Source organism: Acomys russatus, chromosome 22 (genome assembly GCF_903995435.1).
Source record: "Acomys russatus chromosome 22, mAcoRus1.1, whole genome shotgun sequence".
NCBI lineage: Eukaryota > Metazoa > Chordata > Mammalia > Rodentia > Muridae > Acomys > Acomys russatus.
The window spans coordinates 651,281-773,176 of record NC_067158.1 but is presented as its reverse complement, the minus strand read 5'-3'; the positions used below and the strand labels follow the sequence as shown (position 1 = coordinate 773,176).

Here is a 121,896-nt window from a genome sequence, read left to right as displayed (position 1 = left end):
CTTGCTTCTTTTCTTTCTCTACCATCTGGCCACCATCAGTGGCACCGTAAGGCAGGTGCTGTCAGCACAGGCTTCTAAAGAGTTAAAATGTTCAGTTTCTTGCCAGCTATAAGCAGTGCTGGCCTCGAATCACCAGAAGTCTGGCCTCTGTGTCTGATCCTACATCCTGCCTCAGTTTACCCTGTGTGTCAAAGCTGGCCTCTGACCGTCTCAACTCACAGGTTGAGAACTACTGACTTAGATGAAGTCCTTGAATGGGAGCTTAAAGCACTGAGCGACGATTTCCCTCAGAAAATGAAGCTTTAAGAATAATGGAAATAACTAAAATAATCTAAAAGGGCAAGTGCACTTTCGAGTAGATGCTCCTGGGGGATGTGCTCTATGTACTAAGGCTTTGCCTGAGTGCCTTGTGGAAATCTCCCAGGTTCCACCCTACCCAGACACCCCGTAGAGAAAGTCCCTTTGGTTCTGTAAGATAAAATGCCCTCTCTTTAAAGAACCCATTGCAGGAAACTGCTAACACTCCATTGCTTCCATTCCCACTGGAGACACAATAGGCCTCTAAAATGTGACAAATATTTGAAGGGACAAGTGAAGGCCAAATAGAAACTTTCACAAGCCCAGTTGCCTCTTGTGGCCCCATCATGTCCATCTTCCAGGGTGTCTGGGAACAGGCACACAATGGAACAGGGCTCAGCAAGGTCTTGAGTGCAGCATAGTCGAATCCCTCCGTCTAGTGCTCTTTCTGCTGAGACATGACCTTGATCAACACAAAAACAAACTGTTGGATTTGAAAGACACCACAACCAAGATAAGCCTCAGACTTTCCACCTCAGGAGACCCAAGTGCTGGGGAGCCCTGAGCCAAACTTGCTGAGGGAGGAGACTCAAAATGAGCTATTACTCTGGAGCAGTGTGGATCACACCACAGAGCTACGCCCACTTGTTTGCATACTCCCAAGGATGGCCTTGGTTCTCTAAGCGGAGGCAACAGGGGCACTACAGTTTCCCTTGGTTTAAAGTACTAACTGTATCTTGCTCTTTTTCATAAAACATTTGCCCATCATGTCAGGGCACAAGGTTACAACACGCTATAAAATATGAAACTTTCATGTGCCACCACTCATTCTTGGTTTGGTCCAGCTTTCAAAGCCTGGTAGGAGTGTCACATACAAAGTGTGACAGAGGAACGCAGACTTACCATATTAATGCCTTCTGTTTGTTATTTCTTCCTCTGCAAATTCCCTGTTAGGCATGCATGCATAGGAGAGGAAAAAGCACCTGCTAGACACAAGGCTAGATTTAAAAGCATTTAATGACATAGCATATATTTAACAGATAGGGCAAAAGTTGAGAGAGGTACAGGTCGTACGATGGAGCACCAGGCCTGAGCGACCACTCCCCGTCCAGGCTCAGACTCTGGAGTTCATTCCTATCAATGCCATTTTGATTGTGCAGTAAGATGAAAATTTGTCATTACAATAGTTACAGTGACAGAGAAATGCACACTATGTATCAAATAGCAAGGTAATGAAGCAAATTATAACAGTGTGGCCACGCACGAGCAAGTAACCATTAGAGTAACATTACTTTGTCCAGTAAATGCTTCAATTCCACTTATACACTTACCAATGATTTAAAGGGTTTATTATACATCTAGCTTTATTATACTTTGTACTAGAATTATCTCAAACATACAATATAATGTATTTCAGAAAAAAAAGATTGAAATTACAGATTATTTAAAACCTTATCAATTTCCTATTCCTTCTTGTATACCGACATTCTGAACTGTCACAGCAATTGATGCAGAAAAGCCGCATGTCGTGTGTTAGTAGGTGATGCCAGATACAAATGGTTTGGCTGGAGGTTTACATGGAGCTGCACTATGGCTGCAGCAAGAGATCATAATACACGATCTGTTTAATAAAGGTCATGCCCATCGTGGGCACTTGTAATAGTCAAGACTCAGGGTAACCACGGAAGTGAATGGAGAATAGTGTCAGGAAATCGGTCCATCGTCTCTGGAGAGCACAGCAAATATTGTGTAAGCACCGCTGCCTTGCAAACCAACAGCATCAGAGGCGGGTTATTTCCAACACAGCCTCACAAAATTGAGGAACAATTTAAATATTGAGATCTAATCTATATAATTTCATTAAAAAAATCTGGCCTTCCCTCTGCACCTCAAACTTTTGTAACTTGGAGATAAAGTATTTAGGTATGTTTCCCCCACCCCTCAGAAATACTCTATAAATTAAAAAAATTATTATTTTTTTTTTTTTAAAAAAAAAGAAAAAAAAAAAAAAAAAACAACTACATGGAGGAACATTAGGCACAGAGTAATGTGTTGGTCTGAGCGTGCATGCTGGACTCTCACTGGACAGGTAAGAGAAGGGCAGGGCGACAGGGAGTTCACTTCTTTTTGCCAAAAAGGCTGAACCGCTTCTCTTTGTCTTTCTCTTTGTCCTTCTCCCTCTTGCCGGGACTGGACTCGCTGGTGATGGTGACAACGCTGGTGGGTAAGGTCTGTGCCCGGCTGGATGCTGGCGTACTCTGGGTGCTGGCGGACATGTCATGTTTGTCAGAGGAGATGGCGGAGGAGATAGCCTGAATCCACATGTTCATTTCCTCCTAGATGAAGAAAGGGACACGGGTGAGCCTCAGTCGAGAAGGGTGGGCATGAGGTATTCAGGTCTTACCTCCAGGACCATCCAAGCCTGGCAGCTGGAAGGCTTGGGAGTGGCGCCTCTAACTAGGGTCATTGTCCCTAAATGCATATCTGTTTTCTGAGTACTAGAGTGGATATGGATCAGCCTCTCAGATGAGCCCAGTGCCACAGCTCCTGCAGGCCGTCACTCTGGGATACTGTTCTACATACCTATGAGAGCTAGTGAAGACAAGTCTCAGGCTCGAGGGTTTCATTCTCATCCTTAAATAAACTTGCTTCATTTTTGTTTGTGTGTGTGCATGCATGCAGATCAGAGGACACTTTCAGAGTCGAATCACTCTTGATATAAACTGGGTCTTGGGATTGAACTCAGGCCATTAGGCTTGGTGGCAGGCCCTTTACCAGCCAAGCCATCTTACAGCCCCACCCGCTTCCAGGGTAGCTCTCTTGGTAGAAGGGGCTTTTTAAATGTAAACTGAGGTAACCCTCTCTTCTCCAGGGCATTTGGACATACACTCCGCCTCATACCCCCTCATAAAAGGGCTTTGCCCCGAGGTTCTAATGAACCTGGTACATACTATACTAGCTCCCCTCCTTTCACAAGGGACAGCATGATGGCATTTGCTGCTTTTAGCCCAGTGTTAGTGACTGTAAAGACCTGACAGCCGGACATCCCATAAACACTTCCATGAAGTTCAGTATCTGAGAAAACGAAACCAAGCAGTAACTTACGTCATCTTTGGCTTGGAAGAGGTACTCGTTGCCATCATTTAGTCTGTAATTTCAAGAAAATGATATTTTACACTTACATAGGTGACGATTTCATATTAGAAAGTTTAAAAACATACATTAAAAAATACAGGCCAGGCACAGTGGTGCACACCTTTATTCCCTGAGAGGCAGAGGCAGGCAGATCTTCATGAGTTTGAGGTCAACTTGGTCTACAGAGAAAGTGCCAGGGCAGCTAAGGCTACACAGAGAAACTTGTGTTCTCAATTGCTGACCAGAGATGAATTCAAGAGAAAACTCTTAAAAAATGGTGGGTTCTTTTCAAATGTTAGCTTCTGAATTTGTGTCTCCTACATCTGCACATTCTAGAGGTACCCAACTGATATGGAAAGGGTCCCCGAGACTTAGGCACACCTGGAGGCCATAAGTGTGACACAGTAATGTCTGGCACTATGGGCGCAGCGGCAGGAACTGACTCTGAGGTCCATGGGGTATACGCTAAGGTAGAACAGTCATAGGGTCAGGCTCTCTGGGACTTTTGTGACTAAATGTCTGTCTGTACGATCCAAAGGCCCTGTTAAGAGTCCTCAGGAGAGCCACGCCAACTTCACCCATAACCCCAATAAAATTGCTTGGCCCAGACCAACTTTGATGAAGCCCATCAGATCAAGAAAGCAACAGAGCAAATCAGCAGCAAACTAAGTAACTGGCCATCACGATGTTTTACTTTTAACCCTAAAAACGCTATGTTAAAAATGTGTGTGTGTGTGTACACACGCACACTCTTGAAGGTCAAAAGACCCCTTACAGCAGGTGGTTTCCTTTCCTTTCAGTCACGTGGGTTCTGAGGAGTGAGTTATACCAGGCTTGGCAACAAAGCACCTTCACCCACTGAGCACCCTCCCACCCACCTTGCCTTTTTTTTTTTTCCTTCATCTTTTTAAGAAACAAAATAGCTTGCCCATTTCCAAACACAAGGAGAATGGGGTGTGGATGTGGTGTGAAGGGGTGTCTTCCACAAGGAGGGAGTCATTTGGAAGCAGAAGTGTGGGAAGAACAGGGGAGGACAGGGCCTGCCCCACCTGAGGACTTCCTGTTTGTCTCCTCGGGCTCTGGGATGACTCAAAGTACCCACCTCTGGAGCAAACAATTGTAATCCCCAAGTCTGCACAAGCCAGAAAGACTCAAAATGCTTTTTTAAAGCTTCCACTATACTCTGAGGCGGTAACAGTCCACCAGCAGTGCTGGTCATGAAATGAAGGCACAGCTGAGCCCAGGGAAGCACTGACTGGGCCCCACAGCCTCTGCAGACTGGGCCTTCACTTTCTTAGGGGAGGCAGGAGGAGACGAACACCCAGGCACAGACGGAGTTTTATACCCTTACCTTAGTTTGAACACGTGCTTCTTCTTCTTGTAATCAAGGGCCACTTCACAGGCGGCTTCCTTCAAGCTCACGGGGACCTCACTGTGGTAAGGGATGCCGGAAGCAGCACTCTTGGCATCTTTATAGAAGCCCATTTCTTGGTTATTTATGACACAGTAAACATTGTGCCAGGACCTGAGTGAGTGCAGCAGAGAAAGAAATATCAAGGTTCTGTGACTCATTCTTGCTGAAAGAACCCAGAATCTCACATGAAAATGATTTTCACACATGTGCTACCCCTTGATAAAAGCCTTTCTAAACTGAACTAATACTGGGTAACAGCCCCCCACCCTCCCACGCCCACCTCCCTGGGACAGCACATATGGCTCAGTAGCAGGTTGGGAGGAACACGCAACCTGCCGTTCCTTCTGATACACGCTGCACTCGCAGCTTTTTACTGATGCTAGGAACACGGACAAGGCTCCCAGGTACACTCTCCCTCAGCCTACGTGCTGCTCCTTCTGCGGTTTACCCGCTAACAAGAGAGTAGATCCAGGGCCATTCGTATTTCTGGTGCCCCTCAGGCATTAGCCCAAGGTGTCAGAACACTAGCGTGTAACAACAGGAAAGGCAGCGCTCGCCGTGGATGCCCCACACATCCACAGTAGTCCTAGACACCAGGTTGACCAGCTAAGCACTCACGCTTTGGAGTTACATGAGATTTTCACCTCAGCTTTGTCATTTACTTATGTCTAAAAACAAGAATGTTTTTATAACCTCTCAGAGCCCCTATGTCCTCATCAGCTAAATAATAATAAACTTGAGACTGGTGGGGATGGTAACGTGAAGACTCCTATGGAGAAGTGAGTGTCTCGCACTGCTAAACCCACGAGGAAGCCTGCGACCAAGTCACCGCACTTCAGGAAGACTGATCTTCACTCTAGTGAGCTCCTCCTCAGGGTGAGCCACAGGTCCACACGCCGTACCTCCTCTCCTCACACTGAGCACTCCATTCTCACCTCACTTCTCAACCAACACAGGTCACAAAAGAGTGCAAAGCTCTGGGGCTTCTGAGTGACCGACCCTGGGCCACGCCCACGAGGTGACTGCCTTCCCGCTTCCCACTGAGCATGCGCCATCTTTACCTGCTTGAGGCTTTCTTGTTGTGGGCCTCCCATTCGTGTTTGCGATTGAGGAAGCCTTCCATCTGGGCCGCGGGCGTCTCCTGTGTTCTAGCTGGCAGGGTGGCAGCGCTCTGGGCCGGAAGTGCGGATTTGGCCTTGCGGTCAGAGGTGGGAGAGGGGATGGGGCTGGACTCTTTGGAGCTTGTCCTCTGCTCTGCAGCACCGTTGACCATTTCACTTGTGTCCATGGTTTCTGCCATCTAGGGACAGTGGAGACGCCATTCAGCTAACTCCGAGAGCAAGGGATGCCCACATACGCTCTGACTCGCACACGTGGCTGTGTATAAATGCCTGGCACAGATGGAGGCAGTACAGTAAAACCATTGCACATCCCGCAAAGCCAGCTGGACGCCAAGGACATTAGAAGGTGGGAATGGATTAATGCCCGCCCGCTTGCGGGGAAATGAGAAAAGCAAAATGCCAGTATGAGTTTTACTGCACTCTACTCCTCTGATTACTCCATTTTCTCTAACATAGCTCAGATCGTCTCCTCTTGTGGTTACTTTAAAACACAAAGACAATGGTAACAATCACACATATATTAAGTATGAGAGTGGACGTTATACAGCAGCCACCTTACATCCAAGGGCATCACCAGAAGGGCTGAAGTTGAAGTAAAAGGGCATTCACAACAGATGGAGAGACAATCCTGGCAGAGCTACACAGCATTCCCCCAGATGCAACAAGGAAACACCTTTGGTTTCTGAAAAAGCCTCCCTGGTTCTTCTCCCACAGCCCTCCCCTCCAGTACCACCATAAACACATGCAAAATTAGGACACGGTCATGCATTTCACATCTCTCATCCCTGTTAGACTGGAGCTGGAAGGAAATGAGGCAAGTCCACAAACACCAACTGAACCACATCTGCCCAAGTTGAATCGTGAGTGGGTTGTAGTTTGTGTTAAAGGAGCCGGAAAAGCCAATCACAGTCACTCAACGCCACACAGCTATTTACCCCCAAACAAAGACAGAACCAGGGCCTTCCCCATCACGGCTGGTTGATCACGGTGCCTTGCTGCACTGAGACAGCCAGGCTTCCAGCGGCTCTGACCCTTCAGTCTGGAGACGTCTTCAGGAGCGTTCCTTCCCAAGCTCACTTAAATTGTAACCCACACGGTTTTGCGGCTTTGGAAATGTAGTAGGGTCTTGATTCATTATCGTTTTCGGCCTGTGTACCATCAACTGTGTACCATTAACTGTAGCAGCCCCTGGCTGATATATCCAGGGCACGGATTAGCAAGTTACTAAAGCAGGGTGTGGCTGACGCTTTAGTAGATTACAGACAACCTGCACCCCTCATACACAGACAAACATGGAGTATCAATGGCACAGCCATTAGCTAAAATCCCCCACCACTGCTGTCCAGAGTCAGAGTGACACCCAGTTAGCAGCAACCTTGGCAGTAGAAGCGGTAGACTAGCCACCACCACTGAACAGTCAGATCTGTCAACTCTCTTGCTGAGATCTTAACTAGAGCGATGGGCCCAGTGCTGTATTTTAAACAAAGCTAATTCTCTTGGAAAATGGTAAGGAAAACTTGGCAAAAGGGTACGGAATTATAAATTTATGTAAACTACCATCATTAGCATCAGAGTTTAGGGTGTGACTAGAGATTATGCAATCTTAAGGTTGTTTCTGATTAAAATTCTGTTCTTATACCAATATGGTAAATGGATTATTATGGAAAAACAACAGGGGGCTGAGGGGCACAGTGCTTAATTAGCCTGGCTGTGAAAGCAACAGCCTGCAGGCACGGTGTGAGCAATAGGCTAGCTACTACATTTCCCCCCTTCTCTTTTCACTTTGTTCTTGAGATGGTGTCTTGCTATGTTTCCCAGGATGGGTTAGAACTCTCAATCCTCCTGCCTGAATTTCACCAGGAGCTGGGATTACAGGTGTGTCCCACAGCACCTGATCCTCTTTTCACTGTTAGGGCAAGTTGCAGGAGGGGAATGACCAAAACAGAATCTTACAGTTGACAAATCTCTTCTAGTGGGATCTCAGGAAACCCATGGAAGGAGCAAGTGTGAGTCGGTGTGGAAGGCCTGAGCCAGGTGTGAGTGCAGAGAAACATGGGGTTAGTACGTACAGACACCAGGTTAAAAAAAAATTTAGTGCTGCAGCTTTGGCTTGCAAGCCAGCAGTGGGAGTGACCTGGGTGGGCTGGCTCATCTAGGAAGGGAGGTAATTTATCAGGGTTGGCCACACGTCAAGGTAGGTGAGGACAAGGGTCGTCTCTTCTCATGGAAACTCTGCAGCAAAAATTTTTTTCTTTGGAGTTAGAAGGAAAGAGAAAACCCCAAACCAGTAATGCAGAGATAATTAATGTTTATGCAAATGAGTCACTAACCAAGAAAACAATGAAAATAAAAGGAACAAAATGAATTTTAATGGACATGTGCTTTAAGCATGCCAACAGACAACACACCACGGGAGACAAACATCAAAAGCAAATCATAGTGCTATGATCAAACAATGGTACATGTGATCGCCCCCCCACATGTTGTTGCTTCTCTTTAGCAATTAGTTCAGAGTGCTTTTGTGGCCAGACACTTCTGAGACAATGAAATCAGAGAGTGAACATGAATGCAACATGACAACTAGTAGCACAGGAAACACCTGATTGGTTTTCAAAGTACATGAAGCAACATCATTTTTGAGTTCATTAACATGAGTCTCTGCATCATCATCCAAAAGAATGAAATTGCCTTTTCTTCTTCCAATACAACCCAATTGTTAATTAAGAACATAGACAGAATTAGGCAAATGCTAAAAAGCATCACAGCACTCCTGGCTTGTGTGCTTATGTAGGTTTTGGTTTTTTTGAATTAAAAAAGCATTAAAATTTGGTATCAGTCTGGATGTTACAAAATTTAAACACACACACACACACACACACACACACACACACAGAAACATTATATATGTGTGTTTATATACATACATATGTGTGTGTGTGTGTGTGTGTGTGTATATATATATATATAAATGATCAATGGTATAATATGATTTGGGGCCATAAAGACATGGTCAGGGAACCATAGTGACCACAGTTTTTTTTCTAAAATTAATTTGGATGGGTTTTAAGGCAGAGACCCAATAATGATGTATACTAGCCCAGAACATAAGCAGCGTGGTGTCTATCTAGACACCTATCTACGCTTACAGGTAGATAGGTATGTACATAGAGATTAGGAAAAACAAACAAGATGCTATATGATGTTATCCTGACAAAAGAAAAAAATGCATCATGAAATGAAAAGACAAATCAGACTTAGCTCATGGAAAACACATACCAAACAGGCTCCTGACTCCACTAACACATCTAAATATGGCAAATGAGCAAGGGAGTGTCTTGCAAGGCTTTGCTGTAATGAGGGTTGGTTTGGTTTTGATCAGAACCAGGAAATCACCTCTTTCATCAGCTTTTACTCCTAAGAAAAAGGATTTCTGTTAAAATGTTTTCAATCCCTGCTGGTGGCCCGATACATGCCATCCTGAGGACTCCTTACTAGAGACGGGCACGACTCATCAGAGATACAGAAGTTTCTCTCTATAGAGGCACTGAAATGTCTCTCTAGGGCCAGGACACCTCTCCAAGTGCTCCCAGGCAGGGGCCACTGAGTGTATCGTTCAAGTAATCAGGATGAACCAAAATGGCTTTTGTTCCATTTGCTTAAACAATTAAATCATAGTTTGACACCCTGAAGCCTCTAACTGAATAAAAGGTCTGATGTCTGGTGGGCAGGCTCCTGAAACATGCTGAGAGCCGTGGCACCTGCCACGTCCTGCGAGCTGGCAGTGGTGACACTGACCAAGACAGAGCTGGTGGTGGCAGCCAGCGGGCTGTAACACATGCTACACAGAAGCCTGCAGTTCTAGGTTGAGGACTTGGCAGAAAAGAGAAGATTATTGGGCTTGTACAAAGTAATAAGAGGGTCTCAGGACATTTGGGGTTCTGCGCCTACAACTTAAGCAGCTCCTCCCCAAGGTTCAGCTTCCTTCATGCCATTTAATGAATGCATTCTCCATGGAATGTTACAGAACGACTGCCTAACCTTAGCAGTGAACGCCTCCCTCCTTACGAACCAGTCTTCCTCATTACTAAACTACTGTCAGTTAACAACACTTGTAAATAACACAGCATCTATAGCAGAGACTGTGTCTGTTAGTGTAGTACCTTGGGTGTATCGTACTTGTTAGATTCTAGTTTCTTCATTATGCTGTAATTTAATTTCAATTACCCTTGTAAAATCTTAATAAAAGTAAGAAGCTCACAATAAATAAACAAAACTTAAGCATGCTGCTTTGAGGCAATGAGCATCCAAATAAACATAAATGCAAACAAATACGAAATCAAGGAAAGCTATGAATTAAGTAAAAAATTTTTAACACTTTGGGTGACGTGGAAGCCAAAAGGACAAAACCGACAGGAGCTGGAAAGAGTGGTTCTTGACAAAGGTAGTGAACTTCACAGTCCAGACCATGAATGGTCACTGGCTGTCCGTCTGCTATTAAAGTTTTTGTAGTTTTGGTACGTTTGAGAGCGGTAACTAACCCGTGGAGATCCCTGCTCAGCCGGCAAACCATTCTGGGAAACTTGGTCTCCTTTTGAAGTATCCCTGTTAGGGTGAGATAGGAAAGAAGAAGAAAAGGAGAGAAAGGGAACAAGAAAGAAGGGAAGAGAGAAAGAGAAAAAAAAAAAAAAAAAAAAAGCATGAGCACCAGTCTTTCACACAGTGTCATGTTGTCAAACTTGGCATTTCACATGTTTTAGACTCTAAAATAAGAGTTAAGCCTTCAGAAACACATACGCCAACTTCAGACATTTTTATGGAGCTTACAACCCACTACTAGCCTTCTGCAAATAGAGCACCAGGGCTCCCAATCACAGCAGTCACTGGTGTGCACGTGTGTCCTGGTGCTACCTTCTACCCAGTGTCTCCCTGGGTGGCTATACAATTATAAACAGTGTAAATGAAACGAACAGGAGGCCTGGCTCCACAAGGCAAGGCTTAGCGCAGATGCCCCATAACTTCACTTGCTACTGAAACCACTGCTCCTGACTCTTGTGCTTCTGGCACCTCACCATTGCTGGGACTCAGCCTCCTCTGAAACCTTCGTGCTTGGCTCCGGAGATGGCGGCCGCCTCTTTCTTTCTTCTTCCTCTTGCTGTCTGCGCACTTCCAGTAGCTCCAACTAGGAGAGAACAGACTGCTGTTTTCCAGGACCTTTACTGTTTCTGAAGAAGGTTCTAGAAACCTGGAGGAGATTTTTTCTACAGTGGTTCATACTGGACAACCTCGAGGGTGCACACCCTAACACAACAGCATTCTGCCCATGAGCACGGTAGCTACAGTCTGAAACTGCGGGATGGAGGGCTGTCTACCCCTCCCCGGAAGTACAGAAGTCAGGGTCCATTTTCTGAGTATAAAATTTTGGAAGAAGACAGCTCAGTGCCCAAGCCCTACAGTCAAGCTTTGGCTGGCGGAAGAGAGGATCTGGAATGGGGAGGCGGTCAGAGCGGCCCAAGGTCACGATGCAAATGACCTCACAGTCACCTGGATCCTGGAATTCCCGTAACAGACAACATCCCAAGGCCACTTACTGTTGTCAGCCTCTCCAGGGCGGAGAATCTCTCATCCCAGGTTGCCGCAGACTTTTCAAATGCCTCATGGCGCTTTATAAGCTTCTCTACTTCGTCCACACTCTGGCCGATTTCACGGCTGGACAGGTATGGCTCCTGCCCGAGCAGCCAGGCCTCAGCCACACTGGCGTCCCTTGAGAACTGATGGACTTCCAAAACTGCACAGGGAACCAAGAGTGAGTGTCCAGCACAGGGCCACATGACAACCCTGCCCTAAGTGCGGCCCTCTCATGATAGCAAAATGGCATTAAATGTAAACAGTGAGCCAAATAGGCAAGAATGTTGCCAGGACACATGTTACTAAGGGGTAATTCACTTTTAATTGGGTCGTGATTTAATCTAATATATAAAAAAATTTAAAAAAATACTATTTTGGCATCTAATATTTTTGTTTGCCAAATATGAATACAAGTTAAATTTTATACATAAGCACATATTGCAAAATTTTAAGAATATTTCTATTTTCCAAGAGCCATATGTGGACAGTGGCTTTTAACTGGACTATATAGGCCTAGAATGTACCAGAGTACTGTAATTCTAAGAGATAAGATCTCAGAGCCGCAGAGGATATACAACCTACGCACACCACACTACACAGGCAGAGCAGAAATCCACACAGCAGCCTGTATAAGGTTAAAATCTGGTTTTCTCTTGGGGAATTGAGAGGGTAGGAATAGTAAAAAATGGGGGCGGCAGGACCCTTGTCCTCCCTGTGAGAAAAGTTCTCCTCCCATTGCAGTTATGAGAAGGCAGATCAGAACCTGGCTTAGCAGAACTAATGACACGGTTTTCATCACATCTCACTCAGCAGTGCCTGGGGCTGTCAGGAAAGAATTGTCTGTGGGCCGAATCAGTGTACCAGGAGCAGGCTGGCCCTCGCATTTTGACATCATGATGAACCTCCCCCCCTCCCCCAGATACAAACAACATATCAATTGAGAAGGAACTAGGGAACTGTCAGTTCTTCAAGGTGGGCACCATGCAAGTCATCACTGTTAGCCCGTTTACAGCCTGGTGCCCAGGTCACAGCAGTTATGATGTAGGCTTTGCTACATAGAATGAAAACTGTCCCAGAGTTCTCAAAATCTGCAAATGAAATCTCCAATAACAGGATGGCCCGAAATGGAACAACTCAGGGCTCTAGGCCCAACTGGATCTTCTATACACCTTTAGTTTCCACAAAGAGTCCACAACTTATAGGAATGAGGCTGGAATACAAGGACAGAGCCAAAAGTATCAGCACAGGATGTCAGACTATAGCAAACAGAGCTTGAATTGAGCTACTTTTAATATCAAACAAGCCATGAAGTGCTGTTCTTTATACTTTAAGTCCAGTGAGGGCTTATAGTTCCAGGTAAGTGGGGTCTACGAGGGGACGAAGAGGAAGAGAGGGAAGGACTGAGTTTATTTTTATTATTATCAATTATTTGAGACAGGGTGTCTTTCTACATAGCCCTTTCTGTTCTTGGACCTTGATATGTAGACTACGCTGGCCTTGAATTCACAAAGATCCAAATGCTTCTGCCTCCTGGGTGCTGGGATTAAAGGTGTTTGTGTGTGTGTATGTTCATCTGAGTACAGGTGCCCACAGAAGCCAGAGATGTAAGGTGCCCTGGAGCTGGAGTCAGATGGGGTGTGAGCCTCTGACATCGGTGCTAGAAACCAAATCCTTAACTCTTAACTGCTGAGCCATCTATCCAGCCACGGCCCCCCTTGCAGAAATTCTTAAAAGCAGTATTTAGCGTGAATACACCGAGGAAGGAACATTAAAGACTTTAAAAGCATTAAGTAACAACACACTAAAGAAATAGCGTATATGGTTTCCACAGACACCTAGAAAGAAAGATAAATGAAGCATGCGCATCCTTACTCAGTCTCAACCATTCCCATCGGTCTTCCCACTTGTCAATCATTTCTTTTCTTTTTTCCGTCAACTGCAGTAACTTTTCCTTGATCTGCACAAAAACAAAGGCCTTAAGAGAACACTGCAACCTTTTGTCTTTCCCAGGCGGGCACTTTGTACTTGAAATTTTACTTCCCCTCAGCTAAGAACCGTCAGCATACGTGTATATTTTGTGTCTTGGGAGTGGAGAGGAAAACACGGCTAAGGAGGTGCGGGGGGAGCTCTACTCAAAGCTGCCTGCCTCACCAGACTTTGGGGCTCCTTGAAACAGTAACATTTATGAAGAGAAGAACATTAATACTGGCAAGAGCTTGGCGTATCTGAGAGACAACCATTCCTGTGAAGGATGCTACTACACATGGGGCATCAGCGGCACCGCCCTAACCACAGCCTGCAGCCGTCCACCAAAGAGGCCACATGAAGGGTTAACCCAGCCATCTGACTCTGGTCCCAGGCTGCTTTTAGACCTGGGACCCTCAAAAATCGTCTCTGGCCAAACAATTACTGGTTTTGGGCCTACAGTTTCATGTAACAGTTATTCTAGGCAGACAGAATAAATCCCAAAACAGTGGAAGCAGTGCACTCAACACTTCCGGTATGCAGGAGACCCGCTGAAGTAGGCCCTCTACTCGAGCACACAACTACAGAGAATGAAAATAGTAGGAAGACTCCAACTACACTGAACATGTGGACTTGAATTTGTCATTCCTTAATACAGTTCAATAATGATTTACCCCATGTTAGGTATTAAATTGGGACCCAGAGATTATCTAACTGTCTATAGATTGTGAGAGGTCCAGGAACCAATCCCTGTGGATTGTGAGAAGTCATTTTACATCCTAACACCGGCTGAGTTCACGTGATGCCCCAAAGCAAAGCAGTATCCTACCTCCTCAGAAGCATAGTGTTTCCTTGCCAGCAGGGTCTTCCCAAGTTCGATACAAGTTGTAAAACTGTCATTACGAGCATCAATTTCAGCTTTGATACCTTGATGATTATTCATTAACAGTTCAACAGATGACACGTCCCTATAAGAAAGTAGTATCTCTTTTAAGAGACCAAGCTTTTCAAATAAATATGTAGGTTTTAAAACACATGGTTTGAATGAAATGGACAGCGTAAGTTTCCCTTCTCAGGGTGAGTCGCTGGGGCTAAAGCTCAGTAACACCCAGGCCCAGCTAGCTCCGTAACACTCAAAGAGAGGAATCTTTAAGTGCATACAAGAAAACAACTGGATTTTTGTTCCCATCTTTATCCTTAAATGCAATGCAGGCAGACACTCCATCGAGAAGGCACAAACAGTTAGTTGCAACAAAGAGCAGCTGATAGTTGATGCCTTTGAGACTGCACGCCTGTAATCTCAGCATGATGCATGAGGCCAGCTTGGTTGTAGAGTGAGACCATGTCTCAACAAAGCAAAGCAAAACAAAAGAGAAGAAAAGCACCTATGCATGGACCTGTAAGTCCAGAGGTAGAGAGAGATAGAAGTTCAAGGCCAGCCTAAGTTAGTATAGTTAGCAAGCACATGAGATACTGTCTCAAAAGTAACACATTTAAAAAATTTAAGACTGTAACACCAACTGCTAGGGAGGCTGAGGCAGAAGGAATGCAGTTTAAGGCCTGCCTAGCAACTCAGTGAGAGCTTGTTTCAAAGAGAGGTGGGTGGGTAGGGAAGATAACAGCGGGACGTAGTTCAGCAGGCATAAGGCCCTGGCTCAATGGCTGCAGACAGCCATGTGTGCATGAGCAGGGGACAGGGCTTAGAGATCAAAGACTACTTTTGCCTTAAGACATTCTCATGGAGTAGAATCAACAGCCTGGCAAAGAACACAGCTGCTTGTGACTTTAATAAGGATGCCCAGCACTCTGCTCACCATGCACTTTACTTCTTGGTTACAGCAGGAGTTGTCAGGGGTGAACTGCTGGTTATGTATATGCTTCTATTCATCTATTAAACTTCATTGCTTTGAATGGAACTGAACTAAAGGGAAGATACCAATCATTTCAGGTTCAGGACACTTTTGAAACAAATGTCACAGGTGAACATCACCTTTGTAATATATACGAGCAGTGACTTTTAGTATAACAAAGACACAGAAAAATAACTCAAAAAGCCTAGGAGCATGCAACACGTGAATGTGGGCGAGAGAGTCTAGAAGACATGAACGCTACCCACAGCTCCTTGCTCCATAGCAACGCTGTGTGGCAGATGACTGAGGCAGTAGCAGCTCTTTTCTGAACACCACAGTTCAGAGGCTAGGTGTCTTACCGTGGTTTCTCCTGGGCTTCGATCTGCCGGATGACGTCTTCCATCCAGAGCATGAGGTCACGCACCATGCTGAAGAAGCGGAACTTGTCTCCTGTGTCCACCAGCCGCACCCTGCGACCCTCACAAGCGTCTAGCAGGGCCTTCCAGGCTTCCAGGACCTCATTCTCCCGCTTCTGGATGTCATCAGCCTTGTCCCCTGCATAGGCTGCCTGGAGGCTGGCTGCATCCTCCTGCAGCTGCCTCACCTGTGAAGCCATGGGGGAGAGAAGCCAGGTTTCACTGCTGTGGCCTTGCACACCACCCATTCCCTTCCTTGCCTACTGGGACGAGAGCACCAGTTGCTGGGCCTGTGCCCTTTGACCAATTACTGTCTCACTGGGTAGAGCCAAGTCACAGAACCCCATACCACTGAACTAGTTACTAAGCACTGTTCAAACAGTAAAACAAACAAAATGCTGAGGAAGGTTCTCCAGAGACATGAAGACACTGTTGGGTGGGGACATATCTAGGTATATTCAGAAATATCTTGACTGCCTGGGTGTGGTGGCACATACCTATAATCTCTAAACTTGAGAAGCAGAGGCAGGAGGATCATGAGTTCAAGGTCATCCTCAGCTATATGGTGAATTCCAGGCCAGCCTGGGCTACATGAGACCCTAAGTTAAAAAAAGGAGGGGGGGCGGGGGAGTGGTGACAGATGTTTCACCAGGTAAAGGAACTTGCCATATAAGCCTTGATGAGTTGAACACCCGAACACACAGCACAGTAGAAAGAGGGGGGCTGACTCTAGAGAGCTGTCATTTGATCTATACAACACACCAAATATTGTTTTTAATGTGTGACAATATGTTTAACACTCTACTTTTTGTGCTGTAGAGACCAAACCAACGCCATTTTGTGTTCAGAGAATGAATACCTGACCCTCCCCCCCTCCCTGGAGTCTCCTGAGAGAACTAGCAACCATTCCTAGGAGCTTGCACCCGGGGCCAATCAATCAGAGCTACAGGTCACAGTGACCAGAACAAAATGAAAAACTGCCCCCAGCCGGTCAGCTTAAAGGGCACTTTCCTGTATCCCTCTGACCTATCATGAAACAGCAAGGCTTGGAAACGGCTTGGAAAGGCCCCCCTACAGTTTTTTCTCTTAAAAACCCTGTTCCCCTACCACTAGGGGCCACCATCTTCCCTCCTCATGAGGGGGTTGGTGGTCTAAGCTCTCAGCTTGAAATAAGTAAGAGCCTGTGTAATTTGCGTCTGGCTGATTCCTGGCGGTCTTTGGGGGTTTCACAACTTGGGCATTACAGTGCCAAAAGGGTAAAAAACAGGCTATGATGTTAGTTAATAGTGGGGTTTTTTTTTTTTTTTTGGCCATTATAGTAGAAACTAGCGACTATTTTATGCTTTTTTCTTTTGAAACAGGGTCTTACAATGTTACCCTGGCTGTCCTGGAACTCACCATGTAACCAGGCTGGCCTCAAACTCAGAGATCCACCGCCTCTGCTTCCCAGTGCCACCACACCCAACTATCTTATACCTCGGTGTCCATTTGCATTGTGTTGATTACGAAACACTTAACCTATGAGCAGTGACACACATCAAGACGCAAGTCTGCCATCATCTGGTGGTGATTTGGGAGAGGGTGGATTATTGACCCTTAATTATACAGAAAGCCTTTAACGGTGGCAAGAACATGAAGTTTCTGAAGAAGATACACAGAACACTCCACGGGATTTGGTTTGCATGTTCTACGGTTCTTTGGGAAGCAGTCTCTAATACGGAATTATACTTATGTATGGTACGTAACTCAATGTCAGAGCAAGATGTAGGAAATTACTTGAAACTCAATTTCCTTGTCTTCCAAATCACCATTTCTTGTGCCTCTGGTTATTTTATTACAGGCTCTCTCAGTAACAAAGTGGGAGAAGATAGCACAATGAAAATTCACACGGCTATTAGCCACTGCTTTGGCCATTCGGGACTGTTACTGTATTGACTCCTCCCATCTCACTACTCTGCTCTGTTGTGGGACGGAAATGGTGGCTGGTCAAGCTGGCACAAGAGGACACAGGGAAATAAGACGAGGAGACTGCGCCAAGGGGTCTTCTGCTCTGTACTGATTTGGTGGGTCAGTGCCTTTCTATGGCTCTAAATTGCTCCCACAGTGATATGGTGAGGTAGGTGGAGTCCAGCAGACTTGAAGAAGCCGCTTTCTGTTCTGTGATTTAGTGAACACCAGGGGTCTCACCATCTCTTGAGCCTCCTATAGTTCTGAAGGTAAATGGTTTTATCCATGGGAAGGACCTGTTTCTTAGTTGTCTCAAAAGCATCCTTTAGCATTTGCTGTGTGACAAGAACCGGAACACATTCACAGACCTTCCTGTTTTACAAGGAATATCTCAGTCCTCAAAGCATCAGGAAACTGAGGCATAGAGAGGTAAATTAACTCACAGCCACGGAGAGCAACAGAAATAAGAATCTGTATGAATGTCAGAAGACAACAGCTGTGAACCGATCCCTCTACAGAGTAAGTCCTCAGTAGGGAAGCACGGTGAGGCCCCCCAGGGCAAAGTCTGCCTTTCTTGGCAGGGGAGGGGCTAAGTCATTTTCTCATCTGGTTGCTTTATCCTAAGACAGCAAGCAACACTGCATCCATATCCAAGAGAAACTGCTCAGCTCCAGTCAAAACTGCACTCCACCTAGTCTTCTGACTCTACACTAGTCATCTGCTCTTAAGAACCAAGAACAGAACTCCTGATGTGCTCAAGATTTTTAAAAAATTAGACAAAATTGGCTTCTTCTCTAGGAACATCATTTTTGGGGGTCGGGGTAGGAGACCGGAACTATTTTTCAGCAGCAAGATCTAAGACTAATAAGGAAGCTACAGAGATTGGAAAGCAGACTAGAGAGAGATTCTGCCAGAGCCTCATGGCTACACTGTTTGCTCGTCAACATCCTTAAAGCAGTTTCAGTGTCAGCCATTTAATGTGGTGCTGGGGCTAAAGATCAGGCCTGTTGAGACGTTAAGTTAGGAAATCCAGAGAGAAGAGAAGGGATCTTGGGGGTAGGGATGAGGAGAAAGTAAAGGGACACACGGTAACAAGAAAGCAGAAGTGGGGACCACCTGAGAAAAGAAGTGGGCCAGGGAACATGGGTGAGCAGTGGCGGAGAGGAGGAGAATGGAAACAAAAGAGCGGCTCACGGTGCACAGAGATTGTCCATAAGGAGACTCCCTCGCCCTGGGCTGCTCCACTCACCTGAGTGCCCAGAGCTTGGATGTCATGCTCAAAGGTGGTGTGCATTCTCTGCAAAGTCTCCACGGTGTTCTGATCTCGTCCAAGCTCTTCAGGGAGTTTCTTGTGTTTGTCCTGGATCCGGCCAAAGATCTCCTTGGCATCATGGTAGAACTTATGCAGTTCATAAGAGGCAGCGAGAATCTGTGTTCTCGTGTCAATGAGCTCTAGGAGGTCAGCCCAGGCTTCATTGAGGCCATCTTTCCACTCAGCAATGGTGGCAGCATCTGAATGTCCAGAGTTGATGAGGTCATCTGCCATGTGATTAACGGTATCCACACGCTCCTGCCCAATGTTTCCTGTGTCTCGAGCAAATTCTCGGAACCGTTCCTGCAACATCTGAAATGAGATGCAGATGAAGAAATCACTGAGGGCCCTGTGGAGGCTTTACACCCATCACATAAATGCTGCTGGAAGGAAACTGCCAAGTGGGAGGCACAGGTTGATATTTAAGCCCCAAGAACCACACATCCCTACTACAGAACCCATCTTGTTCCTTTGTGGAGAGGTAAGCCAATCCAGGACAACATCACCTGACAAACGCACCACCTTGAAACCACACCCACGACCTTTGGTGTGAGGCTACGGCATTGTATTTGCTCATAGCCTAGGAACCCGACGGCCTCCCATACCACCACCCACCGCACACCTACCTCTATGCCCCAGGTACTTGCCGTGACATGCTCATAGTCCTGTCCCAACTCATGGGACCCTGCGACCACCTCCCTCTCGGCGATCCACTGTTCCAGGTCATCGACCTCCCTGTTGAGCTGGAACAACCTGTGCCTCTCATCAAGCTTTCCTCTCCTTTCCTCAGCAAGGTCCTTCAGGCCAGCATATAGCTTATCGACTTTTGACTGCCGCATGCTAATACGCTCACTGTAAAAGAGACCGCACAGTGAGGAAAGGACCTCAAATGTCTTCTTCCGGAGAAAAATGAGTAAAGATAATGAACATGTTACATCAAATTTACCCCAAGAAGCTTCTGTTTAACCTATTTTGTCTAAAAAATAAAACCCTGAATAGCCTCAATTTCAAATGAAGGCCATCCTGAATTTTTTTTTCCCACTGCTAAAAGTTAATGCAAAACATTGGAACCATTATCCATTGCCAAAGGATGCAAACCATTCACTAGGGCTCTTCCCTGGCTCTGGATGCTCCTGTTTCCTCCGTCATGAGTGTAGCTAAGGGTACAGAGTTCCTCACCAGAATTCTATCTCATGATAGGAAATCAGGGCCAAGGCTGCACTGCTGCCTGTCCCTTCTGGGGAATCTGATTATGCCCACCCTGAGGACCTCACGTACCAACAGACCTGCTGACCTCAGCTTTCCCAATCTGCCTTGCAACAAACATGCAAAGACAATTCCTTTCCTTTCTGAGTCTTAAAAGGTGGTTTCCAAGAAAGCCCGAGAAGATTGCTTGTTTCTTCAAGTTAACACAGCAGCCTGGGGAATGGAAGAGTTGGCACCCTCCCTTGTTTTTCCTCTGGTTTTCTAGTGCAAAAGTTAGGATGTACTATTGTTTTGTTTTTTGAGAGTCATTTTATTTCACAGGTCTACGTACTCTTGTCTCTCAGTCCCCTTAAACTACTGCTTTTTCAAACTGACAGTTTTCTTTTCTTTTCTTTTAAGACAGGGTTTCATTATATAATCCTGGCTAGCCTATAACTGGCTATGTAAACCAGGGTGGACTCGAACTCAGAAATCTAACTGCTTCTGCCTCCCCAGTACTGGGATTAAAGCCATGCACCACCACACCTGGCCTACTGGCCTAAACTGGATGACTTTTTCAACCCAAGTATGTACTTTCATCACCTCTTTCAACTGGGTCGTGGCCAATGTGAGATATTCAACAAGCAAGAGCAACTGCTGAGAAATAATTTACCTTTCCAATACAACGTTAGCTCTTTGGTCAATGACCCACTTTAGCACTAGTGTATGACCAACGGTGTCATTTTTCTTTTAGGGTCCTTCATTGAAGAACCAACAGGCTGGTTAGCCTCATTCTCAGAGTGTCTCTCACCTTTCGGGATGGCTGTCAGCCACCAGGGCCCGGCTAGTCTTTGAGAGCTGGTGTACCGTCTCTGCATAGTCCTCAACAGCTTGTTCCAAAATCTGGTGCTTTTTCAACATGGAGACAGCACTCTGCTCATCCTGCAAACAAAGAGGCTGTCAAAACTAGAGCCAGACACTATGCTTGGGGTTATAAATTGATTGCACAGTGGTGGCACAAGAAAAGGTGCATCAGAAAGAAAGAAAAACAAACCAGTATGATATGGCTGTGAACACAGACCCATTTGAGCACAGTGCCAGGGACTAAAGAGGGCCTCTGCAGAGGAGAACATGTGACCAAGGCCCCTCTAAGGTAGAGGGGCGCTTAAGGAAGTCTAAGTATCTTAGCTAAAACCTCCAGCCTGTCAAGTGTGAATGATTAACAGCAGTCTACAGCCTTATAGTACATTTAAAACCATTTGTATGTTGCAGAGCCTGGGTGATCCTGTAAATGATTCCAGAAGACTTCTGCTAAAAAACAAAGCAAAACAAAAAACAGTAAGTGGGCTGGGCATGGTGGGACACGCCTGTAGTTCCAGCACTTGGGAGACAGAGGCAGGTGATCTCTGTGAATTCAAGGTCAGCCCAGGCAGGGCTACATTAGCAAAGCCTTGTCTCAAACAAACAAAAAGATTTTATGGGGCTGGAGAGACCGCTCAGAGGGTAAGAGGTTGCTCTTCTAGAGGTCCTGAGTTCAAATCCCAGCAACCACATGGTGGCTCACTACCACCTATAATGAGATCTGGTGCCCTCTTCTGGTGTGCAGGCATACATGCAGGCAGAATACTGTACATATAATGAATAAATAAAACTTAAAAAAAAAAAAAAGATTTTATTTATTTGTCTCCAGAGTACCTACTTTTAATCCTAGTAGGCAGCCTAAGGCAAGAAGATCACGAATTTGAAGCCAGTCTGGGCTACATATTAAGCGCTGGACCTGTTATGTGTCACATACTTAGCCTTTGTACCACACTTCAAGGGAAACAACAGGCAAATGTTTAAAGTCTGTCTTTACTCTCGGCACCAACAGGCAGCAGGTGAAATGTGTCACTAGCAGCTAAAAGGATCTGAGCAGGGCACTCTTCTGAGGCACACCTGCTTCCTCACGGGAGTCTGGAAGCTTCTCTCACCTTGGCCTTTTCCTCAGACATCATGTACAGCTCCTGCTCACTCATCCATGCCTCTGCCTCAGCTGCATCAAAGTAGTACTGCTGGGCCTTGTGCGCCTCCTCCAGCCGTCTGTGGCGCTTCTCAGTCTCCTCAATGAGGAGCCCCCACAGCTGCTTCAGGTCGGCAAGCCTCTGCCTGATGGCCTCGGCATTGAGGCTGCTGCTGTCTGTGATGATGTTTTGACTCCTCTCAAAGATGTCATCAATGCGAGGCTGGTGTCCCTGGATTTCTTTCTGAAGGGTCTGTGCAGAAGAGGCAGAAACAGTTCACTAAATGGCCATGGCCTGGTACTTTGGTGCTCAGTAGAACTCAGAAGCCTTCAAAGCCCTCACATCTCCTCTGTGTTATGATGCACAGCCTAGGCAGAAATGCTTACCTGATTTTTCTTTATTAACAGCTGCACAGTTTGAAGGTTATGGCCATGATCTGTGGAAGTGGCCAAAGGCATTCTCTCGCCAACCCACAGCTAGAAAGAATTGAAAGTGAACAGTGGTCAGGACCATATGCGAAGACAAATGAACGCTCCAAGTACGAGCACAAGGATGGCAAGGGAACGGCCAGGCAGCAAGGGCCCAGACTTCACTCAGAGGGCTGCAAGGGTACACAACTGCCTCCTCTTGGACACGAGGCACGAGTCAGTCTCCCAAACTTACTCCACTCTTGGTGTTAGAAACACGGGGAGCCCTACAGTTGGTTGGTTTAAGTCCTATTCTAGTGGCATTAAAGTCCTGGAGTGTCTTTAGAATGCCACGTCGCATGTGAGGGGACAGATCACTGCAACACAGAGGATGGGCTATAAGGGCTCGAGTCAATGACATGGTCTGGGGTAATACAACAGGACAGGTGAGGGCTACTCACAATCTCGTCTTCCACATCCCTGTTGAACTGGTGGATCTCTTTGGAAGCCAACAGATTATGCTTCCTCTCATTCAGGGGCTCCAGGAGCTCCATGAACTTGGTCTGCACAGTGAGGCGCTTGCTGTCCACCTCATCTGTGCTCTTGCCCTCCTGACTCAGCGCCTGGGCTTGGCTCTGGAGCTCCTCAATCTCCTTCTTCCTCACTTCCATCTGATTCTCCAGCATCTGAGGGAACGAGACTGCGTCAGAGCCAGAGGAAACACAGAGACTCAGTTTCACACTTTGATTTGGGCACTGGCTATGTGGAAGACTGAACTGAAGAACACAAACATAAACAGCCGAAGGCCAAGGAACAGAGTACCAGTGAGAACACACCAGCTCCTAGAGTCATGTGGGTGACATGGGAACACAGCAGCCACTCCCTGAAGGAAAAGGGCCAAAGTGGAAGCTGAAGTGTTCACTGAGGCGCCATCACACCCACCACACCACCCCACAGCAGGTCATACACCAGGGAACTGGCATCTAAGGCTAACAGTAACCTTCCCAGGAAGAGGCAGCAGCTACTCGTTAATGCACAGTGACTGGAAGAGCAAAGTAACCATACTTGTAACAAAAGAGTGAATGAGCCTTTGGATGACAAAGCCAGGCTCAGCATTCAGCCAAGCTGTCTTGGCAGTAACCAGTTGTAAGGATAACTGCTGGCCTTAGGACTGTAAAATACTATGAGGTTAGGAAAGGGGGCACTGGAAAAAAATCTGACCACTAATATTAAAAGAAATCGGTGCAGCTGGGTGTGATAGTGCACCCCTTTAATCCCAGCGCACAGGAAGCAAGCGCAGGTGGATCTTGCCAGCCTGACCTACAATGTGAGTTTCAGGGCAGCCAGGCCTAGAGATCCTGTCTCAAACAAAAACCAAACCTAACTAAACAACAACAACAACAACAAAACACCCAAACCCCAAAACGGTGTGAGCCAGGGCTAGAGATCCTGTCTCAAACAAAACCCAAACCAAACCAAACCACAACAGCAAGAAACTCCAAACCCCAAGAGGGTGTGTGCGCATGTCTGTAGCCATGTGGCTGTCTGTAAATATTGCATATGGAAACCAGTAGACACGTATGGGTCATATTCTCAGGACTGCCAGCCACCTTCTTTGGAACAAGGTCTCACTGACCTGGGGCTGATCAATTAGGCTGGACTAGCTAGTCTGTTTCTGCCTCCTCAGCACTGAGATTACAAGCACACCCTTAGGCTTATAAGGACAACTTTACTGGTTGACCCATCGGTTCAGACCACATGACTAATACATGTATGCCTATGTGCCATGGACAAAACTGTGAGCCACCACGTGGGTTTGGGGACTTGAACCCTTCATTACTACTGTTTTCTAATTAGCTCAGGGTAAATTCATTTGCCCTCAGAATCACCTACCACAATATAAAACCTTTTTATTTCCTTTACCATCTACAACATAGGAATGAACAGTTCAGAGTAAATAGCAAACAGTTCAGTTCAACCATTGCCTATTTAAGATATTACATAGAAAGATAATGAATGCAATTATTTTTATTTATATAGATGGTGAAAATACTCATCATGTTGAAAAGAAGTAATGTCATGCACAGACGCCCAACAGCTTTACTAATTACAGTCTTTCTAATTGACTCTGCTATTAGCCAAGCACTTCTCTGGGTGGTAAGACCCACCCCTCCCATGGAAGAGGAATGGCAGAGACCCTTGAGAAGTAAGGATAAAGATGAAAGCCCAGGCAGAGTGCTGTCTTGTCCACTTGCCTGCTGCTTTTTCAGCAGAATATTGACACTGGTCAGGTCTTTGCCATAGTCGTCAGACTGAATCTGGCTCTCCAGGCCGTGCAGCCATTTGTCTAGATCTGCACAGCTCTGCGTAAAAAGCTCTGCCTTGTTTGCATCGAAGAGCCGCTGGGCCTTGGTCTGGGTGGTGGATTCAAGGACTTCCCACATTTTATGTAAACCAGTGAGTTTCTCCTTCACCACAGCTTCTGTTTCCGGCTTTTCTGAAATGAGCTGCATTCCTTCCTAGAGAACACAAACCAATGAGGTTAAAAAGAAATACTTTGCAAGAGAATAAATGTCACTGAAAAAGAAAAACCAAAACCAAAACCTAGCCTGAGACATGTGATCTGTGACTTACCCGTTCACTCCCCCACTGTCCACAGTCACCCATCAAGTTACTGCTCCATAAAACCAACAATGGTCTTGTGTGCGCATGCTATGCCTCTGGGGAGCTAAACAATAAGCGTCGCGTGCTTGAACAGTTTCAAGTGAGGCAATGGGACATTTATTGTTAATAACCCACAACTTCACGGCCCAAAGACCAAACATAACACATTATTTTAACTTTTGGGAGTCTGACAGTAAAGAGGAAGGAGGATGAGAAACACACACTTCTATTATATTGCACACAACCTCCTTATGTGAATATACATTAGAAGCGTTACCATCGTTAGTGCCTGGTGTAGTGCGGGGCACACGCACACGACTTAAAACATACAGCATTAAAAAATTTTATGCAATTGTATCTGATAAAGCTTGCCATAAAGCAACACAGGTTTATGGCCAATGGCAGCGAGGAAGGAATGGACTCATGATCCATCAGCAACTGAGCGTCTGGTGGCCACTGAAAGACAACCCACGCGACATGGCGGCCACTGAAAGACAGCCCAAGCCACGTGTGGGGGCTCTGCTTCTCTCCTTGCTGGGAGTGAAGTCAGAAGCTGTAAGTGGAAGTGGCAGACTGCTACTGGCTGTGTAAGTTTTGTAAGTGATGACATATGGCTCTAAAAGAACCCAAAATAAAAGGAATTCATTCCCTCTCCTTACCAAGGCCACCATGTGGAAATGAGGGTGAGGGGACAGGCCTCATCAAATAATTTAACCCACCTTCTCAATTTTGTCAAGCCATTCTTTGTTGGATGCAAGTTCTGCCATAAATGCTTGGTGCTTTAACCATTTACTGTGCAGGTTTCTGGCTTCATCATAAGACATGTCTTGGGCTGTAAGCATCTTTTCATTGATCCAGAGGGACAGCTAGGTAGAACAGCAAGAAGTCTTTAAAACTGTCACCACAGACTTAACCTTGTTTTCTCCTACCCAGGAAAGATTAGATTCATGACATACTACATGTTCCATGTCAACAGACCAGATAGTTTACTTTGCACCTCTTACCCATCTTGTACACAAGCTTGATACCCACAGTGGACCTAATATTAAACCCAGAAGCACAGGCCCTGAAGCAGCTTTTGAATTCAACAGCACTCTTGGTCAGCTTTCCCCCAAAGCCTTGTCCTTTCAGTTTTGTTCTTATTGGTTCAAAACACATGCTTTTTCCTTCCCCAGATACCTGTGACAGCTGTACATGTTAACTGTCATTGTCATTTAATTCATCTGGCAATTATACATGAAAAAAAAAAAAAAAAAAAACCCACACAGCAGCAATGGTACATGCCTTGAATCCAGCACTCTGGAAGCAGAGGCAGGTGGAGCTCTGTGAGTCTAAGGCCACCCTGGGCTACGGAGTGAGTTCCTGGGACAGCCAGGGCTACACAAAGAAACCCTGCCTCGAAAAACCAAACGTCAAAACAACTCAGGAACCTGTTTGCTTACCTATTGGGTGTATGCGTGAGAATGTCAAAGAACACAAACAACTTGCTTACTGTGCAGCTAATACAATCACAGCACACTTTCTTCACATCTGTCAATTCTAGATCACCTGCACCTATTTTTCTACTGCCTCTGGTTCTCTAAAGAACCTTCCATTCAGACTAAGAGCACTTCATGGAACTTGATTCTGAGGCCAACCGTGTATACTTGGAAGTGAAAGCCACATAAAGCTTGCAGGCTGTGGACAGACTTAAGTGAGATCTAAGAAGCTTGGGATGGGAGTTGGCCAAACACCGGGTCCTGACCCATACCTCCTTCAGGCTTTGATCCCAAGTCAGCCCCGGCTTGGTCCTGCTTGCTTACAAGTGACTAGGCCAGAGATGCACAAAGGATTCCACACTCAGTCAGACCCCAGGTGTCTTCAGGGACGTCTCACTTCAGTTGGGTGACAGTGAGCAACCTCCTTTTAAAGCAGTCTGCCCCTGACCATCCTCATGGTTTCACCCCTCATGGCTGCTGCTGGAGATGATTCCCCAGAGCATTTGCTTCAACAGCAGTCAGTCTGTTCTTTATGAAACGTCAAGGAGGGCAAAGCAGGTCACGAGACAACTGCTGGCTATGAGAATGAACAGGAACTCTAGGTACTGGCTCCATCTTTCTCATGCTAGTCATCATGAAGAACAGCCAGAGAGGGACGGGGTGCAAAGGGAATCCTTCGTAGTGAAAGATCACTGATTGGTCAGACAACAGTAAAAATAGTACATTTTGTACCTTAAAAGAATTTAACTGTCTAAGTGGCTAAAATGTGAAATGCTTTGGCCATTCATCCAATCTAAGAAGAGATAAAAGAAAACCAAATGATAAAAATTCCTTTGCACACGACACAGGGAGAGGTCTCCCACAATGGAGGATATTTATTAACTCAAAGTGCAAGGACATTCACGTATTTTCACTACTTACAACACCCAAGTAAGATTTTTCTTTTAAGGAGAAAATAAAAATCAGGCTTACGAACCAACACGGTCTTTGCTCACCACATCACCCTACAGCTAAAGAAGCATGCAGCACAGTGCTGTGTGTCTGTGGAACTAGTCAGCTCAGCGAGTCACCAAGGTCATGTCGGAATTTACTCATTCAAATTAAGAAAAATGCTCTGAACAAAGCTTATCACAGACCTCAGTCCTGTGCCAATGTCTGTACTGCCTTCCTGGGAAAATAAAACAAGAAAGCCAACCAACCAAAACCAACTCTATGTCAGAAAACTGCAAGTACACTATGCTATAAGAGAATGACTCAGTCCAGCACAGCTTTCAGATCACCCATTTTTTAAGGATATTCCACCAAAACCACTGTGAAAATTAACATGTTCCCCACATAGGTATATGAGGTAAGCAACTGGGTCTCTGTTCTGTCTTCTAGTACAATGGCTGCACCCAGTGTTTATGGAACTGGTAACAAAGGCAGGTCTCATAATCCTTGCCAAGGCACCCAGGAGAAAGGGTGTGTGTGTGTTGGGGGGTGGGGGGTGGTTGGGTGTGGAGGAGGAAACAAATCCCTGGATTCTCTGGACCTTGAACACAAAGAGCCATTAATAGAACTGAATTTGGCCTCTGGGCGCTTTGTAAAAAACAGTCAAATATATAAGGCTGGTCTATACAACCTCCATTCCCGGAAGACTGGCTCAAAACTGGGTATACTTAAATGAGGCAGAATGCAGTATAGGAATGTGGGACAACTTTTTGGGTCATGTACTTGTATTTTTACAGTGTCTTAGAACCACTAAACTTGACTTAAATTTTGTTACAGGCTGACTATACACTGTGTGGGACATCCAACAGTCTCAGCAGCCCCTGTGGTTGTGCCAACTTTAAGGAGACTTGGTATAACTGTCACATAGAAACTACGAGTCACTCCCACATGAGCAACAACAGCAGGAACTGCATCCCAACACTCTCTGTTGGAGCCCACTTCCTTAGGACCCCTGCGCCAGCCTGAAGGTCACTGGAATTCAGTCAAGGGTGCTTGCTGATTTATAATGTGTGTGCATGTGCTGTTGGGGGTGGGGGTAGGAGGTACCAAGAAATCAGAATATTTTGTGATCCACTGGGAAGGAGCGTCACTTTGCTAACTTTCTCAGTTTTCTATTTATAAAACCTGTGCCCAGGTGACTAAACACCAAAGTGTTAGGAATGTCAGCTATAAAGAGGCTCCTCTCAAGGGTTCCCGCAGAACACTCATCTGTCTATTCTTTGGCGTTCTTTTCTCAGATTTAGCCTGGGCTTTACCATGGTTCTGCCGATCAATTTTATCTTATTAACTTGCCCTTTAAAAGTGGAGCAAGACTGGGGCAGTGGCTCATACCTGTAACTTAGAACTTAGGGGACTGGAGCAGAAGTACGTTACAGGCCAGTATAGCCACAGTGTGACAATGTATCAGATAGATAGATACAACAAGAAGGACAGATAGATAGATAGGTAAGTGAGTAAATGAGTAAACCAAAAAGGATAGGTAGGCAGACAGGCAAAAAAGCAGGCCTAGCAGAGTCCATCAATTCTCTGGCTAAAGGAACACAGTCTCAAGTGATGTTTGTTTCAAGGCACAAGGAAAGCCACTGTGTGGTGGATTCACACGTCTCTCCTGTACTGAGAACCAACCGTGTCCACAGCCCCCTTTAGAGCCCACTTCCTCTATGTTTGTCTTGGAACATGAATTTATCTTTGAGTGGCTATCCTCTCTCCATGGGTGTTTATGTGCCTCACACTCAAAAGTAGCATCCCTAAGATGGATGCTGACAGACAACGTAGTTTAGGGACATCCCTTCTTAAGGTTTATCTGCCAGAGCATAGCGTAAGTTCACAGTCCTTTCAAGGGACATGAATGCCCTTTGTCACAAAGGATCTAACACGCCTGCTGTATTTCTTTGGACATATAGCCACATGGGAATATACAGCTACAGGGTGTTGGTGCGAAGTTAAACTATATTCTTAGCACACAAATTAATTCTGCCCCGGCCCCCAGGTCCCGACATTCTCTCGTGGATGCTCCTCATCCCACTCTATTAAAACAGAGAGACGGAATTCCACTGCAGCTCTCTGACGGACGAAGAAATATGATGTGTTCATGAATTCACACATGTGGAGCTCACTATGTGCTTTTCCACAGCTAGTTTGCAGAGTCTACATTTTCCTGGCCAACTATAGTTTTCAAAGTGTGTTTATGCATTTATCAAGGGAGAATCCTGAGATTAATGCCACATGTTAAAACTTGGTTTTTGAATTTAGAGTATCTCTCAGCCTAACTTTTCTAAAGGGTCTTAAATGAACAAACCTGAATTATAGCTTTAAATTTTCTGTTTTCTTTTTCTTTTTTAGGTTTTCAAGACAGGGTTTCTCTGTATAGCCTTGACTGCCTGGACTTGCTTTGTAGACCAGACTGATTTCAACTCAGAGATATTCCTGCCTCTGCCTCCCAAGTGCTGGGATTAAAGGTGTGTGACACCACTGCCTGGCTAACTTTTCTGTTTTTTAAAAAACATTTACTCATTTTTATTATATGTTTATGTGTTTTGCCTACATGTACAGCTGTGTAACATGTACTGGCAGTGCACATAGAAGCCAGAGGAAGGGGGTCAGAACAGATCTACTGGAACTGGAACTGCAGGCAGTTGTGAGTCTGACTGAGCCCGGCCCCTCTGGGAGAGCAAGCCAGTGTTCTTAACCACCAAGCATGCCTCTAGACCATATATCTCTGGTTTAATATTAGAGAGTTTCAGTATTTATTAAGGTCTTTCCTTCCATGGTATTTAAATGTACCTTATTTCAAAGAGTTAAAGCAACACTAAAATGCCTTTCAGGGCATGTCTGTACATCATTGCTCAGTGGTTTTCTCAGATGGAAAATATCTGTGTCTGTATTGCCTAGTGTGGTAGCCAGCAGTTGTCTGTCAGAACTATGTCCTGAATTTTAACTTAAAATGAAGCAACCACGTGTAGCTAACGCAAGTATAGCCTCTACAGTATCCTGAAATGTCGACGAACTGACAATCTAAATGACTGATAGACAGTTCCTCCAGGTGAACTCACAGGCATGCTAACTCATAACCAAGGTCACTAATGGACTTCCAGCATCATTTATTTCACAATTTTATTGCTTTTCTTCAAATGATGGCTGGCTCCTGTTGGAAACCACATACCTCTTGACAATCTTGCAGGAATTTCTGTAGATCACGGTTGTCCTTTAATCTCATCAAAAGTTCACTGGCCGCCTCACGATTCTTTTTGTGTCTGTCAGAAGAATCAAATAATTCAATAATAATTAAATGTAGAATTTATAAGCTGATTTCTTCCCTGGGCTTCTGTATGAGCAGAGAAATATTTTTTACAGTCTGTAACTATTTGACAGAGGCAAGATGGAGAAATATAGCATCCCCTAAACACCTGTCAATAATGCACACAGGCCAATGAGAGTCACTACATATAAGACCCTGCTACTGACAATGTCAAAGAACTAGAAATGTATTCTCTAGAAACTCAAAACTGGGTACAAGGCTAAATAGAACATATAAGCTAGGTATGGTGGTGCACGCCTTTAATCCCTGCACTCAGGAGGCAGAGGCTAGGTGGATCGTTGTAAGTTCGAGGCCAGCCTGGTCTACAAAGTGAGTCCAGTACAGGCAAGGCTACTACACAGAGAAACCCTGTCTCGAAAAACAAAACAAAACACATAATCATGTAATGGTTGGGGCCAGAGGGGCAGCCTATTTGTTGAGCACGGACTGTTTTCCCAGAGGTCTCGAGTTTGATTACCAGCACCTACATGGCAGTTTATAAACCTCTGTAATTCCAGTTCCGTGGGATCCACTGCCCTCTGTTGGCCTCCCCAAGCACCAGGCACTCACACGGTGAACAGACATACAGACAAAAATACCCATAGACATAAAATAAGTAATAATAAAAATAAATCATGTAGGCCTGTCTCTATCTTCCGAGTGCAGGAATTAAAGGCATGCCCTATCACAGGCAGCTTGATTATCCGTAAGAAATTATTTTCTGATAAATTCCTATCTTGGGACGTTATCATACCCAAACACCACAAAATAACAATTTTGTGCCTATAAGGTCACAGGCTTATTCAATCCTACTCTTGGTAGGATAGCTAAGGTTTTAAGTCAAAACGAAAACATTAAGAACAAACAAACAGCAAACAGCAAACCTCAAACCTGTAAGATTTGGAGGCTGCTGCTGAAACTAGTAAACAGCTCGAGAAGCAGGTGCTCAGCTTGAGTGCTAACTTGCTGTGCCAGAGGCCTCCGGAAACTGGAACAGCAGAGTGAATGACGAGAAAGGGCTACTCATGCAGTGACGGCCGCTGCTCAACGGCAACGGTGAAGAGCAGCAAGCGTGCCACGCTGAGGAGTGACGCGCAGGGGTGCACACAAAGTGCAGAGGCTGCAGATGGAGCTCAGCTGGTGCAGTGTTGCCTAGCAAGGCAGGCACGTAGAGATTACTCCCTAGCACCACGCAAGACAGCCAGGTGGGGCACGCCTGGGATCTCAGGACTACTGAGTTAGACGCAGGGGAGTTGGATGTTCAAGGTTAACCTCAGCTAACTGAATTTGAGGTGAACAGAAAGAGCTGGGCCTCCACTGTGATTCTCACAGCAATTCTTTGCTTGATGAAGTGAGCAAGAGCAGCTCAGGAAACACAGCAAGTGTTGAGTGACACTCAAGAGAAGTTTCCTCAAGAGAAAGACAGACCTGACTGTGCATCTCCCATACACACCCTTAGTGAGTGCTGACAACGTGACATTGTAGCTATCACCCACCTATACTAGGGCTGTAAGAATATCACAAATAGTAGGGCGTGTGCCTTTAATCCCAGCCCTTAGAAGGCAGAGTAAGTTCCAGGACTGCCAGGGCTCCAGGCTACACAATGAATCCCTGTCTTAAAAAACAAAAACTAAAAAGCAAAAATAACAAAAAAGAATACACAAATGGAAATAATGTGGCCATTAAAATGTTTGATACATGAAGGGACTTTCTGCTTTCTTAGTTAAAAGGGTTCCTGCAGTTCCCACGGACAAGGGGATCTTAACACTTAGACAAAAGGCTGCTTTGCCATGGCTCTTCTTTATCAGAAACCACAAACCAAACAAACAATTAAATGAACCTGGGCCGAAGGGATATCTGAAAATGTTCTTCGAGAAAGAATATCAAGAACGTTTCTGAAAGGTCCTAACCCTCAAAATCCAGCTGTTTACAGGAGGTTTAATAAACAAATTGAACAGGTGATCATTTGAGTTGCAGCTAGTGGCAAAAGGCAGTAGTTTTGCCTTTACTCAAAGGCCTTGGGAAAAGGGGTCCCTCCCTTCTTCCCAGCATCCCAGCCACCACACTGGCAGTAACAGGATATGTGCATTCTGAGGCTCACTGAAGTAATGGGATGAAAACAATTCTAAACAGAGTTTAAAACATCCCTTCTTTCAGGGAGAAAAACCACCAGACAGATTCTGAATGCACTTCTTATGCAATCACGTCTCATGCACGCAGATTTCTGTGAGATCACAAACAAGGTTCAAGTCCAAACGGCAGTGCTAGGTGTGTGTGTGGGGGGGTGGGGTGGGTGAGCATGGCCTTTACACAGTATGCTCTAAGGAGATTAAGCTGCCTCAGATAAGACTGAGCATGAAGCTATGTATGGAGGTATGTGCCTGTGATCCCACCACTTAGAAAGGTGAGGCAAGAGGATTGCTGTGAGTCTGAGGTCTGCCTGGGCTAAAGAGTAAGACTGTGTCTCATAAAACCAAACCAAACCAAGTCAAAGCCAGTTTACATGGCCAAAAGGTTTTCTGGTGACAACATGTGACATTCATGCAAAGGAAAGCTTAGAAATACTCTCACATTTGGGTCATGGATATAGTAACAGGAAAGGGACCAGGAAGAGCCTTCTCAAATATGGCTGTTGTTTCTGCAATCCTAAAAGACTTTATGTAGTGATGTCCTCTCACCACTTGTCCCTATAACAAGACTCAAAAGTGGAACAGATACTGATGCTGGGTGCACCTCTGCTTCCTCTGAGTTTGAATGAAGGCCTAAGATAATTTGGTAACACTAATCCATGTGAGAGGGTGAACTGAACCTTGCCACAGGCTACAGTGATCTGGGGGCGGGATCATGCTGAGAGCAGTGCACATGAGGAAGGCCTGCTTTGTGAACTCTCAGAGGGAAGCAGAGGTTCTGCTGGGTCTACTCATGTGATACTTTAGAATCAGGGAGATGGTGCTGTGGAGAAAGCACCTGCTGGCAAGTGTGATGACTCAAGTTCAATCCTGGGGGACTACATGCTCGAAGAAGAGAACTGGCTGCTGCACATTCTGACACCCACATAGCACACTCTCATCTAAAATAAACAAAATAGAAACAATATTTTAAAATATTTCATTAAAAAAAAAATCTGTGGAAATAAAACCTTCACTTTGCTGGGACAACCAAAATATGGGAAGTGTTTCACTAGGGTCAGCACACAGAAGCTGTGGTTAAAAGCTGGCTGCGGCTGCCACTTGAGCTGGTAGGGGATTGGTGCTCTACGGGTCATCCCAGGTGAATATTGGTTTTGAGGGCATGATGTGGTCATAGAGAGCAGCTGAGGCTTGACACTATGAGAGGCCATTGGTGAAGGTATAGACTCAGTAGCAGTGGAAACCCCAGGATTGAAGGGGACACAGAGAAAAGTAGAGGTCCTGCACCATGTGGCAGGGTCACAGGACCTGAATAGAGCCCAGGCTGGCTTCAAACCCATAGAGATCTGCTTGTCTCTGCCTCTAGAGTGCTGGGATTAAAGACATGTGCCATCACACCTGGGAGAGAGAGAGAGAGATAGAGTGTGAGTAAGTGAGTGAGTGAGTGAGTGTGTGTGTGTGTGTGTGAGTGAGTGAGTGAGTGTGTGTGACTGTGTGTGTGTGTGTGTGTGTGTGTGTGTGTGTGTGTGTGTGTGTGTGTGTGTGTTTTGTAGCGGATGGCTACAAGGCCCTTTGGAACCGAGCAAATCCTGAGTGGGCAGCAGAAGTCTGACACTGAGCTTTTTATAACTGTTGGAGTTTGATTTCACTCTGACTGTACCTTGGTTCTTCATCTTGAATTAAGAAAGCATTTAATTTATTTTTGATTTGAAATAAACCACAGTTGAAAGACTGTGGAATTTTACAAACTTTGAAAGAAATTTTAATGGACATTATAAAGAGAGCGTAGATATGTTGGAGACTTTGGATATTTTAGAGGCTTGGCCTTTGAAAGACTGAAGATGTTTGAAAGAAATTGAGCTTTTAAGTGTTTGAACTTTTTAAGACTGTGGGCTTTTGACGCTATTTTATTTTATATTTTCATGTTAATATCAGCATGGCATTTTGAAGACCACAAGAAAAGAATGCTATGGCTTAATAAGTGATGCGTTTGTGTGTCGAGTTGGCAGGAGTCAAGCATGCTGGCTAGTTTTTATGTCAGCTTGACACAAGCTAGCTAAGTCATTTGGAAGAGAACATCACTGAGAAAATACCCCACCAATTGACTTAAGCTTGTGGTACATATTTTTGATTGATGATTGATGTGGGTGGGCCCAGCTGCTTTAACAAAGCACGCTGAGAAGCCACGAGGAACAAGTTAGTAAGCGGCACTCCTCCATGGCTTTGGCTCCAGTTCCTGCCCTGAGTTCCTTGGTTGATGGTCTACAAGCTGTAAGCTGGAAATAAACCCTTTCTTCCCCAGGTTGCTTTCTTTGGTCATGGTATTTTATCACAGTGATAGAGACCCTGGCTACAACGGGGGATTTCTGTATCAAGCTGGATAGAGGTCCATGCTGTACTGTTCTGTGTCTGGACACTGCTGCAATCTTCCTTGACGGCCAGGAGGCTCCCTCCCATGTTCAGACTCTTAGGGAAGGCTATGGTGGCTCCTGCGCCCATGTTTTCTCAACACACAGTGCTTTCGTACAAGACGAATAGACCTGAAAGTTTAAATATTTATTCAGCTTGTGTCCTTCCAGCCCCTGGAACTCCCAGGTCTGTCTGCAAAAATCCTCTGGCACTGGTTTCCAATCTGCAGGCCTTCAGGGATAAGGAAGTGATACTAGGACTCAGTTCCTATCAGCTGTCTTCAAGAAACAGATTGAAGCTGAGTCAACACGCGATGCTCTCTCCTCCCACCTTCCTTCTGTTGAGCAATAGTAAAGAATGTTCTCTATTTGATTTTTAAATCAAAGCCAGGTGAACACACTTCTTTTTCCTTTCTCTTTCTTCCTTTCTTTCTTTCTTTCTTTTTCTTTCTTTCAGACAGGGTTTCTCTGTGTAGCCCTGCCTATTCTGGAACTCGCTGCAGAGCAACGTGGCCTTGAACTCAGAGATAGTCCCAGCACTCGGGGAGGCTGAGGCAGGCAGATCTCTGAATTTGAGACCAGTCTCATCTACAGAGCAAGTTCTACAACGGCCTAGGCTACACAGAGAACTCCTTTCCTGAAAAACAAAAGCCAGCCAGCAAGCAAACAAACAAAAAAACAAACCTGAGAAATCCCTAAGAAAGCCCTGAAATCCAGCAGGCAGCCATCTTTAGAGCCACCTGCTTCCAGCAGCCCTGTGCAGCAGCAGCACTGTGGGAGGCAGCAGGCCAGCTGCATGTCTGTCCAGATGCAGATGCCTAAGAGCCACTAAGCCAGCACGTGCACCTCATGTGGATGGAGGTGCAAGACATATGACATTCACAAAATGAGACTCAATGTTATGAAAGAATAAAGTCTTTATCCCCACTTAACATATTAGGAACTGGGAGGTCTTTGGTCCTTACACTCTGTAAGATTTTGATGGAATTTTTGTTTTTAAAAGCAACACACACACACACACACAAAATAAATAAATAAATGCAATATACACAAAATCATAGTATAAGTTATATTTATCTTCCAACTTAAGTGCAAGGAAGTTGGAACTGCTAAATCTGGGAAGCAAAGCAACTCCCCTCTGTACCTTATGTCTTATTTTAATTTGACTTGGCCCAGATTCCCAGGAGACCATTTTAGGTTGGAAAGCAAGAGGCTGTGTGAGCAAACAGCTCTTCTGAACTGCATAAGGAGGACAGACGAAGAGCCTTGATATCAGTCTCACAAGAAGACCTTAAGTTCAGTCTGAACTGTAGGCAAAATGGAAACGTGACATCAGAAGCTAAGGACTGAGCTACATGGCCAGCCCAGAACTGACCCTCAAGTGTGCACCTCAACTTTGACTGGCTCAGGCCTCCCACTTTAACCAGAACAGGCAAAGACCCAGATTTAGGGTATATAGACCTTCAACAACTAGAGAGGAGGAAGAAGAGAAGACAAAGCCAAACTGTCTCATCTTGGAGAATGCCACAGATGAGGAGAAGATGTCTTTCTCTATCATGATGGCAGGGGAGGGGGGCGACTGTTCGTTCCTCCATGGCTTTCTTAGGTACTCAGGACAAGCAAATCTCACCTTCTTCCTTTCCTCTGTCCTGGTAGGTACCTGAGAAGTGTCACATGGATGAAGGAGAATGTGGCCTAGGCTAGGAAAACTCAGGCTTTCAAGGTCCACCATGACAACTGTGCAAGACTGCAGCTTTTGGAGGATGGCTGCCTAGCATATGGCAGTCACAGGCCTCTGGCTAAGTACTACCTTGGCTTCCCTGGCTTTCTTTTGGGGACATCTATGAATGCTTTACAAGTATCACACTCAAGTAGCCATGTGCCACTCCCTCACTTCCTGGGCGGGTAGATGCAATTTTGGTAAGCGCGTATGCTCTGCTCACTGGGGAACTCAGACCCACAAGGTCCGCAGGCTGAGGGTAGAGGACCTCACTCAAACCTTCAAACATCGTACCTGTCGTCAATAGAGTCCACCTTCTCCTGGATGCGGTCCGAGTTGATGTTCCCATCGCTCACCAGCCTTCGGCCAGTCTCCACGACAGCATTGATCTTCTCCTCGTTGGCATCCATGGTGGTCATGAAGTCTTCCTGCTTCTTAATAGCTGCTTCAGCTCCTTCCAGGGTAGTGGGCATTTCAGTATGAGCCAAAACATATTCCTTATTTTAAAAGAGAGAGAAAAATCCAGAATGGTATGACGTATTAACAAAGAACCTTTCCTCTGTGTGTTTCCATACACATTACAATCACTGTTTCACTGTACTTCCACTCCGCAAAGTAACTTACTGAAGTGGGCAAAATTAAAAGTTTGAAAGGCAAGCAAAGCAAAAAACAAAAACCAACTAACCGCATGCACCCGCACTACCCCACCCCGCCACCCGAAGTGCATGCATCCAAGTACACCACCATAAGTCAGTCCATATCCCTAAGTAGTAAATGTCATAAACTGATTCTCCCATAATAAGCAAAGCTCAGTCTGTCGACTGGTTGGGTCCACAAAGGCAGCAACAGCGGCATCAGCATCAGCAGCCCCTCTATACTCTTCTTTTAAGAGAGATTAATACTCCCAATGTTGGCAGCCATCTTCAGCTGCTTTTACTACCCTCATCTTTGCTTTGTATATCTGGGTGAAACTCTTCATCTTTCTAGAACAAAAAAAACCCCTCAATATTTGCTCACTGTATTTAAGTTGGGCTAGCACCCCACAGAATACGGCCATATTAAATGAGGAATTATTATGAGGACCTTAATGGTAACTGCAACAGAACCAGACTCTGCTTCCTCAGAGAGCTTCAATTCTAGATTTTTTTTTTTTTCTTCATCCTGAGGGATTTCAATGCCATGAAGAGTCGGGGGTGGCATACGCTTCAAAACAATACATCTAATTTCACATAGGCATGCCTTAAGCTTAGCCAAGAGTTTCAAACACCAGGCAGGGCCTGTTTCAACAAGATGGAAGCCAAGGCCATGTCCAACGTTACCTGGTTGTTAAGAAAAGCTTCTGCTTGCTTTGTGTCCCTGAGGAACTGCTGGTAGGCATGGGACTGCGACAGAAGATTTTGTCTGTTCTCCCACATTTTGTGAAGCTCATTCCAGCCAGTGTCTAAGGCCTGCAGCCGCTGCCGCAGAAACATGTACTGGGCATCAGTCTGGCCTTGGGTGACCATCTCACCCATGTCCCGCATCTTCTGGTAGTCCTCCTCGTAATTGTCAATCTCATTTTTTATATTCTCGTGCTGTGTGAGAAGCTTCTCTGCCTCAGTCAGCGTGTTCGGCATGTCCTCTGAGGCGATGGCAGTCTGCGTCCTGGAGAGCCAGGACTGGAAGTCATCCAGGTCCCGCAGGAACTGCTGCAGCTTGCTGGCCTCGCCCAGGGAGGCCTCTCGGTTCTTCAGGGTGGTCTTCATTTCCTCCCACACGTCACTAATCTCGGCCAGCCGAGACAGGATGGCTTGGGCCTGGTCAGGGTGCTCGGACTCCAGCTTCTCGGCCTCTTTCTGCAGGTCACTCAGCTTCGCCTCGATGGCCACCAAGTCTCGTTCCATGCCGGTCAGCTTGCGCTGCAGGGCCATGACCCCCGCCAGGTCATTGCCAAGGTCTTGGGTAGACTCAATAACCTTGGTCTTTTCCCGGATCCAGGATTTGGTTTCATTGCACTCGAGGTGGTAGTTCTGGATGCTCAGGGCAGACAGAAGAGCATCCTTTTTCCTGTCCACCAGGTCTCTGAACTGACTCCACCTGTGGATACAGAGAGCGTGGCATGAGAAGGGACGCCAAGTCTACGGTAGATCCCGGACAGTGGGAGTCAAAGCCACCTCACTTCCCCCATCTTCCTTTGACTCAGTATTTTCACGTGCTTATTTTTAAATCATGTCATGCAGTAAACGTCTATCAAATGGCGCAGTGAACAGTTGGAACACATCTGTCCCCCAGGTCTAGTAATTCATGTCTGCTGTCCTCATCATACACACCATACACATACACAGAATGGCAGGGACAGGACAAAGGTCGTCCCTGGTAACTGAGGCTCTCTTCAGCAAGTTAAGCTCTATAAGAGAACTCTGCTCTAGACGTCAACTTCAAGGGACAATGACGGTTTTATCTTGCTGTCTCCCACCACACTGGGTACAGGTCACTAGGGCTCTAATTTCAATTTGGGGAGCAGCAGATGCTGGGTGACTCGGCTCATGTTCTGAATGATGTCACCTCACCCTAAAAACTGCTTCTTGCAAAACATGAATGAGAATATACGGAAAAGCAGATGCCACCGTCATGACATCAAAGCCAGTGAACTTGCGCAGGAAGTTCCCGGTAGCGAAGCTAGTCCGGCGCCCTCGCCCGCTGCAGACCCACACAGGGATAACATGCACACGACTGAACCACGTGTACCTCGTGTTGAGCTTGTCCTGCTGAGCTCTGATTTCCTTTTCACTCGGGTGGCCACTGTGCATCAGCTGCCGTGCAATCTGGTTCACCACAGCAACCCGGGAAGCTTGGTTGTTCATTTCTGGTTCGAGGCTCTCAAATCTGAGAAAAGCAATTCAGAAGGGTGGTGACTGCCAGGGCCCGATGTGCCAGCTGCAGCCTCGGCTCCCAGGCAGCCTCACTCACCTGTGCTGGATCACCTCCAGGTCCTCCAGCTTCTCTGGGATCTGCATGTTGTTAAGCCACTGCTCCTTCTCATCAATCCAGAGCTCGCAGGCATCGGCCTCGCTGAACATCTTGTACAGGGCCAGGGTGTCCTGCAGGGCCTGCTTCCTCAGCCGCGTTAGCTCCGCCACCTCCTTGTAGCGCTCCTCAATTCCTGCCAGCCGGCCCTTCACATCCGGAGACTCTGCGTGTGCTTGGGGAAGGGCGCTGGCCTGCTCATGCAGCGTGTCGATGGTGGGCCTGTAGTTGGTGATCTCTTCGGCTACGTCTTTATGCTTCTTGACCAGGGACTGGGTGGAGTACTCATCATGGCCCACATCATTGCTGGAGACGATCTTGAGGATGTCGAGCATCCAAGCATCAATGTCATCAGCATCTGCCTGGAACTGGTGCAGCAGTAAGGCCTCCTCTAGGCGCTTCTTCCGGATGGCCGAGAGCTGCTCCAGGTTGGCCCACTGCTCCCGGATGTAAGTGATCCTCTCACGGATCTTATCTGACCCTAAGTGCTCCTCTGCGATCATGTCTTCACCTTCTTTAATGGCCTGCTCAAAGTGGCCACTGCGGCCGCTCATCTCATCCTCAAACGCCCGGTGCTTGCTCAGCAGGCGCATGACACTAGTCAAGTCTTTGCCGTAATCATCCGAGGACAGGATCTTCTCCTTCTCCCGGATCCAGCCTTCCTCTTCTGCCATCTCCCAGAAGAACTTCCAGAGGCGACGGTACTCTTCGAGGCGAGCCCTGCGCTCAGCTGCCAGCTGACAAAGCTCTTGGTAGCAGAACTCCATGTGGGCAACACGGTCTCGGATTACCTGGGGGTCGCAGGGCTTGTAGCCTGTTTCAACACCAAGGAAAGAATGTTGAGTGTCCAACAGTTTCCTGCTCACTGGTAGACAGAAAGCTGTGTTCCATGGTCTTAGCCTGGTTACAGGTTCAAGTCTAAGCAGTGCCGTGTAAAAAGCAACAGGATACTTCCCGAGCTCCTGACTGCAGCAGGAAGAGGGGCTACGATGTGCAAGGCTCTTTGCACACGCACAGAGCTCTGCAGATGGCCCAGCTGTAGACAAAGAAATCACTTCTAACTCGAGACAGCACACACATCATATGAGAGAAGGCAGCTGTGTATTTTTGGTTAGGGGCAAAGCCTAACCCTTCTAAACAACCTCTAGACAGCATGTGACCAGGCGTTAAAGCTGTGAGCTGCTGGAGTAGTCACCGCAGGCTGTTAGTGCATATTTTTTATTGAGCGTGGGTTGGCAACGTTTTCACTGCCAGACACCAAAGCTCTCAAAACCAAGTAGCATTGGAATAAAGAATAGATGTGTCTTTAAAAGAGGCAGTGCTGAAGTATTCAAAAACTACTGCACTTTGCACTGCACACATTATAACCTGGAAACAATCCTCCCCAAAACCTATAATGGTGCTGCTGTAAGTTACAATTCCACTGCCACACACAGTTTGTAGGATATAGAGATACACTCCGCTGTGGAGGAGATGATGTCTCCGACAGTCACTCTCACCTTCCCCGTCTGTTGCAAACTTCTGGGCAGAGGCATTCACACCCCTTACACGCTCTGCTTGGATGGCGATGTCTGCTTCAACCAGGGTGTGCTTCTGCAACAAGTCTTCTACACCAAGCAAGTGCTTGCCATAGTCTTGAGATAGTAACAGCACCTGTACACAAGCAGCAACACAAGGGAAGCTTGTGAAATCAACCTTGATTTCAGATTATCTTTGGACAAGCAGATTCGCTGTACCCTCCCTCTGGCTTGTCACTGGCCACCTCTGGGCAAGACAACGCCAAGTAAGTCAGAACAAAACAAACATGAGACCTAGATAAGGAAGGAGAAACACAACAAACTAAGGACCATCTACCTGGACAAAAACTAATAAAATTCACATTAAAAACAGAACAGAAAGGGCAGTCTCCCAAGGGACCTCCCCATCAAGAGCTTATCGGTGTGCCTTTACACCATTATATAACTGTAATCAGTAGGAGACTACTTAAAAGCCTGTTTGGCACATCTTTAACCCACTAAGGAGACCATGGTCAGGTGGCAGATCATCATTTTGAACTCACTGAGATTTTCTTGTTTCTCATTCAACCTGCTAACTTTTCTCCTTCCTATCCTTCCACATTGTCCCAGATAAAATTCCTACGTCAGTCTTAACATTTCTCAGGAAACTATGTGAACCTGAATTATAGTGTGCGTACCATGACTTATAAACAAAAACCACATCTTTGCTATATTTCATGAACATTCTATTCTATTATGAGGTCAAAGAAGACCAAACCTAAGAACATTGTAAGTATGGGGCGATAGCACAGGGAAACTGGCAGTTATTAGCTGACCTTGTAACGACTGGCATCAGAGAGAGGAAAAGAAGACTGTCTAAACACTATTCTCTTCCGTTCTCAAGGATAAGAGCATTCCAGCTTGAGAACTGCTCAATAAAGATGGTGCCCTATGGTCTGTATCAAAAGATACCAACAGGCACAGGGCTGTGACAGAGCAGCATCGCAGCCGTCATTGTCCTGTCCCATTCCAACTGGTAAACATTTTGTCACACTCCCAACTTCTGAAAGGCCAGGAGGCAGACATGAAAAAAGGTAGAGAAGGGGAGAAGGGATACACCACCCTAAAGATCTGAGTTCTGGCTTCCTAGTTCCTGGCTTGGGCTTACCACCTCCACCCCCATCTGCATACATGATCCTAACAGTATTACTAATACAGAGAAAGATCTCTGAACAGATCAACTCTGAGAATTAACAATGAAAACAACCACAGTATGAATCTCTACACTGGTATCTACTTTTAAGACAGACCTAAATGCTTGGCTCCAAAGTGCTCTTTGTTACAACTTTCCCACAGGATTCATAACCACTTATGGGCAGTATGGCCTCACTATGGCTTGGTAGAAGTGGGCACTGGACAAAGAAAGGGTCCTGGTGCATGGCCCCCACAAAGCAAAGGTCTGACTCAATCAGCTCTGGCCTCTCCTACTTTTTTTTTGGTCAAATGTTACCTTCATTTCATCCATCCAGTCCATAATATAAAGCATTTCCTGGAATATCTTCTGCAGCCCCAGGTTCATCTCAAGACGCTGCCTCCTGGCCCTGAGCAGTTCCAGCAAGTATTCCCAGAGCCGGATGACATTGTCCTTCCTCGCTGTAATGCGTTTGATGTCATGGTAGTTCTCTGCTTCCAGTTCCCTGGCCACAGCCACCACGGCCTGGACGCGCTCTTCATATGCAGCAATGTCTGTCTCGATGGCCTCATGTTTTTTGGTGGCGGCCTCAACAGCAGGAAGGTCAAATCCAAAGTTGTCCTACAGAGAAATAGAACAAGAAGAAATGTAAGTCATCTGAACGGAAACGGGTGCGCGCGGCACACGCACAGCATGCAAGCCAACTGTCTTTGGAGTCTGCTACTCCGTTGGCCTCTCACTTCCCTAGGGCCCTTACAAACTTCTGGTTGAGTTCAAATGTCTTCCTAACAGCACGTCAGCAACTTGTCGCTAAAGAGGATCTAGCACCTAACTCGATACTGAGCAGGTGGGACTTTGTAAAGCCAAAGGAAAGAAAACTGCTTTTGTATTTCATGACCAGCCTCACTGCCTTGAGGAGCCAGTAGGTCAGATGTTGAGGGAAAAGAGTGAGGGGAACTTTCCGAGCTTCTATGAATGTGAAGGATCCACACAGACAATGGCTCTCAACAACCTGCTGCTTGAGCTCCTCCCAAGTCTACGACGAGTTAGACAAACAGATGAGAAAGTGTACTGGAAATTTTAAACATTCTGTTTGTGGGAAATGGAAGTGATGGCTGGCCAGTAACTTCACAATACTGGATGCTGGTAAGTGCTCTTGCTCTTGGGGAGGCCTAGTGTTGCTCGGCTACCTCAGAAAAACTTGCATTAGAAACTTAGAACCTGAGACACCAGGCGCTGGTTTTCGCTCAGCCACGTCTCCCTCATAGCTGCCTTGCGGTCAAATCTGCGGGCGAGCTGTTCCAGTTTTTCCTGCCTTATGAGCTCATTCCGCAGAGCCAGTTCTCGTTCGTGTTCTGCTTTTTCCAGTCTTTCCCAGGCCTGCAGGAGTGGAGGGGAAAAAAAGCATGATTTCCTGCAATGTTCAAGGAACCGTCCTTGACTTCAGCAACAGCTAGTATTTGTCCAAAGGACTGCAGAACTTGAAAGGGAAGTTTCCACCCTTGAGAAAAAGATATTTTTCTCCCTCAGAATGGCCTCATGGGAACATACTCTTATCAAAGCTGAAAGATCCTGCCATAAGCTTGGAAACAAAACAGTTTCAGGGCAAAGGGCAACATAATGACAATGTCTAAATAACTCTCATCACATGAAAGAAAGAAACTGACTTTCTTTAGGGCAAATATATTAGGAATCTCTCACTCACTCCACCCAGAGGCTCATTTTAAAAATTCACATCTGAATTTTTCTTTCAAAATCCTGACCATTAAATTCATTCCTGAATGTCTTAATGTTTAAAAAACAAACAAACAAAACAATCACTGAATACTCAAAGGATTCTGTGTGCAAGTGAACAGAGTTCTAGATTTTTCTAGGTGTCATTTGCCACTGTACAAGCCTGTACTTGCAGGCATCCGAGGCACAACAATGGAAAGGGCCTGTCTGACAGCGTCTCTGATGGAGGCAAACAACTCCTGAGGCCCATAGCCCGCAGATTCCAAGCCCATGGAGGCAGGTTTCCAGCTCTCCTCTATGCAAGGGGAAGATGCTGAGCTGACTGCTTCACACTGGAGAGTTACACTGAGTATCTGGGTGACAGGCTAAACACCAAGCCAAGGCTGCTGACAAAGCCTTCGCACTGCCTGAGAGCTCCAGTGGACTGGCACCCTCCGCACCTCTTTTCTGGAGCTTCTGCTATCCCTGGTAGCAAGAGGCAGGGATTCTGGGAGTGACCCTTGTGTTCTCCTGGCTTCCCAAGTAATCAAGCGGAGAGAACCTCCAGCCTGCTTGATGGGAGAACCAAAACACGGGCACAGGGGCCAGCCTCACCTTGTTGATGTCAGAGATGAGCTTCCCTTCTCGGGGCATGTAGACCTTCTGATTATTGGCTCTCATCTTGCTCTGAATTGTGAAAAGCAGCACCTCCAAGTTCCCCTTCTCAGTAAACCTGAGCAGAGAAAACCAGCCACAACCATCACTGTACCTGTTCCTTCAAGACCGAAAACTTGTGTCTGGTTGAGAAAAATGTATTTCACAGTCATGAAACTTTAAAATCCTCTTATGTAAAAATATCTGTACAGTGAGACAGCAGCAGGCTGCCACTCGGTCTTTATGAACCCGGGAACCACAGCATCGTTTTGTGGCTGTTCTCGGTCCCTATGATTTGTAGTTGAGGACATCAAGGGCACGAAATATTGTTATTAATCACCTCAACCAGGCTTAAACCTAGACCAGTGGTTCTCAGCCTGTGGGATGTGACCCCTTTGGAAACCAAACAACCCTCTCACAGGGGTTGCACATCAGATATGCTGCATATGTTATATTTACATTATGACTCATAACAGTACAAAATTACAGTTAAGAGGTAGCAATGAAAATAATTTCATGGTTGGGGTCACCACAACATGAAGAACTTTACTCAAGGGTCAGAGCGTCAGGAAGGCTGAGAACCACTGTCCTAGACAACGGGCTTACTCACTCCGAGGTGCATGAACAAATCACCCAGTGCCTAACCTAAATTTTCAGTGGGTTTCAAAGACCTCCCTCACCGAAGAATTCACAAGTGAATTTTCAGAAGAAATAAAAGGACTCACTTTGGAAGTAGAGTAAACAAGAGATAAAGTCCATAATCTTTACCTAATAATTATGTTGAAATACTAAACTTAAAAATTACATGAAGGGGTTTGGAGAGATGGTTCAACAGGTGAGAGCACTTGCTGTGCAAGCACAAGGAGCAGAGTTCAAATCTCTAGCCCTTGCATTAAAGGCGGCCATAGCTCCGCCAGCCCTGCTGGAGGTTCGTGGAGACATCCTGTCTCAAGTGAGTACAGCAGAATGATAGAGCAGGACACAAGACACCCTCCTCTGGCCTCTGAGCATGCACACAGGTGTGCATTTCCAAACATGCATGGGTGCATACGTCACAAACATATATATTTGAAAAAAAAAAAGAAAAAAAAACCCAACTTTTTTAGGTAGCAAAACTTGATCTTAGCTGGTATGCAATGATTAACTGTCTTTATGTGACACAATATTAATGTTATCACATGCTTGATTCTAGGATACTTTCTCAGACCCACCACACTATATATCAATATATATATCCTAATTTTTCAGTTCTTTTTTTTGTTTCTGAGACAAGATCTTGCTATGCACTCTAAGTACCCCTGAACTCAGAGAGTCCTCCCGACTTAGTGACCCAGTGCTGGAATTACAGGTGTGTGCTACACACATGGCTTCACTGTGTTACTTTTCTAATATCTGAAATTTTAAAAAAGCATTCAGTGCAGGTTGGCATGGTGGAACACGCCTGTAATCCCAGTACTTGGGAGGCAGATCTCTGTGAGTTTGAGGACAGCTTGGTCTACAAATCGAGTCCAGGACAGCCAAGGGTACACAGAGAAACCCTGTCCTGAGAAAAAAAAATCATGCCCCCACGCAAAACAAACAAACAAACAAACAAACAAAACAACCCAAAACACCATCCAGTGCAGGGGTTTTGGAGCAGGAACTGAGGACTCCCTTAGGTTCTCACATATCCTGTGCGTCAATGGGTCGGTGTACTAGGAAGAGCTCAGGGGGGGAAACAGATGTTTAAGAAGTCTGTGCAACTACGGATCAGGCAAGGAGGAAACTGGCCACGGAGGAGGGACACCGAGTTAACAGAGGAAATTAAGGAAATCGGAAAGCAGGAGTCTGCTGGCTGCTGCCCTCTCTCCTCCCGAATTAGTGATGACGCCTTACGATCCGCCTCTTACTTAGGTGGTTTCTCCACTGTGCGGTAAGTGTTGAAGGCCTGAAGCTGCTGCTGGACCCCAACCAGTGAATTAGCAAATTTGCGGTTGTTCAGGATGATGATGGTTTGTTCAATCCACTCCAGAAGGTCAGAAGCAAGCGACTCGTACTTCTCAATCATTTTCTCTGTTTCAATAGCGTTATCAAGCACCTGTTAGAAAACCAATTACCCAGATGTCACCAGTCAAGGAAAACATGCTGCAAACATTTCCAAGAGAAACAAACACGTGCACGTCACAGCCAGCTTTCCAGTAGTTCTGTTCCTTGGCAGAAGGATTTTAGTGTACGTGCAAACAGGGACCCCGTCCGGGCTCTAACCTGTGAGCAGTGACAGCCTAACTCAACTAGAACTGGTTCTGCAGCCACCCGACCCCCAGGGAAATACTGTGATGATTTATATAATTCCCAGAGAGGCAGAGGCCTCTGGATTGGGGTGCGGGGTGGGCAAGCAAGCAAGCAAACAAACAAAAAACAAGAAAGAGCAGGTGTACTTTGTGGACGTGAGATGAAAAATACCTAAGACTGAGTGAGGCTTTTAAAATCAAGGTGAGTAGGATTTCATGACCATGGCAAGGCTGATTTATTTAGATTTTAAGCAGACAATCTAATGTAAAGGATGAGGAAAGAGGTTTGTGTGTGAAGTCCTTCCTCAATTTCTTTCTATAGAGTCCCACCATCACTCTACCACCTCTCACCTCCTTCCTGCCACTTGTAGAGGCCACTGTTAAGTGCCGTGTGCTACTGCAAAGGGCTCGGATGCAGAGCAGGGAGGAGTGACCACGCCCTAGAAGCTCACCTTCCCAATGCGCTTCCCTTCGACAGCCAAGGCCTTCATCTTAGAGAAGTAGTGGTAGTAAGTCACCACGTATGTGATGATGGACTTCTCGTCGGGGTGGTCCACGCTGATGTCTGTAACCAGAGAGGGCTTTGCTCAGAGTGCTGCTCAGCACGCTGCCCTTGGGGCGGCAGAAGCAAGCTGCAACAGGGTCCAGCAGCACCTAACACTCCAGCAACAACTTCTCTGAAAACTCTGCCATCACATCGTTAATTGCATAGCGGGGAAGACAGCATACCACAGATTTATTTAGCACATGAATATTCACAAAATGCCTTCTGCAGAAGGCACGTCTGTTCCTCACCTTACCTTCAACTCCTAATACCAAACTGGGCTGTGGTTACACACCCCATCTCAGCCTATGGTACACTCATCTCTGGCCAACTTTGTCTCTTTTCACCCCAATGCAGTTAGTGACAGAATTCTTAATGTCACTCATAGTTCAGGTCCTCCTGTTCACATAAACAGACCTGAAACAATGACTTTCTCACTGGGCTTCTCTGTGCCCTGACTCACTTAACCCAGGCTGACCTTTCAGAAGCATGAACACAAAAATGCCCTTAGTGTGAGTGGAGCTCGGTCCCTTCAGTTCGTTTTATCTTGCTATAGCTTTTTGATTTTCACCATCCCCCTCCCCTTTCAAATATGTATCAGGCCTTTTCTAGGTGTCAAGTATTATTCTAGATGTTTTAAATCCCATAGCAGAATACGCTTCTTCACCATTTTCCATATATGCCCTGTACTTTCTGATGCTCCTGCATCCCATGGCTTCTCCACGCACTGTCCAGCTCAAAAGGAGCAGCTCAGGAGTCACAACCACAACACGGACACTTCTCACCTCATCCCGTGGCTACATTGCTGTCTTGGGACTTTGCATATATGGATATATAGTCTGATTTCTGCAAGATACTATTCTTCACTCAGTTTTGTTTGTTTTTGCCTGTAAGTCTTAATTCTAAAGGGTTAAAAATCTACCATAGATTTCTTACAGCACTCCACCTTCCAAATCCCTGTGAGTGGATGGTCAATGCACATTCACTGAGAAAAGAAGCAAATGAATGAAAATGACAAGGCTGAGGAATGGTAACGCTGAGAGAAACACTCAACCTGGACAGACTGAGAGCAAGACACACACACACAGGTTTCCTAACAGCTGTCCGGTTCTTCTTCTCAACACGCATTCTTATTTCTCTTCGGTAAAAGAGTTTCTTTAATTTTAAACACGAAAAGCCTAGGGAACAGGGTAGAATACTCCCAGCCCCACTGTCATCAGAGTGCAGTTGTTGTTGCTACTCAACAGTGTCTGATCTCCTCATCCCCATCGATGGAATGAAAGGGGGGCGGGGGAGAAGAGGGAGGGAGGGAGAGAGAGACAGACAAACAGACGGGAAGAATGTGTAATGTGTGTTGAATCCAATTTAATAAACACAAAATGTTGATATATCTGGAAGCAATAGACTACAAATTTCCAACTTATCTATGAACACACTTTAGTTGACATTCTTTGCAACACTAGACAACTAGTGATCAAGGTCAAAGCCATAGGAAATAAGACATCAGATGCGGTTTTTAGTTAGGTCTTGTGATCTGAGAAATAACAGTCTCCCTTTTATACTGGGTGGAGATTAGAAAGATTAGTGGATGAGTTAATAAAAGTCTGTGTGATAGGAGGAGGGAAAATAAGAGGCTTGCTGTAAAGATACAAACTGCTAAACCTAAGGGAAACCTTACAGCAAGGAAGGAGTTAATTAAGCATGAAGACTGATGATAGCTCAAGGAATTTTAGCTGCTTTTCTGTTTACATCAAGAAATCATGTAATGGGTTAGCTGAAAGATAGTTTTATCTTGGCTTCCTGTAGTTAGCCTTATGCACTGGAGAATAGCAAGAAACCAGCTTGGCAGCCACATGACCTCAAGACGCCCTTGGGGAAATCAACTTCCTGTACTATATTTATAAGAACTTTAAACTTTTGCATACACACATTTTTCTCTCTAACATTTGCTTACAGCTGAGAGGATCTATAAGCTTCTAGCATTACAAACTAAATAATCCTTTTATAATTTAAATATCTCTCAAAATTAGAAAACATTCTTCTGAAATCCCACCTTGTAATGGGACCTAGACAGGCTGTCCCAGAGAGGTCAGCTCGGCTGGCTAACAACCGAGCTGGAGTGGCTGGAGTGACCCAGATTACCGGCGGTCAGATCCACACAGAGGAGGCCATAACAACAACTGTGCCCTTGTTCTCAGTCTCTACTTGCCCTCAGCATACACATCCTTATGAACATCAGTCAAAGGCTGAGCGCCTATCTAGGTGTCTCTCTGAGCATAGGGCCAGGACCCTCTACCTGCTACACAGCCTCTGGAGCTTTGCTTTTAGCCCGCAGCGGGAAGGCCACCCTCCCTCCTAAGCATTCTCTACCCCATCCCCACAGAATTCCTCAGTCCTCACAAGCCTTCTTCTCTGTTTTTTTTTTTAACCTTTGGGCATGCCCCCCCCCCCCTCCCCCCCAATAATCATCTCTCAAAGCCTGACCAGATAGATATAACCCATTCTACAAGTTCTCAAGTGTTGCTGCAATGGGCATTTTAAAACTCTTCTTCCTTTGATAATTCTCAAGGGGTGCTGTCCACAGAACACTGACACAATGATGGCGTTACACGAACCTTTCTGCCCTAGAGATGTGAAGGTCCCATGTCAACGGTCCTTACCTTCAGGGTCTAACAGTTTAGTGAGGCCAAGGTGCTGCTCTGCCAGGTTAAATGCATTCTGCAGATTGTAGTGTGCATTGGATTTCTTCAGCTTATCAAAATCTATCAGGTCAGGCCTGTAAGGAACCACAGTGGAACATAAAAATCATTATGCCTTAGAAATAAATCAAGTGTCAAATGAGACACGGCAGTTGCTCCAGAAATGTTAAGATAACCATTTTGTGGAGTAAAACTACAGCACTATACAGTCATCAAACAATGATACCTGGTTTTTAAATAATCATCTTTGAAGTTTATCAGGCAAGTTAAGAGATAATGGAGTAAACTCAGTCTCCTCAATGTGAATGCAGCAATTTCCACTATGGGCAATATCTAACACACGGACAGGAGATACAACTCACTGGGATCTGCCACAGAACAACGGTGCTACACCTATCCTTTTACCTTTACCGCGCTTCTTCAGACTTACCGGTGTTTGTGTATCAGTGCATTGAAGGCCATGCCATCCCTCCAGCTGGTGGTGAAATTGTGAATATTGACATTGGGGTACCTGCACAAGAGCACAGCAACAGAATTAGCCAAATGCAGTGCTAAAACAGCAACAACAACAACAACAGCAGCAAAACAGCCTGTGTTGCTTGTAAACTCAAGGTCACATTATGAGTCACAACAGTTGTAAAATTATAGTTATGAAATGGCAACAAAAATACCTTTATGGTAGGGTCACCACAACATGAGGGGCCGTGGCATTAGTAAGTCTGAGACCCACTGGACTGTAAGCTGTTGTCACTTCCATGCTAACACCCACCTTTTACACCTATGGGTAAGGTGGAGTTTTCCTGAAGTCTTTCAGGCTGGGTTGCGGTTTATGGGTATCTAGAGGATACTTCTGGGGAAGTGCTCTCTCCTCTGTCCCGTGGGTCCCTAGGATCTAACTCAGGTGATCAGGCTTGATGGCAAGGCCTTTACGGCAAGAGCCTGTCACTGCTGAGCCATCCCACTAGCCCCAAGGTAAGGTAGTTTGGGAGTAACTCCCTAATTAACTCAATAAAGAATTCGTTCTCATTAAGACCCAAGGACTCAGAAATAATTTTATCAGCACTTTATAGGATTTAAAGAAATACATTTTTACTCATGTGTATATGTGTGTTTGTGTGCATTTATGTGTACCAAAGTGCTTGAAGGGGCCCAGGGAATCCTGAGGGAGCTGCAGTTCCAGCAGTTGTGAGGCACCGTCGGTGGGTGCTGGAAACAACCTGGTCCTCTAGAAAGGCAGTGAGTGCTGTAAACTTCTGAGCCCTCTCTCCAGGCCCACTTTACATGTTTAATATTAGCTGAATTCATACAACATTAATAAGGAAAAAAAAGTTACAGTTCTACAAAAGTATCTCCAAATCGGGTTTCAGGGAAAAAAATACAAGGAAACTTGGGACAGGCTTACATAATAACTGCTTCTACGCTCACTGCGCAAAGCTCCCAGATGGCAGAAAATAATTAAAAGGAGAAAAGTCTCAAATGCATTAAAAAAATAATATGAGGGTGTGATTCTTAGAAACGCTCCCAGAATTTTATAATTTAAGATATAATGAGTGGTCTGTGGAGCTTCCCTGATAAAGGGAAAGCAATTGACTAAAGGAATAAGACAGGTTCAAAGCATAAATCAGAACCTTTTCCATTCTGACAGCCAGCAGGATGTCACACACCAACTGCGTATGTGTTAACAAGACATCTCAACGGAAGCCACGAGAAAGATACTTGTCAGCACCTTCGAAGTGCCAGCTACAGGAGAACTAAGTCCTGGGAGATGCCCTTTGGGCTGACACTCACCCAGCTGTCTTCATCTGGCACCAGAGCAGCAACGCATCCTTGGCAGACTTCTTCTCTTTGTTATCTTCAGTCTCCACACTGATATCCTGGATCTAAAATGTAAACAGAAATATTAGACCGATGTCCAAGTCATCTGCATGGTGGCCACTGAGGAACGGTCTACAGATCAAAGTCTCGGCCTGCAGAGTATCTGCTCTTACTGTCAGTAAGAGCTGTTGGGGTTCATCTCAGAATGTTCCAGAACCAGGCTTCCTGTTCTATACACAAAGCCAAAGGGATGACTGGTTACCTGAATGCCTCCCTAGCACCTATGTATGTCCCTGGGGGCCCACCTTTGCAACTACAGAGATTGGTGGCTTCTCATAGAAACCAAAAAAGTATTTTGCTGAGGGCATGGCATGTATCGTTTCCTGAAAACTGACCTGAACTCTAAAACAGAACCTGTTTAAATGCTATGCTTCTGTGCTCTCTATTTTCCAAGTTCGTAAGTAAGTTCAACATTAGACATACAGTCTGGCCTAGATGGCACCCAGGTCAGACCAAAAGTGTTCTTTCTTCATTCACTCCTTTCTTTCCGTGTGTGTTGTGTATCTCTGTATAATGACATATGCACGTTACAGCACCTGTATTAAGAGGTCAAAAGGACATGTTGGTGTCCTCCACCACATGGGTCTTGAGCCATTGTGTTGCCCCCTGAATGGGTCTCAGCAAGGCCTTTTCACCTAAGTACCTCAGCTTCCGTCTCTCAGCAAAGGCAACAGTGGCTACGTCACAGCACCACTGGGCCTGCTTGTTTGTTATGCTGCTGCTGCTACTTTGAGACAGAGTCTCATATATAGCCCAAGCTGGCTTCAAATTCACTGTGCACTGGACATGACTTTGAGTTAGTAATCCTGATCCCCCTGCCTCTATCTCACAAATGTGAGGATTGCACAGATGTCCTACCATGCCTACTCAAAATTCTAGTTTTAAGATTAAGAGGTGCCTATCAGTTATATGATTTTAGATAAATGCTCCAAACTGTAGTTTGGAGGTGGGAATACAAGTAATGATTCAATAAAATAAGGATAGTTTAAGAAACTGCACATGCCAGCTACACACACTGCAGGCATGTACTAATACCAGCCACCTTTGCCTCTTAGTTCAGGAGGAGAAAGTTAGTAGGTTAAAGTACAGAAAAGACAACTAACAGTCAATGAGAATTCTCAAAATGGCCATGTGCGATAGCTCCCTGATATGGCACTCACCCGCTGTCAAGGGGCCACAGTCAGAATGGCCTTCCGTGTTCTCATCACCACAGGCCAAAGCAATAGATGTCATCTTCAACAGTAACTCCCCACTTAGCCTACTGAGTTGGGACTGCTGGCCCTGGGCCCTGGGCATCTGAATTATTAACATGCTTTCTCAATGGCAGCGGTGACGGCAGATGACAAGCTGGAGTGTCTCCCTTTGTGACTCTCCCTCCCCACAGTCCAGAATACTGTTAACTGGAAGCCTAATCTTAAAAGGGCAATAGAAATGGAAAAGCACTAATCCCAGGCTGGTTTCAGAGTTTGAACAGGAAAACTAAGGTCAGTCAAAATTTGATTTTTGATTCTTCTTTCCCCCTTATGTGAGATTTTTCCTGACCCAGAGAAACCAACAGATCTTTATCAGAGGGTGAAATCGGGAGGAGGGAAAAGCAGAGAGACATAGGACTCCTGCGGAGCAACCTGACACCAGGGCAAGACGTTTCTCCAGCACTTCAAACCAGGACTGAAGAGCGTGAGCACAAGGCGTGTGCCTGGAGAGCGAGCCAGGACTGAAGAGAGGCGCTTCACCCACACACTGAGCTCCTGCCCCTCCCACAGCATCCGAACTGATGCCTCGACTGAAGCCCACACAGGGGTCAGGGGAGCTGCACGGATTGTCCTTGAGAGTGCCTTCTGACTAACATGCTTCTAGTCCATCACATAACCCCCAACTCAACCTCAGAGAAGCCTTCTTGGCTCTTTCCTCCTGAAAATGCAGAGGAGGAGGAGAAGGTGGAAATGGAAGCCTACCCTACACGGGCCACACAGCCTGGATGTACCTGGGGCTAGTCACATTGCTTGACCTTTGCTACTGAAAGCCAATTGGGAGACACCCAGTGCTCAGCGGTACCAGAAAGCCGTAGCTGGGTGTCCCCCCAGGAACCCATGTCTCTATGTGACTGTCAGGGGGCAGTGCAGAAGGACATGGGAGCTGTGGCATCCCTGTGGGGTGAGCAGGAGGCCTCCTCGGCCAGCTCTTACCTGGAAGCGCAGAATGATGGTCCAGATGAGGCCGAGGGTCAGCCGGTGGTTCCCATCTACGATGTCATGGGAACCCATGTTCTCAAGATGCACTCTCTGCTCCTTCAGGAACTGGAGGGCCTTGTCCACATTCTCCAGACAGTGGATACGCATCCGGCCCTTGGTGGGTTTAGGCTGAAAACCAGAGAACACAAGGGCAGAGATGGCTCCTGAGGACCTACCCTGAGTCATACACGCCCATCGCATGGTACTCTGCCACCCAGACCCAATCTAAACTTCCTGTGCACTCATTTGGTCCAGTTTTCTTGGAATCTCAGTGCCCACAAAGGCACTCTGCACAGGCATGACAGAGCACCAGTGGGGGGTCATCGGATTATTTTAAATGTAATAGCAGGTTGCCACTTGCTGGGCTGGGTCATCTCCCAAGACTGACTTAAGATGAAAATGGGACAAACCCTCAAATCAGCAAACTGCTGGGAGTGGTAGTTTTATGATAATAGGGAAGGGAACAAGTAAAAAGGTAAAATTCACTAAAGAGGAAAAAAAGAGAGAGGGATGGTGTGGGAAAGGAGGGCGGGGGGGGGGGGGGGAATAAGGTATCTAAGTATCTTAAATGTTCATTTTACAATTATATCAAGATGGAAAAGGTGTTGGAAGAGGACTCTTTTAAACATTCTTGCCACATTTACTATAAACATCTATTATATCTTATTACACACACACACGCACACACACACACACACACAACACACCAGCTTCAGTGACTCCAATGCCCGTTTCTGGCCTCTGTGGGCACTGCACCAATGTGGTGACAGATGTATATGCAGAGGAAACATTCATACATGTAAAACAAAAATATTTAAGCAGAATCTAAACTAAAAAAAATTTAAGTTACTGAAACATTTACTTTATCATCTCATTGTACGACCTTCATGCTTTTAACACATTTCTTTACTTCATGACTGATGCTCACCCCTCTTTTACAACCAAAGAACAAAAAACCAAACCAAACCAAACCAAAAAGACACGGCAAAGTTAATAACCCTGGTGGTACAACCTAAGACAGAGAACCAATACAAAAGCTTGTAAGGCCTGGTGGTACTTGACGGAAATTCCAGCTACTCTGGAAATTGAGGCAAACAGATCCTAAGTTCAAGGCTAGCAAAAAAAGCTTATTGAGACTGTCTCAAAGTAACCATAATAAAGCAGGCTAAGTACATAGCTCAGCGGTACAGCCCTCGCTTCAGGTCTAATACCCACCTCCATAACAAATACCCCACAACCCTCCTAAAATCCCAGTACGCCAATTCGCTTATCTTGTGTTCTCCTTGCTTCAGAGAGGTCTTTTCAAGCGTTTGAGGTGTGATATGGTACTCAGGCAAATCCAAGGCACAATAAACTATTCTCAAGAGGTGACAATGATTTCACCTAATCACATGGATTTCCAACAGAGAAACTTTGCAGACACCGTTTACTGAACACTGCTGCACGGCCATCTCTCCTTGGTGGTTTATGGCTAACCGTAGTAAACCCTCATAACAACCATGACTGGGAGCAAATGTTATCCTTACCCTTTCATCGCTAAGGTCATTAATCTATCCAGCTAGCTACTATGTACTGAACCAGACTTCCAAGCTCAGCATCTTTACATTACACAAGAATGCAGAATATAAGAAAGAGTGGTATGCATTTCCATGTGAATGGAAGGAAAGGGCTCAGTTCTCATTTGACAAATAGTTTTAAGAGCTATTTACGAATTATTATGCCTCACATTTTCAAAAGTTGTAAGAAAGAATAGTGACGAAAACTGAACACAAAGGAACAGGGTCTGTAGGAACAATCTCTGAGCTGTCACCAAAGAGTGGCTAACTCTGCCAGGAAGAGGAGCACAACATCTTGCTTCTGTAATTATGATCCGATTTCTAGGTGGCGTGGGCCCATTCCCATGGCAACGCATACACATTTCTATCCTGTATCATTGGCAGTGGGACATCTCAACTGCCATTCAGTGGAAGCAAGGATGGACACCAGGTCAATGGGACTGAGATCCAAAAGGTCTCGGCAGCAGGCAGCGGGTAGTGGGCAGCAGGCAGCTGGCAGTGGGCAGCGGGCAGGTCCTCTCGGCAAAGGCCAGCCTCATTCACCCTCCTTAAATCAATTTCACAACATCCCTTCACAGCTTATACTCTGCTTATTAATTTACTTCTATTTTTTCCAAGTGTTTCCCCTGCTTCTCCTCGTGCCCAATCTTACCAACTATTATTACCTCTACTCCAGATCCACTTTCCATTAGACTCCATGGGAGACAGAATTATGGGTTGAGCTAACTTTAGGGTCTGAAAATAGAATTCTGTTGTCCAGAGTCACTAGGTCAAGTCCTAACTCTGAGAATCAGTGTAGTCGTGGGCTAATTCTCTTTTCCTGAATGGACTCACGGCCTTCTGAGAGCAATGGGTAGGGTGGGTGGTCCCTCCCAGGCTCCCGACTCCGCCAACTGGCCTGCACAGCTGATTTAATTTTTCTGTATGCAGACTGAACCCAGGGCCTTGAAGATGGTAGGTAAGTGCTCTTAGCAGTGCATCGGGAGTTACAGACTACAGAATAAGCGTGGCAGCAGGGTTTACTGTCAGGAGTCCAGAGCTGGAAAAGAACAAATACTTCCTGGAGCTACTTTGATTTCCTTTTTAAACAGAAGAGGACACAGAAAGGATTCCTGGCAGGGCACTCGGGGAGGGAAAGTAGCTTAAGCCATTTCTTCCCACCTTATTAATTCCTATTCTATTCTTTCTCCATGGAGATCCAAATGAACCTTGAAGCTACTTGCACAGCAGAACTGAAATGCTGGGCTGAGCACCAGCCCTAGGAAATACATTAGCCTACATAACCGCAGGCACGCACGCACTCACGCAGGCACGCACGCACTCACGCAGGCACGCACGCACGTGCCACTCCCTACCTGCTGGGCCTTGATGGTCTCTCAGTTCCTGAGCTATAATGTCATTAAAGCAAAGACATTTAACTCAGTGGCCACTGACTGAAGTCACTTCTAGTTTTCAAGCTACTGTGGAGTAGAGGACATGAAAATTTCAGGCAAGGTGAATTTTGAGTGCCTGATGATCTGCTCAAGTGAGGAGGAAGCCAGAAATGATACTAACAGCCTCAGGAAAACTGTCCAAGCACCGCTTGCTTTAATCACAGATATTCTCTTCGTTCTCCCTCCAGCCACACACTCAGCCCTTCTGTGAAGTGTGATAGCATCCAATTGTGGCTGGGGGATACATTACTTCAGGCCAACCTGAGCTCCATAATGAGACCCTGTTTTAAAAGAGAAAAGCATATCTCTACTGACTACACGCATAAATAAAGTTAAACTCTTGTCTTCAACTTCTTCCCTACCTTCTAGATGCCGAGCTGATTCAGAAGAGTCCCTAGTCAGAGGAAACCACGAGGGACATGCCTCCTAGCCTGTAAGAGCTACATGAGGTATCACGCATGACAACAAGGAACATGCCTCCTAGCTTGTAAGAGCTACATAAGGTATCACATATGGCAATAGTTTGTAAACTCCCCAAAGCTACACACTCTCCAGGGCTATAAAGATAGTCCAGGGGTTACGAGCACTGCCTGCCCTTCTAGAGGAGGCAGGTTTGACTTCCAGCACCCACACAGCAGCTCACAATCATTTTTAGCTCCAGTTCTGTTGCCCTCTTCTGGCTCCACAGGACACTGTACACAGATATACACTCAGGCAAGATACCCAGACACGTAAATAATAATAAATAATATTTTTTAAAGGTACTCCAACTGTAGAGTTCTTTGATAAGCCACCCTCCCCCAGAGCCTTCCTCACATGATGCTGATGTGTCTACCACAGAGTGGCTTTCTTCCTAGTTAAGTCTGACTTATCTTCTGGCTACTTAGTCTGGGCCACTCCTCCTGTGTCCAGCTGAGCCTCAACTACCTACTAAGCTTTCTGGAATACTTCATCTAAAAGGCTCTTTTCTTCTTCTCTTCCTAATTCCAGGGATTTGCTGCCATTCACTTGGCACTTGAGCATATGGGTCCTCTCACTTTCCACATTCATACAAGTAGGTCCCAAATTAGAGGGGGTATGGGTTCTTCTATGGTTGATTGTTTGAAACAAAGTAAAGTTTCCCATTTACAAATAATACTGAGAAAACAGTCTGGCTGTCTATCAGTCTATACAACTCGTCTCAAAAAAACAAAAACAAAAACAACAACAACAACAACAACAAAACAATACATGCCCGCTTTATCACTTAACAAAGGCCATGGGAGAAAAGAAAAATGAAAGTTCATTCTAAACAGCTCAATGTGGGATTTAAGGCTTCGCTCTCATGGTAAGCTGTACCTTCTCCTCTTAGCTCAAGCTGTTCTGGAATTAATGTTTGCAAAACCAGCAGAACAATCAAAACAAAATGCCTAAGTTCTTTTTTGTGGATATTTCATCTAAGGGACTGATTGATGGAGTAAGACAACAAACCATAAAGGCAAAAATAAGTAAACAGCAGGCACTGGAGAAGACCCAAGGCTCTGGAAAGACTTATCGCACTCAGAGGGGAGCTACGCCTGGCAGCAGCAAGGCAGAAAACTGGCTATCTTCCCTAAAATTCTTCTTTGTCAGAGGCCTAGGAGGGTAGATATCATAGGCGAGCGCTGAACGTGGGTTATAACCTTTGGCATAGCCTCACCATTTAAGTGCAAGCCTGACGGTGGTGTGCTGGGGACCCCCCCCCCCAAAGCTGATTATATGGTAGGCAAGCCTCCAGCCCTTCAGTCTCAGTCTCAAGTGGTCTTGAGATCAAGTCCAGCTAACGAGTGTTGGGCATAGGTTCTGTGTTCATGCTTTTTCCTGTCAAGATGACGCTAGAGCAGAGGGCAGTCTGTATGTTAAACAGAGTTTTACAACAAGGCCCTCATGGAGAGCTACAGTCTGTTGTGAGTTCAGAACCAGGCACCGAAAGGAATGGTTTTACTTCTCATTAACTGACTCCCAACCAGCAAGTCTTACTGCTCTATGCCCAGACATACCTGACATGAGAATGTAGGATGATCACTTGGATATCTAGCCTATTGGGCCTACAGGTGGGAGTTCCTATTCCTAAGAAGATCATAACCAAGTTTCCTGGCAGGGCAGATGGCTACCTGAAACCTTGAAAACATATCAAATTTATTCTATTAGGCTAAATCCAGATCGTGTTCTGGATCATTAACACTTTTTTTTTTTCCTCTTCAGGTTCACTCAGTAAAAATGCATGCATACAGAAAATTCCCCTCTGTGAATCTCTAAGTTTGTACATTCTAGTCCCTTAAACGCTCATCTGCTATCGCCTGCTGAGCTGGCGGTAAGGACTAAGGGCTAAGGTGCTGGGAACTGAGACAGGGCTGCAGACAGAGCACAAATGTCTCTTACCCCAGGTTTTAGATTGAAGGAGCAGAAAACCAGAGTATCTTGAGTTGGCTGGCTGCACAGTGAACTGGGGCATTAACTAACACCGGAAGCCTTGAGTCTGAATGTGCAGGGGCCCTTTGGGGCCTATGGAGCCTAAGAACCTCAGCAGCCAAGGACAGAGTGTCGTTCATGTCTCTTCCAGAATTCCACACACCAAGTAGAGACCACGACCAAACAAGGAGCTTTACCTCACTGAACATGCTCTTCTTGCTTTTGGAATATGAGCAATTAGCATGCCCAGTCTATAATCAAAGGTGGCTGTTAGAATGGATCATAAAAGAAAAAGAAAATCTGAGTTCCTGAGAGGGTGGAAGTGGTGGGCATCTTCTATTCTTTATCCCTATTCTCTTAGATTTCTGAATCACTGGAAAAAAAGGTGTGTGTGTGTGTGTGTGTGTGTTTGTATGCATGTTGTTGTTGTTAACAGAGATGGGTATAGCAGTATATACTGTGATCTTTGCTCTTGGGAACTTGGGAAAGGAGAATCGTTATGACCTTAAAGCCAGCCTGGACTATAATAGAAGACTCTGCCTATCACACACACCCTCCCCCTGCCTCCCACAAAAAGGCAAAAACTTACTGCGTGGCAGTGGTGGCGTACACCTTTAACCCCAGCACTCAGGAGGCAGAGTCAGGTGGATCTCTGAGTTCAAGGCCAGCCCGGTCTACTGAGTGAGTTCCAGGACAGCCAGGGCTACATAGAGAAACCCTGTCTTGAAAACCAAGCAACCAAACAAACAAACAAACATCCACCACCTTACTGTTAATTTTGGAAATAGTAAAGTGGATTTATTCATACACAAAAACTATGCTTTGCTAGTTGCTGTTTTGTTTCCCCTGCTAATGTTTCTTTCTTTCTTTCTTTCTTTCTTTCTTTCTTTCTTTTCTTTCTTTCTTTCTTTCTTTCTCTTTCTTTTCTTTTTCTTTCTCTTTTCTTTCTTTCTTTCTTTCTTTCTTTCTTTTCTTTCTTTCTTTCTTTCTTTCTTTCTTTCTTTTCCTATGCTTAGATAAAGGTCAATGGGGCCACAATCATAATGGACACTGCCATCACGATCAGTCTTCTGCAGCTGTGGGTATGCAAAGGTAAACATTTGACTTTACACAGTCTAAGACTGGACTATGCTAGAAAAAAACTAAATGTTCAAACCAATCCCTATCCATGTGACCTCTTATTATTTTGTCAAAGCTACCATCAAAGCATAAAAAGCAAACAAATTCACAAGGTTAAATGAAGAGGAAGGAAAAGGGTTGACAGATGGGAAAAAGAAAAGTCTGGTTATAAAGGTTTTCTTTCTGTAAAGATACATATCACAGTAATTCTAGCCTAGTTTCTAAAACAAGTCTCACTGAAGAAATCAGTAACAACTGTTGTGTTTGCCTCCCAGCACAGGAACAGCGCCCCACAAACCACCACATTCCTGCAGCCATCTGCATGGGGGCTGAGTGATCTAGCTGGACCTATAAACTCTCAAAGGACAGTGAGGTGGGAGTGTAGAGTATGGACAGAACTCAACCAAGACAAGAGGAGGCTTGGACTACCTTGTGAAGGTGAGATTCTGTTCTTGACCGGAGGGGACAGGGAAAGAAAGTGCTATATTCATTTTTACTGTTGGTCAGAGATGCAATTCTGTTCAGAGACTCCTAAGAGAGGAAAATAAAAGCCTAGCCTCATACCAGAAACCAGAGGTGTGTGGAATGATCTGCAGAAAGATCCATTGTGGCCGTCAAGTTAAATATGAGGCCCTTTGGCAGCCCCACCAACCACTAGCATCATATTTTCCTGGCAACGTCTTACAGATGTGGCCCTCTATCCTGAGCATCAGCTTGGCTCAGATGCATCATCTATGGACTTATGTGCCCTGGAGGGAAACAGGGCATACATTTTCAAGACAAGGCTGGACAAAACCTGCTGGGTCCATCACAGTGAGTGGCCAGCTTCTCTGGCTCAGGACACATACACAAAAGTTACATTTATCAGAGATAGAGTTTTCATTGCAGGCTAACAACTTCCCTGCCCAGAAGAGCAGGGTGAATTTATCAGATGCTCCATTCCCAAGGAGATGACAAAATATCAGCATGTACCACCACCTACCCACAAAAGAAAAGAAAAGCAGGAAATAAAACTAAACCTGCCAGAGGCCACTGGATTCAATTCTTGCTACCTTGAGATGGCAGCTCAGATTTTCCAACGAGTCATCAGTGGGACATAAATTTAGAGCTCCTTCCATGATCTCATGTAAATGGCAGATTCATCTCGAAGCCAGCATCCAAGCCTGGCCCTTCCATTGCTAGCACTGTGCCTTAACAGGACCATGGGCTAGGATCTCCCTACAAAATGAGCAGGCATCTCCAAAAGGAAGCTATAGTTTCACAGTTCAATAACACCACTCAAAGTCAAAGTGTCTGAATGACTGACTGACTGACTGACTCACTCACTGAGATTCTCCACCAGGAGACAGGCCCATAGTTGCTTCTTCAAAAGTGCTTTCCCACTTAGCAGTGCTTACCAGCCTCTCTCCGGAGAGGACCTCCAACAGCTTGATGAGCATCCGTCCATCCCGAAGGTCGGTGTACAGGTCTGTGATTCGGCAGGACACTCGGGCAAGGTGGGAGTTGACCCACTTGGTGAATGTCTTCTTCTGTACAGCTTCACGTTCATCTGAAAGCAGAGGAGAACTCTCTTTATCACCAACCCAGCACTGGCAACAGCAGGGGTTAGCCAGCAAAGCCCAGCAGCCCACACAGTGCGAGCCCATCAGCAAAACTGAAGGACAATAAACCCCTCACTTAGTTCTTCTGTCTGGCAATGTTGAGATTTGGACAGCCCTTGCACAGGTCAACTCCCAGGCTTGCCACCAGCAGAATCCAGCAGATAACGGCGTGGGCCTCAGTCAGTTGACTGCAGGGCGTCTGGTAACATATCCATCTGCTGTTCCCTCCTCCCCACCCCCCCAAAGGTGAGCGCAGTGAAGCACACAGTACAGGGTACGGGACAGAAACTCCAGAGACAGCAGAAAACCACTGAGGTAACCCCTGACAAGCTAACTGTACTCATGACTGTGAATCAAGGCCATGGATCTTCAGAGATTCAGTCACGTGTACTGTGGACAACAGGGAAAACAGGTATAAAGATATCTGTCAGTCACCTGCACAATTCAAAGTGCAGTCACTGAAAATTCAAGTCACCCAGAAAACAGTACTGAGTTTTTCAAGCCTCAGTGATTCAGGTTTTGTCCAACTCAGATCTTAAACTCTAGACCCTGGCTCCTAGAACTGGCCTGTTGAATCATACACAAATAGGCTTCCAAACTTTTTGTTTCTGCAGGATTAGCTGAAGAACTTTCAAAAGGCATCTGGAGTGTACCCTGGAGCCACCCCATTTCCTAACCACTGGATACAGAACTAACCAACTGCCGGCTATATACCCTAACTCTGGTTCCACCAGAAGGGATGCCCTGCTTCTAGTACAAACTCTCCCGAAATGTTTATGTATGATTCAACGAAACAAGCTGAGAGCCCAACATCTGCTGTACTGCAAACCACCAGGTAGTATATAAAACTCCCTCCTACTGATGGCTGTGTGGCCGGTGTACGCAGGCCAGTGTACACAGGCCAGTGTCCTTAGGCTGTGCTGAAGCCTCCACTCAACCGAGCAGGGTAGGTATGGAGGCAGAGGCAAAGCTGGGCAAGCCTTTACTGTTGAATTCCAAGCCAAGCGCCGGCCATGACACCTGGGCCTCCTGCTGCATTTCACAGTTCCTTGAGCTCATGTCTTTCCCAAAGACCCATACATCCAAAAGAGGGCCTTTCTTCTGGGACAAGGACTAATCAGAAACAAAGGACCAGAAAGGACGGGCCTGGGGAAGGAAGGAAAGGTACACTGCAGCCTGCAAAAGGAGCCACGCTAGTAACACCATGACAGGTCGAGACCACATGCATTAGTAATCACAATCATCACGCTGGATGGTAACTTTACCACCACAGTGGCGAGCGGGTGAGGGTAGCTTTTGTTGTTCTTTGCTCAAGGGTGGCTGTTTTGAAAGAGTAGACCAGAGCAGAGTACAGAAATACATCAAGCTAGGGATATTTCATAGACTGTACCCAGAAAACTAATAGCTCCTGACTCTGATTTAGGTCTGACTCCAATTTCTTACGAGGAGCTGGGAAATGTCTCTAACAGAGTCCCTGATGGCTAGCACAGGGTATTAATGAAGGGTCACTACCACACCCAATCTATCAAGAGAACAAAATCAAAATAAAAACCTGCTTAGTTAAAATATTTCTCAACAAACTAAATAAAGTGCAAAGTTGCCCCCAGCCACCAGTGTCCTTTTGGGTGACTCCCACATTAAAGGCTCAGAATTGGTAGGAGCCCTGGCCGGGAGCTACAGCTCAATCCCATTCCCCACCGCCTACGAAGAGGGTCATGGGTGGGAACAAAGAAAACTGAGCTCAAATATACACGCCCAAATCTATGTAAGGAGGCTCCCCAGAACTGCAGTGTGCCCCAGAAAAGGGAACGGGCAGAAAGTGAAAACAAAGTACAAAGGAAAAGGAACGAGAAGTCTTTTTCTTCGTGTGTATGCCTCTCCCCCAGTTTCAAGTCAAAGGAAGAGTACTAGAAAAATCAGACTAGAAAAAGCTCCACAGGCTCCCACCACCACACCGAAGACGGCATAACCCTTCTGCCCAAGGACTGGACATGAATAATATCCTATGACAGAGGAAGGGCAGAGACAGGGAGCCAGGCCAACTGATGTGTCATCCGACAATGGAGTGTGTGCCGAACAACAAGCACTTCAGAAGCAGGAAAGTGGGGGGGAGGGCATTTCTACCCAGTGGCCCAGTGGAGAATGAGACAACTGTCCCTGGAGACATAGTCCTTTGTTCCACCCTTCCTGGGAAGGCAAATGACATCATGGCAGCACTCCCCCTACCCCCATCCCAGAAAGGCTAGGGGAGATAAGCCAGACGCCTGCAGAGGAACAGAAGGCCCTTGGCATAGACAATGGAAGACAATCCAGAGGGTTTCCAAGCTCAAGCTGCTGTGACTGGCCAAGCTATGACGGGAGAAGGTAGCGGAACAGGACAGGGAGCAGTGGCAGCTCCAGTCCAGTGAGGTAACTGCAGTAAGAGGGGAAAAGAGTCCCTTTAAGGCCACAGTGGCCTGGTTGCTTGGACCAGTGGCTGATTATGGTCCCTGGAGAACATTAAGCAGTGCCTGCAAACATTCTTGATAGTGGGGACTCTAGGCTCCTAGCATTTAGAGTGCAGAGGCCAGGGTCACTGCTAAATGCCCTGTACACAGGACAGCCTCTGCAGCAGCAAATCATCCAAGCCCGAAGTGCTAATCATGCCAGGGCTAAGATATGCAGTTTTTATCAATTATAGCTGGCACTAGAGTGTGTCTGACTACATGAGCTAGAGAGGAACACCTGAATTTAGGGTGTTGTTCACGCATCTTTCTCAAAGCCGTTCGAGTCTAACAGTTTGTACAGACTCCATGACAGCAGAAAGCACTTGCCTTCAGGCACACTCGTTCTACAAAGAGCATGTTGCAGAGCAGAAGAGCAGGCACAGGCCTGGAGTGGAGCAGTATGACGGTGGGCATTTGGTTTCCCCTGCCACATCCACTCTCCTCTTAGCCTTGAATGGCTGTTACCAAACCCAACCACACAGATACATCCTATGAACTCACTAAAGGCAACCTAGTATCAAACAGGATGGTAAAGTACTCACCGTGGTATCATTAAATTATTTCCTGCTGCACCCTACATCAAAGGAGCAGCCTCAATTCAAATAACTGAAGGCACTTATCAGGGCTAGTGGGATCATATGCCTATGGCTGAACAATCCTTAGAAAACACCTGCACAGTGAGTTCTAGGCCACCCTGGGCCATCGTAAGTGAAAGCCTGACTCAAAATAAAATGTAAAAAGAGAATAAACATTGAGACGTAACAAGAATAAATTAATTTAAAAAAATGTAAAAAGAGGGCTGGAATAGCTCAGTGGTACAGTGCTTCATGTGCAAGGTTCACAGTCCAATTACCAATATCCTCTAAACTAAAGAAGTAAATAAGTAAAAGGCCAGGCAGGGTTTGTAAAACAACAGCACATGTGTGTGGCAGGAGATTATATGGCAGATTATAGAAGACAATGGTTATTTTTAATTTTTAATACAACCAATGGCACTTACTTAGCAGTGAATCTAGCCCAGGCCCAGATCTAAGTATCTACAGTTCTCCTAAGTGCACCACGAGGTAGAACTGACCCTCCAAGCAGGCTGGCCCCAGAGCCGGGCCTCTCATTGACTGAGCAACGGTATCTCATATACAACACTGGGGGACGAGGAAGGACAACAGATTCCCATTACAAGAGAATCAGACTTATCTGTCACTAGACTGTCCTAGCCCAAGCCTTCTGAGTATGCTTCATCTCTGAGCCAGTCTCTAACACCGGGGTGATGCTTCCAGCAAGACTACATCTGCCTCTGAAGCCCACCACCTTGTTCCACCTTCAAAGCAAGAGAGCAGGTCTTTCCCTGCTTCATACGAAGACCCCCTAGATTTAAACACTCCTTGGTATTGCCTGTGTTTTCAAGAGACAGCAGCACATATGGAGACAGTGACGGTGGGAAATTAAAAGTAAATACAGTACAGAAAAGAACCAATAGTCTTGAACAGGCAGAGCGTGGTGAGACAGAACTGGGAAGAAGGGCCAAAACCAACTTCATTAGCCTCTCATAAGCACACACACTCCAGCAAAATTGTCTCCATAGCTCTGACTGTGCAGACCCAGCCAGGTGGGCTGTTAGCTCTACAAACTCAAAAGAGCCAAGTGCTGGTCAGTAAGAAGTACCACGCAGACAAGGAAACCCACTCAGTAGTCAGCAACACAAACATCAGCTCTGATCTCTGAAGGGGTGAGTAAAATCCTGTGACCAGGCTCAGGCGGACTCTGATTGCAGTGTACCAGGCAACGACATACCATAATGCATCTGTGTTGTAATCCATTTCTTCAAAGTTCCCTAGAACCTTACAGCAGCTGCCAAGGACACAGAACCTGAAAGGCTCCCCTAACAGCCCAAAGGCTCTGGTGCTAAGAGGGGCAAGTGGTTCTCGGTTATTTACCGTTCCCGTTCTTCAGACTTCAGTAGGAGGGAACAATAATCTCAGCTGCATGCTCTAAGTGCTTCTCCAAGATTCTCTGTTTTACATTAGCTGATAACTTGAAATTCCATTTCACAATGTATCTTTAGAAGGATGATTAGGTGTTTAGAGAAGAGCAACAATTCCACATGATGGTTTAAACCACAGAGCTGTGACTAGAACTCCCTCCCTCACCATGCCCTGTTAGAGAAGTACCTAGTCTACTTTTCTTTAAGAGAGCTTAACAGTTCTGGAAAACTGTAATGCGTCAGTCTGAAACTACAGTTTGAACAACAACAGCACATTCTGTTAGCACTGGCCAAGTTGTAGGCAGTGAACTGATGGCAGTCCTGTGGTCTAAGCCTCCAGATCACTGGGATCACAGCAGGCACCACGTCCCAGCAAAGACTACATCCTACTAGGTTCCTATTCAACTAACATAACAATTTGCCATACAAGATGATAATGGCACAGTTTTCAACCAAGTTAAATGCAAAATAGTAAAGAACTGTAGGAGTGGACACTAACAAGTAATGGAAGGTCATCATGTTGAGGACATAGTCTATGGCTGGCTATTTAAAGCCACCTAATCTGAGATTCAGAGTAAGCCGAACTCTATCTAGGTCTCTTATAAATTCCCATACACTTAGTAAATTGTAAGTTGTGTACAGAAGAAATTAGAATAATTTCAAATCCAGCCTGCCAAGGCCTTGCTCTGCGCCTTTCTCTTCATCCTAACTCATCTTAAGCCTCACTGCTATGATCACTGGTCCATAGCGTGTTAACTATTACTGTCCAGATCACAGATCCCGGCTTCCCAGGGGCCCAGGTAGCCTTCCTTAAGGCATTAGCTTCACTGAGGGACTACTCTGCTGCATCACCCACATGTTCTTGCTCATCATGTTCAGAGCTCTCTCCCAACCACCTCCTTTCCCCCATGTTTCTTAAAATTGCTTCCCTCCCCCCGCCCCCCCCCTCTCTCTGTTTTTGAAGACAGTTTCTCTATGTAGCCCTGGCTGTTCTCAAAAAAACAGAAATCCGCCTGCCTAGGCCTCCTGAGTGCTGAGATTACACGCGTGTGCCACTGCGTCCAGCTGACACTAAAAACTTTAATGATTTATCCATTAAAGCAAAATCTTTGATTTTTTAATTTATTTTTTATCTTTATATTTTTCCTTTTTGATTAGTTCATTCACATTACATCTCAATTGTTATCCCATTTCTTGTATCCTCCCATTCTTCCCTCCCTCCGCTTTCCCCCTACTCCCCTCCCCTATGACTGTGACTGAGGAGGACTTGTATTTTTATACTTTTTAAGGGGGCGGGGGAGAGAGAGAGAGAGAGAGATTAATTGATTCTAATGAAAGACTAGGATGAGATGGAAATTCCATTTATGCCTTAGTTTGAAAAAACAAACAATACACTTCCCGGGAGCACCGTGCACAATGACACAATGACATAGCAGGAAACCAGAAACAAGCACCTGGTCCTAATGATAACAGCACCAGTGGTTCTGAGGCAACAGGAGGAAGGAAACTCATCTTCTGGTGCAGGCCTCCCTGGGACCAGTCTGGAGCCTGCAATTCATGTTTGTTGGCTGGCATATAAATAGAACCTGAGGAAATTTTTCTTAGCCGCACACAGTAAACATCTGTTACAAACGCACAAGCAGGACTGGGGATGTATCTTAGTGGTAGTACACTGGCCTTTCATTCATAAGGCCGTAGCATAAATTCCCAGGATCACAAGTTAAAAATGACACATGCAGCAGCTCTGCAGACTCTATGACCAGCTGTGAGCATCTGCAGTCTCATGGAGCTGGACAGAGCACTGGACTGTCTTCTGAGCAGCACAGCTTGGATTCTGGCATGGCGGAGCTTCTGCAAGCACGCCAGCAGTAACGAACTCAGAAACCAAGCTAAACTCCTATATGTCCCTGCCAGCTCTACGTCAAAGTGAACCCCTTTGAAATCATAGTCTACGAGAAGACAAGACTGTGGAGCGAGATGGGATTATGGCTACAGCTTCCTCTGAAAATAAGTGAGCAGAGAAATAGAATTGTTCTTTGAAAAATGAGACCTAGGAGCCAATTTGAATGAGCAACAGTGTACAGTGCCCAAACCAGGACTGGGTATAAGGTCTGCAGTTACAGACAAGGCTCCATCCGAAATGTTCAGAAGCATTCACTGAAAAATGGTCCCCTTCAAAACTGCCTCACGTGCAGGAAACCACATCGTGAGGCTGATACGCCACTGTTCTCCATCGCCACAAAACACAGCCAGGGGCAGTGGCCTACAACTGCTGTCAGAGAAGCCGCAAGGAGGACAGAGGAGCCCAACACTGTTTCTACGCGCCACCGAGGCTAGTTTTGTCTTAGGATTAACTACATGGGGAAACTGAGACATACAGTGTTTTTTGGTGATTCACCAGAGAATATACAAGACACATCTGAGACAAGACTCACATCCCTCTGAACCCCAAAGAATCTCAAAGCCCTGAACACATCCCACACTGTCCAAGGAACACAGGTATCTTGCCAAAACAAGAGCAAAGCAGGAAGACTACTATCCATCTCCAATCAGTTTCTTCATGATTTTAAAGATCAAATAAATGGAGGGGAGGGGCAAGAAAAAAGCACAGGACTGAGGAGACGCTCCCGTCTGTCTTCATCTCAATCGTCAGCACCCATGTAGAAGGCTGAGTGTGGTGGCATGTCCTTGTCATCCCAGCTGTAGGAGCGGGGGTCAGGCAAAACCAGGCCAAATCTGGGTCTTGCTGGCCAGCCAGCCTAGCTTAATTAGTAAGTACTGGTGCCCAAATGAAAGACCTTATCTCAAAAAACAAGGTGGATGGCACTCAAGGGTGCCACTGAGGTGCCCACACTCAATATGCACAGGTGTTACAACTACATACACATAAAGAACAAATTACATGTGCAAATGTTAAAGTATTAAATTAACACAGGCGTCAATAAACTTCAGCCTAGAGCCTACTTTTACACAACCTGGGAGGAGCTAGAACACCCCACCCCATTGTACTAGAGTTTGAATGCAGGGCCTCATTATGTGTTAGGCAAAAGCTCTCCCACTAAGCTCTTCCCCCTGCTTTTTGAGAAAGAACCTTAGTGCCTAGAGTCCTTATAAAGCCCAGGCAAGCCTTTAATTATCAATCTCCCTGCCTCAGCCTCCTAAGTAGCTGGGATCATAGGTCCGCACCACCAGACATAGCTAGCTTTACATCTGAAGGCAATGCTCAAAGAGGGTGATACACTACAAAAATCCTTGTGGCCCACAAAAGCCTAGGTTGATAATCTTCTTTTCCTTTATAGAAGAAGTCTGTTGTTTTAGGGTTAAAGCACTTTTATAATATTTTTAGTACCACATTTGTCAGATTTCACTTTTTTTTTTTAATTTCTCAAGACAGGGTTTCTCTGTGTAGCCTTGGCTGTCTTGGACTTGCTTTGTAGACCAGGCTGGCCTTAAACTCACATCAATCCACCTGCCTCTGCCTCCCAAGTGCTGGGATTAAATTCGTGCACCACCACACCCTGTCAAGTCAACCTCAGCTTAGCAAATATGGACTGAGTGCAGGTTACAAACAAGGCACCATATCAGCTGCCACTTCCCACTTCTATTAAGCCAGCAGAAGATGCCCCATAGTTTCACACATCTTCAATATTGTTACTGCAACAGTGCCCATATGCAGAAGGTAACTTGGGGCCCCTTCCCCACCCACCCGGCTACCTGACCTGTCAGAACCCAGGGTAGTTCTGCACATTAAGAGGATCACCAAGAGCTGGATGCTCAAGGCTTGATTTCCTAACTCTTTCTCTGAAGGGCATTCATGGGCCATCACCTCTCCTTCCCTAGCCCTCCTTGGAAGGAGAGCCAGGCTGAGCTCTGGCTGACCATCAGGGAATGACATGTAACAGCCACAGGTGTCAGGACCAAGTCTCAACAGGGGCAAACATCAGTTATTTAGATAACTGCCAGAGTGAGATCCCTGACACAGATGGGGGCAACCGTCGTTACAGGCACAGCAAAGACAAGACATAGAAGAAGCCCACAATGAGCACGTGAGGCTGGGTGGGAGCTAGTGGGCTCTCTCTGTGGTGATTTCTCCAATACTGCTTCCTAAGAAGCGATGAGGGGGTCTGTGAGATGCCCAACAAGTAAGGGCTCCTGCTGATAAGCCTGATGATCTGAGTCTGATCCCTGGGCCCTGGGTGAGAACCAGCTCCTCCAGGTTGTGTGCTGACCTCCAGTGTGTAAATGCGTGCACACACACACACACACATAAAATTTTTACATTTTATGTAAAAACTCTAAACCAACTATCACGCGGCACACACATATAGTGGTAAAATTAGAATTCTCCATAGCTAGGGCTGGTGATGTAATAGCTTGGTTGGTGCAGTGCTTGAAGTCTACCATGCTTGAAGCCGTAGGTTTGAGGGCCAGTACCACATAAACAGGTGTGAAGGTGCGCACCTAAGATGGGAGGTCCAAGGTCATCCTTGGCTACACACTGAATATGACTGCCTTGAAGAAACCAAGAACAAATGAACATAACAAATTTGACAACCGGCCTCTATCTCAATAAAAATTACCAATTACTCACCTACATTCCATTTGGCCAGTAACCACTGCCCTCTGTAGAAATTATCAGAGTTAAAGCAACACTAATAAGTAAGACTATCTTATCTTTTTTTCTTTCCTTTTTTTTTTTTTTTTTTTTTTTTGGTTTTTCAAGCCAGGGTTTCTCTATGTAGCCTTGGCTGTCCTGGACTTGCTTTGCAGACCAGGGTGGCCTCGAACTCACAGTGATCCACCTGCCTCTGCCTCCCGAGTGCTGGGATTAGAGGCATGCACCACCATGCCCAGCTCAAGACTATCTTATTTTAATGCCAAACTCCAAAATGCAATTACTACAGACTTCATGTGTGTATGGGGGAAGGGAGATGAGGATTATCTACTATTCTGGGATCTCACCGATAGCTAATGACTGTGGAAAGACTAACAAACAAAATGTAAAATACTGTAATAATGAGATTCACCCTGACCTACCCTAAATAATAAATATATACAACATATAGTAAGTAATACATATATAAATAAATAATATTCCAGTGTATCAGGTCAAAATTTTACTTCTCAGATTATTTTTCCTTTAGGGACTACCTTATTGACCCATAAGCTCTAGCCCAATCCATAGCTCCATATTTAGCCAGGAACTATATTCCTCTGCCTGAAGTTGACTCCATGTAGAAGAGCGAGCATTATGCGCACTGGTGAGTAGCAGCCGCCACCACAGAGGCCTCTCATTTTGTTTTTTAAATCTTGGGTTCATCAGTCACTGAGTGTAGTGCTGCCTTTCTGTTGCCTGAGCAAAAGTGACTTATGAAGAAAGAGTTTACTTTTGCTCATGGTTCCAAGGCAAAGTCTACAGTGGAAGAGCAGCAGAGGGCCAGGGCAGGAAGCTGAGAGAGCACATCAAAGCCCAGCCGCAGTGCCTGCTTCCTCCAGCAAGCCTTCACTGCCTAAAGGGTCTGTAAGACCCCACCTGACTCCATCAACCAGGGACCTACTATGTGAGTTCATGGGGGACACTCCTCAGGCCAAACACCACCATGAGTAACCACATACTGAGATTCAGACTATTCAGAGTTCCTTCCCAGGCTGGTGAGATGGCTCAGCAGGTTAAAGTCACTTCCTGCCAAGGCTGATAACCTATATTTGATACCTGGAACCCACATGTGGGAGCAGAAGACCAACTCTGTAAGTTGCTCTCTCACCTCCACAAGCTTGCCATGGCACGCCCATGCCTACACACATATACAAATGAGTAAAACACAATTTTAAAAGCACTTCCTGAGTTCTTTCCCTAACAACAAAGGAGAGACTTTCCATTCCTTAAGAAGCCACAGCACTGATAGTTCACACCTTCAAGGGCCACTTAGTTACTCTCAGGGACTGATTGTGAAGATGACAGTTATCACATCGAACATGGAACTCTTCCTCCTAACTTCTTCCTCAACCTCACCTCTACTGTAAACGGGACACGGGTTCTTTCCAGCCAAACACTACAGTTCTGGCCAGCAGACCTGCAAGTATACAATGTGCACTGCCTTGTTTATGGGGGGGGGGGGAGGGAGAAGCTGGAGGTGGCAAGGACCTGATTCCACCTGTTGTATCTGTGGGATGGCAGGGCAGTTAATAGTTTCTGTTAGTGGGTTTTGCATTTTAATTCAGACCGAATTTTTATTACTAAGAACATAACCAATGCTTTAAACCTGCTTCCGCGGACGAAGATGCATGAAGCACAAGCAAGCCCACACTGCTCATCTACCTAAACAATTGTTTCAAGGATAAAAATAAAGTTTTGAATGGAAATTAGTTTTTCCACTTTCTTTGTTCTGGACACTTAGGCCTGTCGTTAGACATAACTGCAAATCTGTTCACAGCATGAAGTCCTGCTCACCCCACTCATTTCACCTCATGCAAGGCTTACTGTTACCAAGTCTGGTAGTTCTGTCAGTGCGGATGTGGGAGGGCCAGGGCAAACCTGCCTCCTCACAGGGAAGTGCTGCTGCTAGTGACCTCTGGCTCTACCAACCTGCTCTTCAGTGACGTCCAGTGGTTAATAGACACTGACGCTGTTTCTCCTCAATAGCACCATAAAGATAATAATCTACGGTCAATGTGGGAAGGGTTGGCGGCTCAAACATGCTCTGTAGGCAGCACAGAGAGCAGAGACTCCACTTTCAGGACTCAGTGGAAGGACATGAGAATTAGACTATAACTTTAACCTGATAAATCCTGTCACTTTTGCAAACATGGAGCCACTGGCACACTTGTGTGTGGCTGGCAGGACAAACTAAACACTTCCTCACCTAGAGAAATCCATGCTCTAAAAACTTCTGTGAGAGCAAAGATACACAGGATGATCCTGCAGATATTTAAAATACTTTAATACCTAAGAACATGAGAAGCAAGAGAAAGGACTAAACACAACAAAGGAGAAGTAAAATTAAAATACGGCAGATCCACAAAAGGACCGTTAAAAACAAGGTAACCTCAGGAAGGTGACGCCACATTACTAAATGTAGGGAATCGAGACAACATATAAACACTAAATAGTGTACTGGATAATATTTAAGTGAAATTTATTCATGAAAAGATACAGAAGCAAATATGTGTTGAGTAAGAGCAAATTATCAGGGTTAGAGAGGTCCCACTAGTCTGCATGTCCTACACCAGCAATGCTCATGGGCTGCCACTAGAGAAAACAGGCTTGGCCGTGGATGCCAAGCAAGGTCCTCCTGCTCCTGATAGGAATACACCGAACTCAATCTCTTTATTCTTATTTTTGTTTTTGTTTTGAAATATGGTCTTAAGTAGCCCAGTTGAGGATCATCTTGATGATCTTTCTGCTTCTGACTTCTGAGGGCTAGGGCTACCATCATGGTAGTTTTGTGTGTTGCTGGGAATGGAAATCAGGACTTCGTGCATGCTTCTTAAGATATCCTGCAACTTGATGTCATGAAAAGTCCTAAACTGACAGCTTTTAGACATCTTCATCAAAAGAATCCTCTATATTTCTGGTTATTCCTTAAACAAGGGAGGTGCCTCTCTCCCCTGTCTGACACCTACCTGGGAGGCGCATACCAGCCTTGTCCTATCAGGAAGCCCTGGCTCACTCACTCCTAATCCAAATCCAAGACTGACATCTTCATTTTCAAGTGTCACACTGCAAATCGTCTAAAATGTGGCTTATGCCTATGATCCCAGCATTCAACAGACTTAAGGGGAAGGAGATGAAATGGACAGCATAAGCTACATATAGCAAGACTTCGTTTTTAAAAAAAAAAAGAGAGAGAATAAGAAATAGTAATTGCACAAACATATGTTGGCTCCTGGAACCAATGACTTAAAAAACTAGTTTTGCAACTTTCTGTACTTTAAGGAAACATGAAATAACTTAGCACTGTATCTGCTTAAAGGCATTATCAGCATAGAATGAAGTCTCTGAGCAGGACTTCACAGAACCAGACTTCCAGGCAGGTTTCACCATCCATAGTTTCCAGCGCCGCCCTGTTCTTGGCCCTGACCACTTCAGGGACCGCCCAACCCTACCCCAACATGAAGCCACAAAGCAGTATGTCTGCATTCAGGGAAGACATGGGAAAGGTCTTCAATAGGATTTGGAGGCGAGCAGTGTCTAATTAATAAAACATACAGCTTGGGGTAATTAGCAGCAGCAACAAAATGGCCGGTTGTTAAGGCCATTCCTATGGACAGATGCTCAGGATCAATTAAGTTCAAGGAGCCCAGCGTCAGCTGGTAATTAGTCTGTGAAAGGGAAGCAGTAATAAAAGGGGGAAAGGACAGTGCTTGGACCTGGGACAGTTGCTCTTTAACTGTGGGCTGTAGTGTAAACCACACAAATGAAAGCTTCAAAACCTGACAAACACACACAAAAATCCCCACACACAACTCCCCAAAGCAAGGAAACGCCAAGTATGAAAGCTGGCTGCACGACTGGGTTGCCAGTCTAGAAGAGGGAACCAATTAGCACCAAGGCCACCAGTCCTAGCCAAGACACCCTCGCAAGCAGCAACAAAGGATGCGCGTGTCTGGATAAGCAGGACAGCAAACAGAGTGTCAGTGTCACCCTAACCCTCTATGCAGCCAGGCTCTCTCCACAGCACACAAGGTATCGAAGGGCTAAGGAGGAACAGACACAGATAAACGAGTAAATTTCCTACTCTGGTAAAAAGCAGAACAACAAAACAGAACAGTGGGTAAACCAGGAATGGCGCTATACGCCTATAACCCCAGCTATTAGTGAGGGTGAGGTAAAGGATAGCAAGTTCAAGGCCTACCTGGGCTTCAAAGTTAGCATGCCTTAGTGGTGGAACTCTTGATTAGCATGTTCAATCATCAGTAACACATACGCACAGAAAGGAGAAAGGAAAGGAAACACGAGGGAGGAAAAACAAGAATACTAGATCCAATGCCGCCATACACATATGCATCTGATCCTCCAGATACACACAAGCAAGCAGCTACACAACACTACTGACCTCAAATCTTAATGCCTGAGCCTCAGCTGTTTCCCCAATCATGAGGATCAACGCGCCCCTCCGTGCGCATAAAGAGCTAGTTGGAACATACAAATGAAAGGTGACTGCCAAAGTGGGCTCTTGTGCTGGTGGGCTCCAGGTTTAAAATACTGTTTAGTTCCACATGCACTTAGTTCTGCCTTTAATCTCTACCACTTGACATGCCAGAAAAGGCGGGGGGGGGGGGGGGGGGGGGGGAATCTTACAAAACAAAAGCACCCTGAGTAACGTTCAAGAGGAGATTTTCTCAAAGGAAAACAGCTTCCCAGCCATCACTGTACAAAGATCTAGGGTCCCCTCATTCCATTGTGGAGGCTTGAATTTTCTTGGCATTGGCTTCCTTCACCAAAGGGCCCAAGGCTGACAGAACTAGCTCAGAAACCTTTACCTACGGCTGTAATGCAAATTAAACCATGGTTAATTATTCACACAGCAAAGGCATGTAGGTTGGTCCTAGCAACAAAAAGAGCAGTTCTCACAAGCTGCTTTGGTCCAGAAAAGGAGAAAGCAATGGCATGTAGAATAGAGATTTGGTTTTAGAACTTCTTCCAAGGTCAATACCATTAACTGCTTTAGGATATTTAGTTGCACAATCACACTGTATTTTGTGGCAAAGCCTGAGAAACAACAGTCATTTCAGTCTATCAGTCTAGATGCACTAGCTACAACCAGTGCCTACCTTCTCATCAGTTCCCTCAGGGTCACCTCTGTGAACACAGGTGAGGAGTTCCTGAGATGCACAGCAGTCCTGTTCGGAAGCAGCCTTGTCAACGCTGCTCTCCTGGGATGCGCCCGGCTGCTGCCATGAGCTAAGTGACCATGTTAAGGACTAACCATGCTAATCCTACTATAGAGGGAAGCCTTGATCTTGGGTACCGGAACCCCCATAGGAAAGTTTGAGCGTTTACTCAGGTAAAGGCTGCTGGACCAATCTGGAAGAAAATGGCAGGATGCAGCCTAATACTGTGTTTCCCTCCGTCAAGTGACACATCCACAGAGGCCACGAGACAAATGAAAATAGTTCCAACTCACTTTGGCCATGCACCTGTATAGCCCCTTCTGCACTGTAAAATACACCACAGCTTAAAGGGAGACAGCCCATGAGCTATGTGAATCCACAAACAGCTTTAGTTTATGAGACAACAAAGGGTACAGAGTACAAACACTCATACAAAAAAGCTGCTCAGAAGACAGTGATTGGGGAAAAGATGCATTAGCAGTGACATGACAGCTTTCTGACTTTCCCAAGAAAGACAGTCACATTTTCTCTAGACCGAGAAGCGTAAGAACAGAGCCCATCAATCCTGGACTGAGCACGATTATCTCTCTCTCTCTCTCTCTCACACACACACACACACACACACACACACACACACACAAAAGCATCCAAGCCCCAATTAGAGATCGCCTGCCTTACTCATCAAAAGGGCCAGTTGGATCTAAACTCAACAACGAATGGCAGAGAAGCTGAAAACATTTACAGTCTAGAGAATTCAGCAGCTGGCTGGCACTTGGGAGGCAGAGGCAGGCAGATCTCTTTGAGTGCCAGCTTAGTCTACAGAGTTCTGGGACAGCTGGGGCTACATGGTGAAATCCTGTCTCAAAAAACAAAGTAAAACACACACACACACACACACACACACACACACACACACACACACACACACACACACACACACACACACACACACACACACACAGAATTCAGCAAGCCGAGGCCTTAAACTTTAAGTTAGCATTGCCCCATGCTGCCCACACTCCACACTCGATTCCTGGGTGCCAATTCCCAAGGAGGGAAGACCATACTTCGAACTCCAAAACCTCTACCTCGGTATCAGCACCGTTCACTCTAGGTCCTTACAATTCATGCTGAGAATGGTAAAGCAGACCAGAAAAATTAGTATTGTTTATTGATCCTCTTTTACATCAGGGTAGATGACTGTCAAAGAGAAGAGGTGCATCTTCTGAGAGACGAACACTGACATGCAATGCTGCCCTTCCCTGCCATTTATGAAACCGTCTGGACAAAAATCAAGATTTTTGTTTGTTTGTTTTTTGTTTTTCGAGACAGGGTTTCTCTGTGTAGCCTTGGCTGTCCTGGACTCTGTTTGTAGATCAGGCTGGCCTCAAACTCAGAGAGATGCACCCGCCTCTGCCTCCCAAGTACTGGGATTAAAGGCATGCGCCACAACGCCAGGCAAGAATCCTGACCTCTCAAATCATGGTTCTCCCAAGTCATTGCAAAATGCTACTCTGAGATCTAAAAAATCATAGACTAAGAAATTGGATCTTCTCAGAAATTATTACTCAAAAAACAAAACAAAACATTAGAAAGCCAGCATAGCAGTTTAAAAACAAAAGCCCGAGTCTCAAAGACGACTGCCTGGGTTGGAATTCTGACTACACTTTGCTGGCTGAGCATCTCTGGCCACATGCCTTTTGTGCCACACTCTGTGATCTTCATGATTGGGATTCACTAAGGAACACAGAGTGGAGGCTGCGAATATTCGGAACTGTACCTGCACAAGAGGAACATCCACAAGTCTGTTTGGCTACACTTGGGAACACTACAACTTGTTGGCCCCAGACTCCAGGCAAGTACCACCCATGCTCCTGTCAGACTGTGGAACTCCCCGTTTTCTTTCCCATTTCTTTGCAGTCCATTATTTCCCCTTATAGGCTTGATGCTCTGATCTTGGAGAACAGGATGCCTAAACTGTTTAGACTTAGGTTTTGTTGTTATTTGTTTGTTCTGAGAGTGATAGGGCTTTTTCTTATTTCAGTTGTTCTTTTCTTAAAGTAGTGGGCATATGTCCATCAGAACCTTGGGGAAACATTCAGACAAATCAAAGCAACCAAGGTATAACTGTGAATTTATTTACAGAAGCCTTTAAATTTGTATTAGATGACCTTAAAGCCCTTGCTAACCTGCAAGAAAACTGAACTACCAGCCACCTGTCTAATGTCACTTTGCCAACAATGGCTTCTAAGCAGCAGAGTCTCTGGACGCGTGTCAACATTAATTTACAGTTGGCTAATAAAATGGAGACAAAAGTCCCAAACAATAAGCACAAACAAATGAAACAGGAGAAGAAACATACCATATCCTAGGTAAATTCCCCCACTACATTTCAGTTTTGCGACCCCCTCTATTCATTAACCTACCTCCACGCACCCATCATCACATAAGCCACGTTTTTGACAATTTTTCAAAATTATTCATTTATATCCCATGACCCAGTAGGAAATGTAGCTTGTACTCCTTGAAACGTTTGCTGTTTCTACCCCAGTCTTCTCCGTTACTTCAGACAGTGGCTGTCCTTTGTACGCCTGGCCTTCCAGTGTGCTTAGGCTGTGACATGCTTGCTCATCATGACATCTGTGTCCTGCTTGCACATCACGCTGTCCCAATGGGGCGACCAGTCTGTCGCAGCCAGTCTGCAATGGTGCAACAACCAGGGCCCATCACAAGCAACCGGCTTTGAGGCTTTGTCAGTTAGGTTTCAGATGATGTTTTAGAAATTACAACTAATTCATCAAAACAGGATAGAAACCCTGAGGTAAAAGCAGGGCCAGCGGCCTCCGTCTTGGGCCTACACACACTCCAACATCAACATTCTAGTTTCATTTGAGCCAAGTCAGTATCAGAGAAAGGAAGATCTGAGTGACACAGTGATTAAAGCAGGGGCCTTCTTCCTAACTCTGCCTGTCCCCAGCATCCACCCACACATGTTTGTCTTATACTACAGGCTATTTCCTTTCTTAGAGAAAGCAACAAAACAAAACAACAACAACAACAACAAGGCTTTCTGTTGAAATGTAAACAAACTTTCCCTCTCCTTTGGTTCAGAGGATTGTAGACTGATTCAAATGAGTTCCTAATAAGAAACACCCAGAGGTGGGGCAATCTGTATTTCACCCAACAGTTCAAAGCCCTCACTATCATGCCCAGTAAGTCTGTAAATGTCTCTACGTTCAGAAGGATACTGACTCACCAAATCACAGTGTCATCTAAAGCGAGGCCAGCTAAACTCCATCCTCCACACTTTCTTGCCTCTGTGAAGACTATTCCCATGTGAGTGCGTGTCAGTGATGCCCTTGAGCTGTGTGGAGGCATCATGTCTTGCCTCAACGCTGGCTCTTACAATGTCAGTGATAAGCAAATTAGCTGACTGCAATTGTTTTTATGGAAGGATTTAGTCATCAGCAACAACAGCCTTATGTTTTGATATCTGAAAAACCTGACTCCCCCCCCCCCCAAGCTGGGTATTTGGCCTGTAGTTAGGTTAAATATGCCCTTTCTAAATCCCCCTAAACTTGTCTAATACCTAAAAGTAATGATCAAATACACAATGCTTTGGGTTTAAAGCAAAAACTTAGAACAATAAAGTCTATTACACAGGCTGACAGCTGTGTGTTCCATAATTTGCTTTGCGTTGCCGCCTACTAAAAAATAGGCTTTTAGGGCCTGGAAAGATAGCTCAGTCCAAAAGCTAGTTGCTCTGAAAGCATGCACCTGAGTTCAATCCCTGGAATCCATGTTAAAAACAACAACAAAGTAAATGAGCAAACAACTTGAGTAGTGTGTGCTTGTGACACACAGGACTTGGCAGGGGTGGGTGGGTGTGGGGTGTGGGTGGGAGGTGTGATAGGTGCATATTTGGTGGTTGCTGACCAGCCAACCCAGCCTTGTTAATAAGCACCAGGCCAGTGAGACCCTGTCTCAAAGAAACCTGGCCTCTACACTCTCTCTCTCTCTCTCTCTCTCTCTCTCTCTCTCTCTCTCTCTCTCTCTCTCTCTCTCTCTCTCTCTCTCTCACACACACACACACACACAAACAAGTGTGTGCCTGAACATAATGAATATTTATACACACACAAACACACACACAACGAAAGAAGAAATAGGCTTTTAGTTCAAAGAAATGTTGAAAACAGCTTTGTTTTGTTAGTTCCACCTACTGCTAGTTACCTAATTGTTTTATCACTTGCCAGCTATTTCTTTTCTCTAGAGACATTTCACCTTTTGAGTCCCAGGTTTCTCAATCCTCAGACAGATATGATAACACCTACCTCACAGGGTATCTGAAAGGATGAATACTGTGTGTGTGTGTGTGTGTGTGTGAAGGCACCTGGTCCACACCCAGCTTCTGCTGGAAAGCTCCCCACAATTTTTTCTTAAATGCACATTCAAGGCAGAAGCAGCAGCTTGTGGTTTAACTTTGATACCACAGGTATCAGGTACAATGTGGTAGCAAGGGCGTGGCTTTCCATCCCAGACCGGATGGCACTAGTCACGCTTTTCATATAGTACTGGTTCACCAGGGGGCCAATGTGAGCATGGTCCATCTTAATACATAGGGTGGGTAACTCAAGCAGCAGCTTGAGGGTAAGAGGTGGTTTTCTGACCCTGGGCCGGAAGAGCTGACCTCCACGCAGTGATTTGATGCTAGCCTAGTCCACAGAGTGAGTGGTGAGTTCTAGGACAGAGCTATGTAGTGAGACCTTGTCTAAGGGGGTAGGGGGAGTGAGAGAGGAAGGGAGGGAGAAAGAGAGACCTGCAGGGACTTCAGCTAGACAATTTCCAAATGCTGGCTACACCCAGCCACACCTAGGTGCTCTCAATTAGATAGTGTCTCTGGAAGGAGTTGTGTGTAGAGTAATGGTGTAAAGCTGCTATGGCTCTGAGAACAACCAGGGGCAGGTGCCAGCTCTACCAGTAGGAGCTGCATGACAGTGGGCAAGTTACTTCATTCCTCCCTGAGCTTCCTCATGTGGGAACAGAGATACATTCTGTTCTTATCTCTAGAACTCTTCAGAGTCTAAGTAAAAAAAAAGAACGCATACAGTAAGTTACACAGAAGCCAGGTGTGATGGCACTGGGAGGTTGAGGCAGGGGGATCATGAGTTCCAGGCAACACAGGAACACCTGTCTCAAGAAACCAACAGAGATAAGAGGACTGGGTAAGAAGCAGCACAGGGTGTGGCGCACAAAGCCAATGTTCCCACTTTTCTCACCAATGGGAACCCGAGCGATGGAGCAGACGTAAAAGCAAACTTGGCATGTGTTTCCCACACATAAAACTTTCTGTATTTGTTTACGGGTGTATTTTTCACAGAGGGTTGACACACACCTAATGTAGCCGACTCTCGCAGCAACCTAAAGGAGATGTTCTCTGCTCTGCAAGGGTGCAAAGCCCACTGTCCTCCTTTTACGAGTAGCTCCTTAAGTCCTCTTGACTTGGTGAGCTCCTTGAAGGCGCACAGAGGAGCTGCATCCCTGCGCCCCCACCTGCACAGTGCAGCTGTAGCCCGAAGCCCGTGCACACAAAGAATAGTAATCAGAGACTGAATCATGCCAAGAATCCATTATCTAATGACCAGGGCTCCTGGTCCAAGAGTAGTTTTGTTTCCTTTTTAATGCAGGAGTCTGGACAGGTTACACTGCAAGTTCCTACTAGAAGGAAAAAAAGCGTAAGATCATGGACTAATGAATTACCAAGAGACCCATGCTTCCTCACGCCCCTTCCTCAAACCCTGATCAGACAACAGGGCTGCTCCCTTACAAAAAGAAAGGAGCTAGACCAATGACTTAATTCAGGAGCTCACGGGAAAACAAGGTAAGAAAAGCCTGGTGACCACATAAGGGGAACAGAGTCCCCATGGGAACCACCACTAGACTCCCACCCTCAATTCTATCCCATGGCCCCCAAGAAAAGTTGGATTTAGTGCCTCAACAAAGACTACAGTATTATACATGGTTCTGTGACCAAAAAACCCCCATCAAATAGGACATAGTTTGGTCTACTGATAATGACTTTTTAAGAGTTTTCTGTGTTTCACGTGAAAAGCTATTTAAATTTGAAATCGTGTATTTGCAGAGGAAAAAAAAAATAAGACTGTTTAAGAACAGGAGTGGAGACTGGGAAACACCAAGGGCTGGAGAGGAGTTCCAAGTCCGAATTATTTGAAACAAGGTGAATGTGCACATTACTGTGTTATTTACATTTCTGAGGCCCTGCCTCTGTTTGATCAGTGTGAGTCACCTGCCTGGCTTTCACACAGGCATTACTCATGCTGCAGGCCCTGGAGCGAAGGAAGGCACATGTGCAGTGCAAAAAGCTGGGTCTCCTTAACAGTAACCCAACACACAAATGTGAAAGGCCGCCACACCCAGGACAGTGGACCCCAGTTTCACGGGACACACCGTTGAACACTTGTTGCAATGAAACTAGATTGTAAGTGTTTTTTTGAGCATTACGCTCAACAGAGGAAGAAAAGAGTCGCTGGGAGACAGCTGATGCCTCACTCTAGCCAACTGTACCTCTCCAAACTTTAGTATCCATAGAGACTTCCTTCTCTACTCCTTACGGCAGCACCAAGAGAACAGCACCCCACAGTTGTTCTTGAGAACACACTTACGGGCACTACCTCCGCAGAGCTTTCAGGGCAGGGACTCACTGGGATCACACTAGCTGTCACTTAATTAAAAGCAGTCAGCTCAGCCCAGACCTTCCTGAAGTTATTCTCTGATTGCATCACAGACAAAAGTCATTATCTCGAATGATTCACTCTTTCATTCAACAGTTTTGGAGTAGATGTTGGTGCCACCTGTCTTCTCAGGGGAGGTGAGGCAATGAGAGGACAAATCCCAGCTTACTTTGAAAGAACTTTCTATGTTATCACTGTTTCCCTTACCATTGTGCTGGCTAGTTACTATGTCAACACCACAAGCTACAGTCATTTGGGAAGAGAGAATTGAGAAAATGCCTGCATCAGACTGGCCTTGTGGGCAAGCCTGTGATGCCTTTGACGGATGATGGATGTAGGAGGGCCCAGCTCGCTGTGAGCAGTGCCAGCCTGATCTAGCAGTCCTGGGTTCTGTAAGAAAGAAGAATGAAGCCTGGTGTGGTGGCACACGCCTTTAATCCCAGCACTTGGGAGGCAGAGGCAGGTGGGCCTCTGTAAATTCAAGGCCAGCCTTGTCTACAAAGCGAGTCCAGGACAACCAGGGCTGCTACACAGAGAAACTCTGTCTCAAAACAAACAAACAAAAAAGGAGTAGAGGTGGGGGAATGAGATAGCCATGGGGAGGCAAGCCACTTAAGTAGCATCCTGCATGGCTTCTGTTTCAGTTCCTACCCCTAGGTTCCTACCCTCACTTCCTCGGTGACAGACTGTGATGTGAACCATAGGCTGAAATAAACTGTCCCTCTATCACAGCGACAGAAACTCTGAGACAGGCCCTTTATCATGAAGCACAGGCCGAGAATAAGAAGAGAATATATGGATGAAATAGCTTTCTAGTGACCCTTGCAGGGACTCAGTCTCTGTCCGTGCTTCTGTCTCTGCCCACTGGGCAGTCATCCCAGCACATCACTGAGGCCAGGCTCTGGCACTCCTCCATGGCTCCCCTGGCTTGCAGCACAGGGCACACAGGTGAGAATTCTCCTGCACAGCAATTCTTTGCAGATAATATGGAACCCCTTCTCTACCACTTAAGACTGAATTTAACCACCCCACCCCGACCCCCAGTGCAGGTCAGAGTATTGTGCTCAAGTACAGCGACTCACTGGAACACATTAAAATAGAAGAAAAATAAAAATGAAGTAACCCCTTAAAGAAGTAGTCCTCAACCTGTGGGTTGTGACCCCCTGGGAGTCACATACCAGATACTTAACATTATGATTTATAACATAGCAGAATTACAGTTATGAAGTAGCAATGAAAAATATTTATGGTTGAGGGTCATCATAACATTTGTATTTAAAGGGTTGCAGTACTAGGAAGGCTGAGAACCACTGCCTTAAAAGTTTCTCTTCCTTAAAAAAGAAAACTAATATTAAAAATGGTGGCGCCACATATCTTTTAAGAGATTATTTGGTCTTCTATCATCTTGGCTGTAACACCAACTGCATATCAATGCTTCCAAGATAATGTCCACAGTCTGTACAAAGATTTCAGGTTAAACACACATAAAATCCTTGAAACTGGTTTTTGTTTGAATGGTATGTAGTTACAAAATGCCACTGTAAATGGCCTCAAATAAAGACAGTCTGCGTACTCTCCACTGGGGAGGAACAGAGCCTTTAGACTGTTTATGGTTTTCTCACTTCATGAACAGCATGCCTTAGTGCTCCTTAAATGAACTTGCCACTCACTTCACATTAGGGAGGGACAGTAAGGCTTTTGTGAGTAGAGACTAGCCTCTGTCTCCATGCTACTGTGATTAATTTATCGCTGCTTTTAAAGACCTATTGCCTCCTGCAAACTAGGTTAGAGAGGAAAGAGGCTAACGTCCTGCGTAGGGGTACGGCAGCAGCAGCAGTGTCAGGCTTTCAGTGTCCCTGTGGAGGGCTCCTAGCAATAGCTGTCTAGGTACTTTTCATGAATTTGGGAGGAGTCACTATGGCGACCTCGAGAGGCACCTGGCCCCAGAGGCTCATTGGCATTATGTTCTTTTTAAATGAAAGAAGTACATGTTTCAGTTGAGTGCATTTCCAGGCAAGCTAAACACTCTTCCAACACACTGAAGGAAACCACACCCAGAAGGGGGCTGGGGGTTGGGTGGGGAGGAGCTACATAAAGGGCCTGGGGCGGGGGAGGAGCTGAATAGGGGCGGGGGGGGGGGGGAGCTATATAGGAACCTGGTGGGGGGGAAGGAGCTGCATAGGGGCCTGGAGGGGGAGGAGTTGTATAGGAGCCTGGGGGGGGGAGGAGCTGCATAGGGGCCTGGGGGGGAGCTGCATAGGGGGCCTGGGGCGAGGAGGAGCTGCATAGGGGCCTGGGGGTGGGGCTGCGTGGGGGAGAGTAGCTGCATAGGGGGCCTGGGGGGTGGGGGAGGGGGAGGAGCCGCTAAGGGCTAGAAGGGAGGCACTGTCTGCCAGGCCTCCTAGGACATATAGCTAACAGCTAAATCATCGCGGCTGCTGTGGGCTACCTCCAGGTTTCCACACAGAAGCTCACCTGATTCTTACAGCAATCTCATGAGTACAGTATGTGCATTATCCCTTTCCTACTCAAGGAAACATGCGGAGACTGGTAAACCTAGCTCTCAGGTTTACAAAGGCAAACTGGAAATAGTTGCTAGGATTCACAGAAATAGCCACATGAAAAGCTTAAGATACAACGTGAAGTAAAACGTAAAAAGAAACCCTGGACTTATTAGATTTTAATATATGTGACATGAATACTATTGGAAAGTGTCACTTTCATTTCTTTTGAGGATATAGTAATACTGATAATGTTACAGGTTAGTAAACATGCCAGAAGAACACAAAGGAGCTAGACATTTAGCTGTCTTTTGAAAAACCATCAACTGGGCTGGCCAGATCACTAGGCAGGTAAACACAAGCCTAACCTCTGGAGTTCAATATTCCTTCTACAGTAGGAGAAAATAACTCCTTCCCTCCATATGCATGCTATGGTATACAAATACATGTGTGCCATGCACCACACACTCACATTTAAAAAAAAAAGGGGGGGGGTGGTGGCTGGAGAGATGGCTCAGTGGTTAAGAATACTGTCTGCTCTTCCAAAGGACTACGGTTCAATTCCCAGCAACCACATGGCATCTTATAACTGTGTGTAACTCCAGTTCCATTGGATCTGACACCCTCACACCAATTCACATAAAATAAAATAAATTATTTAAAGAAAAAAAAAAGCAAGAAAACCAATAACCCATGTCACTTAGTCACTTCCTAAGGGCTGTTGCTTCTGCTTATGCTCTCCTATAGAGAGGGTTTGGAGCGTTATCAGCCAAGACTATGGGTCACTTATCTCCTTCAGCCCTTTTTTCCCCTCCTAGATGACAATATCTCTGGTCAAAAAATGAAGAGGTTCTTTCCTTCCTACCTAAATTATTAGCAACCACTTTAGAGCTACAATTGCAACTCAGGAGAGAGAAAAAAGCATCTATCAATAAAATATATACTCAGTATATTTCAAATGCACTAACAGCAAAACCTGAAGGTATCACTAGGCTAAGTTTGGCATGCATGAAAACTGTACAGTCTAACCCAGTGCAAGAATAACAACACTGAATACAGCTCACTCTACAGTGATAGGGTGTAAGCAAGAATCACTGCTCAACACCAGGGGGTTTTCTGAGCTAGAGAGACAGATCAACAATTAAGAGTGTTTTCGGGTCTTACATTGGACCCAGGTTCAATTCTCAGCACCCATATGGTAGGTCACAACCATCTGTAACACCTGGGGATCCAACAGGTATGCACATATGGTGCACATGAATGCACGCAGGAAAACAGCCATACACATAAAGATAAATCTTTTAAAAATAGTTTAACAGTATTTAAAAGGCATAAGTTCTTTTCACTGAACGGCATATTAAATTTTTGGAAGAACTTAGACTATTCTGGCCCAGAATTCTCTTTTAAGATTTCTCTCTTATGTGTATGAATGTTTTGCCTATATGTACGCACATGTCTAGGCATGCCTGGTACCTAAGGAGTTCAGAAGACGGTATCGTATCTCCTGGGACTGAAATTAGATGGTTGTAAGCCACCATGTGGGTGCTAGGAACTGAACATAGGTCCTCTGCAAGAGCAAGTGATCTTAACTGCTGAATCATCAGCTAGCCCCCAGAATAATTCTGTAATTCTTCACTAATACCAAGTCATCAAATGAAAAGAAACGTAAAAAGCTAAGAACTAGTAATCATTTTTTAAAAAATCTTTTAATTTGGCCAGGTGTAGTGGTCAAGCTTGTCTTTAGTCTCAACACTTAGTGAGCAGATTTCTAAGCGTTTGAGGCCAGTCTGGCTTATAAAAGTGAGTTCTACCAAGCCAGCCACCACTACATAGTGAGATCCATTCTATAAACAAACAAAGTTTTACAAAATATTCTAATCTCCTAAAGAAACATTAAGCTTAAACTATTATACACCTGGTCAAATTAATTTTATAATTAAACAAACAAACAAAAACCTATGTGTAACATGAACTACGTATAAAAATACAAACCTCAAACCTTGAGGTCATAACCTTTTTAGAACTGTCTTGTCCTCTGTTCTTTGGAGGACCATTCTAAGACTGTGTCTTAATCCTGAAATTGCATTAAAACCCTCTTTAGGAGGCCATTGCAGTGGCGCACACCTGTGGTCCCAGCCCTCAGGGAGCCAAACACAGGTGGATCTCTGTGAGTTCAAGGCCAGCCTGGTCTACAAAATGACATGTTGGTACGATTAATTTAGGGTCCTCTTCTTAGGAGTTTCAATTTGAAAGCCTCTTCAAATAAGGTAGCCCACAGTGAACAAATATTCAGTAACTTCTCTGTGTGAAATGGACCTAGCCTGAGCTTTAGGCTCCCAGATAGAAAAAATAGAAAGGGGAAAAACAAGTAAATACTGAAGCCACAACAAAAAGCAATGTGTGAAAATCACAGCAGAATGACCTAGTGCTATGAGTTTAAATTTTAGGGGAGGGAAACCAAATGGGTTTTCCTTGACTTTCACTCTTCCTGGGAAACACCTATCTGAACTGAGCTTCTACATAATGCCCTGGCTCATGAAGTGATTCCAGTGGAAGAAATCAAGTGGAGGCTGAGAGTGATGACGGCCAAGTCAGGCAGGTTCAGGGGCTTCTGCGCTGGTGAGTACCCGGCACTAGACGGGAATGAGACTTGCACTCACATTATAGTTGAAATCAAATCCTAAGATTTTGTCGAGCCAGCTCTCACTTCCTAGGGCCTGACTTTCAGAAGGTGGCAGGGCTCTAGCACCAGACGTTCCTAGCATGAGACGTGACATGTGTGGAGCAGTCACCCACACCTTCCTGAGCTTTCTAGGCAGGAGCTGACTCTCCCTGCTGCACTTCCCGCGGAAGATGCCTACCGCCTGCCTTGCCTGTGGAACAGGCCTCTTGGAGTCCTGTTGGTAGTCTAAACATTGCATTTGGTCTGGTGTTCCTTTGGCCACCCAAACTGAAATCTGAGCAGCTCTTGCACATACCAGTTGCCCACATTTAACCCATACACTGGGGGTACTACAGGATTGTCAAATCTGGAGTCAGAAAACCTGAATTCTGGAGAGGCGCCTCATACTGACTGAGCTAAAGACAGTTACTTGTGTCTCTATCTGCCCCGCAGGACTACTCAAAGGAAGCACACATTTAATTTGGAGCTTACTGAGTACTAGCTCTTGTGCTGAGTTCTCTAAGATGATGCAGTAAGCAAAATGATATATATTAAAGTAAGTGTTGTAACAATAGTTATAATTAGCACACCATTCAAAAACAGGATTGAGTCACAAAGCTATTAGGATTTAATCCTGAGATGAAACTGGTAACAGGTTTTATTGGACTTGATGATTTGCCCCACAAATTTGTCTGAGGCACGTAACAAAAACTAAACAATATATCATACGCCACAATACCCCTAAAATGTTCTCATATAAATCCTACCCCTAACCCTCCTACCAAAAAAGAAGAAGGGGAAAAAAAATCATTTGCTGCTGGAGATAGCTGTGGCTTTAGTAGAGGGTCAAGGTTTGGGTCCCAGCACCCACACAGCTCGCTACTGTTTGTAACTCTTGTCCCAGGGGCTCTCACACCCTCTCTCTAGCTTCCACAGGCATTGCATACACATGGCCACATGCACTTACACACATGCAGGGGAAACACTCGGACACATAGCATGCATATTCGGGTCCAGGAAGTTGGATCTAAGGTCAAGAGTACTTACTACTCTTGTAGAGGACCTGGTTTAGTTCCTAACTGAACCCACACAGTGGTTCAGAACCAACTCCAAGTCCTGTTCCAGGGGATCTGACGCCCTCCTCTGAAGTCTGAGAACACAAGGCACACATGTGCTGTACATACATACATGCAGGTAAAACATTCATACACAAGATAAGTCTAAAACACAATCATGTCATCAAGTCTGCTCACACTACAATGGGAAATATTGAACATTTCTCTTTAAGATCTTAGTTGTAGACTGTTCCCAGCAAGCAGACGTAGACTTAGAAATTTTCTTTCTTCGAGGCTAAAGAAACTAGGTAAAGAAAATATTTTAAGTCACACAACAAACCACAAGTTTACTGAAAAGCCTAAGAATTACTGTTCTTCTCTGCCAGGCAGTGGTGGCGCACACCTTTAATCCTAGCACTCAAGAGGCAGAGCCAGGTGCATCTCTGTGAGACCGAGGCCAGCCTCACCCAGAGTTCCATGACAGCCAGGGTTATACAGAGAAACCTTGTCTTGAAAAGATAAATAAATGTTCTTTATGATTCAGGGGTATAACTTTCTCCACGAGGCAAGAAACTGAAATAGCTAAGCACAGTGCTGCATACCTACCTGTATCTCAACAACTGAAAAGTCAAAACAGGAGAACGAGGAATTTAAGGCCAGACTCAATTACATAGTAAATTTGAGACCAGTTTGGATTATGAGTCTCCATCTCAAAACTGGTGGTTTGACAGTAGAAAGGGGAGACAGAGACCTAAAGGCTGGCGAGATAACTCAGCAGGCGAAGGAGCTTGTAGCGCAAGACTGGTGAACTGAGTTCAACGCTCAGGACCCACATTAAGGTTGAAGGAGGTACCCTACTCCATAGAGCTGACCTCTAACCTCCACACGCATGCACATGCACAAACATCACATACAGGCACAATGTAAGTTTAAAAAAAAAAAAAACCAACCGATTACTTTTATAGTTAGGTTGGAAAGACCTCCCAATGGTGACAGTGCTTCCTATTCTTTCAGAGGACTGGAATACAGTTCCCAGCTAGCACACAGGGTGACAACAATCTGTAATTTGACCTCCAAGGGGATCTGATGTTGTCTTCTCACCTCCAAGGGTATATCGCACGCACGCACGCACACAGAGCAACTCTCAGCATAGAATGAGCATGGAAATCAACTCTCGTAGTCTGAAATTCACTATTCTCTTTCTTCACACCAAGACTCCTCCTATGGCAAACTCATCAAGCCAGACGCTGTAGAAAGCATTTCTCTAGAAGGTGCAAAGGAGACAAAAATAAAATAAAATAAAATAAACCTCTCTGCTACAACCTCCCTGCCACAGCTGTGTGCTTGGGCTAAAGGGAGGCAGGGAGGAAGAAGTCAGGCTAGAGATGAGACCATGCCAGTGCACAACCTGGACTGCCGTGAAGACGCTGGAAAGAAAAGGGGTCCCTGAATGCCAGGCTCAGAAGTGTGTAATTTAACATTTCCAACAAGCACAAGAAAACATGGTGGGAGACTACGAAGGCAGTGTTCTCCCACAGCGACTACGCTGGCAGATGTGAAACCAGAGAGCAGGGACCACGAACTTCTGTAGTAACGGTGTTCTAAGCAGCCAGTTATTTCAACTTTCTACCTTATTTAAAAGAGAAAGCAATGACAAAGCGAGCTTTATAAGACACTGGTTGACCTTAAGAAAGTGACAGTTTAATTCAGTGGGTAGAAAAATGAAAGAAAGCTGAGTACTGGTAGCTAAGGTTAGATTTTGGATATTGGAGACCCTGACTTCTCTTATGCCATGAACTTTAGTGTGATTAAAAAACAAACAAATAAAAACCCCAGTATCTCTCAGTTCCTTAAACCAATGAGATTTTCCCTTACACTTATTCACTGGCCCATAAATCTCTACACACTACGTTATCTAAACAGACCAAATTTCTCTTAATATCAGACTCTGCCCAGCTGCTAGAAGAACAAGCCCTAATCAACCACATCCAGCAAAAAATAGCACTTCCCAGACATAGATGCTAAATATATAAATTCACATAGAACGCACAAAAAAAAAAAAAAAAAAAAAAAAAAAAAAAAAAAAACCATAAACGGCGTGACAAGAACCAAGAAAGATCATACTCAGGAGTAAAAAGGCAGAAACCTCAGTATGAAAGAAATAAAAAATCAGCACAAAAAATCTGTTATCAAAAATAACGTCCACAAGAACTACAAAATGTTAGAACAACACACCAGGGGCCAGGAGCAGAGAAAGGTCGTATCAAAATTCTCCTAAGGTTAAACCACAATCCATTTTACATCTCACCAGGGCACTGTCGGAAGCTGGTGACCCCAGTGAGATCCACCCTATGCAAGTTAGTGCACTCTTCTCAGTTCCTCAGCACAGGTGGTTTTCTGTTATAGAAATACCAACACTAAACTTATGCAACTCAAAACCACAGGCTTTAAAAATAAGAATGTTTTCTGGAGCTAAAGCAGGGGACAAAATTTCCTTCTAAAAATTTTGTGTATTTACCACTCAACTTAACGCGTCTACCATTTAAAAAATGAGATTTCCTTGAGGAAAAAGCACGTGAACTAAAATATCAGGGGCATTTGTGTGACTTTTTTTTTTTTTTTTTTTTTTTTTTTGTTTCCTTGTCCAGAGAGGACAGTTAAGACATTTCCTGTGTGTAAGCTCCACCCTGCTCAGTGAGCAGTTTATAACCACACTTAACCCTTTTAGAATAACAGCCTTTTGTTATGGGTGGGTCTGGGAGTGCATCACTCACACACACACTTTTTATATTTTCTACTGTTTGGTGTTTTTTCCTGAAACTACACAGCATGAACAGGTTAGAGACTAAAGATAGGTTTTCTGACTGAATCCCCTCTGCTTCTCCTTAGAGTCCAGGCCAAGGGGGAAAGCAGGGCATTTTGAGCTCCCTAGATTCTAGAAGTGTAGGAAATGGATATGCTTTCTATTTCACTACTTGCGAGCTCCCTCACCTAAGTTTTCAAACAAGCAAATTCCACCTTCAAAGACTCAAAGAGATGCAACCAAAGACTTAGCTGGTTCCCTTCCTTGTACTTAGCAAGGGTGGTTCAGCAGTAGAATTCTCACCTGCCCTTCCTCCTGGCTGACTGCTGAAGAAATGCAGCAACACCTCGCAAATGTTTAAAATCACATCCTGCTCTGCCTCACTTTCCAAAACAAGTGAGTTCTGTCAACTACTTCACCAGACAAGTAAACCAGTGAATGAAACACATCACCACTTCCCAGTGAGGACACACTAGGACCTCGCTGCTCGCTTTCTTCCTTCCCTCCTCTTTTAGGACAGAGTTAAAATAAGAAGCAGAGACTTCGACTGGTATTTACAGTACCAGAGCTAGTCCTACCTTTTACCTGATTCCAAGGTCTTCTAGGTGCAAGCTCTGTTTTCAGCTACATACTTTTACTTTTTACTCAAGAACAGGCTGAGTCGCTGACGGAGGCCTGCTGCCTGGTCAGACAGGCCAGGGCTCCAGGCAGAAACACAGCACACTAGTGCTCCAGGGTCCTACTCTCCCGTAAAAACATGTGCAGTAAAATACTGGAAGCATTCAATCTTTTGAGCCTGGTGCAGACTCCAGAAAATGCCTGTAATTGATCTAACTAATCCAACCCATGGCCCTCGGATGACAGTAAGTGGCAATTATTATAAATTACATAGCCCACCAAACTGATGGGAAAGCTGTCCCCCAACACAATACATCAAGAGTTAAAATTAGGCTTTGGAACTAAAACTGTAATTTAGCAAAGACTTAGGAACAAAAAGACCACTCCCTCCTGCCCTTTGCTATTGTTCTATTGGACTGGGTCCGGAGCAGTGTACTTTACACCTTGAAGTGCTCCCGGAGCTAAGAGGCTGGGGGCTGGGAGTTCAAACAGGCGCTCTGGAATTTAAAAAAAAAAAAAAAAAACATACTAATGGATCTATTAACATTAATCTCCCAAGATCAGAAGGGTGTGTTTTTCTGTGCGCGTGTGTACAACTGGAAATAGTATACCTGACAACTAGAGCCTCGGACCAAAAGGTGCCGAAGAGAAAGACTCCAAATGGTAGCTGTTCTACAGCCTGGAATAAATTGAAGTTTAGTGCCTCAATGAGGTGCTCAGGGCCAACCTGAGGCCCTGTGGCTGCTTATCTTCACTAGGGTACCGTATGGCAGACATAAAGCTTCGGGAAGCACCACGATCCTGGTGGAATACCAAGCAGGCCCGGACTTTGGCAGAGGACTTACCTTGGAGCTGTTTGAATCTCCCTTCCAGTTGGTTGTAGTTGTAAGGCACCTGCCCGGTGTAGGCCGGCGACAGGGGCCCGGAAATGCTGGACGTCCTCTGCAATTCCATTTTGCCCGACCTAACGTCCAGGCCGGCTGCAACGAAGGAATCCCTCTCCGGCCCCCTCCTACACCCATCCAACTCCAAGCAGCTTCCGCGGCTCTGCTCCCGCCCAGGCGAAAGGGCTGGACCTTTCAAGCCAGTCGCATTCCGGTCGGTCGGAAATGGGTGCAGGGTGATCTGATAGGAAGTTGGCTGCAGAGTCCACCTTAGACTGCCTGGTGGAGTTACCACCCCGGCATCTAATCCCCGGTGGATTTCCTTCCTTGTGTGGCCCTTGCCTGGAAGCTAGAAATAAATTACCCGGCAGGGCGGGAGGGAGAAGGGAAGGAGGGAAAGGAGGAAACAGGCACAATCCTACTGGAAAATATTTTAAATATGGCCAACCCTAAGCATGCTGTGCTCCTGCTTGCAGAGCAGCGCACACCTCCCGCCCACCCGCCCGCTGCCGGTTTGTAATTTAATCGGGAGCTGCGGTGAGCTGCGCGGTGATGTCACCTGATTAGCATAACAGCATTGTGGAGGAAACGCGGGCCGAACCACGCGGAGGGGCGCACGCAGGCCGACCTTGCAGACCCCGACCCGCGCGGCCAGGCCCCACAAAGCTGCCGGAATTAACTACGTTTGGTTGAGCAGCCCCGCCTAATAGAAAAGTCTCCGATTACTATCTCTCGGAAAGGGGCGCAGGCCCTAGAGGCGGGTCAAAACCCCCGCAGTCCCAGCCGCTGTGCACCTGGGCGCAGAGTGCCACTGCGCGGGCGCCAACCCAGCCCGGTACCACCGTAAGTCAAACAAAGTCAGTCTGGGCACCGTGCAGGGTCCAGCCCGCAAAAATGAGAACTAGGCCCGCTGGAAAATCTCCTCAGCAGAGATTCTGCCATTACTGCATTACATTTCTGAGGTGATGTTCGCTGTTAGTAACTGCAACGATTTATCAGAGCAATGCCGTGCAAGGCATTGTGGGAGGAGGGTACACAGGTAAACACCACCCCAGGATCAGAAGAGAACAGCATTCACCTTCAAGTCTTAACTTTGATTTGTTTACCAAGGCCTCTAAACTTTAGGTTCCCTCTAGTTGCTTCTCTTACATCTACTGAAAAAAAAAATCCTATGTAGAAAATAATGTGATCAAAATATATTGGTGGTAAATAACTGACTGTGGTCCTATCTTCCCACTTTTCCTCTCACTTCAACTGGCAGATCAATGGTAAACTTGGCATTTCTACCTTGGAACTCTGCTGCGATCGCTCACTACATAAGGTAATTTCAGCATGGTATTGCTCTGGTCTGTGGCGGGCACAGATTAGGCTAACCTGATATGCGGGGAACAAGTTAGCATACTTGCCTCTAGGTCCTTAGTGCACGCCTTTACATTTTCTTTTTTAATATGTATTTATTACATACACAGTGCTCCGCCTGCATGTATGCCTGTACACCAAAGAGGGCATCAGATCACATTATAGATGGTTGTGAACCACCATGTGGCTGCTGGGAATTGAACTCAGGACCTCTGGAAGAGCAGTCAGTGCTTTTAACCTCTGAGCCATCTCTCCAGCCCAGTGCACGCCTTTAATTCCAGCACTCAGGGAGACAGAAGCAGGAGGATTGCTGTGAGTTTGAGGCCATCCTAGTCTACAAACAAATCAAGTCCAGGACAACAAAGGCTACACAGAAAACCCCTGTCTTGAAAAACCAAACCAAACCAATCAAACAAACACAAAAAGACCATTCTCCTGGAAAGTTCAGGGCAGAGGGCGGCAAGGCATGTCAGCCATGTTCTGTAGCAGACAGGGGCGGAGGAATGCTGGGAGAGCCTGGAGCTGTTTGTCCCGCGTCTGAAGCGCACTGAGCACTACACTGCAAGGTCCTAATTCAAACTTTCCTTCCTAAAGGATTCCAGTGTGCACCGAAGAGGTGAGCCAGCCTCACTTTTCTGACCAGGGCTGGAGATAAAGCCTGCTAGCTGCTCATCTCTGAACAAGCTCAGCTCCTTTTAGCCACACAGCTGTGTTTTTAATGTGTCTACATTGTCAACTTTTGGCTCCCCAGGCAGGCCCAACTGAAAAGATGTAGCCTTCCTCTCTTTGCCGATGGTAACCGAAGCTAGAATGGCAGTAGGATGCTGGGCCTTGGAAGACACATTTGGTCTAAGAGTCTCAAAAGCTAACTTTGGTCTTGTAAGAAACCCTGGACGTACAACTCAGCTGTTAATACTGAGAAATAAATCTCTATAAAGCCATTAAAGTTGGATGTGAAAGTACCTATACTCTTCAAAATGTAGTATTTTTCAAAGCTCACCTCTCCTAACACTCTATCTCCTATCATATCACAATTCCAAAGTATAATGGGAATTTTTTTTTTCCTGGACAGGGTTTCTCTGTTACAGAGCCTGTCTTGGACTCGCTTTGTAGACCAGGCTGGCCTCAAACTCACAGAGATCCGCCTGCCTCTGCCTCCCTGGCGCTGGGATTAAAGGCATGTGCCATCACAACCAGCCTCAAGGGGAATCTTTATAATAGACCCAATTTCACTGTTAAATATGCCAATGACGTCATGAGTCCTTCTGAGTGTCCAGCTGCAGCACAGAAAATGAGATCACAAAGTGATTTCCTATCCAATAATGTTTTTTATTTTATTTTATTTTTATTTTTAAGCCACTTAGGGAAGAATTTGTGAGTGGACACTCAGTTATCATCCTCTTAAGTTCTCTTTGGTATGGGTAGATACGTTAAATGAATCTTCTCATTAACCAGGTTACATGCAGTGTAACGGAAAGGTGAGGAGCAGCATAGCCACCCTCAATCCTAAAAAGCCGAGAATGAAAAAAAGACCATACATCGTGAATGCATCCAAGTACCAGAAAAAAAGGTTTTTGAGGTTGAAGAAGGGTTTAGTAACCCCATGAGAACACCCATTTGGTGGGAGTGGGCCAAGTGAAAAAGGGGCACAATTCTGAAGGCCCACCTGTCCACCTCTAACTCAAACAGCCGGGAAAAAGCAGAGGGCAGCCAGAGATAGTATTTCTCTACTGATGGTTGGCTGCATTTACACCATCAGTATGTGCAAGGCTCACACTGCTCTTTTAGAGGATTCAAAGAAAACTGGGACAAATTACAGGCAAATACTCAAATACTAAAGAATATATGAAGAGTTCGGAGAACAAGGAGGCCACACCTAGCTAGGAAGAACCCCATGGAACACTGGCATCTAGACTTGTTCCTGAAACACAGACAACCAACACACTGGAGAGAAGGTGAGGCTTCTCTGTAACTGCCAGAGGACCGGGCCGGGCAATGTGACTGGCTAGCTAGCACACAGGAGCTGTCAGTTCGGGACAGAAGCAGGAAAACAAGCTAGCATGGAGCACGGGCTTGGGGAATTGAGGCAAAGGAGAGCAGCGTCTGTACTGGACTCTAGCAGCGATTAACTGGGCAGATAAAAGACAAAGGCAACAAGGCACCTGGATGATTACTGCAACTGTCCAGGTCAAAGGACCCAGTAGGGTGTGGCAACAGGAGTAGAAAGGAATGGACTGACGTAAGACTTCACCTGCAGGACTGAGGTAACGAAATCAAACGTAAGAAGTTCAAAGCGTAATCAAAGAAAGATTGGCATTAGAGGTATGAAGAAGGGATGACGGACATTTTCTTCAGGCAGGCCAACCCTCGAGTCACCTGCAACACCACCAGGTGACATGTCCATAGTGGTCAGGAGTACAGAGGTAGAGGTCAAAGCTGAACACACACTATGGAACATGGGACGAGCCGATTTAGTGGAGTTACAACAGAAGGGAGAATAAGGCAGGAAGCTAAGTAGGGGGTCTGTGTGTGTGTGTGTGGGGGGGGGGTGATACGGCCTAGGGAAGAGAAAGAAAACAGTAGATGACTGTTAACTACAGTTAACAACAGTCAGGGGTACTACAATCCACCCTTAACACAACCAAAACTGAAAAAGGAAAAACCACTAGTGGATGAAAATACAATAAAAATGGGAGACACCCAAAGATAAAAGGGGACAGACCACATTACATGCTACAGAAGGGACTAGGAAAAAAGATAGACAGGGCTGGATTAAACCGACTCATCAAAACTAGCAAAGGCCTGGCTACCCGAGTGAGGTGATGAGACATACAAATGGGGGCTGGAGAACCAGAAGAAGAGATTCTGAGCAGGGCCCAGTCAAGCCTGATGTCTGTGCTAAAGTTCCAGGTAGCCCTGAGCTGGCACAAGTAGGAAAGGTAAGAAAATAGCTCAAGAGTGGAGCATCAACCTTAGGCCAGAGGAGGCACACCTTTGGTAGGGGAAGGATAAAAACGGTCTGAAGAAGAACTCAATTTAAGGGAGCTTAGTCATCTCTGAATAAAGCAAAAGGCCCTGCCTTACCACCAGTTTTGTTTATAGTTATCTCAGAAGTACAATTTCCAAGACCCTCACCAATGCAGGAAAATGTGCATGCCAATGGCAAAGTTAAAGGAATGAGTTTTCAGTTAACCATCACGCTAACCATCTCATTTTTTTCTCATCTAAAAGCTGCCATTGCTCACCCAGGTCAGGGGACAGGCTCTGATAAATGGTTTTTGTCTGTTTTTTAACTGCTGTCAGATTCTCAGGTAAAACACACACCACTGTCGCTGGTAAGACAGCTACAGGAACAAAACAACTGAAGTCCACAAAGGCTGTATGTATATCCAGGGTTCTGTAGTGATATGTAGACAGACGCCATTAGAAGCAATTGGGCATGGTAGAAGGGCAGAGCTTTGGCGCACAGGCTCATCCTAACATCCAAGTGCCACCATCAAACTTCATAGCTTTGTGCATTGCCTTCTAACCTTTCTTGGGGCCTCGTAGTCCCTGTCCATAAACCAAACAGGTTGGAATCTACGGTCATAAAAACTTATGTATCTCCTAAAAGTATTCATCTGTGTGACATGAGTGCCCCAAGGTTGGGTTTCAGTTGTTACAACTTTAGTCTCAATTACCAGTTTTCACATTCCTTGAATGGTCATTGCGGTGGTTTAAATGAAAACAGCCTCCATAGGCTCAGATTTGAATGCTTGGTCCCCAGTGTGTGGAATTGTTTGGGAAAGGATTGTGAGGTGTGGCCAGGTAGGAGTGGGTGTGACGCTGGGGATAGGCATAGAGGTCTCAAAAGCCCAACTGTCTCTGTCTGTCCCACTACTCACCCCCTCCTCCACCGCCTTGGACTTAGAGACCAGATGTGAGCTCTCTGTCTCTGTGTCTGTTTGTCTGTCCCCCACCTCTTGCCTTGGACTTATAGACCAGATGTGAGCTCTGTCTCTGTGTCTGTCTGTCTGTCTGTCTCTCCTCCTTACCCCTGCCTTGGACTTATGGACCAGATGTGAGCTCTCAGCCATGCTGCAGTGTCCTGTCTGCTGCCATGCTCCCTCCCTCCATGATGGTTATGGACTCACTCTCTAGAAACTCACTCTTTTTTAAAAAAAATATATATTTATTATATATACAGTGTTCTGCTTGTATGTACACCTACAGGCCAGAAGAGGGTACCAGATCTCATTGTGGATGGTTGTGAGCCACCATGTGGTTGCTGGGGATTGAACTCAGGACCTCTGGAAGAGCAGTCAGTGCTCTTAACCGCTGAGCCATCTCTCCAGCCCCAATAAACTGGTCATGGTCATGGCAGTAAAAAAAAAAAAAAAAAAAAACAAAAACTAAGATGGTCATAAAGCCAATATACTCTGTAGCTGACAGAAAGTTTTCACAGGCTGGGTGTGTGATGCACACCTTTAGTCCAGCACTTAGGAAGCAGAGGCAGGTGGATTTCTGTGAGTCTGAGGCCATCCTGGTCTATACAGAGTTCCAGACCAGCCAAGCTGACACAGTGAGACCCGTTCTTAAAAGCTTCATATACGTTTTCTCAAGTGACTAACTCTTATGGTGCTGTGTCCAGTTTGCATACAAGACATGTGCTTTCCTTAACCAGGGCTGCATAACTGGTGAGGCTAACCATGTCCAGTGCACTCTGCAGGTCTTCATTTCTCCAGTATTCTTAGAGTCTGTCTAGGCTACTAAGTAAAGGTTTCTAAGCTTCTTAGGAAAGCTGAAGACTGTATCAAGGTAAGCCTGAAATCCACATACTTCAAAAAAACAAACAAACAAACAACAACAACAACAACAAAAAAACCAACCAACTCCTACAGAATCCTTTAGGTCAGAATTAGACATACTTTTTAAAATTTTTATTATTTTATTTTATTTTTGGTTTGTCTGAGACAGGGTTTCTCTATGTTACCTTGGCTGTCCTAAACTCACTTTGTAGACCAGGCTGGCCTCGAACTCACAGCGATCCACTTGCCTCTGCCTCCCGAGTGCTGGCACACCCGGCTAGGCACACTCTTTACTAGTTCACACGAAACTTGCTACTTTGAGAGCTCTGGTGTGAATGGGATTTGTTTAGTTTTATTTGGCTTTGTTCCTCTTTTCATACTTGGTGGGTCTGCACTCTAAAATTCTATAGGATTTAGCATGTGGGCTATGAATGAGAACACAAGGGGTGAGATTAAGGCTCTGTTCTGAGCGCCTTTATGCCGCCTTGGGGTCGGGAGATGAATGCTTTTCCTGCATTACAACAAGCTTGAAAGAGTAAACTTTGATGCTCATTTCCTGAAAACCCAAACATTAACAAGACTGAAGATATCCGGGGAGGATGGTTAAAATGCTAAGACGTGACAGGCAATTGTACACGTCTAATCCCAGGACTTGGAAAAGCAACCCAAAGAGCCGGGAAGACGTGGGAGGAGAGAGGAAGGTGTCCACTGCACTGCCCTTTCCAGATTTGACTTTTCAATCCCTTTGTTCTTTCTTTTTCTTTTTTTTCGGGGCAGGGCTGCACTCTGTAGCCCAGGCTGACCTGCAATTTAATGGCTCTCCTGCTTCAGCCTCCTGACTGCTGGGCTTACAGGTGTGCGTCACTACTCCCAGGTGCTTCTCATTGCTCCTTACTGTCACATCCCTGTGACAGATCATCACAGACAATTTCCCTGGAGCATTTCTTTTCAATAAGCAGGAATAGTATTACCAGAATCCCTCTCCCATTAATGTGTGAGTCAGGGAAGCAGGCCCAAGTCACGGCCCTGCATCTGTAGCCTGGGAAACTACCGCACATCACCTTTCCGCCTCATGCCAGGTTGTTACTGCCTTACCTCGCTGGCCCACCTACTCCATTAAGTAGTCACGCAGCCTGTTCTCTTCTGTTTAGCTCCTCCATTAGGAAAAACACACTCAAACTTTCCCTTTAGGGGCAGGCAAGATGGCTCAGCAAATAACAATGAGGGCCTGCCTGTCTCCAAGACTTGCGTTCAGTATCAGGGACCCACATTTGGGAGGTTGTCCTCTGATTTCAACAGGTGCGTTTAAACACGTGCACCTACACACAGACACACAGACACGCAGACACACACACACACACACACACACACAGTCTTGCTTTACTACTACAGAACAGTAACTCACAAAGTATTAACACCATCATACAGATTAAGAAGCAAGTTACAAAAGGCCCATGCTTCTTTGGGTCCTGTATTTCAGGTATAACTATGAGAGAAACTGAAGGGAACATTAAAGGCATTTTTCCACCGGTAGCAATGACTAGCTCTACTCCTTAGAGGAAGGACTACTCCCATTCTCTCACATCCCTCTCACCCGCTGCATACACACACAATGGAAATCATCTAGTCATACAGCAGACTCCGAAATACCAGAACAAACCTAATTCCATCCATTGTCTGTCTGTCTGTCTGTCTGGTTCAAATGGTCCTATCAGAACTGAATACACAGCACCTGACATCAATGCTGCAAAGCAAGCCAGTTAGGTCACACTAGTGACAAGGTCCCGGGGAAGGAATGCTGAACTTATCCACATCATCTGTTATCGGCACAGGCAAGCCTTCCTTATAAGGGCAAAAGAACACCCCAGTCCAGAGGCCCCACCTTTGGCAAACAGGTGCTGCAGAGCTAGTGAATATATTAGCAGTTGGCTTGAGAGTGGCCCCTCCCCTACAGGCTCTCCGTACAGTGAGAGTGCCTCTGAAGAATGTAAGAGGGGCCAGGCCTGCTCTTGCCCAGGATTTTGGGTTCTGCTTTTGACCTCCAACATAGAGTGGGAAAAGGCTGGTGCACACTGGTGTCCAGAGGATGGAGCTCGAGTTTTTGGCTTTTTTTGGGGGGTAGGGGGGCTGTGGAGCAGGAGAACACACTGTTCCTGGGTAGCATAGCTCAAGGAAAGCAAATGGGAAAGGGGTTGGGGTACAAATCTGTTCTTGGCGACAATGTTCTTACACCAGTGCTTTACCTCTGCAGGCAGACACACTCAGTCCAGGGGAAGTAAGTGTGGGAGATACAAACACACGCAACCAGTGACAAGTCAGAGCTACAGGAAGCGCCGTTTCAAACGGATCTGCACCCGGGTTTGTCCTTTCTGCTGCTCAGTATCTGAGTGGAGTGGGTTTTTTTCCTACACAAGTGCTCTAGGCTCCTACATTATTTTAATACTATTTCTAAGCAAATCTCTGTCTATGTGTCACGCTAACCTGTGGGGTTCTGTTTATTAACTAGGGACAGGAGGTATGATCTGTTGCACTTTGAAAACAGACCCAGTTGCAGAGACAGGGGACATGTGTAGCCCTGGCACACTAGCATGTGCAGTGTCTTTAGGATGCAGTCATTTCTTCCTCCACCTGAGCTTCTGATGATTTCTCAACGAGATAACACGGCCTCCTCCCATAGAACTTTGTGAGGCAGATACTCACTGTGTCCAGGCTCTAAATAAGTCATGGATGGAGCTGTCACTCAGGAGCTCCAAGGCCTACCAGCTGCCTATTTGACGGGAGTCAACCTCTAGATTCAAATACTATCAGTACTCCTGAGACCTCTTCTAGAAAATATTACAATCCTCTTTTCTTTATTTTCTTTTTTTTAATACTTTATTTTTTTATTTAATGTACATTGGCATTTTGTTTGCATGTATGTCTGTGTGAGAGTGTCAGATCTTGAAGTTACAGATAGTTGTGAGCTGCCATGTGAGTGCTAGGAACTGAACCCGGGTCCTTTGGAAGAGCAGTCAGTGCTACATCTCTCCAGCCCTTATTTTCTCCTTTTTAAAGCAAGATAATTTCCTGTTGGTAATATCAGTGTACATGACTTTTACCTGAAAGAGGGTAGTTCCCCGAGTAAATGTATAGGAAGGAAGTGGCATCTTCAAACAAGTACATGGTAGGATATAATTCCCCACTCGGGATGCTGGGATCACAGGGCCAAACAGCAGACAGACCCTGCCTTCCTCCAGCCTAAGCCAGCAGCCACTGCCTGCCTGGAGCTCACCAAGCCTCTCCTGACGCTCCTTCTCCTCTGATGATGTAATGAGCCTTCCTTTGAGAAAGCGCAAAACTATAATCTGTAGATGTATAAATCTCCAGCTCCCCCTCCTCCACAAGGCTCCTCAGATTACGCCAGCTGTGACAATGGCTCCTTCCTTCTTGGAAAGCCTACAGAGGCAGCAGAAACAGCCTCCCCTCTGGCACCTATCACAGTCTTAGGTTATTACTTACCTCCTCTTGTGTACCAGTTTTGTCTACTTAGTTAAAATAAGGGAAGTGCACTACTTATAAGACTCAAGAAAAGTAAAGTGTGGACTCTATTCTCAGCTTTTGACACTGCTGTGTAGCCATGAGCTTACCTGAGATACAGGGTTCTTAGAATGGTATTTTAAGCTGCTTGAGGACACTTATGTCACTTTTTCCGCTTTATCTCCCACCCCAGTAGCTAAGCAATTACTCAGAACCATGTGGCTCTTTCAGAAACCTCCACAGGGACGGAGGCAATAGTTCTGTGGTGGACTAACCCCATGTGGCAAATGCAGGGCCCCACCCTACCTTGTGTTACAAGCAGGTCCACACTTCAGCCCTTCATATTTAGAAGATGACAGAACTCCCAAGGTGTCAGAAGTTCCTTTTCAAAACTCACTATCTATACTAATCATGTCAAGTATAGATTATAAAAATAAGTCACTGGCATACTGGAGGTTGGAAAGCCAGCCTTCTGGTTCCTGTTGCCTCTTTCACGTGCCCAGCACAAACAGCAAAGTACAGGAAGCTAAGGACAAAGAAGGGGCAGGCACTTCTCATAGGAATCCATTGGCAAAGCAGGCCCGGGACCTGAAATTTTAGAAAGCTCACATAATCCTGTCTGTCTACCACCAGAGAGCCAACCACCTAAGGCAGAAGGCTGATAATCTTTGTGTGTCCCTTTATGCTGAACTTGATCCAGCATAGACTACCGCCCTGGCAGTTTCCATCTCATCCTCCAGGGCAGGCTGGCCTAGCTGAGAACACAGGTCCCTAACAGATGCTACTATTCAGAGACTACTCTGATCAGTTTTCTGGGTTGACCTGACTTTGCCTATATTGTTCTTAGGAAGTCCTGAGGGGGGTTTATTATCTTTTTAAATTACCATCTACCCAGAAAAACATGATTTAAAACCATGATGATGCCTTTTCTATTTACCCATCTCTTTACTGACAGGGTCTCAAGTAGCCCAGGCTAGCCTCAAGCTCATGTGATGATGTAGAAGATCAGAAGATGCTCCTGGTGTCACCTCCAAGTGCTGAGATTACAGGCACAAGCAGCCACTTCTGGTTTCCGTGATCCTGAAGGTCCCACCTGTGGCTCTGGGCATGCCGGGAAAACACCAACCTCCACCCAGCCTCCCATCATACCTTTACTTAAACCATCTTATAAAAACTCCAGGGAAGGATGTGCAGGAACTGGAACTTGTTTTAAACTAGTGAGGTAGGTAAATGATCCCAGCCCATGAAAAAACTATGAGGTTCCCCCAAAACCTAACACTAGAACCACCATGTAGTACAGAAACCCCATGTCTGGGAAATAAAGCTAAGTCTCAAAAGTGGCATTTGGACATCCCGCTGATTGCAACAGCATTTGATAAAGCAGTCAAAAAAAATGGGAGCAAACCTAATACTAATCAATAGAAAAGGAAATAAGGCAATAAGGAAAATGCAAGCTGAGGAGACAGTTCAGTTGGTAAATATGGGGACCGCAGTTCCATCCTCAAAGCTCACATTAAAAAGTAAAGTATGATGTGCACTTACAACTCTAGCACTGGGGAGACAGACACAAGCGGATCTCTACCAGCCTAGTCACCAAGTTCCAGGCCAGTGAGAAGGAGACCTTGCCTCAAAAAAGAAGGTGGCAGCACTTGAATAAAAGCCAGGGTTGATCTCTGTCCCCCACACACATGTGCACTCACACCCATACTCACATGTGTACCCACAAACATTATTAACACTCATACACAACAAAAAGAAAAGAATGAGATACACACATGCACCAGAATACTATTCTGCTTTCAAAATCAAATCCTGTCACAAGCTACTGCACGGGTAAACCTTGAAGGTGTTATGCTAAGTGCAAAAAGCCAGTCAAAACTAGAAGAGCGGGCTTGCGTTCATCCAAAGGTGCGCTGCAGTCGTTCAGGTCTTTGGTTGCACAAAGCCAGGCACAGTGATGGCACACTGCAAACGGGGACATGGCTCATTGAGGTGAATGGATGTCCCCTGGAGGTGGTCGAGCCACACACGCTGCAGTACAAGTTACTTGAGCCTGTTCTGCTTCGGTGCACGCAGCAGTTTGCTGGTGTGGATATCCAGGTCTGTGTGAAGGGTGGTAGCTGTGTGGCCCAAATTTATGCCATTTGATAGCCCATCTCCAAAGCCCTGGTGGCCTATTGCCAAAAATATATGGGTGAGCCTCTCAGAGGGAGATCAAAGACACCCTCATCCAGTATATGATCGGACCCTGCTCACAGCAGACCCTGTGTGACCGTGAACCCAAAGAATTGGAGATTCTGGTGGCCGAGCTCAAAACCAGAAATCCTACCAATAAGCCAGTCTCCAAGGGTCAGGAGTTACCTCTGTAAACAACATCCTAGGACTTTAATGTTAAGAATAACAAATAGTAGGCAGGTACCGCACTCCTTTAACCCCAGCGCTCGGGAGGCAGAGACAGGCAGATTCTGTGAGTTCCGGGCCAGCCTGGTCTACAAAGTCAGTCTAGGACAGGGCTACACAGAGAAACACTGTCTTGGAAAAACAAAACAAAAAGAACAAACAAACAACTAGAAAAATACTGTTCCACTTACATGAAACAGTAGTGCAACTCATGGGGACATGAGGATGGAGGGTGCCTGGGCTGGGAGGGGGGCCCGGAGTGACTGACTAGTTGTCTCTCAGTTTTACAAGATTAAAACGTTCCAGACATCTGCTACATGGCAGTATGCATGCAGTTAGTACTAATGAAAGGTGCACTTTTGGTTATTAGTTCTTAGTCATAATTAAAAATAAACTTTCAATAAAGCAGAGGGAAAGCACACTGGCAGTGGGTCTGGAGCACGTGCTCCTCACATGTGTTCTCAGAGCTGTCAGCCGATCCCTCCAAGTCCTGTGTTCCAACCTTAAGAAATAAGAACTCTACTGGGAACCCTGCCAAATCTCATTTTTATAACAAAAGGCCTCATAAATTAGTCACTGACTCTAAATTGCCTCCAAGCCCCACTTGTGTGGAGTTCCTGCAACTCATCAGTCATAGCTAGTGTCGAGCCTAATGATGGCTACAGTGCCAGGCTACGTTAAGTTGTCCCAAGTCTTCACTTCCACTCAGTATCTTTAAGACACAAGGGAAACCAACTGATGACTTGAGACCTAGTAGCAGCACATCATACTGAAGCGAACATATCTTTATATAATATGGAGGTGTGTGCGTGTTATAATGTAATAGTGTAGGTGTGTGTGCATATACAGGAGTGCTCGCACACGTATGGGATTACCTTGGCAGATGTTAGATTCGTTTTCCCTTCTCTGAGGATTTATAACACTCCATCATCAACTTCTCTGAAAGACGAAGACTTGCCCACAGATTTAAAAAAAAAAAAAAAAAAAAAAAAAAAAAAAAAACCGATATCCTGTCCAACTGGGTTCCTACACAGTTTGTGTTAGGGATAATTTTAGGGTATTAAAGGCTTATGAAGCAACGGTCCAAGAGTATTCATGATCAAAAAAAAAAAAAAAAAAAGTTATACTTATAGTTGGCAAATGGCAAAAATCATTACACAGGAAAGAAGTCTGTAATTTCAAGTGACCATAGTCAGTTACCCTAGTTCTTGGTAAGAACATTCTGCAAGAACCTGCACCTCTGACTCATCGAACCAAACATTAACCAAAAACATTCCCAGTAAGACTCACAGATCAGTTCTTATTTCACCCCCCCCCCCCCCCGAAGGACAAAGGTTGCTACTGTCGTCTACCAACACAAGTAACCCACTTCTTACCAGTTACATAGAAACCCCTGGGGAAGAGGCCCAAGTTTACCTTGGTAACAAAACAACATCCGTTTGCTAGCTCCTTAGGCTATCTCATGCCACTAGATCATGTGGTTTTTTTTCAGTGCTGGCATTGACCACCCAGGGCCTTGAACATACTAGGTACACACACTGCCCCTCCATAGCTTATAATTCATACTGTCATATCCTTTAAATGCTTGGTATAGTAAATGTTTGCTTTTTATTATAACCGGTCACTTAGGATCCCCTCTCCCTGATAAACTGGTCTTGCTTCGTGCTTGTCAGCCAGAAACAAAGGGAAAAGACACTGTGAAGCACACTTCTCCGCTCACAAGCTTCTTCTACAGCTCGGGAAATGCTTAGCTCTCTCGAGAAAGCTTTGACAAGCGCAGCCACCTCAGCTGAGGCAAATGAGATACACAAGCTGCCTCACAGTCTTTCTCACAATCTCTGATACGAAGCAATTGTGAGGAGAGGTGCAAGGTTTACCCTCAGGAATAAAGGCTCTTTGGAGATCTGTGAATATTAATACCAAGAAAGGCAGTTTACAAGAGAGTTGGAAAAGGTAAGTCAATGCATCACAGGCTTTCAGTCTGCCTCTGACTTATATGGCTGGCTGGGGCAAATAAGAACCCGATACAAGAAATCTCAATTGGATTATGTAAAATAAGGAACGACGCTTCCTCTCAAAGACTGCTATTAATACTATAGCATTACTCTCCAATATTCTCCAAGATAAAAGTGATCCACGAATTTAAGTGTGGTAAATGCTCCTTCTGGAAACATGTTCATATTGCTGTTTTATCATTCCTCTGATACCAAGCTTCAGCTACCTCCTTAAAGAGGAATGCCCACAAAAGCTTAATTACCCACCGAAGGCCAGCAAGTTCCAGCAAGACCTAGCCCGTTTGACTAGGATTTTCTACACTGAATAAGTCTCTCTGTCCCTCTCCCTCCAACTTTTGTCATTTGGTTGGGGGAAGTGTGGGAAAATCAATGTCGCAAAAGTTTAAAGTATGTTTGTTGAAGCTCTTCCTCAAATAATTTTCTCTGAAATTTAGGAGCATGCAGGATCACTGTAAGTACAGCATGCAAACCCAAACAACAGAGAGGTCCAGTCAGGGAAGGCCAAACGTGGAGGCCACATAGAGAGGTCCAGTCAGGGAAGGCCAAACATGGAGGCCACACAGAGGTCCAGTCAGGGAGGGCCAAATGTGGAGGCTGCACAGAGAGGTCCAGTCATGGAGGGCCAAACGTGGAGGCCGCACAGAGCGGTCCAGTCAGGGAAGGCCAAATGTGAAGGCCACACAGAGCGGTCCAGTCAGGGAAGGCCAAATGTGAAGGCCACACAGAGATGTCCAGTTAGGGGAGGCCAAACATGGAGGCCACACTGATTTTGTTTTTTCATTAGAGGAAAAACAACAACAACAACAAAAAAAGCCATGGGGCTGATACAGAGCTTGATGTATGTTCCTCTGTGGTAAAGTGGCTGTGCAAGTCCCTGGGCTCAATCTTCAGAGCCTCTAAAAAACAAAACGTTTTGAAACCCCAACTTGAAAAGTCTTCCTCCACGCTTCCTTCCAGATCCTGGAATGAGGACTGAGTCACAGCAAACAAGGCCAAAAGTCACTAAGGTGGCTTTAGGCCAGTCAGAACCCCTGGCCTTTGAAAGCTTCTGCCTTCCCACAGTGACTTCTAACCCCTGCCACTGTGCATTAAGAGAGTAGTCTCAGAATGGAGTATGCCTCCCTGAGGGAGGAAGACAGAGCTCTCCCTTCAAAAGATGTATTTTCAGTGGGGTGTGGTTGTGCATGCCTTTAATTCCAGTACTCGGAGGCAGAGGAAGGTGGATCTCTGAGTTCCAGGAAAGCCAGGGCTACACAGAGAAACCCTGCCTCGAAAACAAAACAAAAAGGATTTATTTCCAGATGAAATGTGGTATGTTAACACCTTATACACATAGGTGTTGTGTGCGGGCACAAAGCTAGGAACCTTTCATGCACTGTGAGTTCTCAAAACGATCCCACAAGACAGACTGTACTCTTGTCCTGTGGAAGTTTATCCCCTACCTCACGGCCAGCCATCAGCAAGCCAGAGATGCAAGGTAGAAGCAGGATTCTGAGGCCACTTTCCCTTAGCATCAGCCTAGAGATGAACAGTTCTCGATGCCTACCAAATGCCAGAAAGACCTGGAAGCTTTGGCCAGAAGAGAATTTCCAAAGGTCACCTGGGCACCTGCACAGTCAGAGAATCTCTGAGCAGTGGTCCTAACCAGGTGTGCTTAGGTGCCTGTAAGCTCCCGGTCCCCCTTCCTCCCTCCCTCTCCTCCCCTCCACAGCCCTTCAGACAGGTTCATGAGTCTGAACTCAGCCGTTGAAGATCTGCTGCTGACTGAGGAGTGGAATGTCTCCCAATACTATCTTAGATTTGAAGGCGGGGTTTCCAAGGTCTGTTTCATGCCAGGGGAAGAAGGGCTCATCTCTAGATACTGTTGCATGCTGGCACTTGGACCAAGCACTGCGGCTAGTAAAATCTAAAAGGAACTGTCTCCTGTCTCAGACGTCACCCTGAGATAGATCCCACTAGTCTCGGGACCTCAGCAGCTGTTCTCCAGCTAACTCATCATGGGCTTCAGGCTCTCGGGAGGTGGGAATCTCAGGAAGGCTCTGTGTTATAACTAGGGCAGTTGCTTGCCTTCTGCAGCTGACGTGACCAGTGGCTTTCTATGTGAAAACAAAAACTCTCCTGAGCTGAACCAGCCTTCTAGGATAAGGACTAAGCTCCTTGGCCTTTCTGTCTACCCCTTCTGCACGTGACTCCTGTACACCCCTCAGCCTGGAACTCCCCTCCCTCCGCATGCTGACACTGCCATCCTCTGTGTGCACAGAGCTCCTCTCACCACACAGATCTTTTCCCTCACGGGCCTTCTTTCTACGCTAACCACAGTGCCTGTCACAAAGCAACACCCTGAGTGCTTTGCTCATCCAATCGCATTCCCTCATGAATGACTAAACCTGTACCATTCTGATGCACAAAGCTTACAAGTGAAGAGAGACCACTTAGCTGTACTTTGAAATGCACCTGTAAGAACAAGATATTCTAATGACAATAATAAAATATAATCACCTGATCAACACTAGCATTTTAAAAAGTAGAACAGAGCCCAGCTGGTGGTGAACACTTGTATCCCAGCCAGGGACGCGGAAGGTAGGTGGATCCCTGTGAGTTTGAGGCCATCCTGGTCTACAAAATGAGTCCAGGACAGCCAAGGCTACACAGAAAAACCCTGTCTTAAAAAAAATAAAATAAAATAAAGCCCCCCCCCCAAGTAGAAAATATCACAGCAGTTAATGAAATCCCAGTACGTACATCCATAAAAATACATTTATCTACCAGTGAGATTACCAATATAAAGATACTTCTTCCTGGTAATGTCAAAATTGTTTCTTTCAAAATGGTGAAACATTACAAACCAACAGTTACTCATCTTGAGGACTCTAAAATCCTTCATTTTGCTTATAAAACAAAACCCATCATTTTCCATTGTAAAATTTAGTTTGAGTGAGCCAATTACATGGCTTCCTGAAGGTGGGTGTGTGTGTGTGTTAAAAAAAAACCCACCTACACATGGGAATGCCTGAAGATTACATCTGATTACCTGCACAAAGAGAACTGCACACCTGTTAAGGGCATAGTTAGGTTTTAGGTTTCACCTTAGTATCAGGTCATCCTCAAGCCCCGCCTCCCCTCCCATCCTGTGTTTCTCAAGACAGTCTTGAATACCTCTGCATTATTTACAAGCGTCCATGCCAACACTGGCCTTCCCTTAGAGGTCTGGAGCCAGAATACAGTTGCATGAAAGGTGTGCTTAGGCGACTGGTAGAACCTGCAAGCACACATGACTTAGTCCTCACAGAGTAACCAGTTCTGGGTATAAACTTGTGTGTTGACAGATAAAGAGCCTAGGTGATATGGTGTGGAAACTCATTTCTCCAAAATCAGTACCACACACAGTTCCAGGACCCGTGGAACTGTCACACACGTGTTCCCGACTAGAGAGCAAAAGCAAAGCCTGAGCACAGGGTAAATCTGGGTAAATGACACATTGTTATTATACTGTGGGCTTAGACAGTTACTAGGCTTTGTTTGCACAGTAGCTAAAACAACAGCACAACAGCACTCTGCTGACTGTTGTCTGAGCAGCTTGTAGCCAACGGCCGTTGTCTATTATAGCAAAAAGAGACATTCTAGGGCTCCAACTATAACTATAACACTTCAGGCTTGGCCACCGTAGTCACCAAATGTCTTTGTCACAGTGGAGAATTCCAAGAGGAAAAAGTGGCTACATTGTCAGGATGAACCATTAAATTCTTAAACTCAAGGCAGACAGGGGAGGTGTGCACACCTTTAATCCCAGCACTTGGGAGGCAGTGGCAAGCCAATCTCTGAGTTTCAGGGCTACAGTGAGATGCCATCATAGGAAAAATAAATCAACCAATTTTCAAGCTCCAAGTGCTCACTTCTAAGAGGCTAATAAAGGAAAAGTGCATGTGCTCCCTCAGTGAGGCCTCCATGGGAGTGCTCCCTCGGTGAGGCCTCCATGAAGCATTTTCTTCCAGGAAATGTGGAAGGTAAAGAGGCAATGATAGGAAAGCTGCAAAAAGATGGGAGCCTTAAGGAAGAATGGTCAAAGGACTCGTTAGTTTTAATATTTGTGACCCTAAAGGGCAAAAGCCAGATACTTTTAACGGAAAAAGAGGCGGAGGCCAATATGACAGCCTATCTGATATTCGGTGTAACGGGCCACATATGCTTCCAAACAAATGCTTCCAAGGGCATCTAATGACCTCACAGCAGATAGAATTTAACTGATCTAAGACAATTATTCTTTGATGCGCACTGTCATCCAAGTGACCTTGCTTCTGTTCTTTTTCTAAAGGCCAGGTTACTTGCCTTGGTCCAGGTTGCCTAGGCAGTGAAACACTGATGGATGCATACAGTTCTCAGTGCTAGAAGTGAGGGTCCCAACATAGCAGGCTCCTGGTGAAGGCCTTCTCCCTGGGTTACAAATATCCTCTTGTATTTTCACAGAACAGATTAAAAAAAAAAAAAGCCATTTTTCTGAGCTGGAGAGATGGCTCAGAGGTTAAGAGCACTGACTGCTCTTCCGGAGGTCCTGAGTTCAATTCCCAGCAACCACATGTGGCTCACAACCATCTATAATGAGATCCAATGTCCTCTTCTGGCCTGCAGGTGTATACTCAGGAAGAAAACTGTATACATAATAAATAAAGAAAGAAATCTTTTTTTCTTTTTTTTAAAGCCATTTATCAGGGACACTAGTCCCAGCCTTGAGGCTCTTCCCTCATAATTTAATCGCTTCTCAGTTCCACCTCTTAACACTATCATACTGAGAACCAGTTTTACCCAAGAATATGAGGCAGGATATGTATTCTTTTTAATTATGTACACTTAAAATTCTCAACAGATTGCATCAAACTTGGCTTTTGTTTCTTTGTTTGGGGGGGGTTGGTCTTTTTAAAGACAGGGTCTCATTATGTAGTCCTAACTAGCCTCAAACTCACTATGAAGACCAGACTGGCCTCAAACTTGTTGAGTCCTCCTGCCTCAGCCTCCAAATTCTGAGGACTGCAGGCATATACAGCTACGCTGGGCTTGCACAGACCTTTGAAAAGAACTCTCTTCACTGAGTGGAGGGGGAAAGGGTGTGAGGAAATACTCGTTGTTTGCTTCCGAATGCTCAAGTTTTCTCAGTGCATACATTCATAATGTACAATGTACACTGTAGTTATTCTAGAATACATTTTAGTGCCAAATTCTCAGACACATGGAACTAACTCTTCAATTGGTATCACAAAAGTTAGGGGGCAGTTTTCCCAAGTGATGTAAGAGTTAGCTCTGACTAGGAATCAGTTACCTAGTTTGCCAACTGCTCAACAACTAACTGCGTTCGGACTTCTGTGAGGTGCTAATGGAATGATACAAGAAATACTATCCACTGCCACTGTCTCCAAGAACGGACTCATCGGCTGGAGGGAATCTGGAGAGAACTACTTGAGCACATTCCTGAAACTAGTAATGAGCAGGGTACACACTACAGATTAACACAGCCCAAGGAGGTTTAATCAAAGAGAAAAATTCAGAGTGAGCCACCCAAGAAAACAGGTCTGGCTCAGGTCACTGGGGCCCAGGCTGGAGCAGAAGGGTTTCCTAAAGACTCACAGGGTGATCCGACATGAAGTGCAGGGAGGGGCTGAGACCTGACAAAGTCCAACATCTCCTAGGCTCCAGTCCATCTCTTAACAGAACAGCTTCACATACGTACTTGAGAAATCTAGGGCGTCTGTGGGAAATTAAACCTGGATGGCAAAGCTCTTACCAGATTCACCCAATGGTATGTATCAGCACCCAACTATGTCACTATTTTAGGCTTCAGAGAATTCACAGGCTTTTAGCAAAAATGTCAAACTTATTAAGGGCTTAGCAAATTCCCTTGGACAGTAACTAATGAGAAAGAAATAGACGCGTTTTCCAACTCGAGGATGAGTGAGTTCTCTGAACTGAAGTTCTCAGAGGAACGCCACCTTCATATAATATTACCACTTTGTTCCTTTTGTTTCTTTTCTTTCTTCAGACACATTTTCTTTGCAGCCTTGGTAACCTGGCATTAACTATGACGCCCATGCTTGCCTTATCGCTGCTATACCTGATGCCCATTGGTCACTGTACTTATCTATTTATTTTTAGTTTTCTCAATACAGGCTGTCCTGGAACTCACCATGTAGACCAGGCTGGCCTTGAACTCACAGCAATCCGTCTGCCTCTGCCTCCTGAGTGCTGGGGTTAAAGGCATGCGCCACCACTGTCCAGCAATAGGGGCATATTTTAAGGAGTTGAAAGTCTAATGTTTGTATCTCTTCAGTAATTTCAAGAATTTTAAAGAGAGGTACCCATTTCTGTTTCCTTTCTCTTAAGGGGAGACAGTTAATGGTAAGCATACCCTCGCCATCTTCTAAAATGTCATCGTCTGAGTTCAGGGCAACCATGTATCTGACACTGTGGTCTGCTGCCTAGTGCTATTTACGGTCACCTCCCTGAGAAGTGAGAACATCTCCACATGGCTCTGTGGTGCTTGACGAAGGCCTCCCTCCCCAACAGCACCAGTGCTTAGCTAGAATCTGAAAAGTGCCGAAAGGGAAGAGATGAGCAACCAAGCTCAGCAGATGGCAGCCAGGTTTCCTGCAATCTGGAAGAACCTGGGCAGGGGCAGAGACGAGCCACTCACAGAAGGAGGCTAAAAGGCAAGATTTAGGGAGAGTAAACCTTAGTTTAGCAAACCTTGGTCTCTCTTGTTTGGGTGCCAATCTGCACCTTATTTCCTTCCAAATTGTTTATCTAGTTCTTTTCTTGATCATGAAGAGCACCCTAATCTCTTAGAAAAGTTAACTAATACAAGAGACCATTTTTTTCCACACTACAAATCATCTGCCTTAGCCATACCAACCACACCTCCAGTTAGACAGCTGGGTAGTAGGGCCACAATTTCTGGGAATCCTTTGTATTCCTCTTCTTCTTCTTTTTCGTTCTCCTTTTTGGTCTCTCAGGGTTTCTCTGTATAGCCCTGGCTGTCTTAGAACTCACTCTGTAGACCAGGCTGGCCTCAAGATCCGCCTGCTCTGTCTCCTGAATGCTGGGATTAAAGGCATGCACCACCAGTACCTGGCTTTATTTAAGGGTTGACACACATGCTATGGCATGGTGTGGAGGTCAAAGGAGAACTGTGTGACTCAGTCTCTTTACACTGTGTGGGTCCCAGGGATCAAACATGGGCTGGGAGGGCTGGCATCGAGTGTATTTCACCAGTCTTAAGCTGCCTCTCTTAAAGGCAATCATTTGCAAGTCTCCAGCTGGTCATGGCCCGGTATAAAAGCTGTCTGGGCCAAAGAGAACTTCGATACCACACCCAACTTTACAGGAATTTGTACTCAAAGAAACTATGCTATTAAGTTAATTTTTAAAAGTTATACAAGAAGTAAAGTTGAATCTACATTGCATGCAAGTCAGGCGTGAGCCAAATTACAAAGGAGCAGTTACTAAGTGCAGTGCTCCAATGAATGAAGAAGAACGGAGATCTGTCTTATAGCAGATAGCACATGGCTTTGTTGAATTTGATTTGCATGAAATCGCCCTCCTCTCTCCTTCTTCCTGTCTCTTTGCATCCACCTCTTCCTCTATACAAACCTTGGCCGGCCTGAAAGTTGCAATGTAGACCAGGCTAGCTTCAAACTCACAGAGATCTGCCTGCCTTGGCTTCCATAGGGCCAAGATTAGAACCATGGCCACCACACCTGGCCTTTGACTGATACTTTTCAAGAACTCTCCCTACCATCTACCACCACCACCATCTCCTCCTCCTCCTCCTTTCTTCTTCTTCCTTCTTCTTTTTCCTCACTTCCTTCATTTATTTTTTTTTGATGTCAGGGATAAAACCCAGGGTCCTGTCCATGTTGGGCAACTGTGCTCTCTACTAGTAAACCCAGACGACATCTGACTACTTCAGTGTATACTATTTCAAATTCTTTCTACACTGTTTATAAGAGTTGATAAAGATATCAATTCTAATTACTTTTACCAATATTCTCAAACTAAATATGTTGTACATTTTAAAAGACTCATCTCCTTACTTCCTCTAATCTATGTGGATTCCACAAATCCATGACCACACATGTAATTTTAAAAAGAAAAATTTAGCTCTTGAAATTTTTGTTTGGTTGTTTTTTCTTTTAGTACTGAGATCTGAACATAGGGCTTTGCATATGCTAGGCAAGAATTCTCCCAATAATTACACCTCCAGCCCCTCGGACATTTCTTAAGAGATTAAAGCTTTTTATGTTTTATTTCAAATAAAATGCTGGTCAAGGGCACTCAGGTTGTTCTGAGTCACCGCATGTTCCCAGAAGTAAGGGATGTGTGCATGCCACCATGGGATGTGGGAGATAACTTACACAAGACACCAACTCATTTCACGCCCTGAAGAAAGGAATGTGCTCATAAGGGCAGCATCACGTGACAGGGGAAAGTACTATGTGTCATGTTTTGACTACGTTCAAATTCAGACTAATTCTTACCAGGCTCTCATATGCAAAAAGAGGGTGTATAATCCAAAGACTTGGTAAGAAAACAGAGAACAGCAGTAATGATTTGGGGGGGGGAGTACTAAAACACCGTGAGAGGAAATTTTACTTATGAGTTTATAGCAACAGTCAATATTAAGTCTACTTGCTTACTTAATATATCTAAGTCTTGCTGGACATGCAGCTGACAACAGAAATCCCAGAACTTGGAGGGGTTGTGGCAGGACAATAGCTGAACAGTAGCAATTCCTTTTTTGCTTAACTTTTGTGTAAAAAGCTAAGGAGTTACTGTTTTCCATTCTGCCAGGAGCTGCAGGTCTTGTGGAAAGCAAAGTGTCCTTCTCTGTGCTTTTGGTCAGCAGGGCGATGTGCCAACAGTGTGCCCTGCGTAAGCATTTACTCCTTCTCTGCCTCCAACTCCACATATATGGTTTACAGATGACAACAGCCTCGCCTGTGCCATTGTCATGGGATCGGCTATTTTTCTATTTTTTTACTGTTGTTGAGACAAGGTCTCACTATGTTGCTCAGGCTGGCCTCAAAAGGAACACCTTCCCGCCTCGACCTCCCAAGCGGTACCCTGCCTGGCCTTGACTGTTAGCACAGTAGATGCATCTGGAACAGTGCATGGAGTACAGGAAGCACATTAATCACTTGCTATCATCACTGCAACCCAGTTACCCTGGGACTAGAATCAGCATCCTTACAGGGCTACGGCAGTGACCAAGCCTAGGAGCAGTTAGGCTGTGGGATCTGGGTGTGTAGAAAGAGGTCACACAGAGGGACACAAACAAGCGGGGGTGGATGAAGAGCTTGCTGTGCAGGTGTGAGGGCTACGGTTTGGATCTGCATGACAAGCCAGGCAATGTGGAGGCCACCTATAAGTCCAGAGGCAGAGACAGGGGACCCTTAAAGCAAGCTGGCTACTTACACCAGCTAGAATTAGTGAAGCCTGGGTTTAGTGAGACCCTTAATAAATAAAGCAAGAGTGACTTGTGACATCAATTTTGGATTTCCACACACTTGCGCAAATGTATGCATTCGCATGTACTTAGATACATACAAAACCTGTATTTCATATATAGATGTGAAAAATCATTTCTATACATTTTGTAAGTAAAATATCGTCCGAATGAGACAACACAGGCTAGCTTGGATCAGAAGTAACTAATTAGTTACCACCAGCAGAATGGTCTCATGTCTCAAATGAAGAGTCATGAAAAAGAAGGGTAAAGTACCAACTGACCCAGCAGCATAGACCACAGTCATGATTTCTGTAAGGTAGTGGTTCTCAACCTTCCTAATGCTGCGACCCTTTTAATACAGAACCTCACGGTGTGGTGGCCCCAACAACAAAAATATTTTTGTTGGGATTTTACAACTGTAATTTTGCTACTGTTATGAATTATAATGCAAATATCTGTGGTCTTAGGTGACCCCCTAGGAAAGGGTTATTCAACCCCACAGGCTGAGAGCCACTGTCCTAGGCCAACCTGGTCATATTATTTAAGCCCACGAGACAATTCTGTGACCAATGATTTCTCTGTCACTTTAGCCACTTGAGCTAGACTCCCTTCTTCTTGAAAATAGCACTTGCTTCATAATCAGACTCTACTGTGAAAACAGCAGGAAAGCCAACTATTTTTTTTTTTAACCATCAATAGTAAATGTATCCACTCATATGGTGACTTTTAATCTATCACAGTTAATGACACTAAGGCGGAGAATCATTAACTTGCTTCCTCCAAGACAATTTCCTCTAAAGTCTCCACAGTACACATAGACAGCACCTGAAACGCACTCCACTTTGACTCTTGCTAGTACATACTTGGTACTGCTCAGCTCTTAAGGCGGTGGGTCCCTTTCCAGACATACTGCACAGCTGACTAGGGCTGCTGACACGTCCCACGTGTTCAGCAGTAGCCAGGGAACAAGCGGTCACACAGGAAGGACACATCCTCACTAATGTGAGTGACCAGGGGCAAACTTCCTTGCCAACAGCAGTAAGCACGCCTTTCCCACAGGACACTGTGCTTTTCACATCTAAAGCCCTCGCACAAGACACTAACCGACCCGGCAGAGCTCGGGTGAGCTAACCTGCCACTGGCACTAAGCACAGAGCTCGGTTTGGATATTTCTAATGTAAAATATAGCATGCTTCAACATTTTGAATGAAAGGTGCGTCACAAATAAAAAGTCCTTACACACTCTTAGCAGCTCTTTCTAAATTGCTACCAACATTACTGTGTTCTAAATTATTTTGACCATTAAGGCTGGCAGCTTTCCAAATGTAAATGCTTTATAAAAAGGGCCAGCCGGCTCTCATAGGATACGTTAAAGTACGGGGGAGATCAACTTCAAATAAGACAGCCTAAAAGGAGAGATGGTTGGTTTTCAAGGGACTACACAGCATCCGGTGACAGGTAGGAGACTCACCTGCCAGAGCCTTGATACGGGATCGCTCGAAGAGCCGTGCGGAGCTGTTTTCGTTGTCCCAGTCATCCACATCCCAGCGGTTGTTGACGTCGCTGTACTGCTGCTGGATCTCAATGTTGTCATAGTCTGTGGCCACTGTGGTCGTCATCTTGAACTGTCTCAGGTGCTCCTCCACATCAGTTCCTTCTTAAGAGTTCTAGGAGAGAGAAAAGGAAAAACACTCTTATACATACAAAGCACACAGTCTCCCCAGACCTACTGGGACAGGAACTGCCTGTCCAGAGAGGCCCTCAGGAGTCAAGGCTGGTTCTGAGCTTCAGCTCTGCTTCATATCGCATGTTTGACCTTGGCCAAGTTACTCTTTAAAAAAAAAAAAAAAAATGTTTAAAGCGAAGGTTTATGTCTTATCATGCCTTTATCAACAACTACTTGGGTCTTCCTGAATGAACTCATTTAGTTTTATTGTCTATGCCAGAAACTATTACCTTCTGGTTTCTCATTCATAATATATTATATAAGAAAACTAATATCTAGCCAGGTGTGGTGGCATACGCCTTTAACCCCAGCACTCAGGAGGCAGAGAGAAGCAGATTGCTGTGAGTTTTGAGGCCAGTCTGGTCTACAAAGCAAGCCCAGGACAGCCAAGGCTACACAGAGAGTAACCCTGTCTCGAAACCTGTGCCCTCAAAAAGAAAAGAAAATAATATCTATTCATCTCATTTACATAATAAAATTAATGTCTAAGATTAAGATGTAAGCATATGGCATCAAAAAGTATTCATGCGTAGCACACTCAACTAGTACTGCAATTATTTACGCCATTGTTACTATAAAGTCTAGGACTAATACCAATGCTAGTACCCACTCCTCCGCAGCCCACTGAGGGTCACAATGGGTTTTTTAAAGGAATAATTATGAAATAAATTCTGACCCACTAATGTCTTCACTTTATCACAGTATGCTTGGAGGGTTACAAGAGATCTTTTTAGCGTTGGATACAGCTTCCTCACTCAATAAGGCCATTATTCACTTGCTGAACCCAAATACAGTGAAGACTTAGCACAGGCTCAGCACTGCTCTACATTCCAGGGAGGGCAATGAACAACATAAGCGAAGCTTACATCTACACAGAGGAGGTAGAGAAAACTACACAAGAAAAACCAGAGAGTTTAAGAAAAATAAAATGTAGTCGGGCGTGGTGGCACACGCCTTTAATCCCAGCACTCTAGAAGCAGAGGCAGGAGGATCTCTGTGAGTTTGGGGCCAGCCAAGACTACAAAGTAAGTCCAGGACAGTCAAGGCTATGCAGAGAACCCCTGTCTTGAAAAATAAAAACGAGAAAACTGTTTTAGGCTGGTAAGAAATGAAAACCCCTCTTAGTACTGAAACAGGTCATGGAGCCTAAAAGGTATAGAGCATGCGCAGGTCAAGAAGAGCAGCATTCCTGACAAAGGAAACCCAAGGGCATGCTCAGTGGACCTGGAGTCCGTGTGCAGAGGGAAAGGCAAAGAGACAAGGCTGAGGGAGCTAGGCAGGGCCAGGCCAGAGAGAGCTAAGAGTAGAGCACGATGGGCTTTGGGTCGGCATCTGTCACTACTGGATGTGTGCTTCTAAAGCATTATTCTTGGTGCCATGTGGGAAACAGATTCCTAGAGGCAAAAATAGAAGCAGAACTGGTTGGGGGCTATTCCAGAGATGGAATTGGTTTGGCACTGGCAGTGGTAGATCTCAATGTGGTAGTGGTGTGTGTGTGTGTGTGTGTGTGTGTGTGTTTGTGTGTGTGTTGGGTTCATAGGACCTAGTGAAAGGTCTGGGTAGACCTAAGGCATTACTAAGGATCTGTGCCTGATTCCTATTGATATGGTTAAATTTCTGTTTGTATTCAATTATACTACGGGGACTTAGTCTCAGTCAGCGATACAGAGCTATCCAAGTAAGTTAACTGCAAATCTAAGAAGGGAGTGGGGATGGAGAAGACCAGAAGGACATGATGCTGGTTATCTCCTCTCCTCTCCTCAAGATTAAAAACAAAACAAAATAAGCAAAACAAAACGACAGAGCTTCCTACCTGGATGCTCACTTGGTGCAAGTTTTACTCA

The 121,896-nt window shown here is 45.5% G+C and overlaps 1 protein-coding gene and 1 pseudogene across 2 annotated transcripts; one reads left to right on the top strand and one right to left on the bottom strand.

Annotated features, from left to right (window-relative positions):
* Window positions 1-2,291: 2,291 nt before the first annotated feature.
* On the bottom strand, window positions 2,292-119,978 carry Sptbn1 (spectrin beta, non-erythrocytic 1). 2 transcript variants are annotated; one of them, XM_051165307.1, is made up of 35 exons: window positions 119,798-119,978; window positions 62,977-63,128; window positions 54,997-55,170; window positions 52,724-52,815; window positions 51,366-51,446; window positions 50,897-51,012; window positions 48,145-48,257; window positions 47,312-47,499; window positions 45,384-45,501; window positions 44,277-44,435; window positions 43,374-43,676; window positions 41,867-42,020; window positions 40,311-41,181; window positions 40,089-40,226; window positions 38,681-39,437; window positions 37,656-37,858; window positions 30,970-31,060; window positions 26,058-26,204; window positions 24,930-25,193; window positions 23,136-23,360; window positions 22,654-22,743; window positions 22,238-22,519; window positions 21,079-21,209; window positions 19,730-19,934; window positions 19,020-19,394; window positions 15,767-16,011; window positions 14,387-14,525; window positions 13,465-13,549; window positions 11,556-11,752; window positions 11,037-11,146; window positions 10,506-10,569; window positions 5,908-6,146; window positions 4,784-4,957; window positions 3,403-3,445; window positions 2,292-2,633 (listed from the first exon to the last, which is right to left on the bottom strand). In XM_051165307.1, the coding sequence occupies exons 1-35, from the start codon at window positions 119,943-119,945 to the stop codon at window positions 2,415-2,417; spliced, it is 7,092 nt and encodes a 2,363-aa protein (XP_051021264.1). In that variant the 5' UTR covers window positions 119,946-119,978; the 3' UTR covers window positions 2,292-2,414. The 2 variants fall into 2 exon arrangements, with proteins under 2 accessions (XP_051021264.1, XP_051021265.1); XM_051165308.1 differs by lacking the exons at window positions 2,292-2,633; window positions 3,403-3,445; window positions 4,784-4,957; window positions 5,908-6,146; window positions 119,798-119,978 and adding an exon at window positions 94,718-95,159 and having other exon boundaries at window positions 10,093-10,569.
* LOC127205849 (40S ribosomal protein S16-like) lies at window positions 98,451-106,753 on the top strand (annotated as a pseudogene).
* Window positions 119,979-121,896: the final 1,918 nt, after the last annotated feature.

What these genes read in the sequence shown, in the direction of transcription:
- Sptbn1 (XM_051165307.1), bottom strand. Translation starts at nt 119,945, where the DNA reads ATGACGACCACAGTGGCCACAGACTATGACAACATTGAGATCCAGCAG. An exon ending in GTGGACTCTATTGACGACAG is followed by an intron (nt 31,061 to 37,655) that starts GTACGATGTTTG and finishes TTCTTCTGACAG; the next exon opens with ACACAAAAAGAATCGTGAGG. An exon ending in GAGGCTGAGTCCCAGCAATG is followed by an intron (nt 10,570 to 11,036) that starts GTGAGGTGCCAG and finishes TCACCCTAACAG; the next exon opens with GGATACTTCAAAAGGAGACC.